Source organism: Antennarius striatus, chromosome 3 (assembly GCF_040054535.1).
Source record: "Antennarius striatus isolate MH-2024 chromosome 3, ASM4005453v1, whole genome shotgun sequence".
In the NCBI taxonomy this organism is placed as follows: Eukaryota; Metazoa; Chordata; class Actinopteri; order Lophiiformes; family Antennariidae; genus Antennarius; species Antennarius striatus.
In genome coordinates, this window is record NC_090778.1 from 27,597,986 (window position 1) to 27,735,499 (window position 137,514).

General features: G+C 45.5%; 14 protein-coding genes and 1 long non-coding RNA gene across 21 annotated transcripts in view; 12 read left to right on the top strand and 3 right to left on the bottom strand.

Moving 5' to 3' along the window:
* The window catches only part of LOC137592363 (phosphatidylinositol 3-kinase regulatory subunit alpha-like), a 14,525-nt gene extending 3,915 nt beyond the window's left edge, over window positions 1–10,610 (top strand). The window contains exons 4-17 of the mRNA XM_068310489.1: window positions 372–464; window positions 561–632; window positions 795–911; window positions 986–1,184; window positions 1,345–1,427; window positions 4,776–4,881; window positions 5,131–5,229; window positions 5,377–5,557; window positions 5,643–5,768; window positions 5,883–6,025; window positions 6,210–6,386; window positions 6,467–6,541; window positions 7,315–7,485; window positions 7,562–10,610. Coding sequence (XP_068166590.1) covers window positions 372–464; window positions 561–632; window positions 795–911; window positions 986–1,184; window positions 1,345–1,427; window positions 4,776–4,881; window positions 5,131–5,229; window positions 5,377–5,557; window positions 5,643–5,768; window positions 5,883–6,025; window positions 6,210–6,386; window positions 6,467–6,541; window positions 7,315–7,485; window positions 7,562–7,751 — 1,832 coding nt within the window. The 3' untranslated portion in view covers window positions 7,752–10,610. The remainder of the gene's footprint in view (window positions 1–371; window positions 465–560; window positions 633–794; window positions 912–985; window positions 1,185–1,344; window positions 1,428–4,775; window positions 4,882–5,130; window positions 5,230–5,376; window positions 5,558–5,642; window positions 5,769–5,882; window positions 6,026–6,209; window positions 6,387–6,466; window positions 6,542–7,314; window positions 7,486–7,561) is intronic.
* A 406-nt stretch (window positions 10,611–11,016) lies between these two features.
* LOC137593149 (L-rhamnose-binding lectin ELEL-1-like) lies at window positions 11,017–13,442 on the bottom strand. The gene is made up of 7 exons (XM_068311781.1): window positions 13,205–13,442; window positions 12,781–13,106; window positions 12,592–12,627; window positions 12,056–12,106; window positions 11,748–11,889; window positions 11,275–11,438; window positions 11,017–11,163 (listed from the first exon to the last, which is right to left on the bottom strand). Exons 2-7 carry the CDS (start codon window positions 12,809–12,811, stop codon window positions 11,135–11,137), a joined length of 453 nt encoding a protein of 150 aa, XP_068167882.1. The 5' UTR covers window positions 12,812–13,106; window positions 13,205–13,442; the 3' UTR covers window positions 11,017–11,134.
* Window positions 13,443–15,388: 1,946 nt separating this feature from the next.
* Window positions 15,389–21,441, top strand: LOC137592918 (uncharacterized). The gene is made up of 5 exons (XR_011035048.1): window positions 15,389–15,497; window positions 17,010–17,072; window positions 17,230–17,280; window positions 17,384–17,960; window positions 18,347–21,441. It is a non-coding gene; the product is annotated as an uncharacterized lncRNA (long non-coding RNA).
* Window positions 21,442–22,227: 786 nt separating this feature from the next.
* On the top strand, window positions 22,228–25,621 carry LOC137593203 (actin, cytoplasmic 1-like). Its single transcript, XM_068311863.1, has 9 exons — window positions 22,228–22,355; window positions 23,175–23,299; window positions 23,378–23,506; window positions 23,663–23,773; window positions 23,899–23,983; window positions 24,129–24,290; window positions 24,365–24,556; window positions 24,659–24,840; window positions 25,119–25,621. Exons 2-9 carry the CDS (start codon window positions 23,177–23,179, stop codon window positions 25,260–25,262), a joined length of 1,128 nt encoding a protein of 375 aa, XP_068167964.1. The 5' UTR covers window positions 22,228–22,355; window positions 23,175–23,176; the 3' UTR covers window positions 25,263–25,621.
* Window positions 25,622–28,976: 3,355 nt separating this feature from the next.
* Window positions 28,977–32,935, top strand: LOC137593202 (actin, non-muscle 6.2-like). Its single transcript, XM_068311862.1, has 9 exons — window positions 28,977–29,134; window positions 30,099–30,223; window positions 30,304–30,432; window positions 30,631–30,741; window positions 30,824–30,908; window positions 31,210–31,371; window positions 31,446–31,637; window positions 31,743–31,924; window positions 32,155–32,935. Exons 1-9 carry the CDS (start codon window positions 28,996–28,998, stop codon window positions 32,296–32,298), a joined length of 1,269 nt encoding a protein of 422 aa, XP_068167963.1. The 5' UTR covers window positions 28,977–28,995; the 3' UTR covers window positions 32,299–32,935.
* A 4,827-nt stretch (window positions 32,936–37,762) lies between these two features.
* Window positions 37,763–40,648, top strand: LOC137593227 (actin, non-muscle 6.2-like). Its single transcript, XM_068311898.1, has 8 exons — window positions 37,763–37,888; window positions 37,967–38,095; window positions 38,247–38,357; window positions 38,440–38,524; window positions 39,652–39,813; window positions 39,888–40,079; window positions 40,180–40,361; window positions 40,486–40,648. Exons 1-8 carry the CDS (start codon window positions 37,766–37,768, stop codon window positions 40,627–40,629), a joined length of 1,128 nt encoding a protein of 375 aa, XP_068167999.1. The 5' UTR covers window positions 37,763–37,765; the 3' UTR covers window positions 40,630–40,648.
* Window positions 40,649–42,342: 1,694 nt separating this feature from the next.
* On the top strand, window positions 42,343–48,411 carry LOC137593005 (actin, non-muscle 6.2). Its single transcript, XM_068311562.1, has 9 exons — window positions 42,343–42,451; window positions 43,461–43,585; window positions 43,666–43,794; window positions 44,790–44,900; window positions 44,983–45,067; window positions 46,373–46,534; window positions 46,609–46,800; window positions 46,901–47,082; window positions 47,203–48,411. The coding sequence occupies exons 2-9, from the start codon at window positions 43,463–43,465 to the stop codon at window positions 47,344–47,346; spliced, it is 1,128 nt and encodes a 375-aa protein (XP_068167663.1). The 5' UTR covers window positions 42,343–42,451; window positions 43,461–43,462; the 3' UTR covers window positions 47,347–48,411.
* Window positions 48,412–49,860: 1,449 nt separating this feature from the next.
* LOC137592213 (actin, non-muscle 6.2-like) lies at window positions 49,861–54,955 on the top strand. The gene is made up of 9 exons (XM_068310203.1): window positions 49,861–49,915; window positions 50,794–50,918; window positions 50,997–51,125; window positions 52,089–52,199; window positions 52,282–52,366; window positions 53,058–53,219; window positions 53,297–53,488; window positions 53,594–53,775; window positions 54,006–54,955. The coding sequence occupies exons 2-9, from the start codon at window positions 50,796–50,798 to the stop codon at window positions 54,147–54,149; spliced, it is 1,128 nt and encodes a 375-aa protein (XP_068166304.1). The 5' UTR covers window positions 49,861–49,915; window positions 50,794–50,795; the 3' UTR covers window positions 54,150–54,955.
* A 1,653-nt stretch (window positions 54,956–56,608) lies between these two features.
* On the top strand, window positions 56,609–61,201 carry LOC137592212 (actin, non-muscle 6.2-like). The gene is made up of 9 exons (XM_068310202.1): window positions 56,609–56,694; window positions 57,752–57,876; window positions 58,279–58,407; window positions 58,540–58,650; window positions 58,830–58,914; window positions 59,120–59,281; window positions 59,359–59,550; window positions 59,637–59,818; window positions 60,084–61,201. The coding sequence occupies exons 2-9, from the start codon at window positions 57,754–57,756 to the stop codon at window positions 60,225–60,227; spliced, it is 1,128 nt and encodes a 375-aa protein (XP_068166303.1). The 5' UTR covers window positions 56,609–56,694; window positions 57,752–57,753; the 3' UTR covers window positions 60,228–61,201.
* A 4,665-nt stretch (window positions 61,202–65,866) lies between these two features.
* LOC137592211 (actin, cytoplasmic 1-like) lies at window positions 65,867–68,480 on the top strand. The gene is made up of 8 exons (XM_068310201.1): window positions 65,867–65,991; window positions 66,072–66,200; window positions 66,324–66,434; window positions 66,517–66,601; window positions 67,219–67,380; window positions 67,455–67,646; window positions 67,749–67,930; window positions 68,201–68,480. The coding sequence occupies exons 1-8, from the start codon at window positions 65,869–65,871 to the stop codon at window positions 68,342–68,344; spliced, it is 1,128 nt and encodes a 375-aa protein (XP_068166302.1). The 5' UTR covers window positions 65,867–65,868; the 3' UTR covers window positions 68,345–68,480.
* Window positions 68,481–75,441: 6,961 nt separating this feature from the next.
* Window positions 75,442–79,144, top strand: LOC137592210 (actin, cytoplasmic 1). The gene is made up of 9 exons (XM_068310199.1): window positions 75,442–75,588; window positions 76,856–76,980; window positions 77,059–77,187; window positions 77,317–77,427; window positions 77,557–77,641; window positions 77,838–77,999; window positions 78,074–78,265; window positions 78,368–78,549; window positions 78,755–79,144. The coding sequence occupies exons 2-9, from the start codon at window positions 76,858–76,860 to the stop codon at window positions 78,896–78,898; spliced, it is 1,128 nt and encodes a 375-aa protein (XP_068166300.1). The 5' UTR covers window positions 75,442–75,588; window positions 76,856–76,857; the 3' UTR covers window positions 78,899–79,144.
* An 883-nt stretch (window positions 79,145–80,027) lies between these two features.
* Window positions 80,028–95,499, top strand: LOC137592266 (poly [ADP-ribose] polymerase tankyrase-1). Of its 2 annotated transcripts, XM_068310300.1 has the most exons (28): window positions 80,028–80,595; window positions 81,726–81,950; window positions 82,042–82,137; window positions 82,450–82,486; window positions 82,856–82,931; window positions 84,428–84,448; window positions 86,044–86,138; window positions 86,215–86,281; window positions 87,213–87,399; window positions 87,491–87,612; window positions 88,425–88,516; window positions 88,599–88,677; window positions 88,748–88,919; window positions 89,057–89,136; window positions 89,904–90,049; window positions 90,162–90,327; window positions 90,559–90,778; window positions 91,431–91,540; window positions 91,617–91,805; window positions 91,922–92,171; window positions 92,277–92,359; window positions 92,705–92,825; window positions 92,915–93,012; window positions 93,097–93,171; window positions 93,261–93,366; window positions 93,446–93,632; window positions 93,719–93,875; window positions 94,525–95,499. In XM_068310300.1, exons 1-28 carry the CDS (start codon window positions 80,145–80,147, stop codon window positions 94,609–94,611), a joined length of 3,795 nt encoding a protein of 1,264 aa, XP_068166401.1. In that variant the 5' UTR covers window positions 80,028–80,144; the 3' UTR covers window positions 94,612–95,499. The 2 variants fall into 2 exon arrangements, with proteins under 2 accessions (XP_068166401.1, XP_068166402.1); XM_068310301.1 differs by lacking the exon at window positions 84,428–84,448.
* Window positions 95,500–95,962: 463 nt separating this feature from the next.
* idua (alpha-L-iduronidase) lies at window positions 95,963–100,021 on the top strand. Of its 5 annotated transcripts, XM_068311428.1 has the most exons (14): window positions 95,963–96,280; window positions 96,419–96,559; window positions 96,634–96,716; window positions 96,862–96,969; window positions 97,340–97,435; window positions 97,510–97,712; window positions 97,792–97,971; window positions 98,050–98,266; window positions 98,346–98,546; window positions 98,950–99,071; window positions 99,202–99,327; window positions 99,402–99,478; window positions 99,575–99,675; window positions 99,744–100,020. In XM_068311428.1, exons 1-14 carry the CDS (start codon window positions 96,144–96,146, stop codon window positions 99,842–99,844), a joined length of 1,893 nt encoding a protein of 630 aa, XP_068167529.1. In that variant the 5' UTR covers window positions 95,963–96,143; the 3' UTR covers window positions 99,845–100,020. The 5 variants fall into 5 exon arrangements, 1 of the variants encoding a protein (XP_068167529.1); XR_011035050.1 differs by lacking the exon at window positions 99,402–99,478 and having other exon boundaries at window positions 99,744–100,021; XR_011035051.1 differs by having other exon boundaries at window positions 98,950–99,061; window positions 99,202–99,675; window positions 99,744–99,791.
* A 57-nt stretch (window positions 100,022–100,078) lies between these two features.
* On the bottom strand, window positions 100,079–101,517 carry LOC137592935 (purpurin-like). Its single transcript, XM_068311429.1, has 5 exons — window positions 101,282–101,517; window positions 100,865–101,001; window positions 100,673–100,785; window positions 100,380–100,592; window positions 100,079–100,277 (listed from the first exon to the last, which is right to left on the bottom strand). Exons 1-5 carry the CDS (start codon window positions 101,393–101,395, stop codon window positions 100,267–100,269), a joined length of 588 nt encoding a protein of 195 aa, XP_068167530.1. The 5' UTR covers window positions 101,396–101,517; the 3' UTR covers window positions 100,079–100,266.
* A 15,594-nt stretch (window positions 101,518–117,111) lies between these two features.
* Window positions 117,112–137,494, bottom strand: LOC137592726 (fibroblast growth factor receptor 1-A-like). Of its 2 annotated transcripts, none has more exons than XM_068311078.1 (18): window positions 136,855–137,494; window positions 132,905–133,086; window positions 127,911–128,153; window positions 127,713–127,802; window positions 127,283–127,455; window positions 125,262–125,385; window positions 124,924–125,114; window positions 124,029–124,179; window positions 120,965–121,155; window positions 120,562–120,707; window positions 120,346–120,467; window positions 120,103–120,213; window positions 119,669–119,859; window positions 119,466–119,588; window positions 119,311–119,381; window positions 119,061–119,198; window positions 118,255–118,360; window positions 117,112–118,174 (listed from the first exon to the last, which is right to left on the bottom strand). In XM_068311078.1, exons 2-18 carry the CDS (start codon window positions 133,056–133,058, stop codon window positions 117,998–118,000), a joined length of 2,502 nt encoding a protein of 833 aa, XP_068167179.1. In that variant the 5' UTR covers window positions 133,059–133,086; window positions 136,855–137,494; the 3' UTR covers window positions 117,112–117,997. The 2 variants fall into 2 exon arrangements, with proteins under 2 accessions (XP_068167179.1, XP_068167180.1); XM_068311079.1 differs by lacking the exon at window positions 124,029–124,179 and adding an exon at window positions 123,095–123,239 and having other exon boundaries at window positions 136,855–137,492.
* Between the last annotated feature and the right edge of the window lie 20 nt (window positions 137,495–137,514).

The following is a 137,514-nucleotide window of genomic DNA, read 5'->3' on the forward strand; positions in this document are numbered from 1 at the left end:
TGAAAGTATTTTCTTGCTCTTCCGGTGGTTTTTACCTGTAAATCGATCGTTAATCTGATCCTCAGTGATCTAAGGACAGATTAACACTCTGGTGTCACAGCAGTAGTTGTTCACGTTGTGTGGTGAGTGTAGTTTAAATGTGTGTCAGTTGTGAGTCGGTTACGTAGACCACCGTACGATTGGTGCGTTTCTGTCGTGTTGAAGGACCGGACTGGCTGCTCTCCAACGATTAATGATCGTATCGCTAGAAGTTCGGAATCCCTCGAGTTCCTTCGTGCCAGAGGATCCGTGGGATCGCTGTCAGTGTCAGGCTTTAGTCGCTTCTGATTGGTTCTACTGGACGATCCTCAGGCTGGGGTGTTTGTCTGCAGGGTTGGGGTTACCAGACCTCCCGGAGCAGTTTGGACCCCCATACACAGCCCCTCCCCTCCTGAGCCGACTGATGGAGGCCATAGAGACCAAAGGTACACACACACCCACACACACACACACACACACACACACAGTGGAAACACAAAGTAGTTCCTGTCCATCACCCTTTTATTGATGTGCTTCTGCAGGTTTGGACAGTGCCAGCGTGTATCGCAGTCTGGGTGGGGGAGGTGTGGACACCAGGCAGATGTCTGACAGCGGTGAGCGACCGTCTTCGTCAGTCTCACACGTCCGGCTTGAGTCACATGATCTGTTTACTTCGGAAGGTTCTTGGGTGGAAACTCCTCCTTCATCCACGCCGGCCATGGGTCCAGTTCTTCTCCTGACATGTTGGTCCTGAACTGAGGTGTGTTTGCTTTCAGACCTGGACCAGCTGGACGTGTCTTCCCTGTGCGATGGGGTGGTGCGCTTCCTGCAGGATCTACCCGGTCCCGTCGTCCCGTCTTCACTGCATCCCGACATGATTCGTGTCGTTCAAGGTCAGATTGAGGTCCCTGGATGTTGAAGCTGGTCGGTGGAGTTTGTGTTCGCTAACAGTTCTGTTCGCCTGCAGAGGTCCGGGACCTGGAGGACTGCGCCCAGGTACTACGGGGCGTGGCCAGCTCCCCGTCCTGCCCCGCCCAGTACGGCCTGACGCTGCTGAGCATCGTCCGGCACCTGGCCCGGATCTGTCTGCACGGCTCCAGGAACCAGCTGAGCCCCAGAGGCCTGGCAGAGAGCTTCAGCGCGCTGCTGTTCAGACACAACGGCGGGTCAGTCATCCACAATTCGTGTTTCCTGTGTTTCCTAGTCAGGATAGCGACTGTCCTTAAGACATGATGTTATCGTAACATGTTCAGTATCTGTTTGGTATCGTTGTGTTTTCAGGTCGTCTGTGTTTGTGAATAAAGAATCTGTTTCTGTTCCGTTCAGGTCTGAGTCCAGTCAGGATCCTCTGGTTCAGGTCCTGGAGGTTCTGATAACCAGTGAGCTCAACATGAACCAGTCGGCACCAGGTAACCAAACCCTCCTTCTCAACTCGTCTGAAGCGTTTTCTGCTGCTTTGGGTACAAGTTCTCCATCATGGCTTTCAGTTCCGCTTACGGCCGTGAAACTGTGTCACACTGGATCTTTGTCACTGTCACAAGTCGTGGTTGTTGCTCAATCTGAACTTGTGTGTCAGGTGCTGGTCTCATTTTTAATCCGGAGGGGATGTCGGAGGACGGAATGTCCAAAACGTTTGTCGTAGGAGCTGCTGTCTCACAGGACATGTGAGCAGCGTGTGGTCAGAGTCAGGGCGGAGCAACAAATGAAACTAAAATAAATAAATAAACTGAGAATAGATTGGAACACCGTTCAGGACCTTCTTCATCTTGCTCATGTCCCTTAGACTCATTTCTACTCCATCTAATTGCAAAAATGAATCCATCCGCCATAGACGACCACACGCTTACACCAGCTGTTAGTGATGCGTCCACAAGGGGGCAGGGAAGAGTCGAAGGTTTGACGGTGGACAGCAGAGGAAGAGTTGGTGTCAAATCTGCCTCATAGATGAGACGCTTCTGAGGCTGCAGTGCCTAATGGTGTGTGTGTGTGTGTGTGTGTGTGTGTGTGTGTGTGTGTGTGTGTGTGTGTGTGTGTGTGTGTGTGTGTTAGGGTTTGTTTCTTCATTCATGCGAATGATGGTCCAGGAGTCACATGACCAGGATAGGCCTGAGGGAGGGGCTGAGCCGCTTGGGTGGAGGTGTGACCTCAGACTGACGTCTAGCTGTCATTCAGTCAGCTGTTTACAGTCAATACGCCTGTTTCAGGAATATAAACGGCTAATAGATAAGTGTGTGTGTGTGTGTGTGTGTGTATGTGTGTGTGTGTGTGTGTGTGTGTGTGTGTGTGTGTGTGTGTGTATGTGTGTGTGTATGATTGAGTCAGCGAGAGTAAGTGGCTGTGTGTACTTGAGAGGGTCAGAGAGTATTGTGTGTGTCTGAGAGAGAGAATGTGTGTGTGTGTGTGTGTGTGTGTGTGTGTGTGTGTGTGTGTGTGTGTGAGTGATGCTGGAGACAAAGACATTCAGAATCCTTCTGACCGTTTCCATTCTGATAAATCTGACCATTAATTCAGTGAAATCAGTGATCGATTTTGTTCCTGACTGATCGGGTTGATGAGATCCCTTCATCCGTTCATTAATGCTTCATCCGTCCGTTCATTCATCCATTCATTCACGTGTTCACCTGTCCGTTCATCCATTCATTCATCCATTCATTCTCTCTCCATCCGTTCATTAATCCTTTCATTCATTCATTCATTCATTCATTCATCAGCGGTGCCGATCGGTCTGCTCAGACCGAGCGGCAGCTGAAACGATGACATCATCCATACACAAGATGCAGCAGAGCAGAGGAGGAGGGGGGTGTGAGGGGGGTGTTGCCTCGGTGATATCGCTTCCATCGCAGGATTGGCTGGGGGCAGCGGTGATGTCACACATCTCCAAGCTGCTCTCCTGAGCTTTGAACCGAGGCTGGCTGTGAGAGAGCTAGACGGACGGAGGAAAAAGTTGCGTCGTTTTAAATCTGGGAGCCTGAAGTCGACGTCGGATGACCACAGGAAGCCGACGCGGCTCCGGTCGGTGGGGACGAGTCACAGCGGAGGCAGGAGCGAAAAGAGAGGATCCAACCCACGGAACCAGGCAGCGCAGCTCGGAGCAGATCGCTGTTCTACCACATGACGTCAGTTTGTTGGAGCAGGATCAGAGGCTCGGTTCTGAGACCATGAGATGGTTCTGAGACCCGGAGACGGTTCTGAGACCCTGAGACGGTTCTGAGACCCTGAGACGGTTCTGAGACGGTTCTGAGGACATGAGACGGTTCTGAGACCCTGAGACGGTTCTGAGACGGTTCTGAGACCCTGAGACGGTTCTGAGACGGTTCTGAGGACATGAGACGGTTCTGAGGACATGAGACAGTTCTGAGACCCTGAGACGGTTCTGAAGACATGAGACGGTTCTGAGACCCTGAGACGGTTCTGAGACGGTTCTGAGACCCTGAGACGGTTCTGAGACCCTGAGACGGTTCTGAGACCCTGAGACGGTTCTGAGACCCTGAGACGGTTCTGAGACGGTTCTGAGACCCTGAGATGGTTCTGAGACCGAGACGGTTCTGAGGACATGAGACGGTTCTGAGGACATGAGACGGTTCTGAGACCCTGAGACGGTTCTGAGACCGAGAAGGTTCTGAGGACATGAGACGGTTCTGAGGACATGAGACGGTTCTGAGACCCTGAGACGGTTCTGAGGACATGAGACGGTTCTGAGGACATGAGACGGTTCTGAGACCCTGAGACAGTTCTGAGGACATGAGACGGTTCTGAGGACATGAGACGGTTCTGAGACCCTGAGACAGTTCTGAGGACATGAGACGGTTCTGAGGACATGAGACGGTTCTGAACACTCAACATGGAGCGAGAGGACGGATGCCGGGCCAAGGCCGAGGCCCTCGGAGGACGGGATAAGATCCTGTCCTACATCCACATGCAGAGTCCAGGTAGGAGCAGAACCCGGACCGACACCTCCTGGCAGCCGGGTCCCGTTAGCGTCGCGTTAGCGTCAATTTAGAGTCTTGGCTCTAAATCAGAGTGTTTCAGAACACTGAAGACGTCGTCGCCCACAAAGAGCCTTCCGTGTTCCTTCACACCCAACAAACCAACAAACTGCTCTGGTGTGATTTCACATCGAGCAGAGAAAAATCCTTCCTACTGGACAGAAACCGTTCTTCACCTCCTTGTTCCACTTCGGTTTATTTATCCTCTTCCCGTAGGATGAGGAGAGGAGCAGCTTCCAGAAACGATGTCTCCGTCTTTGAAGACCATTTAGGTTGATTTTCAGCTCCTTTGTTAGCTGCTAACTGTTGCTAACTCCTTTTTTTTATCACCACTGGTCACACCTCCATCCTGTCCGACCGCCTCGCTGCTGTCGATCTCATGCTGCAGACAGAGAACCAGCACAAACTTCATTTTCTTCTCACGATGTCGGTGGGAACATTGTGACTGCTGACAGTTGTCAATAAAGATTCATTTGAAAGCCACTGAAGTGAAGCTGGAAGTTTGATAGCTAGGGGCAGAAGGGTACTGTCACGATCAGAGGCGATGGTGTGAGGAAGAGGAGGGCAGCTAGCTGTAGCTCCTTATTACTGAAACGTTCTCCTTGTTTGTGACTTTGTACGGTTTCTTGTCGTCATGGTGACATCACCTGTTGTACCCGTGTTGGTAGAGATTTGTCTTCCGTTCCCGGTTTACTTTTGTTTTGCGTTGGATCCATAAAACTCGATGAATTCGTTCTAAATTCCTGCTTCTCCGTGTGTGTTTTTTTTCAGCTCTGCCTCCTAAACCGGTCAAACCGCCGCCGCCAGCCGCCGCCAGCAGCTTCAACAACAGCATTTCACTGCAGGACGCCGAGTGGTACTGGGGAGACATCTCCAGGTAAACCGCTCAGTGTGACTGAAATGAATCTGTTAGAGTGATGATGATGAAGATGAAGATGAGAGCCTCTCTGGCTCCTCCTCCCTACAACCTGACATGATCAGCACCGAACGATTACAGTACTAATAATGATGAGTCAGGAACATGTTCTCTGGGTTCAGAGCTGGATGATTTTCGGCGGCAGAGCTGTGATGTCATCACTATGATGACATCTTTCTGATGACATCACTCGGGTGTATCTGTGTGCAGGGAGGAGGTGAACGAGAAGCTGAGAGACACGGCCGACGGTACGTTCCTGGTTCGAGACGCCTCCACGAAGATGCACGGAGATTACACACTGACTCTGAGGTACACACACACACACACACACACACACACACACACACACACACACACACAGACACACACACACAGAAGTTTAAACACACTCCCAGTCTCCAGAAGGTCCCAGACAAGTTTGAACGGTGTTATCGAATGTTGTCCGTCCACTTTTAGGAAGGGAGGCAACAACAAACTGATAAAGATCTTCCACCGCGAGGGGAAGTACGGCTTCTCCGACCCGCTGACCTTCAGCTCGGTGGTGGAGCTCATCAACCATTACCGCCACGAGTCCCTGGCCCAGTACAACCCCAAGCTGGACGTCAAGCTGCTCTACCCGGTCTCCAAACACCAGCAGGTCCGCAGGCCGGCGAACCCCAGCTGCTTTCTCATTGGCCACCCTTGTTTTTGCGGAGTGGTCTGATTGGTCGTGTTGTGTTCAGGATCAGGTGGTGAAGGAGGACAGCATCGAAGCTGTGGGGAAGAAGCTCCACGAGTATCACCTGCAGTACCAGGAGAAGAACCGCGAGTACGACAGGCTGTACGAGGAGTACACCAGGACCTCACAGGTACACCGCAGTACTGACTACTGACACAGGGAGGCGCCACCTTTCACTCTGAGCAGCTGCTGCAGAGAGGATTCCTCCCCTCATGGTTTCTCTCCTCTCCTCCCCCCCCACCAGGAGATCCAGATGAAGCGGACCGCCATCGAGGCGTTCAACGAGACCATCAAGATCTTCGAGGAGCAGTGTCAGACTCAGGAGCGCTTCAGCAAGGAGTACATCGAGAAGTTCCGCCAAGAGGGCAACGACAAGGAGATCCAGAGGTGGGCTGTCGCCATGGCAACTGTGTGCTAGCACACACACAGTGTGGCGGAGTGACACTGATCCTGTTTTTTTATTTTTTGACATCCGTCAGGATAACAGAAATGTGACGCCTCCTCCTCCTCTTCCTCCTCCTCTTCCTCCTCCTCTTCCTCCTCTTCCTCCTCCTCCCCCTCCTCCTCACAGGATCATGGAGAACTACGACAAGCTGAAGTCTCGGATCACAGAGATCGTGGACAGCAAGCGCCACCTGGAGGTGGACCTGAAGAAGCAGGCGGCCGACTACAGAGAGATCGACAAGAAGATGAACAGCATCAAACCGGACCTGATCCAGCTCCGGAAGACGAGGGACCAGTACCTCATGTAAGGCCGGCACCCACAAACGGGTCCCGTCAGAGCTCTCAGGTCACGTGACGCTGACCGCTGATGTCTTTGTGTGTCAGGTGGTTGACCCAGAAAGGAGTCCGTCAGAGGAAGCTGAACGAGTGGCTCGGCCTGAAGAACGAAACCACAGAAGAGTAAGTCTGACTCTCTGCTGCCCCCGGTGGTCACAGACAGTCCTACGCCTAGATCATCTAAAGCGGTGGTCCCCAACCCCCGGGTCGTGGACCGGTACCGGTCCGTGAGTCGGTCGGTACCGGGTCACACAAAGAATCTAGAACTTCTTTCTGATCTGATTGTGAACATAGTTTTGTTTTAAATGAATGGATTCTCTCCTCCACATCCGTCTATGAGTCACTCTTGACACTCGTGGAGACGCTTGCCTCGGTCACATGACTACCCTCTTAAAGGGGCCGCTCCGGCCGCTAACACAGAATACATTACCGCTAAACTGAAACTCCCGAGCTAGCAGAACCAACAAGAAACAAACGTTTAGTGTGACGTTACGAGGACGCTGCTAATAAAGTTGATACAAACTGGATTCAACTTTATTATTAGATTTAGAGTAAAAACAGTTTAATGCTGGTTGTATCTTTTTATTTTGTTGTGTTTATCCACCACACATTAAAGGACGGTAGGTTGAGGACCACTGCTGTAGAGTGCATGAAGGATTTAGTTGTATATTGTTTTCACATTAGTACTTAAATGCCATTTAAAATTAGATAATGTTTTTCCTTTATTCATTAAAAAGTGAGAAATGAATTTACTCCAGGTGAAGCAGGAAGTTGCTGTTGTTGCTCGTCCTGATGAACCAAACCAAACCTAAAAACGGAGTCTTGTTGGTTGTTGTTTTGTGTGAGTTATCTCCTCACGTGTCACATGACCCCTCCCTCCCCCGCCCCCCTCTCAGCGAGTACAGCATGGTGGAGGATGAGGAGGACCTTCCTCACCACAACGAGCGTCTGTGGCGTCTGGGAAACATCAACCGCACCCAGGCGGAGTCTCTGCTCCGGGGGAAGAGAGACGGGACCTTCCTGGTGCGGGACAGCAGCAAACCCGGCTGCTACGCCTGCTCTGTAGTGTAAGCCCCGCCTTTCCTTCACCTGTCTGCTCTCTCATTGGTGGAGCAGCTGTCTGATCTGTGTCTCTCTTCTCAGCGTGGACCGCGAGGTGAAGCACTGCGTCATCAATAAGACCAGCACCGGCTTCGGGTTCGCCGAGCCCTACAACCTGTACGGCTCGCTGAAGGAGCTGGTGCTCCACTACCAGCACACGTCGCTGGTGCAGCACAACGACTCGCTCAACGTCACGCTGGCCTTCCCCGTCTTCAGCCAGCAGCGGCGGTGACACGCCGGCGAGACCAGCAGCAGACCCCATTCTCACCTGGAACACGAAGACGAGCCGGTCTGAAGCATTAACACCCCTGATCACATGACACATCTACCCCAAATACCCCCTGCTCCCCTCCCCTTACGTAGAAGAGAACAGGCTTTAGCCTCATCTGATGGGACGCACGCTGATGCTGTTAGCTTGGAGGCTGCGACGGTTTGTGGAATAAGAAACTTCTTAAATCGGAGAGAGCGATGAGAGCGCCTCACCTCTGGTGGTGAAGGAGACAACACACTGAACAGTCCAACAAAAACACGTGAACGGTGAAAACATCGGATCGGTTCTCGAACACCTGGACGTCCACGTGTTTTATGACGTCATTCAAGATGGCGATGAAACTCTGGGAACGTTTTTACCTCCAACGAGGAGGTCAGGCTTTCAAAAGACGGAGTAACCGTTCAGCTTTGAGGCGCCTCCAGGATTTCTTTTTCTCGATGTTTTGGCATTTCTCAGGAAGAACGTCAGTCGTACCGGAGGGGCGGGTAGCCATCACAGTGTGGATCCAGATACAACCTGATTTAGATCTTTTTTCCAAAGGCAACTCTCTTTCTCTACCGAGGCTGCAGAACATTTCCTGGATCGTCCCCGGAGTCCGGTCATCACTTCCTCATAACAAAAACCACCTCTCAACAACAACGGCTTTCAAATCTGAAGAACTTTCTGAGCAGACGTGTTCAGGGACGGACAGAAACCCTACGGCGGGATCACCACCTCAGACTCGACCAGCAGCTTGGTTTCTATTGGACGTTTTTGGAGAAGTGGGATGTCTGAGCCGGTCTGGAGCTTCACCTTGACGGACTCCTTCTTTAAGCAGCAGAACAGAACCGGACTGTTGACACGATGGCTCGACGGCAGACAATCTGGAGAGACTTTTCTTGTGAGCACTGTGAACGAGTTTTGAACGAGGTTTAAAAATGATTATTTTCCTAATGGAGCGAAGTGTTTTCAGTGGCGTCTGTTCTTCAGGTTTGCCTCCAGGAGCCTCATTGATTCTTCTTTTACTTAAACGTGTCAGCACAAAGATTTACTGGATAAAAACAGTCGGTAAATTCATGAATAGTGAGAACTGGTTCGAGCGACTCTACTTGTCTTTACGGATTGGTCCCGGTCCTCATCGCTCCATTCTCAGATGAGTTTGGAATTCATATGGCGTCTTGCAAAAAATGTCCTGATTCAATTCAAGCTCTTGTTACTTATTTCGATGGAGTTCTTGGTTTTCATCCCGACGTTAAAACGACGCAAACAAAAGATTTATGACACAAGACGAGAACGGCCGACGATCAAAATCACGAGACACGTTTGGTTTCAATAATGAAGTCAAAGATTCGTCGTCGGTGTCGTTCTCCGTTTGGCTCTCGTGGACGTTTTGATGTTTGGGACTCGTGCACTGATTATGTTTGATTGGGCGTTCACAGGTGGAGGCGGGGCCAGTAGAACCACGGTACAGTCAGCCTCACTTCCTGTTGTTTCACAGCTGTTGCTTCTAAACACAGATACAGTCTTTTCAGCACAAGGAAGCAAATTCAGTTTAACTTCGATTAGCTCACGTCGTTCTGCTCCACAGAGGCAAAAATCAGATCGATCATTTAACCCTTTGCTGGAAAAAATCATAATAACATAATGCGGCCACAAGCTAGCAAGCTAATGAGGCGTGTCTTAACGTCACTGTCTTTTCTGCAATCTTGCACGTTGCAATGAAACAATGATGACGTTTAGTCCCTGTTGCATGGTGGTTGATTTCATTTTCTGCTTGGGGGGGTCAGGAAATCACAAGCCTCCCCATATTGGAAGACATTTTCTTCTTTGAGTTAGCTGTTTGGTGCTACCGGCTGCTTTTGGATCATGCAACATGTCCTCATTTGTGTTGATTTGTATTATTAAAGCTTCATTTTTCATTTCAGTAGTTACACATTGAACCTTTTTGAAAAATGTTTTTAAAAATCTCAAACAGAACAAAAATTACACACAAAAATGTACCTAAAATTGATCCCTGAGGAACTCCACAGGTTTTCTGTTGTTCTTTATATTTTGGTGTCAAATCAGTGCAAAAGTCTCAAATATCAAAACTGATCTACTAGGAAGGAGCAAACTGTTCTTGTGTCTTTGCAGGTTTTAGAATCATTGCATGGTTTAGAAAAGTAGACTGGGGAACATTTTATTTTCAGGCAAAATGCTTAATTCTCCACAATACTAATGTCGTATTCCTTTGAAGCAGTATTTTCATTTTATGTATAAAAGTTGAAACTTGGTGGTTTTGTCAGTGCAGCGTCTGTGGCTAGTAAATATTTATTTCATGTCTCATTATTTCAATACGTTTCTGTTCTCTAGCAGAACTTTTCAGGCATGGCTGGTGATTTTAAGCTGAAGGAAAAAGCTGGAGCTTGTTTGTTTTTCCAGCTGCCATCTTTCAGTTTAGGTTTGACTGTTCATTTCTGATTTTAGATGATCTACGTGTTCTTTTTTTTCCCCCCTAATAATTCTGGCTCACTTGGCTCAAAAACCACAAACTCCTCAGTGTGAAGCTCTTTACCGATTTTCCTCTGCACACCAGTGATTAAACACGTTCGATGTTCTGGGTTAATTCTGATTATTATTCTATAAAAATGCATCAACAGTATTTTCTGTATCAGAAATTGATCTTTGGTTTTTATTCCGTCTCCCTTTTATTGCTTCTCACTCATGCTGTTGATGTCAGATCTAAGGACAATAAAGCTCAAGGATCTTAAAACTGTTTTCTTCCCCATATTCTTGTCTTTTAAATTAGTTTCACAAATTTGTCCCATTTTTCTTTAAATTTACTAAAAATCTAAAGAATTATACAACTCTGAAACAGTTTTATTTTAAAACTTTTTTGTTGTTGTTGTATTTTTATACCATCTTTATAGGTTTGACCCATTGAGCTGCTTGATGAGCTAAACATTCATGCCGTAAAGGAAGACGCCCAACATGATATAATTAACAGAGAATGATCCAAAAAATAGAAAATATCCATATGAAGGTTTGGTCTCACTGTTCAGTGAATAAATGAAGCTCAACAGAATTAAAATGACAAGAAATAACAAAAAAAAAAAAAGTATATCATTACAGATGCAATCATGCCATCACATATAATTACTGCATATCTGGATTAAAGCTCAGAATGTGTTTAAAGGCCATAGAAGCTTCAAGTTTAACTAAAGACTGAAGATACGAAGAAAATCATTGGAAACCATCTTTGTCACAATGATGAGGCTTTTTATTGATGTAAATTCTTCCTTATGAATGCTCTCGATGACTGAAATAGAAAGTCTGACGTCATTGGCTGCTCTGTCCACCCACAGCGAGGAAAACCTCTCAAAGCTTCAGGCTTCAGCGGCGGGTTTGTCTTCACCTGCAGAGAAACAGAAGCAGTGGTGAGAACTGATCGATCACAGATACATTGATTCATGGAAAACTGATTTCAGTGATTGTAGTGTTTTCATGTGTGTGTGTGTGTGCATACAGTCAGGCTTGATTGGAGCTGGTGGAGGTGGGGGTGGTGGGGGTGGTGGGGTTGGCTTGGCGCAGGTGTAGGACACCTCCAGGTATCTGGTCTGCTCCTTGCAGGGATATTCACCAAACACCCACTCAGTGACCGGAACCTCACAGGACCTCTTGTTCCCGCAGCTGGAGTCAGACGGACACGGTCAGAATGCATCTGGAGCATCAACACACCCTAATCCAACCGAATCCAACACTAATCCAACCGAATCCAACACTAACACAACCTGATCCAACACTAAACCCACCCTAACCCACCCCGAACCATCATATTCAGGACACAGACTACAGCGGAATTTGAGGAATCTCCATCAGTATTTAAACTTCAGAGACCGGTCAGAGGAGGAGCTTCTGTTTCAAACTATCCAGTAATAATCGTGTTATTGATCCGTGGTGATATCTCCACGGGATCGGTTCCACAGTGGGTTTCCTTACAGATCTTCCACCACCATCTCGGCCCAGGGGAAGGTGCAGTAGACGTCAGGGCCGTCGTCCGGCTGACTTTTTCCCTCCCCACACCTCGTCCCCACGCCGACTTTATACAGGATGTGTTCCAGCTGTATTTTACTGCCCACATCTGCAGGAGGAGAACGGCTCACAGAATCAGGTTCAAACAGATTTTTGTTAACTTAAAGATGTTTTTTCTTTTACACGTCCGACTCTTAGTCCCTGAGGTGGTTGTTTTGATTTATTGATCCAGGTTTTAGTTGTCGTAACAATTAAATAAGTTTTAGCTTTCTTACCACATGACATCACAGCTGTGTTGTTGTGACAGGCGTAGACGACCTCGCCCACTGTTAAAACACACGCCAGTCAACACATCATCATCATCATCATCATCATCATCATCATCATCATCATCATCATCATCATGTGTTCTGGTGAGTTTAGAAGACTTTAATTGTATTTTATTTATTTATTTGACATATTTTTTCCTTAAAAACTCCAGTTTTCTCCTGAAAACTTTTTAAAGATGAGTTTATGAAAAATAAACACGTTTACGGATTTTATAATCATTTTTTGTTGTAATATGTTGTGATATAGTCGTATATAATATGAATACACATCTGCAACACAATTATACATTTTCACAACTGTTTTTACGCTGTCAACGCAGACGAGGAAATAAACGAATAATTAATGATGATTAAATGCAATGCAAAAAAATCTATTTACTAAAAAAAATCAAAGAATCGGATATATTGCTATGAAAAATTTCGTCACCAAGCATGTTGCATTCTGTGTCACGGACAGAAGGGATTTAATTGAAAAAACTCACCAGCAGCACTAGTGAAGCACCAAACGGCAGCGAGCACTGAAAACACAACACCCACAATTTATTGGGTTATTGCAGCAAGATTTTTTTGCATCCTTGAAATTTTTATTCTAAAACAAAAAGTAAATAATATAAAGACTGAAGGGTAAAATAATCCACTGTCATGTCGCCGTAAGCAGAGAGGAAACTCACCGCCCAACGCGACCAGCCTGGCAGGAACCATGTCGGCGTCTCCCAGCCTCCTCTTCCACCTGCAGAGGTTCTGAGAGCAGCATCTGGGCGTCCGGGTATTTATGCGTCCGTCCTGACAGCAGACTTGCAGACGCCTGTCCCATCGCCGCAGGCATGCAGGGCCTCCTGACCCAGATGTGATCGACGTGTAAAACTGTGAGGAGCTGCAGCAGAGGGCTCCATAAATCCACAGGTTTCAGGACCTTTAACACTTTACATCCCAGCTGCAGCTCATTCTCCTCTGTCGTCCTCATTAAGCAGCTTAGAACTTAAAAGAACATCTGGATCTGTTGTCAGGGAGTGGAAACAGGCCCACATTCATAACATGTGTATATTTTCCAGGCCTTATAGCTTCATTTATACTCCAGGACAAACAGGGACTTACCACTTAATTCCTAAAACCTCAGTTGGCTCCTAAAGATCTGAAGCTCCCACAGTGGATCAGATCTTCTCCAACTCATAAGACCTTCTATCCCAAACAGCCACCGCAGGAAGAGAAACAACAAATTTAGGTTTACTTCGTATCTTAAAACTTTGTATTTTTAACGTTCACTGTTACAGTTAAAGGAACAATGACCATGTCGATATAGTTCCATCTTCTGCTGAAGAGGACAAGAAGAAACAAACATGGTGTCGAGGTAATTGTTGTTCAGGACCACCACAACACCAAACACTCCAGAAATGTCCCAACATGCATCAGCAGCTTCCTGAAGACGTCCAGGTGGTCGCGCAGACTCATAAATACCAGCGTGGTCTGCAGCAGCTCCAACACGGTTACATAACCCCCCCCCCCCCACACACACACACACACACAGCCTTACACTCATTAGTTCCCACATTTGTTTGTTGGTATGTTTGGTGGTTGGGGCTGTTGGTACATAGTGAGGAGGTCCTGGTTTCAAATCCAGTTGGGACTTTTCTGCGTGGAATTTGAATATTTAGGAAGCCTTGACCCCGTGACCTGGAACGGCTTCAGCAGGTCAGAACATTCAACAAGAAATTCATGTTAGTTTTGATAAACTTCACCAAACGGGTTAGAGCACAAAGTTCAAACATACGAATAAACAAGTCAATCATGAGATAAAGATGTGAGCGGTGAGGAACCGCCTCTTTGAAACATGGTAGGATACACGTGTTGTCGTAGGAACCGAGGACAGATGGGTAGGGTTATTAGATTATTATACTACAGTGGGTCATACTACAGTAGTGTGTAATATTGTAGGTTATACTACAGTAGTGTGTAATACAGTAGGTTATACTACAGTAGGGTGTAATACAGTGGTTTATATTACAGTAGGTTGTACTGCAGGAGGGTGTAATGCAGTAGGTTATACTACAGTAGGGTGTAATACAGTAGATTATACTACAGCAGGGTGTAATACAGTAGATTATACTACAGTAGGGTGTAATACAGTGGTTTATATTACAGTAGGTTATACTACAGTAGGGTGTAATGAAGTAGGTTATACTACAGTAGGGTGTAATACAGTAGATTATACTACAGTAGGGTGTAATACAGTGGTTTATATTACAGTAGGTTATACTACAGTAGGGTGTAATACAGTAGATTATACTACAGTAGGGTGTAATACAGTAGATTATACTACAGTAGGGTGTTATACAGTGGTTTATATTACAGTAGGTTATACTACAGTAGGGTGTAATGAAGTAGGTTATACTACAGTAGGGTGTAATACAGTAGGTTATACTACAGTAGGTTATACTGTACGGTTGCTGTGAAGAGCGGGCTCAGAGGAGGAGCTGATGGTAGGAGGATCAGGAAGTAGGAGGAGTTTTGAGGCAGCAGAAATGATGAATTGGACTGAGAACAGGTGTGTGCTCTCTTCCCACCTGGTGGAATCAGGTGCCTGTAATCCTCTTTGTCTGCGTGACGAACTGCTGCGTACAAACCAGCACTGATTGACGTCAGCCTCAAATCCTTTCATGCATCTGCCAAACGAAAGAAAGAAGCAATAAATCAGTTCATTGGAGTCTTTGAGTGTTTCTCACTGTGCCTGACCACACAGCCATAGTGTTTGTTGAAGTCCTGGAAATCAGCCTACCTTCACTACAGCCCTGCATTAGGAGTATTTTATAACGGTATATAATGATCCATCCATTGTCAATATCGATTCTTCCGCTGTCACAGGCTGTCACGGTATATACTGTAATCATGTGTTAGTTATAACTGTACACATCTGTATACCTTTAGGAGGATGTTTGTTATTTTTTTTAACTTGTATTTGATCACATGCGTCTCGTCTTTAGAAGATGATGTCATCTTCAGGGATCATTCCTGCCATCAGCTGTCGCTCTGCACGACAGCTCACACCTGTCTGACAGACGCACACCTGTCAGCTGTTAGTTGTACTTTTGACCAAACTATCTGCATATTTCACATTTCATATTGCCATTGATATATTTTTGTATTTTATTGTTCCCACTTTAATGCTGTAAAGTGGAAATTGTAGTTTTAAATGGACAAAGTAATCTGTGTGCTTGTGGGTGGAGTTTAGCAAACCTCACATTTATTAGACTTTGTTTGACAGACACTTCCGTCATTTGAATCTCACCCGAGACAACAGAGGACATATCTATTGATAGCTTTTATCGCCATTGATCACTTGATTTATCAGCAACCCGAGGATCAGAACCCACCATCTCGCCCACAAACTCAGGTAAACGCCAGATAAATTTATCTAAAAAAATAGAAAAACTTTACGTTCATCCAGATTTATATAAATATGCAGTCAAAGATATGCGACATTTCCATGGAAATCCACATTTCAGATTATTAAGGAAGAAGAATTGCATTCGCATTCGCTTAAATATGTTTACAGCAACTCATACTAAATTGATTCTGCTTATTTAATTGCAGACCTTCAGTCAGTTTAAGAGAAATAAAAATATTAGTGAAATAAATGAGAAATATGTACTGATTCAAAGTTAATACTGTAATCTAGTTTCTGGAAAATCCGCCATCGAAAGTTGTTTTAGTCAATCCACTGGATGTTAAGAAAGTTCTTGAAAACCGGTCCTACAAGTCACCCACAAATAGAATGCAGCAGTGGAGGAGAGGAAATGTTCTGTAGTTTTAGTGATACGTCTAAAGGTTCATCAGAACCGGAAAATTTTAAGTACAGTGGAGTTATGTCCTGAAAATAACCCACAATCGACAAAATCTGCAACGTGGTAAGCTTATTAATTGCATGCCAACAGGCCCCTAGTGTGTTGTGTTTGTGCAGGGGCCGGTAAGCAGTGTTTGTGTGCTCTAACTAACACACACACACACACACACACACACACACACACACACACACACACACACACACACACACACACACACACACACACACACACACACACATATATATATACATATATACATATATATATACACATGTATATATGTATATACATGCATATATATACATGCATATATATATACATGCATATACATGCATGTGTGTATGTATATATATATATATATATATATATATATATATATATATATATATATATATATACATGTATATATGCATGTACAAGTGTGGATAATAAAAGTGATTTAATCTTTAATGTTTTACAATTATACATGCTTTATGGCTGTAGAACCCCTCACTACACAATTAATATACGTTTTTCTCAGACAACCATGAACATTTTCACAATTTAATGTCGTCTTTAAACTCTCAAAGTTCGAACCTGAGTAGAAAAATCAGTCCAGGAGTATAATTATGTGTGGATAATGTTGGTATCCATGGCAGCACCATGTTCTTTTTCCTGCAGTCACTGATCAACAAAGCTAAAGCTGAAGCTAAAGCCAAAGCAGACTCCATCATTAAAATGGTCTTTTGTTGTGGACAGTTCCAACCCTTTTATTCATCCTTGTTGAAACTTATTACTACTGTCGTTTTGGTGTTATTTTCTGCTTTCTTCGTGTAGCAAACTGAAGACTCATTTATTCCGTAACGGCCCCCACAGCCATAGAACTTCTACCTTCCTTTTTTCATGTTCACAAGTCCAAGTTTTTGTGCGTTGGTCTTTCGCTGTCTCTTGGGGGCTAATGCTATTATCAGAATGATTTCTACTTTATATAAATCTTTTGGGGGGGGGGTTTTGAGTCAGTGTGGCCTCGACTAATAAAAGTCATCTTTAATTATTTTACATTGTAATTATTCCGTCTTCAGGAAGAAATGATTCCTGCCTCTGACGTCTCCTGCAGTGTGACAGGATGTCTGCGAAGGCATCAGGTGAGTCCTGTCAGGATGTTTCTGTTCATTCACCATTTAGATTTAGGATCAAACTTTGCACTGGAAATTTAAATGCCATCAGTGTGATTAACATGCAATGATCTATCGATTACGTGTCACCACATAACCTAACAGCTGCGCTTCCTTGTGTACACAGGTGATCTTCCGGTTTTGAGGCAAAACAGTTTAGAATTCCTGCCACCTGAACGTGGGTCAAACTAAGTTGTCCTGCTGTGTTGCATTTTTCTATAGGGACAAGACTTTAAACTATATGTGGATAAATGCTTTAATCTTTTCTAAAATCTTCACAGTTTCCGAGCAGGGGCTCGTTCTGCTGGGGGGCAGCACGTCTGAGAGGAGTTCACCAGGAGAGCTCATGCTGGGAGAGACTCGGTTTGACATAAATTCAGACGAGGAGGTCAGAGGAGGCTTCAAGGAGAAAGACGTTGTTCTCATTATAACACTGGATCTGCTGCGTCTCAACATCTCTCCACAAACTTGGGGAACTTGTGACAAACTGTGAGACTCTCTGGTCCTGGACCTCTCGTCTTCCTTCTGCTTCTACAGTTTGAAGACTCCACTGAAGAACACAAACACAATTTAATGGCTCTTGAAACTCTTTGGTGACCAATCAGTAGATGGGTGCTGATATGACCCCCCCGCAGCGGGGAGAATCTGAATTTGGAGAAGGAAAACATATGGAACAGCCACCCGGTGAAGAAATGATCCAAACATGTGAAAACCCACACCTGGAACTAAACACCTGTTCTGGTCCAGAACCGTTGGCCTGCTTGTGTCACATCAGAAAAGACATCGGATGCTGTGATGCCTCAGCTGCACTGGAAGACCAAAACCCGGAGCAGAGGGGAACACAGCCTTCAGTCAAAGGTACGAACAAAACAATCTGCTGAGTTTGTTAGCAATGGATTTATTAGTTATGAACAAATGAAGGGGATATGTTCGATGCCCATTGTGCGGTCCTTTACATTTAAACACCAGTGACGTTGGCAGCGCTAGAGGAGGGTGAGTGACAATCAACTTGCAGAATCTCCCTCCCAATGCATGAGCCGTTCATGCTGCGACAACGCCCCCTGCTGGTGATGTACCGGTGCTGTTGCCTGACTCTTAAGTCTTAACTCCATGGCCTCCAGCTTGCAGGGGAATCACAACTTTGTCCCTGCTCTCTTACCCAGCCCTCCTCCGTTTCTCTGCTTTAACTTCATGTCTTATCTGTCTCATTGTGACTGTAGGTAACTCTCTCTGTTGTCCTACAGCATCTGGATTCAGGATTGTCCTGCTGGGGAAAAACCAGGATGAACAGAAAAGACTTGCAAGCTTCATTCTTGATAAACAAATTCATGAGCAAAAGACATCCAGACAATGCGTGGCAACCATGGAAACTTTGCAGAGGAATCCTGTAAACGACAGCGAAATCCCCAAACTTCCTCAGTTTGTCAGTGGAGGCCGTGAGATCAGAGATGAAGACCTGTTTGAAGAGCACGCCACATCTGCCTAGTTTCCCTTTCTGCCGCAATGCAACCCGAGCAGCACCGCTCCATACGTGTACCTCCAACACTCATCCCTCTCATCTCACGCAATTCATTCTTGCAATTATAAATTTAACTGATTGGCTGCCAGCACTTTGGAGCGATTCATCTCCTTCAATGGACTTTCTTCAATGGACTTTCTTTCTCCAGAAAATGTGGCGAGACACACACACACACACACACACACACACTCACGCACATGCAACTACATATACAAAATCTGAAGTGGAGCTAACTCCTTGGCCAAATACCAGATGATTTCGCCGTACTCATATGCAACTGTAAATAAGTTAAAACATGGCGACACTTATGTGTGTGTTCACTATGAAGCTGAATACACACTGAGCGGGAACTCACACACATACATAAGGACGCTATGCATATATGTACATGGACCAAAGATAACTAGTTATCCAAATACTAGATGACTTCACCGTACTCATATGCAACTGTAAATAAGTTAAAATGTGGCAACACTTACTTATGTGTGTGTTCACTATGACGCTGAAGACACACCGAGTGGGAACTCACGCACATTCATAAGAATGCTATTCACATCTGTACATGGACCAAAGTGAAGCTAACTAGTTAGCCAAATTCTAGATGACTTCACCATACTCATATGCAACTGTCTTCTTCTTTGATTCGTATGTTTGATTTGGTAAAAGTTTTACGTCGGATGCCTTTCCTGACACAACCCTCTGTATTTATCTGGGCTTAGGACCGGCACAATAAGACACTGGCTTGTGTCATCTTGCGGCTACATTACTCATATGCAACTGTAAATAAGTTAAAACGTGTCGACACTTACTTATGTGTGTGTTCACTTTGACGCTGAAGACACACCGAGCGGGAACTCACGCAAATTCATAAGGACGCTATGCATACCTGTACATGGACCAATGTGAAGATAACTAGTTAGCCAAATACTAGATGACTTCACCATACTCATAGGCAACTGTAAATTAGATAAAACGTGGTGACATGAAACTGCGTGTGTTTGCTATGACGGTGAGGACACACCCAGCTGGAACACACGCATCCAGGCTACATACACAGACTGACGTGGAGCTAACTAGTTGTCCAAATACAAGATGACTTCACCATAATAAGATAAAAACGTGATGACACTTACTTATGTGTGTGTTCACTATGACGCTGAAAACACATTGAGCGGGAACTCAAGCACATACATAAGGAAGCTACGTACATCTGTGCATGGGCCAAAGTTAAGATAACTAGTTAGCCAAATTCTAGATGACTTCACCGTACTCATATGCAACTGTAAATAAGTTAAAATGTGGCAACACTTACTTATGTGTGTGTTCACTATGACGCTGAAGACACACCGAGCGGGAACTCACGCAAATTCATAAGGACGCTATGCATACCTGTACATGGACCAAAGTGAAGATAACTAGTTAGCCAAATACTAGATGACTTCACCATACTCATAGGCAACTGTAAATTAGATAAAACGTGGTGACATGAAAATGCGTGTGTTTGCTATGACGGTGAGGACACACCCAGCTGGAACACACACACAGACACACACATTCAGGCTACACACACACAGACTGACGTGGAGCTAACTAGTTATCCAAATACTAGATGACTTCACCACACTCATAGGCAACTGTAAATAAGATAAAAACTTGGCGACACTTACTTGTGTGGATTCACTATGACGCTGAAGACACAATGAATGTGAACCCACGCACACACAAAAGCAAGCTACACATTTACCGATAGAAGCAAAGCTAAATAGTTAGCAAAATACAAGATGTCTTCACCATGTATAGCGACTGTAGATAAGATGTGGAGATGCTTACATCTGCATGGGTTCACTATGACGCCAAAGACACTGAACGCAAACACATGCACACATATAAGCAGGCTGCACATACACTGATCAAAACCGAAACTAAGTACAGTAGTTAGCTACATACAAGATGACTTCATCATATATAAAAGCAACTGTAAGTTAGATAAAATGTAGCAACACTTTGCATGTGTTCACTATGATGCTGAGGATACACTGAATGTGAACACATGCATGAGCCCACACACATGCAGGCTACACAATGATTGTCTGAAGTGGAGCTAACTACCTAGCCACATATAAAGTGACTTCACCATACTCATAAGCAACTGTAAAAAGATTGTAAAAAAGTGGCGATACTACCCTGTTTGCAGTTGCTTGGTGGGGAGTGATCCTTTTATTAGATTCTGTCAAGGCAAAGCCTCGTTTGTACTGACCCTCATTGTTGAAGCAAGCTGAAGTGAAGTGGTTTGTACAGACAAACATACTTGCAAGAAATCTAATCAACTGGTTATTAAAAATGAAATGTAACCACATTGTCTTCTGTTCTTCTTTGGCTGGGACAGAGTTTAAGCACTTCTGATGATCTGAACAATCAACAACTGAACAACTTTCACGTCTATCTCGGAGAAACGACATTGCGAAACACTTCTACCTTAGCCCTGGATACAAAGAAAATCACCTCGGGGATGAACACGCCCTTTACCCAGGGAGAGGGGGTGTTTTACATAATAGGACCCCTTTAAGACACTCCTTGACCATCAGCACAGGCAAGGTGGATGAAGCTACTTGGAGTATGAAGAACCTCATTGAAGCCTGTGGATGAAGACACCACCGCATGTTTGCCGATGACCACACAACATTAAGAAGATCGAGAACGATGTGTGTGAAAACAAAAGAGCCGTCCTCAACATCGCTGAAGAGATGATCAGAATGAACCCTGAACTTGTCAAACCAGCTTTAAACCTGGTTATGTGTGCTCAGAGAGGAACATGTGGCAAGACATTAGAATGTGCTACAAGTCTAAGAGAGAAAATAATTAGTAATAATAATAATAATAATAGTTGAAAAAGAATACTCTCTACTTGTCTAAATCCTGGCTGTGGCGAAAAGTCTGACTGAGTCTGGTTATAGTTTTTCATCCAATGAAAGAAATTTTATTACTTTAAATGTTGAAACTTGTATGAATTTTCTATTTGATTTAAAATAAGTTTGCTTTCAAAGTTCTTTGATTTGGTCAGTTTGACTGAAAAGAAAACTTTTATTCTTTATCACTAACAGCTGCTTCAGTTAGAACACAGCCCCCAACTTTCACTTCTTCCATGTTTATTTGTTTGAACTTCTCCTGGAGCAAAGTTCATTTTAATTCCCACAGTTTTATTACCCATGAACGCCACATAACAGAAATGAGTAGGAGGGTCTGCATTTTACACTAAATGAAACTATTTCCACAAGTTCCTGTTCATGAGTTTCAGGTTGAAAAGTTATTTATTACTGCTCGTTTTTCTTTTATCCCTTGTAAGAATAAAATGTTCTGCACATAATTTTCAAACCAGAACATGAGAAAGAACTTATGTCACCTACACATCTGTACCATCTGCTGTGATGGACCAATCACGGTTCTCCTTGGAGCCTTGGAACACTGGAACACCTCGAACCGGTTCCATAGCGCTTCCCCTTGACAGATACCAGCTCCGGCCAATCAGATTGAACCCTAAGTGTCTTGCTCACCTGGACCAATCAGAGCGCAAGTTCAAGGAACGTTACCTTTTATGGATAACGCCGACAAAGCGCCACAACTGAGCGTCAATAAAACCGCTGCGGTTGAGGTTCCGTTGCTGCATTTGGCGACCGGAGCGGAGACACACGTGAGACTTCACCCACGACACGCGCGCCTGACGCTCACCTGCCCAGGTAGGACACCGTTTCTGGATGCTTCAACTTTCGTTTTGAACAGCTAAGACATTTACAGCTCATGTTAACGAGGATGATGTCACCCAGGTGACGTTTTGAAGCTTTTGAACAACCGACTTGAGAAAATATGATTTCCTGAAGCTGAAAAACTTTTAAAACCCTTTGCATCAAGACTTTTACATTTCACCAATATTTACGCCTGTTTTAACTGATCTATAAGTTGTGATTGAAATCTTGTAAAAATATTGACTAACCAAAAATATAAGTCTTGACCAGCAGTTAAACAGAAGTTTAAAAACTTGAAAAAAACACTTAAATATGTAGAAAGAAGAGATTCATAAAATTGTCACCAAAACCTTATGAATGACCCACTAAACTGCATTACCACGACCACACCTTTACTTCCCTGAAAGATGTGATGGTATTTTATGCAGGGGCTGCTCCTCCTCCTCAGTCCAGCTTCCCCTTCCTCATTTGGAACCAAGCGTTAGTCGCCTCCTCTGATCTCTTTTACAACATGATTTCACAATTTCCGTTTGCGGCACATGTGTGATCTGATCTGCAAGCGATCATTCCACAACGCTGGAGGCCAAATAAATTAACACAAACCTGTTGGAGGGATTAAGTCCTCATTTAAAACCTTGTTGACTGACTTTTATAAAAAATCCTTAAATGTTAGTCAATGAGGACCACCTGCAGTTCTTGGAACAGCTCTGACCTGGATAAATGAGAACCCACAGATGTTGACAATAATGGGTATCAGGGGTGTCTCGTTGGGTTCTGCTGAGAATAATCACATGACTTGTTGTTTCCTGTCAGACATGGATGACGATGTTGCTGCTCTCGTTGTTGACAACGGCTCCGGCATGTGCAAAGCCGGATTTGCCGGAGACGATGCCCCCCGTGCCGTGTTCCCATCCATCGTGGGTCGCCCCAGACACCAGGTATGGAGACGTCGTGTGTCCTCACTGGAAAAGATGTATGAAGGTGAAGAGTGATCGTAACGCTGCGTTTGTGTGCAGGGCGTGATGGTTGGAATGGGACAGAAGGACAGCTACGTGGGAGACGAGGCCCAGAGCAAGAGGGGCATCCTGACCCTGAAGTACCCCATCGAACACGGCATCGTCACCAACTGGGATGACATGGAGAAGGTGACTATTACATGTTGGTAGAGATAGTTTCTCAATTGCTAACTTTCATCTCCAGCTGCTCGTATCCTCACTGGGGTTCTGGTTCCTTCCTTCACCTTTCCACTGAAGTCTGGTCAGGAGCTTACTGATTATATGATCTTCTCTCCTGTCCTGCAGATCTGGCATCACACCTTCTACAACGAGCTCCGTGTCGCTCCTGAGGAGCATCCTGTCCTGCTGACTGAGGCTCCCCTCAACCCCAAAGCCAACAGGGAGAAGATGACACAGGTGTGTTGACAACCGTTTTGTTTAATGTTCTAAATGTGCTAATTTCATAGTCAAAGTCAGGAACTGTAAGTGCAGGCCTGAAGTTGATATGTTCTCCAGTGACACCTGTCATCTGTCTGATCCAGATCATGTTTGAGACCTTCAACAGTCCTGCCATGTATGTGGCCATCCAGGCCGTCCTGTCGCTGTACGCCTCTGGTCGTACCACAGGTGAGACATCCGACCTGTCCAACCTTATCTTTCCTAAGTTTCCCACAGACCTTAAGGTCATGCATTTTATTTGGCATTAAGCTGTGTTAGAGTATCACCTAGTGGCAATAAGTAGAACTGCGGCTCAGTGTTTCTCTTCTCACAGGTATTGTGATGGACTCTGGAGATGGTGTCACCCACACCGTACCCATCTATGAGGGCTACGCTCTTCCTCACGCCATCCTCCGTCTGGATCTGGCTGGCAGAGATCTGACCGACTACCTGATGAAGATCCTGACAGAGAGAGGCTACAGCTTCACCACCACAGGTGGAGTTTGATGGTCCAAAGGGAATTCAGTTATTTTCTATTTTGCGGTTCTAACTTGTATGTCTTAACTCTAGCTGAGCGTGAGATCGTGCGTGACATCAAGGAGAAGCTCTGCTACGTGGCTCTGGACTTCGAGCAGGAAATGCAGACAGCAGCTAGTTCTTCCTCCCTGGAGAAGAGCTATGAGCTTCCTGATGGACAGGTCATCACCATCGGCAACGAGAGGTTCCGCTGCCCCGAGGCGCTCTTCCAGCCCTCATTCCTGGGTGGGTAAATTGGGCAGTCTCATTTTTATTGTGGTTTTATTCCACTGATTGTTACCAAACGTGCAGCAAATATGAAATGTCTTGTTCCATCTACGTCTTCAGGAATGGAGTCTGCTGGCATCCATGAGACGACCTACAACAGCATCATGAAGTGTGACGTGGACATCCGTAAAGACCTGTATGCCAACACCGTGCTGTCTGGTGGCACCACCATGTACCCCGGCATCGCCGACCGTATGCAGAAGGAGATCAGTGCCCTGGCTCCACCCACCATGAAAATCAAGGTGGGCTTTAATTTTCTGTTGCAGACCCATGAAGCTTTTCAGAGGCCTGTTCTGTCTAAACTACATTTTCAATGTAGAACATTTGTTAAACTGAAGTTTAATGACAGGAAATGCTCCAAAGTTGCGTTTTTGTCAGAACTGATTCACAGTTCAGTTCTTTCCTCCATCATAACCAAATCTTTCAAATATTTTGGCATGAAGCCAATCAGATCTGGTTGGTCAAAGTTTATATTTGGACTCGAGGCATCAGTGCTCACTTTCCTTTTCCTATCCTCCAGATCATCGCTCCCCCAGAGAGGAAATACTCCGTCTGGATCGGTGGCTCCATCCTGGCCTCCCTGTCCACCTTCCAGCAGATGTGGATCAGCAAGCAGGAGTACGATGAGTCCGGTCCCTCCATCGTCCACAGGAAGTGCTTCTAGAAAGTTCCTCATCTGACACGACTATCCAACAATGATGCCAACTGGATCCTGTGAAATGCATCATCTGTGTGCTGGAACTGATATTCTAACTGGTGCAGAAAGAGTATTTGGATGCTGATACCACAACTTCAATAAAATTTAACTAGTCAGGATATGGACAAGAGCGACAAAGTGGTGAAAAATAGTGGCATCTGCTACACTTGTTTTATTACTAGCAGTTGTCATGGTGGTAACAAGCTGTAGATCGTTTTCCTTGTCTAATGGTCCACTAGATGTCAGTCTGAAGCTCACATCATGAAATCATTTGTATTGTCTCCCTGTAGCACACCATTCTTTTTGTAAACAAATCTGTTCTTCCAGTAATTTCATGTCAGGTATCTGTGTGCTGTCATGACTCGGGTAATGTTTTGTATTATGGACTCAGGGTTCAAGTAAAATAACTTGGTTTCATGGATTTGTCTCGTGCTTCCAATTGATGCTCTCCACAAGGGTACACACGTCTACTCGGCCAATATTTTACTTTCATCTTTTCTTCAAAGGATTCTAAAAGTAATCAAAGATACTGCAGTATTACACCTTTGTATTACTAAATATACACAACAGAAGGCAATACTGAAACGATTAAAAAATGAGTAGTCCATTTGTTAAATCTTAGTTCCACTGTATGTTAGCACTAGCATGTACCTAGATTAAATCGTCTCCTTGTCCTTGGTGCACCTTTTTCAATCAACCAAAGGCCAATGTTGTAAAAATCCAAACATTAGTTTAATATGAGAGATGTTAGCCTAATCTGTGGCAGTGGTCCCCAACCTTCGTTATTCCACAGACCAGTTTACCAATCGCATGACGGCTAAAGCAGAGAGATGTGTGTACAAGTTATGTCTAAAGTCCAATAATCATGAGCTGTATGTGTGTTCTGTTGGAAGTCCTTGGTCCAGATCACGTTCAAATCTCAATTTCTTGTAATCAGCTGCTGGCTGATAACATTGGGGGGTGCCAGAATAGGGGAAAAGATGGCCTTGGATTCGACAAACATAGCCAATTCAGTCCTCTCTATTGTCCTACCTGGCTCCCCACATTCCTACTTCCTGGCACAGAGCACATTACAGCCTCACCACGGAGGAATGTGTCCACTCTCATTGAAAGCCGAAAGAAATTGCTAAAAGACCATATTGTTAGCCTGAAGCATTACTAACGTTAGCTTGCCAACTGGCAAATATAGCATTCAGTGTGAATGATATACCACCGCACGTCATCTTTGTTTTGTGAAAGATTTCACCAAGCCTCCTGTTCAGGAAACTTTGTCAGGACTGTAGGAGCCATTAATTATGTTTTTAGTATTTTCAGACACCTGAAGTGTCACTGGGTGACAATGTAGGTTGCCATGGAGGGTAAATCTATATCAGCACAGGTGTAAATGATCATGGATGATGGGGAGGTCTCAGTTTTTACTGCTGGTACGCTAACTCACTGCATGTTTGTTGGTAGGCTCAGGTCAGGGCTGCTATCATATCTCTCCGCAAGATAGTTTGCAATATAAAAGTAACATTGCTCTGAAGATGAAGAGTGAATCAAATGGACACATCCCCCAGCATCGAATATCGGCCTGGACTTGTTCGTTACAGTGCGCCAAGGTCAGCTTCCGCACCCAGCTGAGTGGCTGCTCCGATTGTTAGGATTGTCTCTGCACTGACCATCTATATTGTCATCAAGTGCTCTTTCTGAGCCAGTCTGTTTTCTCCTACCATTCGTGCAGATTAACATTTTTTTGGTAAATTGTTAAATCTAAGGACCATCGTGAGTCAATTCCAGTATCAGCTTGGATTTATGTCAAGAGGGCTTCTGCTTGTAAGACTTAGTTTCACTCTGGTGTATCGAAAAAATTGGCAGACTGCCTTGTTAGGTGTGATGGGCCGGGTAGTGGATACAGACTGTGGTTATTAATAAATTTAACTGCAAGATGGATAACATCTCAGAGGAGCTCACTGCGCTGCGTGTGGAAGTAGACTAGCAAGAATTGACACACAAGAATATACAGGAGCCTCATTCGTTGGGACATTTGTCCGGCTTCCACAGCTTCTTGTCCTCTTGGTGCAACATGTTAATCAGTCAGTGGTTAATCTAGCAAACAGTCTCCCTAAACAAGCCCAAACCAGCCGGGGAATGCAGACAATGTTGACTCTGCCCAACTGCAAAGCTGCAAGTGATCCGGACTGAAACTCAGTGCAGAACTTTCCCGTTACTCCCCTCTGCAGGAGCTCTTGTGTGGAAAGAAGTCCATAGAAGGACTCTAGAAGGAGACACTTCAGTCTGACACTCAAGGGGTGCGGTCACACCTGGAGAGGACTGCCTCCTCAAATCGGAAAAGGAGAATCAGGTAATAAAGAATTGTTTTTTTGCACTGGATGTAAAAAGGCAAGGGACGTTAATGTTGTTTCCTAAAAAGGAGTCTTTAAAAAAAAGTTTGCTGATGGAGGAGCTCAGGGCAGCTGTCATTAAGGAACATGTCTGTACAGGTTCAAGGCGTGGAAAAAAATGACTGGAACACCTCAATTTAGAGCCCAGTAGAACTATTTACAGTCAGCTTTTGTTGAAGGTATCGACTGTCTGATATTATAAACCATCTGAGCACAGAGGGAACAACTAAAACTGTCTTAGGATGTAAAAATATACTAAAGAAAAGCGAAATGAACGGTAGAAAATGATTGAATCTGCAATTTAATGTCCACTCGTCGTCCTGATGTCCTTCCGGTGCCTCTCTTCATCCCTTCAGTGACGCCGGACACACGTAGCTGGAAACATGGAGACCTCCTGTTGACAGAAATATCATCGTTGAAATCATTCCATCAGAGACGTGTGAACATGTCAAAAGTCTCTGATCTGTCAGGAGCAGGACTGTCAACAAACGCTGTCAGTGATGTAATGCTGAAACCGACTTCAGGGTGTTAGCAGGGTGTTAGCACAAGTCAACAGGTTAGCATTCTGCTGCAAGAGCAGCAAATGAAATATAACACTGATTGCACCATGACCTCAAAACAGTCCGTTTTAAGAAGTGGAGTGGAAGAAAAGAAAGATATAAGAAGAAAAACCAACAATCAGAAAAAGAATCAAGGTAAAAGTGAAAATGTGAAAGAGAAAAAAAGGTAGGAGGGAGAGCAGTCGGCAGGTCAGGGCCGGATCAACCTGTTCTGAGAGCTGGGATGGATTTACATATGAATGTCGTTGGCATGAATTAACAACCACGTCGTACATTATGTTTGGTCATACTCTATTTATTCATTCTGGGTAGGATCACGCACACTCAAAACAGTTATTGAAGAAAAATATTTTGAATATCATAAGGTAGCATCGTCCTCGCGTTTCCTCAGTGGTGGGAAGTCACCAACCGAGTGACAAACAAAAACAGTCACCAAACGAAAAGAAGCGATTTTCTCTCTAAACATCTGGAAATATCCAACCGGTGCACAACATCAACACAACTGGTGATCATCCAACTGACTTACAAGGAAAACTTTTTTCTTACTTTGCAGTTTTAGACTATGGGGAGCACATCTTGTACAGTCTCTGATCCAGCTTCCGGTATGACGGACCAATCGCGGCTCTCCACCAACAGAATTTTTGCCAACACTGGGACACCTCAAGAACCGGTTCTGTATCTCATGCTGACAGATACCAATGAATCACCCGCTCACCTGGACCAATCAGAGTTCAAGTTCAGAGAACGTTGCCTTTTATGGACAATGGCAACGAAGAGCCAAAAAGGAGCGTCAATACAACTGCTGCGGTTCAAGTCCCTTTGCTGCACTTGACGACCGGAGCAGAGACACACCAGCAAGACTTCAGCCACACACTCTTGACACTCACCTGCTCAGGTAGGATGCAGTTTCCTGTTGCTTTCACTTTTAAATTACACACTTAGCTCATGTTCACCAGAATGATGTCACCCAGGTGACGCTTTTAGATCTTTTAAACGACCTCTCTGACTTGAGCAAATCAAGCCTTGTTGCACCAATATTTACATCTGTGTAACTGATTTATAAAAGTTAGGATTTACAGGTCTAATCTTGCAAAAATATTGATTAACCTAACAGAAAAAAAGTCTTAACCAGCAGTTAAGCCTTCAGTTTAAAAACTGAATCAGCAATGAGATCCTCTCCGATAAATATGGTGAACAAAAACTCAAATATGTACAAAGAAATGAGATTCATGAGATCCCGTCACCAAATAGCTCACAAAGAGAGGATTACCCACTAAACTGCATTATATAAAAACCACACCTTTACTTCAAAGATCTGCTAGCAAATGAAAGAAATTCCTTGGATCTGTTTTTTTTTTTTGTCAAGGAGCGGTGGCTCCTCCTCCTCCTCAGTCCTGCTTCCTCTTCCTGGAACCAAACGTTAGTCGCTTCTTCAGATCTCTGTGACAACATTATTTCGCAATTTCCACCTGCAGAACAGGAGTGATCTGATCTGCCTCAGTCATTCCACAAGGTTGGAGGCGTGAATTAAACTAAACTGGAGGAAGAGGTTCAAACTCGGAGGAACAAACAAAACGTCAAGACCAATCAGACAAAGAACTGGAGTTCTTGGAACAGTTCTTATACGTTCTTCATTCAATTCTCTACCAGCTCAAGAGGAACCTGGAGTGATGCTCAAGCAGAACATGAACCCGCTGCCAGCCAACTTGCATCACTCCTCGTTCCTTTTGGTGGTGAGAAATGGAACGGTCAGTTCCTGCTAGAAAACACAGGATTGTTTGGTGTGACAGTGATGAGATGTTTCAAGGGTGTCACGTTGTCTTCTGCTGAGAATAATCACATGACTTATTTCCCTTCAGACATGGATGACGATGTTGCTGCTCTCGTTGTTGACAACGGCTCTGGCATGTGCAAAGCCGGATTTGCCGGAGACGATGCCCCCCGTGCCGTGTTCCCATCAATCGTGGGTCGCCCCAGACACCAGGTATGGAGACATCAAGTGTGTCCTCACTGGAAAAAATGTATGAAGGTGAAGAGTGATCATAACGATGGGTTTGTGTGCAGGGTGTGATGGTTGGAATGGGACAGAAGGACAGCTACGTGGGAGACGAGGCCCAGAGCAAGAGAGGCATCCTGTCCCTGAAGTACCCCATCGAACACGGCATCGTCACCAACTGGGACGACATGGAGAAGGTGACATTTACATGTTGGTGGAGATATTTCTCAATCACTAACTTTTGATCGTGGTGGAACTAGGGCTGCAAGCCAGATTTCTGGCTTGCAGCTCGAGTGGCTCGTATCCTCACTGGGGTTCTGCATCGTTCCTCCACCTTTCTATTGAAGTCTGGTCAGGAGCTTACTGATTATATGATCCCCTCTCCTGTCCTGCAGATCTGGCATCACACCTTCTACAACGAGCTCCGTGTTGCTCCCGAGGAACATCCTGTCCTGCTGACCGAGGCTCCCCTCAACCCCAAAGCCAACAGGGAGAAGATGACACAGGTGTGTTCACCACTGGTTTATTGTGACTGGAGGTCTGAAGTTGATATGTTCTCTGGTGACACCTGTCATCTGTCTGATCCAGATCATGTTTGAGACCTTCAACAGTCCTGCCATGTATGTGGCCATCCAGGCCGTCCTGTCGCTGTACGCCTCTGGTCGTACCACAGGTGAGACCTCCAACCTGTCCAACACCTGAACATATGTAGGACAGTTTTGATGAACTTAATATTTGAAGACATGGATCTTCATGTTACTTTACACTTGATGGTCGAGTAAAAACTTTGATTTACTTACATCTCCCAGCCTTTATTTTATCATCCTGGATCATTGATAGGCAGAGAATCTCCACTCAGTGAAAATTTCATTTGAAAGAAAAGCAGTGTTAAGCTGTTTTGGAGCACAACCTAGGGGCTATATGTAGAACTGTAGCTTAGAGCTTGATAGTGATCAGTGTTTCTCTTCCTACAGGTATTGTGATGGACTCTGGAGATGGTGTCTCCCACACCGTACCCATCTATGAGGGCTACGCTCTTCCTCACGCCATCCTCCGTCTGGATCTGGCTGGCAGAGATCTGACCGACTACATGATGAAGATCCTGACAGAGAGAGGCTACAGCTTCACCACCACAGGTGGAGTTTGATGGTCCAAAGGGAATTCAGTTATTTTCTATTTTGCGGTTCTAACTTGTATGTCTTAACTCTAGCTGAGCGTGAGATTGTGCGTGACATTAAGGAGAAGCTCAGCTACGTGGCTCTGGACTTCGAGCAGGAAATGCAGACAGCAGCTAGTTCTTCCTCCCTGGAGAAGAGCTACGAGCTTCCTGATGGACAGGTCATCACCATCGGCAACGAGAGGTTCCGCTGCCCTGAGGCGCTCTTCCAGCCTGCATTCCTGGGTGGGTAACTTGGGCAGTCTCCTTTTCATTGTAGTGTTATTTCACTTATTGGTTCCAACCCTAAAGCTGGCATGAAATGATGTCTTGCTCCACCTGCATCTTCAGGAATGGAGTCTCCTGGCATTCATGAGACGACCTACAACAGCATCATGAAGTGTGACGTGGACATCCGTAAAGACCTGTATGCCAACACCGTGCTGTCCGGTGGCACCACCATGTTCCCCGGTATCGCCGACCGTATGCAGAAGGAGATCAGTGCCCTGGCTCCACCCACCATGAAAATAAAGGTGCGTATTAATTCCCTAATGCAGCATCATGCTTAAACTTGTTTAAACCATTACAAAAATGTCGTTATTAAACTTCCATTTCAGTATAACATGCAATACAAAGACTGCTGTTTTCACCATCTTTGTTCATTGAAATGAAACTGAGGCATGATGCCACAAGTTGGAAATGTTGCCTACCACACAAGTTTGTATTTCGACTTCAGTGCTAAGTTTCCCTTTCTTTCCTCCAGATCATCGCTCCCCCAGAGAGAAAATACTCCGTCTGGATCGGTGGCTCCATCCTGGCTTCCCTGTCCACCTTCCAGCAGATGTGGATCAGCAAGCAGGAGTACGATGAGTCCGGTCCCTCCATCGTCCACAGGAAGTGCTTCTAGAAAGTTCCCCTTTGGACACCCAACTGGATCCTGTCTCCCGGAACCGCTGTTTTTACTGGTGCTGCAAGAGCAATAAAATATTAAAGGAGAATACAGGCAGCTGCTACACCCGAGTTTCATTGCTAAGTGTTTCAAGGTGGTAACAAGCTGTCGCGGATCTTTTTCCTTGTCTCATGTTCAACTAGATGTCAAGAAATTTCCACAAACATCCCAATCTGTCATATGAAGCTCACCTCGTGAAACCTTTGGCTACATTTTAGTCTCCCTGTGGGACACCTTGTCACATTTTACATCACTAAAAGCCAAATCTCAGTACTTTTCAACTGGTCTCACTTCTCCTCATCTGGTTGTCAAGCACGCCTTTATCAAACCAACTCTCATCTGTTGCCACAGCTACCTCTTGTCATCAATAAACCCTCTTTTTACACTGATCTCAACCATGCAGTCTCTGCCAGGTTGTTCATTGTCTCTGATGTGTGACTTTCCAGCGGTGCATTTCCACCTTCCGGATTTTGACCCTGCCTAGTACAAAGTGCCCATTTTGTCCCTTCTTTGGATTATACTTAGGCTTTCTGTCTCTGACTACGAGCTTGTTTTTGCCCTACCTAGACTCCGTTTGTCTTGTTCTGTGTTTACTGATTGTTGAGTAATGCTATAAAAGATTAATGCGGACTTAACTGCCAGAGAGTGTTTGATTTGGATCCTAGACCTAAATCCACCCCAGAACAGTTGTTACACACCCTCCTTTTCCAAAAAAAAAAAAAGTCTGTTTTTAGAATACTTTGGTGTCACGTGTGAATGCATGACCTTCTGAATCTCATGTTCAATTTTACAGATGAAAAAGCACTTTGAAGGTATCTCTGCCAATACCATCATCACTAAACCATATACAAAAAAATAAAATAAAAACTAGGCTCCATAAAAATTAGGGTCTAGGCACACTTTGTCGATTACCAACACCATGTTCAAACATAAGAATATCCATACGTGCACTTGTCATCAGGATTGTGACAGACTTTGTCGTCATATCAGATGATAGGCTATATGTTTTGTATTCCATGAAGCAAACGAGACAGGTCCTTTCTTCAGAAAAGTTTAAACAATCTACTGTGATGAAGAGGAAGTTGAGCTGGAAACCAAAATTCTCAATTTACAACTCATTCTACATTATTACACTTATGGTCATAAGCTCTGGGTAGTGAAAGAATAAGATCGCAGCTGCTGGTGGGCAAAATATTTGTCCAATGAGTGGAAGGGCTCAGTTTTGGAGATGAGTTTTGACCAGATGGGATAACCTTCTCAGGGTTTGAGGCAAGCAGAGGTACCACTCTTTCTTTGGGGTCTTGCTCCCACCCAACATTGCCAGGTGAGACATCAGACACTTTGCCACTGATGTAAGGGCATTACTCCATATTCTGTGGTGAATTCTTTACACCTTGCACGACACATTTTTGGACTTTTGGCAACTCTTCCAACAAATAATGCTTCATACAGCTTATCCATGAGCCTTTGGAGGACACGATTTTGAACAAAGCACCATTTATAGGAGTCAAAGCATCACCACAATGCTCTTAATGATGCTGAAGTTGTACGGTGACTGAGTGGCTACCCATCTTTGCTCACATGCAACATATTCAGGTTTCGTGAAAATGTATGTTAGTAGATTGTCTGTTGAAATAATGAAGGTGTGTTCTTTCAGCCAGTTGCCAAATTTGTTGTATATAGCCCACTTCAGTTCCAAAAACTCTAGACGGTAAGGAAGGTGGCAGCTCTGGGTACCTGTGAAGGCCTGACTAAATTAAAAATGTGGAGTGCTTTACTTTCACCTTCCTGAACCACAGCATCCAAACCATCCTGGGTGTCATCCATTGAAAAGTTTGATTAACGACAGAATGTGCAAATAGAACAGACTGTGTAAATAGCACACTTTTGACACACGCACAATCAGCTGAACCTCCATCCTTAAATTTCTAAGAAAAAAAAAGCACAACAAATGTAATGTCAAAAAGGACCTGTAAGGAGCAACGCAGGGCACATCTAACACCCATACAGTGGCAGCTTTGCTGGAACAGGACAATGACTGAAAAGGTCGTAAAATAAATTTTTAACTTTAAAAATCCAAACAAACTAACACTGGAGAACATGAGCAGGATATTTTACATTTTTGAGCAGCTTAAATCAAATTAAACAACTTTTAAATAACCTAGCTTAAACATACGAGCCTCAAAGTGATTAACCACTGAAATTTCTCTTTGTTTTCCCTGAAACCTGCGAGTCTATTGCACGGGTGTTCCCCTCCCCTTCTGACAACCCGGAAGAATGGAACAAATAAATCATAACAACAATAAAAAGTTGAAGAACATTCTAAAAAATGATTTTATATTTCCATTATTGTGTTCAATTTAAATTACGAGTTTTCGTTTTTCATTCTTATGTAATTCCCCACTTTGTCCACTACATGGGAGTCATTCCATTCAATGGCTGTTTCATTTACGCTGAAAAAAATGTAGACCAATCCAGTTACTGTGGGCCTCGCCTGCTGCCATAGATTACCATCCCAACACAGAAATTAAACAGGGAAGGAGAGTTTAGTGCGTCTGACAACCTGAGGCAAAAAGACAACAATTATAGGTCGGGATGCGGAGATTGGAGTTTATTCTATTACCTTCGCTGTCAGGAATTTCGGGTTTGAGAGTTTGGTGCATATTATTATTATTATTATTATTATTATTATTATTATTATTTTTGTTGTTGTTTGCTGTTATTGCAGGAGCCCATGTGTCATTAGGAGGACCTTCGGCTGTAATGAAGTCCATAGAAGGACATATGAAGAAGAAACCTCCGTCTGACACTTAGAGGGTGTGGTCACACCTGGATGGAACCGCCTCCTGAAGTCAGACAATGAGAATTGGGTAATTCAAAAAAATGTAGTCAGTGGAGTTACACCTAAAAATGGGAAGAGGATCCTGGAGGATTCTGTGGGGTTTCTGTACGTATGTTTCAGAGATAGGATTAGACCAGCTCTGTATGCAAAGTCTATGAGATGACTGTTATGATTTGGCACTATATACAGTACATAAAATTTGATTTGGTTTGGTTAAAAAGGAGCTGTTTTACATCTTTAAAACTGATGTAAAACAGCTATGATTAGGAAACATGTTTGTACAGGTTCAGGGTGTGGAGACAATGATAGGAACACCTCGATTTCAAGCCCAGTAGTATTCAGAAGCAGGTTTTGTTGAGGCTGTCGACTGTCTGACATTATAAACCATCAGAGCACAGAGGGAACAACTATAAAACTGTCTTATAATGTAAAAATATACTAAAAGATGTAGAGAGGCACCTAATGTCCTTCTCTACATCCCCTCAGTGATGCCACACACACGTAGCTGGAAACACGGAGACCTCCTCCTGACAGAAATGTCATCGTTTTAAATCAACTTCCATCAGAAACGTGTGAACACGCAAAAGTCTCTGATCTGTCAGAAGTGTTCTGAGAGCTGGGATGGATTTACATATGAATGCCGTTGACATGAATTAACAACCATTTCGTGCTTCGTGTTTGGTCATACTCTACTCATTCTGGGTAAGATCATTCAAACTCACAATAGCTATGAAAACATTTATTAAATCACGACCATTTTTAAAGTAAACATCTGTAAGTGACCACCGCTGCACAACACTGATGATGGGTTCGAATGGACCTGGGGCTTTTCTACATGGGGTTTTTATGTTCTCATGTGGCAGTAGGTTCTGTCTGGGTTCTCCAGCTTCCTACCATCACCATCACCAAAAACATGCAGCTTAGGTGAACTAGTCGTCAGAACTCGTCAATAGGTGGGAGGGTCAGGCTGTCTGCCTTCGATGTGGCCCTGCAATGAGCTGGTGTTTCACCTGGGGTGTACCCAACCTCTTACCCATAGCGAGCTGGGATAGACTCCAGCAAGTCTCGTGATCCAAAAGGCAGCTGAAGATAAGAAGATTACAGCTGTCTCATCTACAAGAAGATTGATGGATGGATGGTTGGATGGATGGATGGATCGATGGTGATTATGATGATAATAATAATTAAAAAAGGTGAATAGAACCGCCTTTTACATATCTAAATCCTGGCTGTGGTGAAAAGTGTGACCGGGTCTGGTTTAAGTTTTATTTGACAGTAAATTCATCCAAATAAATGAAAATTTATGGTGTTAAATGCTGAAATTTGTATAATTAATTTTTTAAAATTTTAAATCAGTCTTTGACTCAATCAGTTTGACTGAAAAGAAAACTTTTCTTATTCTTTATCACTAACAGCTGATCCAGTTTGAACACAGCCTCCAACTTTCACGTCTACCTTTTTGATTTGTTCGAACTTCTCCAAAATTAATTTAAATTCCCACAGTTTTATTAAATTTATAACAGAAATGTGTAGGCCTGTCTGCATTTTACACTAAATGAAACATATTCCTGTTCATGAGTTTCAGGTTGAAAAGTTATTTATTACAACTCTTTTCTTTTTAGTCATTGAACGCCACACAGACATTAAAAGTTTTGCACATAATTTGCATACCAGAACATGAAGAAGAACTTCTCACCTCCACAGATACACATCTGTACCATCTGCTGTGATGGGCCAATCACGGCTCTCCTAGAATCTTGGGACACTGGAATACATTACCTCGAACCGGTTCTCTAGCTCTTCCCCCTGGCAGATGACAGTGCCAACCAATCAGAGTGTGATGTGATTGATCTGCCCTCATCTTACACACCTGGACCAATTAGAGCACTAATTCAGATCATGTTACCTTTTATGGATAACATCACCAAAGCGCCACAGCAGAGCGTTAATAGAACTGCTGTGTTCAGGTGCAGCTGCTGCGTTTGACAACCGGAGCAGAGACACACGCGAGACTCCACCCACACTCTCTTGACACTCACCTGCTCAGGTAGGATGCAATTTCCTGATGTCTTATCTTTTATTTTGAACAGTTAAGATATTTATAGCTCAAGTTCACTAAGATGATGTCACCCAGGTGACGTTTGAAAGCTTTTAAATAACCTCTCTGACTCTATAAAATCAGATTTCCTAATACTGGACAAGTTTTAAAACTCTGAAATAATAAAAATGTTGATGCCCCAATATTTACGTCTGTTTAGGGGATTTGAAAATATTGACCATAACCTCAAAATAAACTGAATCAACAATGAGATCGGAGTGTCTGTTTTTGAGAAAATCATCTTATATTAGTCAAAGAAGAACAAGTGTCGTTCTTGGAACGGATCCGACTCGTTCTTGGGTCAAAAGGAACCTGGAGTGATGTTCAAGCAGAACATGAACCAACTGCCAGCCAGCTTGCGTCACCCCCCGTTCCCTTGGGTGGTGAGACATTAGAAACAAAGCTGACAATGATAAGGTGTTTCAGGGGTGTCACATCAGGTTCCGCTGAAGAATAATCAAATGACTTGCTGTTTCCTGTCAGACATGGATGATGAAGTTGCTGATCTCGTTATTGACAACGGCTCTGGCATGTGCAAAGCCGGATTCGGTGGAGACGATGCCCCCCGTGCCGTGTTCCCATCCATCGTGGGTCGCCCCAGGCACCAGGTGCGGAGACGTCGTGTGTCCTCACCGGAAAGGATGTATGAAGGTGAAGAGTGACCGTAACGCTGCGTTTGTGTGCAGGGTGTGATGGTTGGAATGGGACAGAAGGACAGCTACGTAGGAGACGAGGCCCAGAGCAAGAGGGGCATCCTGTCCCTGAAGTACCCCATCGAACACGGCATCGTCACCAACTGGGACGACATGGAGAAGGTGACATTTACATGTTGGTGGAGATAGTTTATCATTCGCTAACTTTCATCTCCAGCTGCTCGTATCCTCACTGGATTTCTGGTTCGTTCCTCCACCTTTCCATTGAAGTCTGGTCAGGAGCTTACTGATTATATGATCTCTTCTCCTGCAGATCTGGCATCACACCTTCTACAACGAGCTCCGTGTCGCTCCTGAGGAGCATCCTGTCCTGCTGACCGAGGCTCCCCTCAACCCCAAAGCCAACAGGGAGAAGATGACCCAGGTGTGTTCACCACTGGTTTATAGTGACTGGAGGTCTGAAGTTGATATGTTCTCCAGTGACACCTGTCATCTGTCTGATCCAGATCATGTTTGAGACCTTCAACAGTCCTGCCATGTATGTGGCCATCCAGGCCGTCCTGTCGCTGTACGCCTCTGGTCGTACCACAGGTGAGACCTCCAACCTGTCCAACACCTGAACATACAGGACCATTCATGTAAAGGTTTAAACAAAGTCCAAGTCTAGAAGTACAAATATAATGTAGTAATGTACAATATTTGTTTGTATTCTCTACTTTTGACTACATGCGGCTGATTTTCTATACAGTGATCCCTTGTTACTCGTGGTTAATGTGTTCCAGGACCATCCATGAAAAAACGGAATTACGCATGTCTCAGAACGCAGCGCACTTGCGGACGCTGTCAGCCAATAGCATGCGCGTACGGTATCATGTGACTACCGACTAGTAGTGAAGCTGTACGTCTTGAAGCACGAACAAGTGAGGGAGTACTGTATAGAATAGAAAGATGGTCAAACACGTTTATTTTTAATACCACACAGATGAGACTGGGGGGTTCAAATGCGTGATGGCGGGTTGTCAAGTGGGCGCACTCATTCATGGATGTTTGGCTGATCAGCCCACAACACGTCCAGGGTTTTAGCAGTGAGTCCCAGCATCCCAGGTTCACTTTCTAGATGCCATTAGCGCACTTCAAGAACCAGATCGGAACCATCTCAGGAGCCCTGGTTAGGTCCCTGACCCTCTGCCTGTGGGCCTTCCCTCGCACTCGCATCTCCCTGAGTAGTTCTACCTTCTGGACTTGGTAGGAATTGATAGATGGTTTGCCATTGGCCACCACAAAACGTTCCGCTCCATAGGCTTAGATTGGGTTGGACATTCTCTCCAACTTCATGGTGATGCCTTTGATCCCTTCTGGGATGTTGCAGAGATCAGTGTTGACTTCCACAGTGTCTTGTCACAGGACTTTGGTGTGTTGACTAATGGCTTTGGCCTCAGGATCTTCTTCTCTACTGGCGGACATGACGTGTTGGATTCAGGATTCGATGTTTATTTGAAATGAAAAATAATTCTAAATGATTCCATTGAATGCCTTCAACATACAGAACATGAAATCATCACATTCTGTGCAAGTTGCTTTTTACTTTTGGGAGCATCAATTTGTTTGACATTCACCTGTGCCTTGATCATTCAGAGTTGCAGCATCAACAAGTGACTGTTAACAGAAGTTCAGCGTAGAGCTTGATGAAATGAGGATCAGTGTTTCTCTTCCTACAGGTATTGTGATGGACTCTGGAGATGGTGTCACCCACACCGTACCCATCTATGAGGGCTACGCTCTTCCTCACGCCATCCTCCGTCTGGATCTGGCTGGCAGAGATCTGACCGACTACCTGATGAAGATCCTGACAGAGAGAGGCTACAGCTTCACCACCACAGGTGGAGTTTGATGGTCCAAAGGCAATCCAGTTCTTTTCTATTTTGTGGTTCTAACTTGTATGTCTTAAGTCTAGCTGAGCGTGAGATCGTGCGTGACATCAAGGAGAAGCTCAGCTACGCGGCTCTGGACTTCGAGCAGGAAATGCAGACAGCAGCTAGTTCTTCCTCCCTGGAGAAGAGCTACGAACTTCCTGACGGACAGGTCATCACCATCGGCAACGAGAGGTTCCGCTGCCCTGAGGCGCTCTTCCAGCCCTCGTTCCTGGGTGGGTAACTCGGGCAGATACTTAAGTCTCATGGAAGATTTTCATTGTTTTTATTCAACTGATTGGTCATCATGAGGTCTTGTTCCATCTGCGTCTTCAGGAATGGAGTCTGATGGCATCCACGAGACGACCTACAACAGCATCATGAAGTGTGATGTGGACATCCGTAAAGACCTGCATGCCAACACCGTGCTGTCTGGCGGCACCACCATGTTTCCCAGTATCGCCGACCGTATGCAGAAGGAGATCAGTGCCCTGGCTCCACCCACCATGAAAATCAAGGTGGGTTTAAATTTTATTTTTTATCAAATATTTTGGTATGACAAAAATCAGATCTAGTAGCTCATAGTTTATATTTGGACTTGAAGCATCGGTGCTCACTTGCCCCCACTTTCCTGTCCCCCAGATCATTGCTCCCCCAGAGAGGAAGTACTCCGTCTGGATCGGCGGCTCCATCCTGGCTTCCCTGTCCACCTTCCAGCAGATGTGGATCAACAAGCAGGAGTACGATGAGTCCGGTCCCTCCATCGTCCACAGGAAGTGCTTCTAGAAAGTTTCCCTTTGGAGATGACTCTGTCCATTGATGATGCCCAACTGGATCTTGTATCCAGGAACTGGTGTTGCAGAAAACGTACGATGACGAAACAAATTGTATAACAACTAACTGATCAGTTTAGGGACAAGAGCTGCAAAATAGGAAAGGAGAAGAGCGGCAACAGCTCCACCTCAGTGTCATTGCTAGCAGTGTTTGATTTGAAGAGGCTGGACCAGAAACGTCATGAAATTTGGCACACCTTCCTTTTCTTAACTTCCTTTACAGTGATTTGGTGTTGGATGTCTGAGTGTTCTCATGACTATAATACAGACTCATGGTTAAAGTGACATTCTCTTCTCCTCTTGCAGTTGGTTGGTTCGTCAGTAGTTTTATCCATTGAGGTCTATCTTCTAAATGTTGCTATGGATCCAGACAAGTTTCATTGGGGGGTGGAGCATTGGGTCAAAACAATGGATGTTGGGGTTTTGGCAGTGATATGTGGATCTAGTATGCATCACTTCTGTGCAGTAGTGGAATAGGAAAATAAAAGTAAGACCCACTACATTCAGACTTTTATTTCACTATTGTGAATACTCGGAATCTATCTCTGCCAAAGCCATCGTCATTCAAACTTGAGCAATCTGAATTTCTGGACTAAATCAAAACCAATCCCTGGAACAATTGTTAAAGCACTAAGTTTCTATATGCAGATGTTTCTGAGAAATTGATTCATTGAAATTTTTGCAAATTGTCAGTATTCAATTCCTGCTGTGACTCAACCAGAGCTGTTTGTAAAGTATGTCATGATGAAAGAATGTAGTCTCATGTTCACTGCACTGTTTTATTGTCTGGAATTATTGGTTTGGAAGTTTGGGTTTTTCTGTCTTAACTCTAATTTTGTTATAAAATTTTAAACTTAATCTATCCAGTTTACATTACAGGAGAGTTTCCTGTAATGTTTTTTGGCATGAAACCATACTGCTGCTCACAAATGCTCACTTCTGCCCTTAGTCTAGCTTCAACTACTCTCTCCCATAACTTCATTGTATGGCTCATCAGCTTTATTCCTTCGTAGTTGCCATAACTCTGCACGCCTCCCTTGTTCTTAAAAATGGGCACCAGCGCACTTCTCCATTCCTCAGGCATCTTCTCACTCTCTAAGATCCTGTTGAACAACCCAGTCAAAAACTTTAGTGCCACAAGACATTCCCCTTAAAATGAGAAAAATTTGTATTTTGCTTTTTCAGAAGGCAAATAAAGGAAGTTTTTTTAGTATAGAACTTTTACATGTTTTGAAAAAGTTTTATATTCATAAATATAAATATAAGAAGCAAAAACCTGCATTCAGACAACCTTATAATAATACATTGGCCTACATAAAATTTGTCAAGGGTTTATTGAATAAAAAGGTTTTAAAAACTTTAAATATCTTTGTCATCTATCAATTATTTCAACGTATCTAATGTTTTTGTATCCTATTCCCTGTTAATAATTATACGTTCATTGTGCACTATGTGTTTATTATTCATTTTCAGATACAGATAAGTTAATACTTTTAAAAAGAAAAACTCAAACCGGTTCTTTTAGCTCTTCCCCTTGACAGATGCTAGTGCCAACAAATCAAAGCGCGATCCGACGGATCCCTCCGCATCTTACACACCTGGACCAATCAGAGCGCTAATTCAGAGAACGTTACCTTTTATGGATAGCGCCACCAGCGCGCCACAGCGGAGCGTCAATAAAAGTGGTGCGTTCAGGTCGCGCTGCTGCGTTTGTCGACAGGAGCACAGACACACCAGAGACTTCACCCACGCGTGCTTGACACTCACCTGCTCAGGTAAGATGCAATTTCCTGATGTTTTATCTTTTATTTTGAACAGTAAGGACATTTATAGCTCATGTTTATAAAGATTATGTCACCCAGAACGTTTTAAGGTTTTCAAACGATCTAACTTCAGAAAATCAGGTTTCCTTTTACTGAAGAACTTGTAGATCTCTTGGAAATGAAAAAATACGTCTTGATGAACCAATATTTATATGTGTATATCTGATTTATTAAAGTTATGACTTCCAGGTCCTAATCTTTCAAAAATATTGACTAACCTAAAAGATAAGTCTTTACCAGCAGCTTAAAATGCAGTTTAAAAACTGAATCAGCAATGAGATTCGCTCCCATAAATGTGGTGAACAACTCAAATCGTAGGAAGAAATTATATTCGTGAGATCCCGTCACCAAAGAGAGCGCAAGGAGAGGATGACCCACTAAGCTGCATTATATAGAACCACACCTTTACCTCAATGAAAGACGTGATGGCATGTCCTGAAGGAGCGGCTGCTCCTCCTCCAATCCTGCTTCCTCTTCCTCCTTTGGAACCAAACTTTAGTCTCCTCCTCTGATCTCTATAGCGATTTCACAATTTCCGTCTGCAGAACAGGAGTGATCTGATCTGCCTCAGTCATTCCACAACACTGGAGACCAAATGAGTTAAACCAAACCGGAGGAAGTTCAAACCCAGAGGAACAAACAAAATGTCATAACTACATTAAGAAAATGAGTTTTCACTGTATAAAATGTTTTTTGAGAAAATCCTCTTATATCAGTCAAAGAAGAACAATTGCAGTTGTTGGAACACGTTCTTCAGTCGATTCTCTTCCAGCTCGAAAGGAACCTGGAGTGATGCTGAAGCAGAACATGAGTCAACTGCCAGCCAGTTTGCCTCACTCCTTGTTCCTTTGGGTGGTGGAAAATGAAATTATGGGAAAATAGGTGACAATTATGGGATGTTGCAGGGGTGTCACGTTGGGTTCTGTTGAGAATAATTACATGACTTGATGTTTCCTGTCAGACATGGATGATGAAATCGCGGCTCTCGTTGTTGACAACGGCTCTGGCATGTGCAAAGCCGGATTTGCCGGAGACGATGCCCCCCGTGCCGTGTTCCCATCCATCGTGGGTCGCCCCAGACACCAGGTACGGACTTGTCAAGTGTGTCCTCACTGGAAAGGATGTATAAAGGTGAAGAGTGACCGTAACGCTGCGTTTGTGTGCAGGGTGTGATGGTTGGAATGGGACAGAAGGACAGCTACGTGGGAGACGAGGCCCAGAGCAAGAGAGGCATCCTGTCCCTGAAGTACCCCATCGAACACGGCATCGTCACCAACTGGGACGACATGGAGAAGGTGACATTTACATGTTGACCGTACATATAACCGTGGTTTGAATTATGTGTCCAGACCAGGGATATGGTGGGAATGCTTTCATAACCACCAGTCAGTCTTCGTAGGTTCCATCATTTCCGGCTTCCGGCTTCCAATGAGGGTGGATGTATTGCTGTTTCTACGGTTTCCCCTCTCTCTCATATTGCTGCTTCTTCTGTCCTGTCTGGAGAACTTCTGTCTGGACTGTCTTTGAAACCATCTGGACCAATATTGGGATTGATCACTGGGGCACTCTACTCAAATGAAAAAAATCTTTTCGACAAGGAATACTGGTCTGGGGGAACTTACCTGTTCTGACGGGAGGTTCTCAAGGGGCTACTTGAGGGATTCTTGGGAGATGCGACGAGTCATGTGCATGGCGGATCATTCCCTGGGGCACTTTGAACATCTTTTATTTGTATAGATTTATGATAACAGGTCATCTGCTCCTCGGCGTGAGTGTTGCCCTGGTGTAACAGAAAATTAGAAAGTACTCAGCAAATCAAGAAGTCCAGAGGTTGACCACCTTGTTAGGTGAGATGGGCTGGGTAGTGGGTACACAGACTGGTGATAACCACAAGAAGGAAAACATCTCATGGAAATGGGGAGCTCGGCAATACTGAGGACTGAATTGGCTATGTCCCTCGAATCTAAAGCAGTCTTTTCCCATAAATATTTGTGCAATAAAGAAATTCTTTTTGCCAATAATATTTACACTTCCTGTTAGGAGAGTTGCTTTTTTCTCTCCTTTTTAAGTGGCGGCACACCAAAGAGGTTAAGTGTGTGCCGCCAATAGTAGGTTGTGCAAATGTAATTTCCTGGTGGGATCAATGAGGAACTATCCTATATCTCATGAATGTTGTGCAAATCCTGAAAATAGAATGGAACATGGACCTCCCTTTTGATCTGGTTTTTCTCGACCTTTCCATTGAAGTCTGGTCAGGAGCTTACTGCTTATATGATCTCCTGTCCTGCAGATCTGGCATCACACCTTCTACAACGAGCTCCGTGTTGCTCCTGAGGAGCATCCTGTCCTGCTGACTGAGGCTCCCCTCAACCCCAAAGCCAACAGGGAGAAGATGACCCAGGTGTGTTCACCACTGGTTTATTGTGACTGGAGGTCTGAAGTTGATATGTTCTCCAGTGACACCTGTCATCTGTCTGATCCAGATCATGTTTGAGACCTTCAACAGTCCTGCCATGTATGTGGCCATCCAGGCCGTCCTGTCGCTGTACGCCTCTGGTCGTACCACAGGTGAGACCTCCAACCTGTCCAACACCTGAACATACAGGACCATTCATGTAAAGGTTTAAACAGAAAGTCCAAGTCTAGAAGTACAAATACAATGTAGTAATGTACAATATTCGTTTGTATTCTCTACTTTTCACTACATGCAGCTGATTTTATATACATAGATCCCTTGTTACTCGTGGTTAATGCGTTCCAGGACCACCCGTGGAAAAACGGAATTCCGCGTCTTTCAGACTGCAGCGCACTTGCAGATGCTGTCAGCCAATAGCGTGCGTGTATGGTATCATGTGACTACCTACTAGTAGTGAAGCTGTGCGTCTTGAAGCACGAACAAGTGAGGGAGTACTGTATAGAATAGAAAGATGGTCAAACACATTTATTTTTAATACCACACAGATGAGACAGATAGATAGATAGATAGATAGATAGATAGATATTGGGGGGGTTCAAATGCGTGATGGCGGGTTGTCAAGTGGGCGCACTCATTCATGGATGTTTGGCTGATCAGTCCACAACACTTCCAGGGTTTTAGCAGCATCCCTGGTTCACTTCCTAGATGCCATTAGCGCACTTGAAGAACCAGATCGGATTCTTTGTTTTCGACATCCACTGGCTCCCTATCTCAGGAGCCCTGGTTAGGTCCCTGACCCTCTGCCTGTGGGCCTTCCCTCACACTCGCATCTCCCTGAGTAGTTCTACCTTCTGGACTTGGTGGGGATTGATAGGTGGTTTGCCACTGGCCACCACAAAACGTTCCGCTCCATAGGCTTAGATTGGGTTGGACATTCTCTCCAACTTCATGGTGATGCCTTTGATCCCTTCTGGGATGTTGCAGAGATCAGTGTTGACTTCCACAGTGTCTTGTCACAGGACTTTGGTGTGTTGACTAATGGCTTTGGCCTCAGGATCTTCTTCTCTACTGGCGGACATGACGTGTTGGATTCAGGATTCAATGTTTATATGAAATGAGAAATAATTCTAAATGATTCCATTGAATGCCTTCAACATACATATCAAATATCAAATATCAATATCTGGTGTTTATCCAGTATTATTTGTTAAGTAATGCCTGAGCAGTGGATATATGCAATTTCCTCCGGGATTAATAAAGTATCTATCTATCTATCTATCTATCTACAGAACATGAAATCATCACATCCTGTACAAGTAGCTTTTAACTTTTGGGAGCATCAATATGTTTGATCATTCACCTGTCCCTTGATCATTCAGAGTTGCAGCATCAACAAGTGACTTTTAACAGAAGTGCAGCGTAGAGCTTGATGGTGATCAGTGTTTCTCTCCTTACAGGTATTGTGATGGACTCTGGAGATGGTGTCTCCCACACCGTACCCATCTATGAGGGCTACGCTCTTCCTCACGCCATCCTCCGTCTGGATCTGGCTGGCAGAGATCTGACCGACTACCTGATGAAGATCCTGACAGAGAGAGGCTACAGCTTCACCACCACAGGTGGAGTTTGATGGTCCAAAGGCAATCCAGTTCTTTTCTATTTTGCAGTTCTAACTTGTATGTCTTAACTCTAGCTGAGCGTGAGATCGTGCGTGACATCAAGGAGAAGCTCAGCTACGTGGGTCTGGACTTCGAGCAGGAAATGGGGACAGCAGCTAGTTCTTCCTCCCTGGAGAAGAGCTACGAACTTCCTGACGGACAGGTCATCACCATCGGCAACGAGAGGTTCCGCTGCCCTGAGGCGCTCTTCCAGCCTGCATTCCTGGGTGGGTAACTCGGGCAGATACTTAAGTCTCATGGTAGATTTTCATTGTTTTTTTTCAACTGATTGGTCATGATGAGGTCTTGTTCCATCTGCGTCTTCAGGAATGGAGTCTGCTGGCATCCATGAGACGACCTACAACAGCATCATGAAGTGTGATGTGGACATCCGTAAAGACCTGTATGCCAACACTGTGCTGTCTGGTGGCACCACCATGTTCCCTGGTATTGCCGACCGTATGCAGAAGGAGATCAGTGCCCTGGCTCCACCCACCATGAAAATCAAGGTGCGTTTTAATTTTATTTTTATCAAATATTTTGGCATGAAACAAATTAGTTTTGGTTGATCAAAGTTTATATTTGGACTTGAAGCATCGGTGCTCACTTGCCTTTTCCTTTTCCTCCAGATCATCGCTCCTCCAGAGAGAAAATACTCCGTCTGGATCGGCGGCTCCATCCTGGCTTCCCTGTCCACCTTCCAGCAGATGTGGATCAGCAAGCAGGAGTACGATGAGTCCGGTCCCTCCATCGTCCACAGGAAGTGCTTCTAGAAAGTTCCCCTTCGGACACGATCTAACTGGATCTTGTGTTGAGGAAGTGATATTTTTACCAGTGCAGCAGAAAACATACTGCATGATGATACCACGAATTTGACAACAATTAACTGATCAGGATATGGACAAGAGCAACAACACAGAAAATGAGAATAGCGGCAGCTGCTAGACCTGAGTTTCATTGCTAGCAGTGTTTCATGGTAAGAATCTGGACCAGATCTTTTACCTTGTCTCATGTTAAGCTAGATATCGACAAATCTCCACAAATATCTCCGACTCTCAAGTGAAACTTCATGAAATTTGGCACACCTTCCTTTTCTTAACTTCCTTGACAGTGTTTTAGTGTCTGATGTCGGAGTGTTCTCATGAGTCTATAATACGGACTAGGAGTTAAAGTAACTTTCTCTTCTCCTCTGGCAGTTGGTTGGTTCATCAGTAGTTTTATCCATTGAGGTCTATCTTGTAAATGTTTATGGATCCAGACAAGTGTTATTGAGGAGTGGGGCATTGGGTCAAAGCAACGGATGTTGGGGCTTTGGCAGTGATATGTGGATCTAGTATGCAACGCTTCTGTGCAGTGGTGGAATAGGATAATAAAAGTAGGAAACACTGCACTTAGACTTTTATTTCACAACTGTGAATACTCGGGATGTATCTCTGCCAAGGTCATCTTCATTCACACTTGAAAACTGAATTTTTGGACTAAATCAAAACCAATCCCTGGAACAATTATTAGAGTTGTAAAGCTTTATTATATTGATACTTATCGTGATTAAGCACTAAATTTCTATATGCAGATGTTTCTGAGAAATTGATTCATTGAAATTTTTGCAAATTGTCAGTATTCAATTCTTGCTGTGACTGAACCAGAACAGTTTGTAAAGTATGTCATGATGGAAGAATGTAGTCTGATGTTCACTGCACTGTTTTGTCTGGAAATATTGGTTCTCTGGTGACACCTGTCATCTGTCTGATCCAGATATTGGTTTTTCTGTCTTAACTCTAATTTTGTTATAAAATTTTAAACTAAAGTCCTGTAACAATAAATATTTAGAAAGTAAAACCTGACCCTGTGTATTGATTGATACCAAATAAAAACCCTGAAGAAACAGTCACGCTCCGTCAAAGTAATGATTACCATTAAACACAAAACTTGGGACAAAGTTTTATTTCTAATAGTTACCTGAGCAACGGCGCAATGTGGTCAGTAGCTTCAAGAGTTGCACAATATCTCCATCCTTTAATCCACTCTCATGCATCTACTGTACAGTGCAGGAGTTTGATGGCTTTTTGCCGGGTTGGCAGGGGTTACCCATGTCAACTGAGGCAGCTAACCCCTTACAGTGACTCTGATCCAGGACTCCCAACAGAACTTTATCCGTGGAGATAACATAGACCTGTTTCTAGTGACCACGTCACCTCAGGATGACCCCTGAGATGGTGATATAATAACGGCATGTGTTGCTCTTCTTAATACTGCCACCACAAACTGAAGACCCCGATGATGACCCCATCAACTTACCTGCTATCCAGGATAGCTGAGCAGAGAGAGCCACAATCCCCATCACCACCGCAGCGGGCAATGTAAATCTATAATACAATTTTCATTTGGTCACCTTTATGTCCTACAAATACAGTCAGTTTTCATATTGTTCGTTTCTATCGTTTGTATTGTTCCAATAGTAAACGTCCCAATATTTCACATGATTAACCTGTGACCATCGTCAACCTCTAACTTCTATTTCCCGATCTGCCCTCCTAATCTGGCAGTCCAAGAAAACCAATTCTTTATCTGTTTTCTGTATTATTGTTCGGAAGTTAATTCTATAGACTTCTTTAACAGATAGCTGTGAATAGATGAAAAGGACACTGAAACATACAGTTGTGTATGAATTCCACAGAATGAACATCCGGTGGCATTTATCCCACTGTGCTGTTCTGGGCAGCGGAGAAGTGAGGGATCCTCCTGCTGCTGCCCAGCCATGCACTGTTAAAAAGGATGAGAATATGTTAATACTATGTTAATACTGGAAAAGTTTTATATTCATAAATATAAATATAAGTTAAAACCTGCGTTAACACAATGTATTATTTATAATAATACATTGGCCTATGTAAAATTAAACAAGGGTTTTATTGAATAAAAAGGCTTCAAAAACTTTAAATATCTGTGTCATCTATCAATTATTTAAACGTGTGTAATGTTTCAGCATCCAATTCCCTGGTAATAATTATACATTCATTGTGCACTATTTGTTTATTATTCATTTTCAAATGAGGTTATTTAAAAAAAAAACCTCAAACCGGTTCTTTTAGCTCTTCCTCTTGACAGATGCTAGTGCCAATAATTCAAAGCACGATCCGACTGATCCCTCCGCATCTTACACACCTGGACCAATCATAGCGCTAATTCAGATAATGTTACCTTTTATGGATAACGCCACCAGCGCGCCACAGCGGAGCGTCAATAAAATTGGTGCGTTCAGGTCGTGCTGCTGCGTTTGGGGACCGGAGCACAGACACACCAGAGACTTCACCCACGTGTGCTTGACACTCACCTGCTCAGGTAGGATGCATTTCCTGATGTTTAATCTTTTATTTTGAACAGTTAGGACATTTATAGCTCATGTTAATAAAGATTATGTCATCAAGAACCTTTTATTAAAGTTTTTAAACAATCTCTATAACTTCAGAAAATCAGGTTTCCTTTTACTGAAAAACTTTTAAAACTTTTTGAAATGAAAAAATACGTCATGATCCATCAATATCTACATGTGTATATCTGAGTTATGAAAGTTATGATTTCCAGGTCCTAATCTTTCAGATATTGACAAACCTAAAAGATAAGTCTTTACCAGCAGCACCTGTTTTAGTGCAGTTTAAAAACTGAATCAGCAATGATTCACTCCCGTAAATGTGTTGAACTCCTAACGTAGGACAAAATTATATTAATGAGATCCTCCGTTGGAACCAAGCTTTCGTCTCCTCCTCTGATCTCTATGGCGATTTCACAATTTACATCTGCAGAACAGGAGTGATCTGATCTGCCTCAGTCATTCCGAAACATTTGAAGCCAAATGAATTAAACCAAACCAGAGGGGGTTCAAACCCAGAGGAACAAACAAAATGTTATAACTACATTAAGAAAATTAGTTTTCACTGTATAAAATGTTTTTTGAGAAAATCCTCTTATATCAGTCAAAGAAGAACAATTGCAGTTGTTGGAACACGTTCTTCAGTCGATTCTCTTCCAGCTCGAAAGGAACCTGGAGTGATGCTGAAGCAGAACGTGAGTCAACTGCCAGCCAGTTTGCCTCACTCCTTGTTCCTTTGGGTGGTGAGACATGAAATTGTGGGGAAAAAAGGTGACAATTATGGGATGTTGCAGGGGTGTAACGTTGGGTTCTGTTGAGAATAATTACATGACTTGATGTTTCCTGTCAGACATGGATGATGAAATCGCTGCTCTCGTTGTTGACAACGGCTCTGGCATGTGCAAAGCCGGATTCGGTGGAGACGATGCCCCCCGTGCCGTGTTCCCATCCATCGTGGGTCGCCCCAGACACCAGGTGCGGAGACGTCGTATGTCCTCACTGGAAAGGATGTACCAAGGTGAAGAATGACCGTAATGCTGCGTTTGTGTGCAGGGTGTGATGGTTGGAATGGGACAGAAGGACAGCTACGTAGGAGATGAGGCCCAGAGCAAGAGGGGCATCCTGTCCCTGAAGTACCCCATCGAACACGGCATCGTCACCAACTGGGACGACATGGAGAAGGTGAAGATTGCATGTTGACCGTACATATCACCATGGTTTGAATTATGTGTCCCAACCAGGGATATGGTGGGAATGCTTTCATAACCACCGATCGGTCTTTGTAGGTTCCATCATTTCATTTTCCGGGTTCCCTTCCGGCTTCCAATGTGGGTGGACATATTCCTGTTTCTACTGTTTTTCCCTCTCTCTCATATTGCTGCTTCTTCTGTCCTGTCTGGAGTGTCTTTGAAACCATCTTGACCATTAATGGGGCACTGACGGGAGGTTCTCAATGGGCTACTTGAGGGACTCTTGGGAGATGCGACGAGTCATGTGCATGGCGGATCTTTCCCTGGGGCACTTTGAACATCTTTCTATCTGTATAACTTTATGATAACAGGTCTTCTGCTCCTCGGCGTGAGCGTTGCCCTGGTGTAACAGAAAATTAGAAAGTACTCAGCAAATCAAAAAGTCCAGATATCCAAAAGAACACATACATAAATATTTGACTTTAGACATAACTTGCATACACATCTGCTCTCTACTTCACCCGTCATGTGATCAGTGTAATATCTGGGCAAATATTTGTGCAATTAAGAAGCTTTTTTTGCCAATTTTATTTACACTTCCTGTTCGGAGAGTTGCTTTTTTCTCTCCTTTTAAGTGGCGGCACACCAACGAGTGGTCCAACACTCCTCTATAGTAGGCTGTGCAAATGTAACTTCCTGGCGGGATCAATGAAGAACTATGTTAAATCTCATGAATGTCGTACTAATCCTGAAAATAGAATGGAACGTGGCCCTCCCTTTTTCAATAAGTAGCTTTTGATTATGTTTGAACTCACTTCTGATGTGTGTCTCAGATTGATGGCTTGTAGCCCCAGCTGCACGCATCCTCACTGGGGTTCTGGTTTGTTTCTCAACCTTTCCATTATAGTCTGGTCAGGAGCTTACTGATTATATGTTCTCCTCTCCTGTCCTGCAGATCTGGCATCACACCTTCTACAACGAGCTCCGTGTCGCTCCTGAGGAGCATCCTGTCCTGCTGACCGAGGCTCCCCTCAACCCCAAAGGCAACAGGGAGAAGATGGCCCAGGTGTGTTCACCACTGGTTTATAGTGACTGGAGGTCTGAAGTTGATATGTTCTCCAGTGACACCTGTCATCTGTCTGATCCAGATCATGTTTGAGACCTTCAACAGTCCTGCCATGTATGTGGCCATCCAGGCCGTCCTGTCGCTGTACGCCTCTGGTCGTACCACAGGTGAGACCTCCAACCTGTCCAACACCTGAACATACAGGACCATTCATGTAAAGGTTTAAACAAAGTCCAAGTCTAGAAGTACAAATATAATGCAGTAATGTACAATATTTGTTTGTATCCTGTACTATTCACTACATGCAGCTGACTTTCTATACAGTGATCCCTTGTTACTTGCGGTTAATGCGTTCCAGGACCACCTGCAGTAAAACAAAATTCCATGAGTCTCAGAACGCAGCGCACTTGCGGATGGTCAGCCAAAAGCATGTGTGTACGGTATCATGTGGCAGGTGGACATTCTCTCCAACTTCATGATGGTACCTTTGATCCCTTCTGGGATGTTGCAGAGATCAGTGTTGACTTCCACAGTGTCTTGTCACAGGACTTTGGTGTGTTGACTAATGGCTTTGGCCTCAGGATCTTCTTCTCTACTGGTAGACATGACGTGTTGGATTCAGGATTTGATGTTTCTTTGAAATGAAAAATAACTCTAAATTATTACATTGAGTGCCTTCAACATACAGAACATTAAATGATCGCATCCTGTTTAAGGTTGCTTTTTACTTTTGTGAGGATCAATGTGTTTCTGACATTCACCTGTCCCTTGATCCTTCAGAGTTGCAGCATCAGCAAGTGACCATTAACAGATTTGCAGACTAGAACTTGATGGTGATCAGTGTTTCTCTTCTCACAGGTATTGTGATGGACTCTGGAGATGGTGTCTCCCACACCGTACCCATCTTTGAGGGCTACGCTCTTCCTCATGCTGTCATGCGTCTGGATCTGGCTGGCAGAGATCTGACCGACTACCTGATGAAGATCCTGACAGAGAGAGGCTACAGCTTCACCACCACAGGTGGAGTTTGATGGTCCAAAGGCAATCCAGTTTGTTTCTATTTAGTGGTTCTAACTTGTTTGTGATTGTAACTCTAGCTGAGCGTGAGATCGTGCGTGACATCAAGGAGAAGCTCAGCTACGTGGCTCTGGGCTTCGAGCAGGAAATGCAGACAGCAGCTAGTTCTTACTCCCTGGAGAAGAGCTACGAGCTTCCTGATGGACAGGTCATCACCATCGGCAACGAGAGGTTCCGCTGTCCTGAGGCTCTCTTCCAGCCTACATTTCTGGGTGGGTAACTTGGGCAGTCTCATTTTCACTGTAGTGTTATTCCACTTATTGGTTCCAACCCTAAAGCTGGCATGAAATGATGTCTTGCTCCATCTCTGTCTTCAGGAATGGAGTCTGCTGGCATCCATGAGACGACCTACAACAGCATCATGAAGTGTGACGTGGACATCCGTAAAGACCTGTATGCCAACACCGTGCTGTCCGGTGGCACCACCATGTTCCCCGGTATCGCCGACCGTATGCAGAAGGAGATCAGTGCCCTGGCTCCACCCACCATGAAAATCAAGGTGCGTATTAATTCCCTAATGCAGCATCATGCTTAAACTTGTTTAAACCATGACAAAAAAGTCGTTATTAAACTTCCATTTCAGTATAACATGCAATACAAAGACTGCTGTCTTCACCATCTTTGTTCATTGAAATGAAACTGAGACATGATGCCACAAGTTGGAAATGTTGCCTACCACACAAGTTTGTATTTCGACTTCAGTGCTCAGTTTCCCTTTCTTTCCTCCAGATCATCGCTCCCCCAGAGAGAAAATACTCCGTCTGGATCGGCGGCTCCATCCTGGCCTCCCTGTCCACCTTCCAGCAGATGTGGATCAGCAAGCAGGAGTACGATGAGTTCGGTCCCTCCATCGTCCACAGGAAGTGCTTCTAGAAAGTTGCCTTTCGGACACGACACTATCCAACAATGATACCCAATTGGATCTTCTTTCAGAAAACAGGATGATTACCACGGATTTGACAACAATTAACTGATCAGGTTAGGGAGAAGAGTGACAACATGGTGAAGGAGAATAGCGGCAGCTTCTTCACCTGAGTTTCATTGCTAGCAGTGTTTCATGGTAAGAAGCTGGACCAGATCTTTTACCTTGTCTCCTCTTAAGTGAGATTTCGACAAATATCCACAAACATCTCCGTCTCTCAAGTGAAACTTCATGAAATTTGGCACACCTTCCTTTTCTTAACTTCCTTTACAGTGTTTTGGTGTTGGATGTCTGAGTTTTCTCATGAGTCTATAATATGGACTCAGGTTTAAAGTAACTTTCTCTTCTCCTCTGGCAGTTGGTTGGTTCATCAGTAGTTTTATCCATTGTGGTCTAGCTTGTAAATGTTGGTATGGATCCAGACAAGTGTCACTGAAGGATGTTGGGGCTTTGGCAGTGGATTGTTGATCTAGTTTGCATCGCTTCTGCGCGGTAGTGGACTAGGATAATGAAATTAGGACCAGCTACATTCAGACTTTTATTTAACTACTGTGAATACTTGGAATGTATCTCTGCCAAAGTCATTGTCATTCAAGCTTGAAAAATCTGGTTTTCATTTAGTCCAGAAATTTTCAATCTCTGGAACAATTGTTAATTAGAGTTGTAAAGCTTTATTATATGAATAGATTTATTGTGATGATGTTCACTGCACTGTTTTATTGTCTGGAATTATTATTTTGGTAATGTGGGTTTTTCTCTCTGCACTGCACATTTTGTTTTGAAATGTTAAACTACAAAAGTCCAACAATAAATATTTTGAAAGTAAAACCGCACCCTGTGTTCTCATTTATACTAAAGAAATAGTCACGTTCCAGTGCTGACACGTCAAAGTAATGATTACAATTAAACACAAAACTTTGACAAAGTTTTATTTCTAATACAGTTATGGTGAGTCTTCTCTGAGAAACAGAGCAATGTGGTCAGTAGCCTTAAGAGTTGTGCAATATCTCCATCCTTTAATCCACTCTAATGTATCCAGTGTACATAACAGGAAAGTTTGATGGCTTCTTGCTGGGGTTACCCATGCCAACTGAGGGAGCTAACCCCTTACAGTGACCCTGAACCAGACCCCCAATAGAACTTCAACCATGGAGATAACTATAGACCTGCTGAAAGCCTGTTTCAAGTGCCTGTGACACTTCAGGATGACCCCTGAGATGGCCTGTGATATAATAATGGCATGTGTTGTCCTTCATAATATTGCCACCGTTAGAGGAGAGCAACACCCAGCCCCACAAAATGAACACCCCGATGATGACCCCGTCTACCTGCCTGCTATCCAGGATGGCAGAGCAGAGAGAGCCAACATCTGTCAGAATCACAGATTAAGGGCTTGTTCAGACAGGTCGTCAATACCAATTTGTAGTCCATCCAGATTGATATTGGATGTCTCATCTGCAGTCTGAACACTCACATACCACATGAAATCTGATTTGAAACCACATTCGGGAGGTAGTTTCGTGTTGGATATGGACAGATGCGTCTCAGTCTGAACAGCACCAAACACACCAATCGGATACGGTGGTCCGTGATGTCACTGTACGCGACGCAAGAGCGAGGCCCCAGAAGGAAGAGCGTCGTGCATTACGGAGCAGTAAATAATGAAAGAAGAAGATGACAATGTCTGGTGTGTGTGTGTTTTCTCCACCTCTACCAGACAGTGATACCACCAATACACTAAGGTAACAAAACTTCATGTTCGCGTTTGCTGTTGCTGCCGTTGCTTTTCAGTGTATGTAACATACACTGAACCACCCCTCCGCCCAAACGTCAGATCGGCCAATAATGTAGCCCAGGTCTGAACAGAGCAATATCGCATTCGGACACTTGCTAATCACAGTGTCGAGGGTCAGCCCTAAAAATTAGATATGGAGGGAAATCTGATTGGCATCCGATATGCCTGCAGTCTGAACGCAGCCAAAGTATATTCATAAATCTGAATATAGGACGCAAAAACCTATATTCAGACATCTTTATAATAATATGTTGGCCTCTATAAAATTAATCAAGAGTTCATTGAACAAAAAGGCTTTAAACACTTTAAATATCCGTATCATCTATAAATTATTTAAACATATCTAATGTTTTTGCATCATATACCTTGCTAAATATTATATGTTCATTGAACACGATTTGTGTATTATTCATTTTTAGATAAAGTTAATGAAATAAAAAAACCTCGAACTGGTTCTGTAGCTCTTCCCCTTGACAGATGCCAGTGCCAACCAATCAAAGCGCGATCCGACTGATCTTGCACACCTGGACCAATCAGAGCTCTAATTTAGATAATGTTACCTTTTATGGATAACATCACCAAAGCGCCACCACGGAGCGTCAATAAAACTGGTGCGTTCAGGTGTCGCTGCTGCATTTGGCAACCGGAGCAGAGACACACGCAAGACTTCACCCACGCTCGCTTGACACTCACCTGCTCAGGTAAGATGCAATTTCCTGATGTTTTATCTTTTATTTTGAACAGTAAGGACATTTATAGATCATGTTTATAAAGATTATGTCACCCAGGTGACGTTTTAAAGGTTTTAAATAACCTCTCTGATTTCAGAAAATCAGGTTCCTTTTACTGAAACACCATAAAAACTTGTTGAAATGAAAAAATACATCTTGTTGCACCAATATTAACATGTGTATATCAGATTTATGAAAGTTATGATTTCCAGGTCCTAATCTGTCAAATACTGACAAACCTAAACGATAAGTCTTTACCAGCAGCACCTGTTTTTAAAGCAGTTTAAAAACTGAATCAGCAATGAGATTCGCTAGCATAAATTTGGGCAACAACAACTTCAATATGTGGAGGAAATGAGATTCGTGAGATCCCGTCACCCATGAGCTCACCAGGAGAGGATGACCCACTAAACTGCATTACATACAACCACACCTTTACCTCAATGAAAGATGTGATGGCATGTCCTGAAGGAGCGGCTGCTCCTCCTCCTCCTCAGTGCTGCTTCCTCTTCCTCCTTTGGAACCAAACTTTTGGTCTCCTCCTCTGATCTCTGACAATGTGATTTCACAATTTGTGTTTGTGGAACAAAAGTGATCTGATCTGCCTCACTCATTTGACAATGTTGGCGGTCCAATGAATTAAACTAAACAGGAGGTGGAGGTTCAAGCCTAGAGGAACAAACAAAATTTCATAACTACATTAAAAAAAGGAGTTTTCACTCTTTAGAATGTTGTTTTTGAGAAAATCCTTTAATTTCAGTCAACGAAGACCAACTGCAGTTCTTGGAACAGTTCCGCCTCGTTCTTGAGTCAATGCTCTTCCAGCTCAAGAGGAACTTGAAGTGATGCTTAGTAGAACATGGACCAACTGCCAGACAGTTTGCATCACTCCTTGTTCCTTTTGGTGGTGAGAAATGGAACGGTCAGTTCCTGCTAGAAAACACAGGATTGTTTGGTGTGACAGTGATGGGATTATTCAGGGGTGTCACCTTGAAAAATAATCACATGACTTGTTGTTTCCTGTCAGACATGGATGAGGAAATCACTGCTCTCGTTGTTGACAACGGCTCTGGCATGTGCAAAGCCGGATTTGCCGGAGACGATGCCCCCCGTGCCGTGTTCCCATCCATCGTGGGTCGCCCCAGACACCAGGTACGGACTTGTCAAGTGTGACTTCACTGGAAAGCAGTGGTGCCATCACTTTCTTTGCTTGAGAGCCACATTCAAAATGATGGTCAAAAAGATCTGCTATTAGACAAACTTTCATAAACAGTTTTAACAAGCTGCAAACAAGATAATATTTTTTAGTCTGACCAGTAGAGTGTGTGATTTAGCTACTCGATGATGGTGACAACATGTGTTCGAAAGGAGTGATCTCTGGCTGCACTGTACATCAATCAAGTGGACATGGCCGGGATGGATGATAGGCCAACAGCTCTTTTACTAACGCAATGCAATCCATCCACGCGACCTATGACATCAACGTATTGGGCAACACTGCTGTAAAGGATGTACGAAGGTGAAGAGTGACCGTAACGCTGCGTTTGTGTGCAGGGCGTGATGGTTGGAATGGGACAGAAGGACAGCTACGTAGGAGACGAGGCCCAGAGCAAGAGGGGCATCCTGACTCTGAAGTACCCCATCGAACACGGCATCGTCACCAACTGGGACGACATGGAGAAGGTGAAGATTGCATGTTTAAGAGAGTTTCTCAAAACTTTCAGCCCCAGCCGCTCGTATCCTCACTGGTTCACTTAATCTTTTCGCTGAAGTCTGGTCAGGAGCTTACTGCTTATATGATCTCCTGTCCTGCAGATCTGGCATCACACCTTCTACAACGAGCTCCGTGTTGCTCCTGAGGAGCATCCTGTCCTGCTGACCGAGGCTCCCCTCAACCCCAAAGCCAACAGGGAGAAGATGACCCAGGTGTGTTCACCACTGACTCCTGGTTTAATATGATTGAATTTAACTGGGCATCAGGTGGTGGTTTAATTCTTCATCTTCTGTTCATGTGTTAATTTCATAGTCGGATAAATTCAGTAACTGTAAGTGCAGGTCTGAAGTTGATATGTTCTCCAGTGACACCTGTCATCTGTCCTATCCAGATCATGTTTGAGACCTTCAACAGTCCTGCCATGTATGTGGCCATCCAGGCGGTCCTGTCACTGTACGCCTCTGGTCGTACCACAGGTGAGACCTCCGACCTGTCCAACACCTCATCTTTCCGAACAGACCTGAACGTCATGTATTTTATTCAGCCTTATGCTGTGTTGGAGCATCACCTAGCGGCCATTTGTAAAACCGTAGCTGAAGACAAGAACTTTTTGGATATCATCTTTTTAAGTAGAACAGCAGCTTAGAACTTAATGGCTGATCAGTGTTTCTCTCCCTACAGGTATTGTGATGGACTCTGGAGATGGTGTCTCCCACACCGTACCCATCTATGAGGGCTACGCTTTGCCTCACGCTATCATCCGTCTGGATCTGGCTGGCAGAGATCTGACCGACTACATGATGAAGATCCTGACAGAGAGAGGCTACAGCTTCACCACCACAGGTGGAGTTTGATGGTCCAAAGGAAATCCAGTTCTTATCCATTTTGTATTTCTAACTTTTTTGTCATTGTAACTCTAGCTGAGCGTGAGATCGTGCGTGACATTAAGGAGAAGCTCAGCTATGTGGCTCTGGACTTTGAGGCTGAAATGGGGACAGCAGCTAGTTCTTCCTCCCTGGAGAAGAGCTATGAGCTTCCTGATGGACAGGTCATCACCATCGGCAACGAGAGGTTCCGCTGCCCAGAGACGCTCTTTCAGCCTTCATTTATAGGTTGGTAAATCTCATGGAAGATTTTCATCGTGGTTTGATATAACTGATTTTGTCATAAAATTGTCTTGTTCCATCTGCATCTTCAGGAATGGAGTCTTCTGGCATCCATGAGACGACCTACAACAGCATCATGAAGTGTGACGTGGACATCCGTAAAGACCTGTATGCCAACACTGTGCTGTCTGGCGGCACCACCATGTTCCCCGGCATCGCTGACCGTATGCAGAAGGAGATCAGTGCCTTGGCACCGTCAACCATGAAAATCAAGGTGGGGTTTAATTACCTGTCGCAACCCTTGGAAGCTTTTCAGAGGCCTGTTGTGTCTAAACTACATTTAAGATGTTGAACATTTGTTAAACTGAACATTAATGCTCCAAATTTTAGTTTTCATTGTCAGAACTGCTGATGAGTTGTCAGTTCTTTCCTCCGTCAACCAAATGTTTCTAATATTTTGGCATGAAACAAATCAGATCTGTTAGCTCAAAGTTTGTATTTGGACTTGAAGCATCTGTGCTCACTTTCCTGTCCTCCAGATCATTGCCCCCCCAGAGAGAAAATACTCCGTCTGGATCGGCGGCTCCATCCTGGCTTCCCTGTCCACCTTCCAGCAGATGTGGATCAGCAAGCAGGAGTACGATGAGTCCGGTCCCTCCATCGTCCACAGGAAGTGCTTCTAGAAAGTTCCCCTTCGGACACGATCTAACAGGATCTTGTGTCGAGGAAGTGATATTTTTACCAGTGCAGCAGAAAACATACTGCACGATGATACCACGAATTTGACAAAAATTAACTGAGCAGGATATGGACAAGAGCAACAACACAGGAAATGAGAATAGCTGCTTCACCTGAGTTTCATTGCTAGCAGTGTTCCATGGTAAGAAGCTGGACCAGATCTTTTACCTTGTCTCATGTTAAACTAGATGTCAACAAATCTCCACAAACATCTCCGTCTCTCAAGTGAAACTCCATGAAATTTGGCACACCTTCTTTTTCTTTTTCTTTTTCATGACTCTCTAACACTGATTCGGGGTTAAAGTAACTTTCTCTTCTTCTCTGGCTGTTGGTTGGTTCGTCAGTGGTTTTATCCATTGTGGTCTATCTTGTAATTGTTGCATCCAAACAAACATCATTGCGGGGTGGGGCATTCGGTAAAACAAAGGATGTTGGGGCTTTGGCAGCGGTATGTGGATCTAGTTTGCATCGCTTCTGTGCAGCAGTGGACCAGGATAATGAAAGACATTACATTCAAATACATTTGAGACGAGAAATTCAGAAATGCAAGAACTGAAAATACTTGGCACATCTCCATGGCAACGCCATTGTCATGACTTGAACAATCTGAAAATTATTTCTGGACTACATCGAAGCCAAACACTGGAACAATTGTTTGAGTTGTAAAAGCTTTGTGATATAAAAATAGATGCACTTAATTTGTATGTACAGAAATTTCTGAGAAATTAATTGAATTGTTTTAAAATGGTCAGTATTCAGTTACTGCTGTGACTCAACCAGAACTGTTTGTGAAGTATGAAGAATGTAGTCTGATGTTCACTGCACTGTTTTATTGTCTGTAATTATTTGTTTTGTTGGTCACTGCAGATTGTGTTTTTCAACTCCAAAAATCCTGCAACAATAAATATATATAAATATACTAAGCCTGTGTCCTTCCATCAGTCTGTGGAGGCAACAGTCTGAGCAGGGATGCCCATATTTCCGTCTCCCCCAAACACCTCACCTAGGTCTTCCATGGGGATCTGAAGGCATTCCCAGGCCAGCTGAAAGACAGTCACTCCAGCATGTGCTAAGTCTTCCCCCAAGGCTTCCTCATGATAGGACAGGAGGACGTGCCCAGAACACTTCCGCAGAGAGGTGTCCACGAGGTCTCCAAAAATGATGTTTGAACCATCTCAGCTGGCTCCTCTCCCCTCTACTCTGCGTTCCTCACCCTATCTCTACATTTCTAAGAAACTAATTTAGACTGGTTGTATCCATGATCTTGTCCTTTTGGTCATGACCATAGGTGAGAGGAACGTAGATTGATTGGTAAATCGAGAGCTTTGCCTCTGGACTCAGTTCCTCCTTCACCAAGACAGATATATTATAGAAAATGGGCTTGATACAACATGGGACAGCTCTTTCAACACTCTTGGAGATAACCTAGTCTGGTTCCGGAGAACTGGTAAGGTTGAGATTTCAAAGTTTCTTTCGATCCACCTCCCTGTCCAAATAGCAATTCTTCAGAGAAGAAAGTAGGTTCCTTGGCGGGAGTCTGGGTCTATCACTTAGAGGGTTTTCCAGCCACACCTGATTTCTTCCAAAATTTACGAAGTGTTTCACTATCTCTTTATCTTGTCGTACTTTGTCCTGCTTTTTTTTTTAATTTTACCTTTATGGTGACTTTTACCTTAAGCCAGTCCCATTTAAAATTGTTTTGAACACTTTTACCATTTTATAGCAATGAAGACTCCCAATATTCATTAAACCTTCATAATTTTGCAGAAAACATTGCTGAAAATGACACCAAAAACCTCAAAATTTCGAAGACGGCAACAAAGAAAAGCAAGTTTCATCAAGATCTGCTGGACTCATGTCAGCTGCTGGTTTACAATTGAAGCTAATCAGATTTCATTAAATATTATTGACTTCACACCTATGTTCAGAGACTTAAGACTTTCACTTAAGAGCGAATAAAACACAAGGCCAGCACAGAATAAATGTGTAAAAGTCAAAACAACATAAGATCAAATAGTCCAGCAGTGATTCTTTCATCGACAAAGACCCCAGACCAGTTCAAAATTTCGGAAGCTGTGAGAAAGATCCTGAACCGGTTAGATGAGATGACTGAATGTTGTAATGAGGTACGTTTGGTTCTTTGACGTAACATTGTTGGTCCTGATTGACAGGATTTTCTCAATTCAAAACCAAAAAAAAGACAAACTTTCACAGAGGTGCTGCTGTTTCTTGTGAAACTGCCCTTAAGATCTTTAAAGACTTCCTCTTAAACACAGACAATTGTAGAATGTTTGTCTCTGTATTATTGAATCTCAGTTTTTATCATTCGACAAAACTGGTGTCAACATACTTCAGGACGGGGTGAAAAACTAGGTGGGACTTTCTGTCAGGGCATTAAGAGAATTAAATTTTATTTCAAGGTCGTGTCTATAGGCAACTGCATCAATGCAAACAAAAATAACATTTGGTGTTCCCCAAGACTCAATTCCAAGCCCACACCTGTTAACTATCTACATGGTCCTGATGGCTCAGGACACAGTAAACATAAAAATATGTTCCGTCAGTTGGGCAGAATGGTGGTCCAGCGGATTGCGATAAAGTACTGGATGTGAATCCTTCTGATGACCTGGGACATTTCTGTGTTGGGTTCGTATGTTCTCCCTGTAGTCAGCTGGGATGGGCTCCAGTCCCTCTGCGACGCTACACGGGATATGTGTTCACAGAATGAAGCTTGCATGGGGTTGTAGACGCTGACCTCAGATGTGAACAGCTGATCATCCAACTCAGTTTTTGCATGGAAAGGTCTTGCTCGTCCAGTTTTTCAACTGCTTGAATTCCTGTTGTCGCATTTGAGGCGTTATAGTGAGGTTAATGCTAAGTTTGACAGCAGAACGTAAACCTGTTTTGTCGTCTGCTACCATCTTACTAACATGCTACGGTTAGTTTGTACATTATTTTTGTAGCCAAGTCACAACATGTGACGTAAATTTAACAAGACTTTAATCACTAAACTTTTTTATTTATATATGTAGTTTATAGATCAACTCAGTTGTAGAATAATATAGAATAACTCCACACTAGACAGAGGCCCTTACCGGGGAAACCTTGACAGGGACGTAAACCAAAACCTCTCCAGCGACCAGTTCATAGTCCGTATGGTGGTCCATACGGACTGTGTTCCCAAGCCAAGTACCTAGACTGAGAAGCTGCCAGGTTGAAAATATAACTCAAATCTTTTTTGTGGTGGCGCACGAATGTCTCACAAAGAGCAGGATCATCCTGAGCATCTTGGCTACCTTGTTCCAACATATCCTAATGTATCTGACATGCATGTTCTAATGTTGGTAGGATACTGGAGAACCCAGAGACACACACCCCAGGAGAACAAGGCAGGTGCCACCATCGATGGGATCAACATAACGATTTTCTTCTTGTGGAATTCATACGAACCCTGAAGGGGAATCCTCAGGAACTGGTTCAGTGTCCCTTCCACACATACCAGCTGTAGCCAATCAGAACTTGAATCGATGGAATCTTAAGCATCCACCTTATCTGGACCAATCAGAGAGCAAGCTCAGAGAACGCTACCTTTTATGGGCAACAAAAGAAGTATGGCGAGCGCTGATAAAACTGGCGCGGTTTGGCGTGTGGTGCTGCAATCAACAGCTGGGCAAGAGAGACAGCTGCAACACCTCACCTCAGACACACCCAACAATCACCTGCACAGGTAGGATGCTGTTCCACTCATTTTAATGTTAATGTTGAAGAATTGATTTTCATCATGTTTCTGACACGGGCGTTACGATTTCAAGTTGAGCTGCATTAATCCATTGTTTCAGTAATCGATTATTATTAAGCAAATAAGACATATGGCTTGTTGCTTATCACTGCTCCTAACAATACAAAAAAATGATTTATGCATGCAAAATGAATACTATTAACAACATAACTATTAGCAAAACTTATTTAGTGTATTTAATTCTTCATTATAGTGGTCTTTGTTTTAATGAATACTTCCGAAAACAAAATAAGATGTAAAAATTGTTTAAAAAGGGACCAGGCATACAGCCCAAACTGAACAAGAACACAAACGAAGCTCCTGTCTTCACAAATCCCCTATAGAATTTGACTTTCTCACACACTGATTAACCAGCCGTTAACCTCCAACTGTAACTTGTAGTTCTTGTCTGGTTATTGTGGTGCAAATAACACTGTATAGACAAGGGGTGTCAAATCCATTTTCACCGAGGGCCACATCAGTATAATGGCTGTCCTCAAAGGGCTAGATGTAATTTACAAATGTAACTAAATGTAACTCATTGTAATGTAAAATAATTTTAACTAGTCGTTAATGCTAAATAATTGAATTTATTACTTATTTAAGTTACTTATTACTTATTATTGCATTTATTACTGCAATGTTTGTTACTTATTCAAGTTACAAGCATTGCAATTGCACAGAAAACAAACATCAAACATAAATTAGGACAACTTCGTTCAAAACGTTTTGATCAGTGTTAAAATGGGCTTAATTACTGCATTTTTGGAAATGTAGTTTTGCTCAAAGCACACTTTTGACCTATTCATCTTTAGACACTCTGACCTTTTATACTTTTGCGGGCCACATAAAATGATGTGACGGGCCACATTTGAGTTTGACACGTGTGTTCGAGACGTTACGAACTGGCATAAGGGAAGATAATTCGTTTTTTGAAGTACTCTTCTGACAAAGAGTAAAGGGATGAGTGTGGTTTAATTAACTGTGTGTTCTTTTACTCGAACGTAATGTACAGGTATAGATTGTCCTCTCACGAATATTTATCAAGAAAACACACTGTTTTAAGCGAAACGTTACCGCTAATATATCGCTAACGTTACCGTGTGTCCAGTGCGCTCTGGGGATGTCCGTTGCCTACAGTTTAGGTGTGGCTCCATTGACAACGTGCTTTCGCGTTATACGCCAATTCAGTTTACGTTATCTTTTCTTCTCAATGTGTAATGATACCAACTTTGGTCTGTCTGTGGTTTGTGCGCCTTGCTATTTTCTTCTTTCTCTTGAGTTTGACAGTCTGAATCTCAAATTCATGAAGTAAGCATTTTGTGCCACAGAAATAACCGTCCAAACACAAAAAACATCATGCTTAGAGTCCTCCTTCTTACATTTGAATATGAGTAAAACATGAGTCATCTTCTCTGAACGCCGAAATGACATAATTTGACTATTGGTTGTCAGTTTACAGTCTTATCGGCCTGAACTTGTTTGTGTCAGGATTTAAGTCGAGCAGGTTGGTTGACATGACGCTGCCACGCCCAGAGGAAGACTGGCATTCCAGTGTGGACTGAAGAATTAAAATGAAAATTGGAGGGTTTCTTTTCTATTCAAAGAACCCTGAGAAATGAACCAAAACAACTTATTACATGAGCAGTTCTTGGAACCGTTATGACTTGATCTTCAGTAAATAGTGGGAGCCTGGAGTGATGCTCATGTGGACAATAATGGTGGTGTGACAATAATGGGATGCTTCAGGGGTGTCAGGTTGGGTTCTGCTGAAGAATAATCGCTTGACTTGCTGTTTCCTGTCAGACATGGATGACGATGTTGCTGCTCTCGTTGTTGACAACGGCTCTGGCATGTGCAAAGCCGGATTCGGTGGAGACGATGCCCCCCGTGCCGTGTTCCCATCCATCGTGGGTCGTCCCAGACACCAGGTACAGAGACGTAAAGTGTGTCCTCACTGGAAATGATGTACCAAGGTGAAGAGTGATCGTAACGCTGCGTTTGTGTGCAGGGTGTGATGGTTGGAATGGGACAGAAGGACAGCTACGTAGGAGACGAGGCCCAGAGCAAGAGGGGCATCCTGTCCCTGAAGTACCCCATCGAACACGGCATCGTCACCAACTGGGACGACATGGAGAAGGTGACATTTACATGTTGGAAGAGAGTTTCTCAAGAATTTGGGGTTGTGGTTCGTTTCTCCATCTTTCCATTGAAGTCTGGTCAGGAGCTTACTGATTATATGATCTCCTCTCCTGTCCTGCAGATCTGGCATCACACCTTCTACAACGAGCTCCGTGTCGCTCCTGAGGAGCATCCTGTCCTGCTGACCGAGGCTCCCCTCAACCCCAAAGCCAACAGGGAGAAGATGACCCAGGTGTGTTCACCACTGGTTTATTGTGACTGGAGGTCTGAAGTTGATATGTTCTCCAGTGACACCTGTCATCTGTCTGATCCAGATCATGTTTGAGACCTTCAACAGTCCTGCCATGTATGTGGCCATCCAGGCCGTCCTGTCGCTGTACGCCTCTGGTCGTACCACAGGTGAGACCTCCAACCTGTCTAACACCTGAACATATAGAACTAGTCATCAAGTTTCGATGAACTTGATACTTGGAGACAAGGGTCTTCTCGTTACTTTCACACTTGGTCAAGTAAAAGCTTCGAATGTGATTTACTGTAATTTCCAGACTATTGAACACCCCTGTATGTAAGGCGCAGGTGTGGAAACATGAGATATTTACACAGGAAGATTTTTTAAAAATTTTGATTGCCACTTTTTAAATTAGACTAAATGTAACGTCTGCATTGATGCCAAGCTTACATGCAGTAGCTGTTTCCTACTAGAACATCCGGATTGATTTCCTTTCATTTAAAGCTGCATCATATGGCTTTCCTCATGTTTTCCATCGTAAGGAGTGTGCATGATGTCCAAAAACACATGATCCTGCATTATCTCTTCCACCTACGTATCTTTCTCATTGTTGTGCTTCTAGTTAGAGCGCCCCCTGGAGGCCATTAGCCATTAAAATCTAGAGATTAGCTGTATCGTTGTGTAACCAAATCTTCAGAGCCCGTGAAAAAAGTAGTGGCTTCTATATCGGAATTTATGGTACTTACAGCTCCCTGCCTTGATTACATCAGTGTTTCTCTTCTTCCAGGTATTGTGATGGACTCTGGAGATGGTGTCACCCACACCGTACCCATCTATGAGGGCTACGCTCTTCCTCACGCCATCCTCCGTCTGGATCTGGCTGGCAGAGATCTGACCGACTACCTGATGAAGATCCTGACAGAGAGAGGCTACAGCTTCACCACCACAGGTGGAGTTTGATGGTCCAAAGGGAATTCAGTTATTTTCTATTTTGCGGTTCTAACTTGTATGTCTTAACTCTAGCTGAGCGTGAGATCGTGCGTGACATTAAGGAGAAGCTCTGCTACGTGGGTCTGGACTTCGAGCAGGAAATGGGGACAGCAGCTAGTTCTTCCTCCCTGGAGAAGAGCTATGAGCTTCCTGACGGACAGGTCATCACCATCGGCAACGAGAGGTTCCGCTGCCCCGAGGCGCTCTTCCAGCCCTCATTCCTGGGTGGGTAACTTGGGCAGTCTCCTTTTTATTGTGGTTTTATTCCACTGATTGTTACCAAACGTGCAGCAAATATGAAATGTCTTGTTCCATTTATGTCTTCAGGAATGGAGTCTCCTGGCATCCATGAGACGACCTACAACAGCATCATGAAGTGTGACGTGGACATCCGTAAAGACCTGTATGCCAACACCGTGCTGTCTGGTGGCACCACCATGTTCCCCGGCATCGCTGACCGTATGCAGAAGGAGATCAGTGCCCTGGCTCCACCCACCATGAAAATCAAGGTGGGGTTCACTTTCCTGATGCAGCCCCATGAAGCCAGTTGTGTTGAAACTACATTTACGATGTAGAACATTTGTTAAAGTGAACTTTGATGACAGTAACTGCTCAAAAGTTTAGTTTGTAATCTCAGAGCTACTGATGAGTTGTCAGTTCTTTCCTCCGTCAGAACAAAATCTGTCAAATATTTTGGCAAAAGGAAATCAGATCCATCAACTCGAAGTTTGTATTTCGACTCGAACCATCGATGCTCAGCTTAGTTTCCTTTCCTCCAGATCATCGCTCCCCCAGAGAGGAAGTACTCCGTCTGGATCGGCGGCTCCATCCTGGCCTCCCTGTCCACCTTCCAGCAGATGTGGATCAGCAAGCAGGAGTACGATGAGTCCGGTCCCTCCATCGTCCACAGGAAGTGCTTCTAGGAAGTTCCTCGTCGTCTGACACAACTGTCCAACGATGACACAAGACTGGATCATGTGTCCTGGAACTGATGTTTTTACTGGTGCTGCAGAAAACGTACTGGACGATGATTTCTTAACAACTTTCTTTACAACATCTTAGTGTCAGTTGTCTGTGTGCTCTCATATATCGGTAACACAAACTCAGGGTTAAAACAAAAATAACTTTCATTCTTCCTCAGGCTGTTGGTTCACCATAAATGTCATCAGGTGTGGTCCATCTTGTAACTGTTGGTATAGATCCAAACTGAGTCATGCAGGAGTCCCAAGTCACGGGTTATCACCAGACCAATTTATTGATCTTTCCCAATAAAATCTCCTGTGTTAGTGTTGATGTGTCTCTCTCTTTGTTGGTTATTCTTACCTAATAGCAGGAAAGGTTTTTGCTTCTAATCCACAATGTCAAAGTGGGACATCACAAGCTCAGAATGTACACTCCAGATCCCCCCATCCATCCATCTTCATCTTCCAGAGCAGGGTTGTGGAGACAACTGTCTCAGCAAGCATGCCAACCTCTACTAGCTTTTCCGGGGGATTCTGGTGTATTCCCAGGCCAGCCGAGACGTAGTCTTTTCATCATATACTAGGTCTTCACCAAAACCTTCTCCCTTTAGGACATGCTCAGAACACCTCCCCAGGAGGCATCCGAAATAGATATCCTCTCAACGTGGAGGAGCAGTGGCTCTACTCTGAGCTCCTCCCTGGTGACTGAGGTCTTCTATCTCTAACTGCTTGTATCCAAGATCTTGTCCTTTTGATCGTGACCCAGAGCTCACGACCTTGTCAATCAATCACGGCAGCCTCGAAAGCAAGGATCCGTTCTCCTTCATCATTAATTTTCTCTTCTTCTTCATGTGTGTATACTGTGTGTGTGTATGTCTGTATCACACAGCACATGCACATTTTGACACCGTCTCTCTACTGCCTGTAGAGGGTGCAAAAGAGTCACTGTTGAAACACATTTTTACATCCCACTTCAAAGCCGTGATGTATTGTAATTGTCAGCGTTTGTGTGTTCGTCCGTCCGTCCGTTAGTCCAACAAACATCTTCGCAACCGTTGCAGATAGAAGGATGAAACGAAAAGCACATTACTCGGGCGGCAAAGGGGATGAAAATGAGATGATGACCTTGACCTCGAAAAAACTCGGTCGACTTCAAATTTCAACTTTTGTACACTCAGGGTCTGGATAACAATGAAAGATGGGGGAGAAGGCCAGTGTGAGTAAGACCATAGATCAAAGTTAGTGCTTTGATCTATGAAAGTAGGCCAGAGCACAAGCTTTGATCTTTGACCTACGCAAGTAGGTCTGGGTAAAATTTTGAATTCAGGGGTGTCGCGGGAACCGTATCGTAACTGTTTTGGGGAACAGTGCCTGTGTCATAAAAGGTTCTCGGGTCAGGTTTCAGGACTCACGTGTAACCTTCGACCTTCGAATCACATTTGATCATGAAAACCAGAATGGGGAGAATGTTTACTTCAGCCGGATGGATTTTCATGGCGATACATGCATCAGTCTTTAGCAGACAAAATGCTTCTCCATGTCCCTGAACAGGCCTGAACCAGTAAGAGAATGTGGACAATTTGGACTCCACCCAGCGGCGGGGTGTTGATGATGGGTCAGGGCTGCAAACAATAGGGTGACGTCAGGCTTCAACACAGTAAAGCTGCCGCACTCAGTGTCACTTTGGGTCAGCTATAAAATAATTTGATGAAAAATTTTCTAATTCCTCAGACTTGAACTGGCCTCTTTGGATCCGGGGCCTCTGTCTGGAGTTTTTTGACGTTGAACTGGCGATTCATCCTGCATGTATGTAACGTTGTTTTGGCACCTGCAGCGTCGCTAAAAGCAGCACTAAGCTTGTTTACAGGCTTTTAAAAACACACGACACAGCAAGCTTTGGAAGTCACTTAAGTCAAATTACAAATTCAAGATTTAAAGATATTTATTGTCATATATACAGTACTGAAATACGTTTCCCTATACAACAAAAGTCTTACTTAGCTCTCCACAGAGTACCTGAGAATAAAAAGTAATAATAATTCGAAATTTTATCACAGAACAAATCACACAACATAAAAGCATTGAACAAGTTTTTTTGTTTTGTAGTCCAACATTCACTATAAGAATGAATGACCTGGGAAGCGGGCTTCAACAGCCCACCCAATCACAATTCAGGAATGCTTCTGGTATAGTCTATATTATTTTGGTTTGAATTTTGGTTGAACAAATAAAATTTGCTTAACTTCTGTTTGAGTGGGCAAGACTCAAATTTACCCCTACAGATGGCCTAAGGTCATATTTCTTGTGTTTACGGCGTAATTTTATAATAATGATTACTAGTGGGAACCCATGGAAATTCCATAATAAAACAATAATATCAAAATTTCTTTCCTTTTTTTTCTTCGCCGTCACACGAAAACAAACCGCTGTGTCTGACAAAAGCCGTAACGACTCAGTGTGCGTGGGACAGACGAACACTAAGACAAATGCTGCTTCGGCGTTATGGTCTGGCCATCTGGGTAGACGCCGGAAGCGTGACAGCGTGAGGTTTTCAAGTGAGCTTATTCAAATATATAGGTGGAGATATAGTAAATAAAGTTGCAAAACAGGTAACTCATATGTAAAACTGAAGCAGTAGCAGGAGGCGTGTCATCAGCTCCAGGTTACGCCCATTTAAGGAGAGGAGCCGCGCGCCGTCAGAATTTTAATTTAAAGTAAAACTCAGGTTTTCAAGACATCTGACTGAAGCTCAGCGCTGAATCTTCCCGTCACTCCCTCTGCGGGAGCTTGTGTGTCTAAAGGAGGAACTTCAGCTGTAATGAAGTCCATAGAAGGACTCATGAAGAAGACACTTCAGTGTGACGCGCAGGGGGCGTGGTCACACCTGGAGAGGACCGCCTCCTCAAATCAGAAAAGGAGAATTGGGTAAGAAAAAAAAGTTTGGTTGGGTGAGATGTGAAAAAGGGAAGAGACGTTAATGTTGTTTCCTAAAAAGGAGTTGTTTGACATCTTTAAAGAAAGAGGTTCGCTGATGGAGGAGCTTGGGGCGGCTGTCATTAAGAAACATGTCAGTACAGGTTCAGGGTGTGGAAACAATGACAGGAACAGAGTAGAACTATTCACAAGCAGCTTTCGTTGATGTTATAAATCATCAGAGCACGGAGGGAACAAAGGAAGGTATCTTATAATGTAAAAATATACAAAAAGAAACCCAAACTGAAGAATAGGAAATGATTCAATCTTCCGGTGCTTCTCTACATCCCTTCACAGATGCCGTACATGTGTAACTGGAAACATGGGTTACCTCGTCTTGACAGAAATATTATCGTTTAAATCGACATCCATCATGGACGTGTGAACACGTCAAAAGTCTCTGACCTGTCAGAAGCAGGACTGTCAACAAGTAGGCAAACGCAGTCAGTGATGTGATGCTGAAATCGGCTTTAGGGTGTTAGCAGGGCAACAGGTTAGCATCGTGCTACCAAGCTGTGGGTAGGATTTTAATGCAGCAGATATAATAAAACTACAAATCGAAGCAAATGCTGTGTTTTACCTCTGAACTGGGGGACAGAGTTATATACGACACCTTTTTAGTTAATTGTAAACGGCTAACTCATTTTGGATTTACATGTGAATAAGTTGATATAAAATAAATTAAATGAGACGAGAGATTATAAAGAGGACAAGGGAAGAGAATGAATGTTGTAACAGAGAGCAGTCAGTTCCTTAAAGTCACGTTGTTGGTAACGATCTGCAGGATTTACTAAAACGCAAACCACAGACGTCGAGCGAGGACTTCCTGTTGCTCACTTCAGGACTGACGACGAGTAACGTCTGCTACAGAATGAAAGGCCTGACTGACACCTCCATAATTCACATTTTAACCAAAAAATGAAGTTTATTACAATGTGGAGCATTGAGCAAAATTTAAAATGAGCTTTTAGGCCTCAATGAAATAAATTTTTAAAAAAAGTGTTTTATGTCTGATAGTAAACAGTTAACCTCTCGAACTCCACCCCGGCTGTGGAGCTGAAAGAATCTGCCCATTTTAAAATGTCCGCAACCTCGGAAACTCTATTTTAGTATGCAAGAATGAGGAAACCGAAATTCCCGTTAAAGGTCGAAAGACGCAGCAGATCCAGAATTTATACGTGTCCATAAAATCTGAAATGATGATATATTTGTGGGGTATATATTCAAATTGTTGACATGTTTACACATTCATAATGTTGGTAAATGAAGGGACACTTAGACTTAAAACATCTCCATATGACTGATACTAACTTTGAACAAAAACAGCCGTTCTGCAGCTTTCAGAAGTGTTAAATTTTTGTTTTGATTCCTGATTTCCTAAACTAAAAGTAAAAACGTGTGTTTTTGGATTAGTGGGCTAGATGAGGGTCTATAGGTCGTACGTTCACAGGTGACCTATGCTGAATCTTTGGCTTTATAAATTCAATCTGAGGTGTTGAACTCCTCTTATAACCCCACACCTCACGGGGGTCAGGGGGCCTTACCAGGGGCCCCACAGGTCAGTTTAGCCCCAGAAGCAACCAGGAGTTTTATCAGTTCATGCATGACATGCAGAACTAGACTGAGTCATCACTTCAGTAAAACTCCAATATTTCCCAATAATTTTGAATCACTGAAATCAGTGACTGAGATCACATCTTTTGCTTGAGGCCCCTCAAAGATGAACAATTCCACATGTTTACTTTATTGTGCTGTTCTTTTAGTCGTGTGGTTACATGTGTCTACATGTCAAAAATGTTGAAACGCTTATATCTTATTCTAGTTTATAAAATTAATTCATTTTCCAAACCGTTTGCGGGTCACGGGGTTTGCTGAAGCCGATACCAAAGGATTGACGGGCAGGAAGCGAGGAGATAATCCAGATGCGTTGTCAGTGCATTGCAACAGTTGATGAATTGATCCTAAAAACGTGAAGTTTTCGGGGGACATGTCTGCCTGAAGACAACAACTCCCATAATCCCTCACTTCATGACATCATCAAAGTCTATTTTTCTAAAAATGTTTCCCATATTATGTTGAAACCAAAAATTATTCACCACAAATGATTAAAAACTAAACTCACACAGTTAAAAAGATTCATTTATATGAAACAGACACGTATGTCTAAAAAGAAGAGATCATTCTGAAAGAAGTCTCCTGAATTTTTCTTACGACATCAATTCCAGTCGACCAAGATGAAGACATCGTCATTATTCCTTTTATTCACAATCACAAAATGCATGCAGGAAGCCTTCGGAAATTTCCATCAGTGTTGAAGAAGAGATTAATATTTATTCATCTCATCTATGGGGCAAAGCACACCTTAATGATGTCAGGAAGAGGGATGAATGGGTGAAACCCCTTTCTACACTTGATGTCCTTGGTGAGGTTTTGGGAATTTTAAGCATTTCATTTATTTACTTTTCATTTTGAAAATTCAACTCTTTATCAGCTATGCACGTGAGATGAACAAATTATTGAGTCTTCATCACCTAGTTTTAAAATGTTTATCATTCTACCATTTTTACATCCCACTTCCAAGCGGTGATAAATTGTAATTGTAAATTTTTATGTGTCGTCCGTCCGTCCATTCATCCGTGCGTACGTTCGTTAGTCCACCAAATATCTTCACAACCCTTGCAGATAGAAAGATGAAACAGAAAGCACATTAGGTAATGACCTTGACCTTGGAAAAACTAGGTCAAGGTCAAGTTTCAACTTTCGTACACTCAGGAACCAGATAAGATAGAAAGACGAGGGAGAAGGCCAGTGTGTGTAAGACCATAGATAAAAGATACTGCTTTGATCTACCTATGCACTGGCTTTGATCCATGGTCAAAGCTACTGCATAGGTAGATCAAGCTAGGGTTTTGATCTACCTATGCACTAGCTTTGATCTATGATCAAAGCAGAAGCTTTGATATACCTATGCACTAGCTTTGATCCATGGTCAAAGCTAGTGCATAGCTTTGACCTACCCTGAAGCTTTGACCCCGACCTACCTTGAAAGTAGGTCAGGGTAGGTCGCGGGATGTTGCAGTCTTTGACTGCCTTGTTCATGTTGTATTCTATGATAACTATAATTGTAGAGTGGAATTCATTTTTCCAACATACTTGAATGAGGTCAGAATTAGCAAATACGACAAAATACCTGAATCATGAATTAATTGCAGCTGTGGGGGCAAAGCGGTTTTAGAACCCATGTCCAGGATTCTCTGGAAGATGTTGGATCGTCGTGACAAAACAAAGTTAAGAAGAAAATTAATGTCAGTATTCAAGTCGTCTTTGGGTCAAGATCCACTCTGGTGCAATTTTACGCCAAAATCTGTTGACAACTTTTCAAGACATTTTGTGGGCAAACAGAAAAAAAACAGCTGTGGTTGACCAGAATTATAAAATGATGCAAGCTTATACACACACACACACACACACACACACACACACACACACACACACACACACACACACACACACACACATTCAACCAATCCACATGGAAAACAAACACCAACTTTCACTTCTTCCTTGTTTATTAGTATGAACTTCACTTGTAACAAACTTCTATTTAAATTCCCACAGTTTTATTACCCTTGAACGCCACATAATGATAACAGCACCGTGTAGGAGGGTCTGCATCTTACAGTCAAAGTGAAACCACTCCACATGTTCCTGTGTGAGTTTCAGGTAGAACAATTATGTAGTGCAACTCGTTTTTCTTTTAGTCCTTGAACACCACATGGAGATTTAAAAAATCACGTACATGATGAACGAACAAAAACTTCAAACTTTATTTGCTTTCTTTCTTACAGCGCCAGAAAACACGAAGAAAAACAACTGCTGTCACCTCCACGGACACAAATCAGGTCTCAAACTTCCGGTATGACGGACCAATCACGGTGGAGTTCTGGCGAACTTAACGACGCCTCAGGAACCGATTCCGTGGACATTCCCCTGACGGATGGCCGCCGTAGCCAATCAGAGCGCCGAAGATTGTCACATTATGTATCCTGCTCACCTGGACCAATCAGAGCGCAATTTGAGAGAACGTTACCTTTTATGGACAACGCCAACGGTCCGGCTCGCTGGGATAAAAGCGGTGCGGTTTGACTCATGATGCTGCATTCAACAACAGCTGGGCACGGAGAGACACGCAAGACCTCATCCTGAGACACACCCGACACTCACCTGCACAGGTACGACCGAGTTTCTGCCAATTTTTAACGTTTAATTAGAAGAGTTTATTTCAAAGAAGACATCTCCAGGTCAGACTTGTGACATATGCGATGTTTCAAAGCTTTTTAAATACCATGTGTAGTCTTTTGAAGCTCGTTAAGTTTTTCAGTTTCTTGGTAAACATTTCAAACCAGTTTCCAGGCCTTAAGTGAAATCTTAAAGGTTCCTTTTTTGAGTTCTTGGTCACAGTCGTGCATAAGAACTGCTGTACTTCCTTTACTTTATAAAAATATTTAAATCTGAATTTCACAGCAGTCTAACGGGACGTTTCAAGCTGTTAAAATGAAGAATATTCCGTTTAAACCAAATCTGTAATGTCAGGATACCCGCCCTGACAAACGAGAGCAGGACCAACTCAAAAGCAGAAGGAAATGAGATTTCCTTCTGAGTGCACAAGAAAAGAGGAAGTGGCAAATTCATGACATTTAAATGCTTGAATTCAGAGAAATTACTTGGATTAAAAGTAACTGATGAAACAAAATACGAATTGATGAAACCAACTCTAATTCATTGAGTTTCCTTCATGAGGGAGGGGCTCCTCTTCGTCCTTACTCCTGCTTCCTCTTCCTGAATTTGAATAAAACCTCGTCTCCCCTTCTGACCGCTGTCATGGCATAATTTCAGTGGGCGGCGGGTTTGCAGAACAGAGGAGGAGTTGGATCCGCCTCGGGTTGTCTGAAATGCCCTGAAGTGTTGGTTTTTAAAGACGTAGAACAGGTTGGACGACTTGGGGAGTTGCCACGCCCTGAGGAAGTCTCCCAGTGCGTTGCTGCCGGAAGCCACGATTGTAGAACCTGGAGGGTTCAGATTAGCCAGCTGGAAACTTTAGCAGTAGATCTGATGTTGGATTTGACAATAATTTAGTAATGTTAAAGAAAATATCTACGTCTACTCCAAGCAGGTCCTGCTTGTTGACACTCGTAAACAAGAGTCTCTTTATTGTCAAGAATCTTTGACAATCTTTTTTTGGAAAACCACATCTGAACTAAAGGAATCAAGAAAGACTGCAGTTCTAACTCGTTCTTCAGTCGATTCTCTTCCAGCTCAAAAGGAACCTGGAGTGATACTCAAGCAGAACATGAACCCACTGCCAGCCAGCTTGAATCACTCCTTGTTCCTTTGGGTGGTGAGAAACGAAACTAAGGGGGGAAAAAATCATGAAACGCTTTAATGGTGTCACGTTGGGTTCTGCAGAGAATAATCACATGACTTGTTGTTTCCTGTCAGACATGGATGAAGATGTTGCTGCTCTCGTTGTTGACAACGGCTCCGGCATGTGCAAAGCCGGGTTTGCCGGAGACGATGCCCCCCGTGCCGTGTTCCCATCCATTGTGGGTCGCCCCAGACACCAGGTATGGAGACGTCGTGTGTCCTCACTGGAAATGATGTACCAAGGTGAAGAATGACCGTAACGCTGCGTTTGTGTGCAGGGAGTGATGGTTGGAATGGGACAGAAGGACAGCTACGTGGGAGACGAGGCCCAGAGCAAGAGAGGCATCCTGACCCTGAAGTACCCCATCGAACACGGCATCGTCACCAACTGGGACGACATGGAGAAGGTGACTATTACATGTTGGGAGAGTTCCTCAAGAAATTGTATCCTCACTGGGGTTGTCGTTTGCTTAATCTTTCCATTGAAGTCTGGTCAGGAGCTTACTGATTATATGATCCCCTCTCCTGTCCTGCAGATCTGGCATCACACCTTCTACAACGAGCTCCGTGTCGCTCCTGAGGAACATCCTGTCCTGCTGACTGAGGCTCCCCTCAACCCCAAAGCCAACAGGGAGAAGATGACCCAGGTGTGTATAGAACCGATTCCTGGTTTATTGTGACTGAATTAAACTGGGTATCAGTAAAATTCAAGAACTGCAAGTGCAGGTCTGAAGTTGATATGTTCTCCAGTGACACCTGTCATCTGTCTGATCCAGATCATGTTTGAGACCTTCAACAGTCCTGCCATGTACGTGGCCATCCAGGCCGTCCTGTCGCTGTACGCCTCTGGTCGTACCACAGGTGAGACCTCCAACCTTTTAACATGCAGGAAATTAGATGATCATTCTGTACAAGTTTCCTTTTACTTTTGGGAGCATCAGTTTCTGCCATTCATATGTACCTCAGTCTTGACCGTTTAGTTCTGGCATCACCTAGTGGCCATAAGTGGAACTGCAGCTTAGAATTTGATAACTGATCAGTGTTTCTCTCCCTACAGGTATTGTGATGGACTCTGGAGATGGTGTCACCCACACCGTACCCATCTATGAGGGCTACGCTCTTCCTCACGCCATCCTCCGTCTGGATCTGGCTGGCAGAGATCTGACCGACTACCTGATGAAGATCCTGACAGAGAGAGGCTACAGCTTCACCACCACAGGTGGAGTTTGATGGTCCAAAGGGAATCCAGTTCTTTTCTATTTTGCGGTTCTAACTTGTATGTCTTAACTCTAGCTGAGCGTGAGATCGTGCGTGACATCAAGGAGAAGCTCTGCTACGTGGCTCTGGACTTTGAAAGTGAAATGGGGACAGCAGCTAGTTCTTCCTCCCTGGAGAAGAGCTACGAGCTTCCTGACGGACAGGTCATCACCATCGGCAACGAGAGGTTCCGCTGCCCCGAGGCGCTCTTCCAGCCCTCATTCCTGGGTGGGTAACTTGGGCAGTCTCCTTTTCACTGTGGTTTGATTTCACTGATTGTTACCAAACGTGCAACAAATATGAAATGTCTTGTTCCATCTGCGTCTTCAGGAATGGAGTCTGCTGGCATCCATGAGACGACCTACAACAGCATCATGAAGTGTGACGTGGACATCCGTAAAGACCTGTATGCCAACACCGTGCTGTCTGGTGGCACCACCATGTACCCCGGCATCGCTGACCGTATGCAGAAGGAGATCACGGCCCTGGCTCCACCCACCATGAAAATCAAGGTGGGGTCACTTTTCTTTTACAGCCCCATGAAGCTTTTAGGAAGTGGGTCATGTTTAAACTGGAGTGAATGAGAATTGCAAGCAGTTTGTTGACACGGTAATCTGTACTCTGTAACTTGATAGTTTATGCAAATCAGATCCATTAGCTCAAAGTTTGTACTTCAACTTGAAGCCTAGGTGCTCAGTTTCTTTTCCTTTTCTCCAGATCATCGCTCCCCCAGAGAGGAAGTACTCCGTCTGGATCGGCGGCTCCATCCTGGCTTCCCTGTCCACCTTCCAGCAGATGTGGATCAGCAAGCAGGAGTACGATGAGTCCGGTCCCTCCATCGTCCACAGGAAGTGCTTCTAGAAAGTTCATCGCCCCTGATTGTTAAATCCAATTAGTCCCTGTTTGAAATGTCGACAGACTGAAAGATGCTCCTTTATTTCACGTGAACAGCTCACGAAGCTCGGAACCACACAAGTTGACTCCTTCAGCTGATGGTCAAAGAAGAATTGGTATCATTGAAGGCTTTTGTACTCCTGGCTGTTGACTTGAGCTGTATCAATACACTCAGGAAGTGTTGAATTAATAAAATAAAACTTGTAACATTTACAGTTCATGTTTTCATTTTAATACATTAAATGTTTAATTTGGTGTTTGTCCTCAGGTGGATGGAGCTGACTAAAACTAGAGGTCTTTAAAGATGAATTGAGCTAAAAGGGATGCTGCATAGATGGAAGTGTACAGTATTCAAACTAAAGCAATTCCTATGATTCACATCTCGGGCATTGCTAACACCTAGCTGGATAGATTTTTACAAAAGTTTTGTAATCTGCAGGGTTTTCTCCACAGATGGGATCATTCCCCTGACCTGTGTCACAGGGTAGATTATTTTCTTTCTCTGAATATCTCTTGGTTCTGCATTTAATTTTTTTCTAGGGTTTTGCTCCTACCAGGTGCTTACCTCCCCATGCATTAAATAAATGCATTAAATAAATGATAAATTACTTTTTGTCTCCAAACTGTTGCCCTGGCGATGATTGCACTCTGGCAAGTTGTAATGGAACACTGGGTGGACTTCTTGTCCAGTGAGCCATGAGCTGATTTTGGGCATTTTTTTTGTCTCTACTACATAAAAATCTTTATACCCATGCTTGGATTCATTTTCTTCAGTAAAAATTCATCTAGAGATAGTTATTTCACTTTTTCACTATCATCCATTTCATCGACCTATTGGGACTAAACACAAATTCGAATTGAAAATGTGTTGCAATACAAACCACAAACACGCTCACTCAACTGTTGTGTTACGGAAAAATAAAGCCGCCTACAGGGGGCGCCAGTAGCTCAGCCCACCAAGCCTTGGGCTGGGGACCGGAAGCCGCAGGTTCGAGTCCCTAGTGGGCAAAAAAATCAGCCCAACCCCCGAGCACCGCCGCGGCGCCACTGAGCAAGGCACCACGTGTCCTGATCGCAGACTGAAGATCAGACGAGTTGATATTGATATTGCAGGATATTGATCCTGTAATTTAATCCCTCAACAGCTGACCGGAAATGCGATCACTTTCACCGGAAAGGAGGAGTTGCTGTTTCTGTCGTTATAGCTGCTGTAATGGCGGTGCCTCGTCGCTCCTCGCAGCAGCAGCAACAACAAAACACCCTACAGTCTCCGCCGAGAAACAGCTCGCTTTCGGTCGCGCCACCGGCCTCTCCGCCGATGGCTCTGGGGGCTTCGGCTGCTGGGCCCCCGGAAAGCGAACGGGAATGTAGCGTCGGGATCGAGATGGCTCTGGCCTCCCCGGACCTCCCCGCCCCGGTCCTCGCCAGCAGCGCGAGCTTCACCACAACAACCTCTGGCGGCGGCAGCAGCAGCGTGTCGAGCCCCGGCTCCGGAGCCACCAGTCCCACCGACGGTAGCAGCGGCATCGGCGGGGCGTTCAGGGAGTTGTTCGAGGCCTGTCGCAACGGGGATGTGTCCCGAGTGAAGAGGCTTGTCGACTCCATGAACGTAAACGCGAAGGACATGGCCGGACGAAAATCCACTCCGTTACATTTCGCAGCAGGTAATGATGAGCTAAGCTAACGACTTTAGCTGGCATTAGCTAATCGGATGCAGTAAACAGGGACAGCTAGTGAGATAATGTTACGATAATACAGATTTTCACACTGCGACAACTATATTTTTGACTTAAAACAAAATCCTGACGCGTTTGTGTAGCATACGTCACATTATGTTTGTTTATATCGTAACTTCCGGACAACTCAAGTTTAGTTGACGCTGCTCGTCAACACGGCTACAACTAGCTAGCTGATGCTACGATAACAAGAACAAATATCCAGTATGGACAGTTTGTTATAAAGTTAAACGAACCATTCATACAACTTAATCGCGATTGTTTTTGTCATATTATGATTGTGTAATAACAGGCTCACGAACGTGTTATTAATGTCAACCAACACGTCGTCATAGCTAGCAAGTGCCGTAACATTGCTATAGAGATGCTTATTATAATTAATATGCTAATTACAAACTTAACCGCTAATGGACACATTGTGTGTTTATGCTTGAATTATGTGAAAGTAACCCAAAGTCTTAATTATAATAACATGGCAATAATAATATAATTCGAACCCAGAATTCTATTGATGCATACCTTTTAATATAGTTTACGTAACACCTCTCATCTCCATGTAAACATTTTATATTATGCTCATCGATGCTGATGATGTCAACAATCCGTTTTTACACTGGTTTGTTAAAGTAAACTAAAATGTAAGTGGCTGGTTACTAATGAAGAAGCGTAGCGATGGCTATTTGACACAGTATCACACAACCACATGGACTGTTTTGTATTGAATGTAATGCAGTCTATGCGCACTTGTAAGGGAAACCAGCTTTGCACTCAATTTAAATCGTCATATCAGTATTTCAAAAAAAAGGTCACACCCGTTTAGCTAACAGTGATAAGCATTTAATTTAATTAATCGTTGAAGGAACAAATCCAGCAGGTTCTATATGCTCAGTTGCTTTCATACAGTCTGCAGTACTTGTGTGTATCTACACCCTGCTGTAGCAGCGTAGCAGAAAGGATTGTATCATAATTGAATAATATTAATATTAGCATTTAATATCACGTATTTATGTTGGCTGTAGTGTATGTGCATCTCAAATTATGTTCTGATCCATTTTTAGGATTTGGCAGAAAAGATGTGGTGGAGCACCTCCTGCAGACGGGGGCAAATGTTCATGCCAGGGATGATGGAGGACTCATCCCCCTACATAACGCCTGCTCTTTTGGCCATGCTGAAGTTGTCAGCCTCCTGTTGTGTCAAGGCGCAGACCCCAACGCCAGAGATAACTGGAACTACACCCCACTGCATGAAGCTGCCATCAAGGGAAAAATAGACGTTTGCATTGGTAAGGGTCCCACTTTATTGTTTTTATTGACAAAAGTTTTTGAGAAGGACTAAATTCAGGTCTTCCTGCTCCGCAATTCTTTTTTTCTCAGTGTTACTCCAACACGGAGCTGATCCAAACATACGTAACACTGATGGTAAATCTGCTTTGGATCTCGCTGATCCTTCAGCAAAAGCTGTTCTCACAGGTCAGTGTCGGTGCTGCTCATCTCTCTTATCCTAACCATCACAAGAGAGCATAAGCTGTTTTGGCTCTGCTCAGAGTGCTACGCTTCAGTCGGTCTCTGTTGTATGTCAGTTTACAAAAGTAGAATATAATGACTTTCACAGTGTAAACATGAAGGAAACTCCTCACAGGAGTTCAGGACCCAGTAATGATTGCCACAGACGTCACCATGCATCAAGTACAAAACAAACAAGGGTGGTTACAGTTAATGTTTGAACTCATTGGACAGCGAGTCGTGAACTTTGCTCTCATCTTGGTTTTATTTTTCATCCAGGTGAATACAAGAAGGATGAACTTCTGGAAGCAGCAAGGTGAGTGTCTGTCTGAGCGGTCATGTTGACCAGAGGGTCGAACAAATGAGTGGTTTTAGTTTGACCTACAGTCAGAGAAACTGCCTTGACACCAGTTTATGGTTGCGTTATCAGCTTCAGTGGTGGTTAGTTAGCTTTGAAGGACTGTTCAAAAGCCCAATCATCATACACTTACCCCCACGTTCATGTAGTTGGGTGAAGTTTCTTTGTTCATTGTGTTCTAATAAACAACCGGAGACGACAGAGATCAGAAACTTTAGACTTGTGTTTTTCTGTCCCTGAACTCTTGGGGAAAAATGTTGAGATTAAGGAATAAGGAATTTCACGTGGAATATTTAACTTAATAACTTCATTTGATTATAATTACAGGAGTGGAAATGAAGAAAAACTGATGGCGCTGCTGACTCCGTTAAATGTCAACTGCCATGCCAGCGATGGGCGTAAGGTAAACGATGCACGAGTGAATTCACACTTGACAGCTGCAGAATCTCTGTAATGTGTTTCTAGTTCTGAGAGTTTGAGTCGGGCATCAGGCTGTAAAGAGAGTCGATGTAAACAAACTGCTTTATCTTACGACAGTTTTCTGTCTGTTATAATGCATGAGTGACGTCATCAGAATGCCTCACCTTTCCTTTTAACTGCCTCATTGATCTGTAGCTTTTACTTTAACTCATCCATTTTTGTGTTGTCTTTGTTTTTCTGCCACACATTTGGATCCATGTGGATTTTTGTAGGATTCATCCAGGCAACACTTTTCTTTATTACATCATTTTTCAGCAGAACATGCTCCCCATAATCACCTATCTGTGCTGCAGTAAGGCTTTTTCAATTCTTGACATCCTAATGTTTTTTTTTCTGTGTAGTAAGTCGTCTTTACAGAACTCAGTCGCTGTCGTCGATCATTACTCACAGGTTAAGAAGCATTTAGATTATGCGTCCGTTTTTGTTTTTTCATGTCATTCCAACACCTGAGGGTTATTCTACCCGTCAGATCCGAGGTATCCTGCTTTTCTTCACATGAGACGATTCAAAAAATCTCAAACCCCAGTGAGAGATCATGAGTGTCAGAATTGTTTTATTATACAGCTCCTTAACAGGCTAGCATGTTAGCAGTGTTTTGAGAATTCCAGGATTAGAGATCGTTTTTACGAAAGGACATAAAGTAATTGAAAAGCTAAAAAATGTAAACATGACACTACCTGCCTCTTTCTGAATCAGAAGAAGAGTTTCTGATCAGATCTTTAAGAAACATGGACAGATAGATCAGAGGCATCTTTACACCAAACAGGAAACTCTTTAAGTGTGGAATTGTGGAGCTTCTCAGCTCTGGAAACACTAAATTGATTTTTCATTTGCCATAAATTTTTTATATTCAAAATCTGCACAGTTGAATGTGAAAATAAAACACACTACCTGCTCAATCTGATGTCCTCCACAGGGAGAGTCATATTTTAGATTCACCAGACTTAAGTCGTGCTTTTCCTGTTCTGCCATGAAGTGTATTTATGGTTCGAAAATAAAGATCAGTCTCATTTATGTAAAATCGTATTCACACAGATTCGCTATCGTTAACAGCAGCTGAGCATCAATTCATTTCTGTCACTTCTAACCATTATTTCTTCCACAGCAGTCAAAGTATTTTTCCTTCCCAGCCTCCTTTGCAGTACACTCCTAGTTTGCATGATCCAAACCAGTATTCTAGGGTATATTTGACGTGGGATTTAACCAGAAAGGCACCATTAACCCACTCTCTCCTTTTCACAAAGTCACAAAGAACCAGATCCAGGTTTTTACCCTCGCTGGTCACATGTAGTCATATGTTTGATTCTAACATGTCTAATTTTAGGAGGAAGGAAAGAATTGTTGTAAATAGAAATTGTTTGTAATTTTTTTTTTTTTCGTTTTGTTTTCTGTGTGACTCTGGCAACATTTGTCGATCAGTCAACATCCCAAAAAATGCTGGTAAGTCGAACTTGATAACGGCCACTTGATTGATGCACTGTTGTGATTTTTTTTCGTTTCATTCCTTTAATCCATTGTTTTATTTGACCAATAAGCTGGCTGTCACTTGTTAATTCCACATCATGGACCTGGGTGTGCGGGTCACTCATGTCTCCTGGCCTGATGCTCCTCTGTGTCTGTCTGAGAGTGTGTGTATGTGCGTGTGTGTATGTGTGTGTGTCTGAGGGAGTGTGTTGTGTTGGTATCACGGTGAAGACTCATCTCTTTGGATTCGGAGAGGAGTTTAAAATATCCACTGCCTGCTTCCTCCAGCGTCTGTCCTCTCCTTGCACACTCACCCCTCCTTCCACTCCTTCCAATCACTCACCCGTCCCACCAATCGGATTTATATTTTGTTTTTTCCATGCATTGATTTTAGATGATCACTACTTATGCATGCCTGGAGGCCTGCCTGTCTGCATTTTGTCAAGCAAGTCATGAACGTGTGTCTGTGGCGTTTGTGTTTCCTCCCCGTTGGATCAGTTGCTATGTGCTAATGAATGGACCGCATTCATCCTTCTAGCGCTCTGCTACCCTCCATGGTAACAACTTGATTGCTCGTGTCGTCCCACGCTGAATGATGCCTCTGTGATTTGTCCATCTGACCTTTTTTTTAATTTTTTTTATCACTGTTGCTTGGGATCTAACAGTTTGCTATCAAATCTCTGCATGGGAAGTGAACTGAATGACATCCCTTCCTGATTGGAAGCTTGACCTGAGCTGGAGTTTTTGGATAGTCAACACTGGAGTTAAATTTGCAGCTTTGCTCAGACTAACGTTTGTTTGTGGCTGAGAAGGAAAGCATTTGATTTGATCCTCTAACAGCTCTGGAGAGACGCTCAGCCTGCTCATTGAAGCATCTTTGCATCTTAATATTACGGCTGGGGTTTGATAGGTCTTGTTCCGTCACCTTCATTCATAACAGGAGTTTGAATTTTCTGGTGAAATGTCATGAAGTTTCTTAACTGTAAAGGTACAGAAATATCTTACAGATTAAGACTCTTCACCTGACTTTCCATCATTATGAGTGTTTGTGATTTAAATCCTTATTCCAAGTGGAATTATCGCCCAGCTCTCCTTCAGAGTCTCCGTGTTTAATTTAAAAAAAAGAAAATCTTAACCTCGGAACCAACTATCACCACCCAGTCGTAATCCCTCCCAGCTGATGACTTCTAACAGTCTAACATTTGCACAATCAGTTCTTCGTTCTCATCTAACCTCATCAAACTTCGCCTCAATCCAGGGAGGTTAATTTATTTTGCTGACATTGCCGGATGGAAGTGAATGTAGCTGATTAATGAAGTTGCTTGATGTCACTCGCTCAGGTCAGACACAATATCGACAGCAAATTCAAAGTTTTTCGCTGGACTTGCCCACAGTCTCTGTTGACATTGCATTATCATCATGACCGCCATTCATCTGCAACTCACAGAGTGTAGCCTGCTGAGCGTAGCACGCAGCTTCTGGCCCTAATCAGCCGCTTGCTGTCATGGCCATCGGAGGCGGTGAGACCAGCCGGCCGTCTGTGTCCACTAACAAGCGCTCCTCTCTTCCAGTCCACGCCCCTCCACCTGGCCGCCGGCTACAACCGGGTCCGCATCGTCCAGCTCCTGCTCCAGCACGGAGCCGACGTCCACGCCAAGGATAAAGGGTGAGGCCCGTCCAGTCGGACCCCCGGCGGTCTTCAGTCCTGATTTGTGTCTCTGACCGGGGTTTTATCTCTGCAGGGGTTTGGTTCCACTTCACAACGCCTGCTCCTACGGTCACTTTGAGGTCACAGAGCTTCTGCTCAAAGTAAGACGCACCTGATGTTTCACATGCTAGGATCGTGTTTCACTGTTCAGCTCCAGTATTAACGTCCTTCCTGAGTGATCAGATCCCTCAGACCTCATTCTGGGTCACATATGACCTCAGCGTTTAGCGGTTTGAGCTCTAATGTGTCCTGGACCATAGTGAAGATGCATCAAGGACAAGCCAGCACGGATGTAGTGGATTACAATCCACTTGATTCAGGATCTCCAGCCGCTGTAACACGTTATGAATCATAAACAATACGAGGCGGTTCTGATAAATGGTAAATCCTTGTCACTTTCCAGTAAATTTGTCGTTAACTCACTGGCTGCCATCTAGAGATGTCAATTCTAGTTTTCAGTGGAAGGGCTGGGCGGAGCTTGTCATTGAAAATCGGGCTTCTAATCATGGAATTTATCGTCACGATCACTGATCTAGTTATGGAACAGAGGATGGAGAATCAGAGGAAGATGGAGAAGTTAGGCCAGTTTACAATGTGCATGTCAGACCTCATAGTTGAGCGATGAGGTCACGGTGTTGCTCTGAGCAAAGCATCGTGGGATCGGTCAAGAAAAAAATAAAAAAACACGGATAAAAGTCCAGAGCGTCAGAGAAAGTTTGTCGAAGGAGCTCGATTACAAAACGCTGGCAGCCAATGAATTAAATAAATTCATTCAGATTGTTTATTCTTCACGTTTCCCAAAAAGTTGTTCACTTTGTCGGTATTTCAGTTCGAACCACAAAAGTTTCTCGTCAATCCTATTTGTGACACGTTCTGAACTATTTTGACCTTCTTTTAAAGTCCCTCATTAACGCATTCACATTGTCGTATGTCTCCCTGTGATGTTGACCTGAATGTAGAGCGGGGTGGGGCGACGTGACGCCCTCGCCTCACGTTCAGCTCCGTCACCAGGAGTAACTCTTGTCTGTGCAGCACGGAGCCTGTGTAAACGCCATGGACCTGTGGCAGTTCACTCCTCTCCACGAGGCGGCATCCAAGAACCGCGTGGAGGTGTGTTCCCTGCTGCTGAGCCACGGGGCCGACCCCACCCTCCTGAACTGTCACAGCAAGAGCGCTGTGGACATGGCCCCCACGCCAGAGCTGAAAGAGAGGCTCACCTGTGAGTCCAGAGCGAGAGACGTGACGGGGAGAAAGAACAGAAGGCTGAGCAGCGACACCGCTCACTCTGCTTTTGTTTGTCTTCTGTCCAGACGAGTTCAAAGGTCACTCGCTGCTGCAGGCCGCCCGCGAGGCCGACATGGCCAAAGTGAAGAAGACTCTGGCTCTGGAGATCATCAGCTTCAAGCATCCCCAGACCAACGAGACGGCTCTGGTGAGAAACCAATCCCACTACTAATTTCACTAGCACTACTAGTAATACAGTAGAACCTTCAGTAGGACCTGGAGATATGAGTTGAATCCATTCTGTGACTGAGCTTCCAAGTAAAACAACTTTTACCTATGAGAAATAACTAAAATCATGCAGACTTCACCTGTGTATAATTGATTATATATAAGTTAAGTAAACAATGATAAAGAATGAAAAGAAACACAAAAGTCAGGAGAACACACGAGCTACGTCTTTACTCCACCAATGAGAACGAGATCCGGTCTCAGCTGTTGTTGTATCCATCCGCCAACTAGTGCCGGTGTCCAGAAACACGACTCGTACCGCAATCTCTACTTGTATGTCGAACAAAAATATGGACAGAGCAAAAACTCGTATTTCAATAACTCGTATCTCAAGGTACTACTTTATTACTAACACTGCTAGAGCTCATCATCTCATTGATTATAAATGCTGATTGTTTTGGGGGTTTTTTAATCTTGCTCTAATAAACTGGGTTCAAGTTGACTTTTAAAAACTAGAACCCGTTTGAACTCATTGAGGAATTCTAATTACGGCCGGTCTGCGGTGGGTTTGGGTCCCCTGGTAGTAAAGTCTTGAGCAGAGAACAATTAGAAGGAGGATGACTACAAAGCGATAAAACTGTCCTGGGGGGTGAAAGCTGACGTCGTGTCCACCTCTCTGTGTGATTATTGACGATCACTCTGTGTGATTGGCTTTTTGATCATCATGTTGACATTTAATCAGGTTTGTCCTGCTGGGCTTCCAGCTTGCTAATCCATTGCTGTGTGTTCTAGCACTGTGCCGTGGCTTCCCCCCACCCCAAGAGGAAGCAGGTGACTGAGCTGCTGCTGCGTAAAGGTGCCAACATCAATGAGAAGAACAAAGAGTGAGTCCACAGATCAGATCACTTCTTAAAGAGCGAGACTCCCGCTGAGGTTTGACCTTTAACCCTGATCCTGTGCCTCCAGCTTCATGACGCCGCTGCATGTCGCCGCTGAGAGAGCTCACAACGACATCCTGGAGGTGCTGCAGAAACACGGAGCCAAGGTCCGTCCTGCGCTTTCACTCTGTTGGTCGTGCAATGTGTGAGCCGGATGCTAATGTCTCTATGCTGCAGGTGAACGCCGTGGACACGCTCGGTCAGACAGCGCTTCACCGGGCCGCCCTGGCCGGACACATCCAGACCTGCAAGCTGCTGCTGAGCTACGGGGCCGACCCGTCCGTCGTGTCGCTGCAGGGCTTCACCGCCGCGCAGATGGGGAACGAGGCCGTGCAGCAGATTCTGAACGGTAAGCGCGGATCCAAATTATTAGATTTAATCATCTCACAGATTTGGTGTTTTTTTCTGTTTGTAGGAAAGGAGAATTATTGTCACTGCTGCTTGACCGATGTGTCAAATGTGACTTTGTGTTGTTTTTCCTCTCAGAAAACGTTCCCACGCGTAACTCAGACGTGGACTACAGATTCCTGGAGGCAGCCAAAGCAGGAGATCTGGAAACGGTGCAGGTAGGTCCAGTTTTTCTTCCTACTTTTTAGCTCCTGTAGCAAAGATTCTCACCGTCAGATGGTCAGTGGTATGTAATATTTTGTTAGAGTGGTGCCTCGTTTACTGCGGGACTTACTTTCTAAAAATAACCCACAAACCAGTCAGCTTAATTTTTGTACAATTATAGATGTTTTAAGGCTGTAAACTCCTCACTACACACTTTTTACACGTTTCTCATACATTAACATTTTCAAACCATAGTAGAAAAATCAGTCCAGTAGTATTATTACGTGTGGGTAATGTTGGTGTCCAGCGTTATGTTCTTTTTGCTATAGTCACTGATCCACAGAGCTAAAGCTAAAGCAGACTCCATCCTTATGATGGTCCTGTTGTCGACAGTTCCAAGCTTTTTTTACATCTCTGTCGAAACTTATTACTGCTGTCGTCCTGATGTAATTTTCTTCTTCTTCATTTTACAAACCGAAGATTCATTTATTTCATAATGTCGCCCGACAGTCGTGTAACTTGTACCTTCCTTTAGCATGTCCACAAGTCCAAGTCTTTGTGTGGTGGTTAGCTTCTTCCTGTCTTTTGGGTGCTACTGCTGGTGCCTTTAAGGTGCAGAACGTTTTGTGGGTTTGTTGGGGAGAAAACTTCAGAGTCGAGCTTCTAGCGATGGAAGATTGATGTTCACCGTGCAAGGTGAACCGCGTTCCAGCGAGGGACGACTGTATTTTGTCACACCGTGTTCAGCTGCTGATCCTCTGGTGTTCTGTTTGTACGGTAGCAACTCTGCACCCCCCAGAACGTCAACTGCCGAGACCTGGAGGGCCGCCACTCCACGCCGCTCCACTTCGCAGCAGGTTACAACCGGGTGGCCGTGGTTGAATACCTGCTGCACCACGGGGCCGATGTCCACGCTAAAGACAAGGGGTCAGTTCCTGGACGTGCCCAACCCGTCTTTAGGACGCTTTGCTGTTTGTCAGAAGTTATGTTGAGGTGTTTAGTCGTCGTCTCACCGTCCTGCTTCACGCTGTGTTTCCAGAGGCCTGGTTCCGCTCCACAACGCCTGCTCCTACGGTCATTACGAGGTGGCTGAGCTGCTCGTCCGACACGGCGCTTCCGTCAACGTAGCCGACCTGTGGAAATTCACTCCGCTTCACGAAGCCGCTGCCAAGGGCAAATATGAGATCTGCAAGCTGCTGTTGAAGGTGGGGATCAAGTTTTTAGAGATACAGTTCATCAGAGCCTCAGTTACTGGTTCTCAGCCCGTGAAATGTTTCTGCGTTCTGCTAAAAACGTTCATCTGTGAAGCTCTGAAATGATTTGATGACGACTGAACTCCACGTTTTGCGTTTTGATCCCAGTTTGTGGGAAAGAATCCATTTGACCCACCGAACAAACCAGTCTCACCCACGGTGCTATGAAACTTTTTTGTCCAGCACGGAGCCGACCCGTCCAAGAAGAACCGTGACGGCAACATGCCGCTGGATATGGTCAAAGACGGGGACACGGACATCCAGGACCTCCTGAGGGGTGACGCCGCCCTGCTGGACGCGGCCAAGAAGGGCTGCCTGGCCCGAGTCCAGAAGCTCTGCTCGCCTGAGAACATCAACTGCAGAGACACGCAGGGTCGCAACTCCACACCGCTTCACCTCGCAGGTAACTATCCATGTATCATCTTTGTTCTGAAGGAGCCACATATGAGTTAACCGGAGAACAGCTGAATCCCCTCTATACTCCAGTTGTTCAGATTTGAGGCTTGTGCTGATTGGCTGTCAGATTGTTTTATAATCACCTTTTTTATTCCTGATAATTGAGACGTTGCTCCGTCCTGCTTCAGAGGCGTTAACGTCATGAGAACTCTGTGGTTGTGATGGTTGTCAGATGGCCTGAAATACTGAAGGAAACTAGTTTCATCATTTTCAGAGCAGAATTCCCCACGGCAGCGTTTTGGATCGTTTTGACTGACCTTTCAAGGCCCACAAAATATTGAGTTCTATGACTATAAACACAGTGAAACCATCAAAAGAAAGTTTAGACTCTCTTATCAGGAAAAAAAATTTTTTTTCTAGCCTCTAGCTTTTTGTGTAACGAGGTGTCGGGCAGAAGAGAGACTTTGACACTCATATTTTTAGCTTCAGTGACGCCTCAAACATCTGAACAGTTGTTTATTTTTGTGTTGCAACAAAAATTCAACTCTGAGGTGTCTGAAATTTCTGATTCCTGTTGGGGAGAAATTAAAGGTTTGATATTGCGTTGATGCTGAACGTTAAATCATCCTGCTCTGATTGGCTGTCTTCCTCCTCCTCAGCGGGCTACAACAACCTGGAGGTGGCGGAGTACCTGCTGGAGCACGGAGCCGACGTCAACGCCCAGGACAAAGGAGGCCTCATCCCTCTCCACAACGCTGCGTCCTACGGGGTTAGCGTCATCGACGGGGGGGGTGTTTCTCTTTTTTGTGTGTTCATTGTTGTGACGGCGCCTCTCATCCTCACAGCATGTGGACATTGCTGCGCTTCTCATCAAGTACAACACGTGTGTGAACGCCACCGATAAATGGGCCTTCACACCGCTTCACGAGGCGGCCCAGAAAGGTCGCACGCAGCTGTGTGCGCTGCTGCTGGCCCACGGAGCCGACCCCACCATGAAGAACCAGGAGGGTCAGACGGCCCTGGACCTCGCCACGGTAGCCGCCTCCGTCACACAGACACCAGCTACTCTGTTTCCTTGTCTGTAGTTGTTCTTGCTGCTGCTGCGGCTCTGAACCCGATGAGTCAGGTTTGTTCTTTGCTGTCCCTGCAGGCCGATGACATCCGCGCTCTGCTGATGGACGCCATGCCGCCGGATGCCCTCCCCAGCTGCTTCAAGCCCCAGGCCACCGTGGTCAGCGCCTCAGTCATCTCCCCCGCCTCCACGCCGTCTTGTCTGTCGGCTGCCAGCAGCATCGACAACCTGGCCGGGCCACTGACAGAGCTGGCAGCCGCCGCTGCCGCCGCCGGCTCCTCCGGAGTGGCGGATGGCGCCTCAGGCGCAGACCGCAAGGAGGGAGAAAGTATGCATGAATTATTGATCAGATTATTGATCTCTGTTCAGTGCAGGTGGCTGTGCAGGCGGCCTGGTAGAAATGATGAACGTTTGTCTCACCCGTGTCTCACAGTGACGATGCTGGACATGAACATAAGTCAGTTCATGAAGAGTCTGGGTCTGGAGCACCTGAGGGACATCTTTGAAAGGGAGCAGGTACTGAGAAAGTTCCTCATGTGTGTTTTATAAACAGAGCGTCCAGTCAGGATGGAACCAATCAATCAATCAATCAGCTTTCATTCATAAACCTCTTAATCACATCGGCAGACATTTCTAAGTGCTTTTACAGACAGCAAAAACTCAACAAAACCCTGGGGTGTGCTGGGAGGGTTTTGACCAGTAGAACATAACCTGTGTGCTGTTGACGTTTCTGGTGATTATAAATTGAAATTTGATAAATAACAACTTTCGAATGACCTCCCGGAACCAACTCCGTTTATATGTCAAAACTGAAGGGTACCCAGAGCTGCTTATCCTTATACTACGGTTAAATTTTCCCAGATCACCCTGGATGTGCTCGCTGACATGGGCCACGAGGAGCTGAAGGAGATCGGGATTAACGCCTACGGCCACCGACACAAACTCATCAAGGGTGTGGAGAGGCTGCTGGGCGGACAGCAAGGTAGGAAGATCCACAACCAGCAACGACTTCGAATCATCGATCTGTAGAAAGGTTTTGCTGTGGGGGATAACCCTCGTGTCGTTCCTCAGGCGGGAATCCCTACCTGACTTTCCACTGCGCCAACCAGGGCACCATCCTGATCGACCTCGCCCCCGACGACAAGGAGTATCAGTCAGTGGAGGAGGAGGTGAGTCCCGGTCGATGGCTCGAACTTTATACACTGTCGAACAATCTCAAGGGCCTCTTGACGTGTTCTTTGTTTGTCCCTCAGCTGCAGAGCACCATCAGGGAGCACCGGGACGGAGGCAACGCCGGCGGAGTGTTCAGCAGATACAACATCATCAAGGTCCGAACCGCCCGATTAAAACCCAGGGACTATTTCTTTGTGTTGATGAGAAGTGTTGCCGTAAAGCAGACGTGTTGTGATTCCCACAGATCCAGAAGGTGGTCAACAAGAAGCTGAGGGAACGTTACACCCACCGGCAGAAGGAGATCGCCGACGAGAACCACAACCATCACAACGAGCGCATGCTGTTTCACGGTAGCCACGCCCACAGTCAGTCTGGTGTGATTTCTTTCCACCGGGAACGTTTTTAATCCGTCGGCCCGTCTCTGTTCAGGTTCCCCGTTCATCAACGCCATCATCCACAAAGGCTTCGACGAGCGGCACGCCTACATTGGAGGAATGTTCGGAGCTGGGATCTACTTTGCGGAGAACTCCTCTAAGAGCAATCAGTACGTTTACGGCATCGGAGGAGGCACCGGCTGCCCGACGCACAAAGACCGATCCTGCTACCTGTGCCACAGGTAACCCGACCTTGAACCCGATCCGCCTCCTCTCCACGTCGTCTTCTTCCAAGGTTTGACGTGTTCTGTATCCTCTGGACCCTCAGGCAGATGCTGTTCTGCAGAGTCACCTTGGGGAAGTCTTTTCTCCAGTTCAGTGCCATGAAGATGGCCCACGCCCCCCCGGGACACCACTCCGTGATTGGTCGTCCCAGCGTTAACGGGCTGGCCTACGCAGAGTACGTCATCTACAGAGGAGAGCAGGTAAACAGGAACCACCCGGGGGACAACGGGAGCTGACATACGCTTCCTGCTCCTCCCCGAGCTGGAAGTGTATGTCTGTTAGCCTCCAGATTAGCTTCTCTAGTTCCAGCGCGGATTTTAGGTCTTCATGTCAGCATCAGGACGTGAAGGAGAGGGAGAGAAATTTAAGGAGAAGGCCTTTATAGAATTTTCCAGCCATCCTTCAGTCTAATGATGGCATCACCACTCTGATGATGATGTCACCCATTAACTTCAATACAAAATCTAAACCCAAGTCCAGAGTTGAGTGACGGGTTTAAACTTCAATCCTGTTTCTCTGAAAGAAGGATGAGTTTTTACTTAAATTTTACTTTATTACTTCATATTATTTATTGCGTGACACAACTTTTTCAAAAAATAAATTTTTCATGTGAGCAAAAGAAAACTTGACGCTCTAGCAAAGTATGGAAGAGTACCAGGAGTTTAACATCTCAGGAAAAAAGAAATATGATAAATTTTTACCAGATTGTCGTGGGTGTCAAACATTTTCTGTCCGCAAATGATTTAATCTACGTTTTTAAGGAGTCTGAATTTTCTATTTTATTTTCCTTGAAAGTCCTTGAATTTTCCTGTTTAGTAAGAATCTGTTGTTTGTCCTTCCTTCATCCAGGCCTACCCCGAGTACCTCATCACCTATCAGATCCTTAAACCCGAGAGTTCAGCCCAGTCTGCTGCTGGAGCCGAGCAGAAGTCGTAGTCGCTCTACAACACACACACACACACACACACACACTTGATGCTTGTTATTTCCTCTTTGTATTGCCTTTCGTTTAACCCAACACATTTCCAGCCTCCTGTCCAGTAGAGCCCATGGTGACCAGTGCTTCATGAGCTGATTTGCTGTATAATCTCCTAGGTGTGGTGATGTCACACTTTGTTTTATTTCTGCATCGACTGCATGGTAAACAGACGCATGTGAGGCCCACTAGCGTGCGTGGATTTTCCTCGCCTGTCTGGACGATGCTTGTAGAGATGATGAATTGTCAGCGTCAGCAGTTTGTTGCTTCATGCCTGGAGACTGTCCACACACATGGACGACTACTGCCCCGTCCTTTCGGGGTTCATCCTCTGGTGACTGTGATTCTAACCTATTAAGCTACTTAACAGGAAATGTTTTTTCTGTCATGTCTGAAAATTTCACCTTGACCTTTCACACCAGAGCCGAAATGTTTTTATTCAGGACTGTTTGATTGAGAAAGGGCTCTGTCCAGTCACACAACGTTAATGAAGTGTGTGAGAGGCATCAGAGTTACATGGCGTAAATTCTAGGTGCTACTGTTGCTGGTTAAAAGCATTAAACAATGTTTAAAGTGTGACGGCGTGCCATTGAACTCATCACAGCCCCCGTCGCCATGATCTTACTCACAGACGATAAGGATTTGCACTGTTGCATAGAAAACTATTTAAGTTATTTTAAAATAATGGAAATTAAGTATTTGTACAGGTTGTGTAAATGTTTGTGTATAACTGTCACTGTTAAATAGTACCTTTTGAGTTTTACTGTAAATGACGTGAATTCTCCTTTCATGCCTTCTTGATTCTGTCGACTTTTCTTTTTTTTAATTTAATAAATGTCCCATTAGCAGCTGGTTGTGGTTTTATTATTACATCGGATCAGTAGAAGGAATCAGGATCATTATTTATTCCTCCTTAGTGAAACCTTCCATTCTTCTACCTCTGCAAAGTTGAATAATTAAATCTAGTTTCCTGATTTAACTCCTTTCCTAATTATTCTACCTTATTGTAAAGTTAGAGTCAGTTTTTAGGAAACATTAAGTTTATTTATAAAATACACTTGGTTTTCTTTTTAATATAAATTTTTCGAAACTTGCCAAACATTTCTTCAATGCTTCCTTCCCTTTATTGGCAACCGCGACGAATGCAGGACGGACAGAACTAATTTTATTTTTATATTTTATTTACTTAAATAACTTCTCCAGTGAAACTGGCGCAGGATTCTGATTTAATATAATTGTTATACTAATAAAGTTGCTTCAAAAGGACCACAACACTGTCGCACTCGGACTACGTCACCAAGCTCACGTGACTCCATGCGGAAGCCGAGACTTTCAAAGTTGTGTTTTGCTAGGTTCTACGTCAAAAGTCGTGTTTCGGGTTTTTAACTTCGGCTTTGCGGGATGAAAACTGAAACTCGTGACTAATGTGACGTCACTTTTTTTATCCGTTGCGTGTGCGGCGGCCGTGAGGCGGTCACGCTCGGTTGTGGACATGTTGCGGGGAACTTTTTCCGTCTTTGCGGTGCTGCTCGTCTTTACCGGAACCTCTGGGGCTGCGTCTCTGATCGCGGTGGATGCTGGGAAACCAGTTGGACGCCTGGACCACTTCTGGAGGAGCACTGGTTTCTGGTACCGACCAGTGAAGACTTTTCTGCTGCCAGTCGAAAAGTCGTTCAACTTCATAAAATAATTAGAGAAAAGCTAAATCAATCAATCAATAAATCGATTTCTGCTTTGATTTGTTTGTTGTCTTGTTTGTGTGTTCAGCCCTCCGCTTCCTCACAACCAGTCCCACCAGTTTGACCTGAGCCACGACCAGCAGCTCAACCTGGCCTTTGTGGGTTCGGTGCCCCACAGCGGGATCCAGCAGGTCCGGATCCACTGGATGCTGGAACTGGTCTCGGCCCAGTAAGTAGGCCTCCAGCTGATGGTTCTGTTCAGCCCATGGTGGACCGCTGATGTGTTCTGTTCTAATGGTCCAGAGCCGCTGCAGGATGGGTCCAGTACGACTTCACTCACCTGGACCAGCTGCTGGATCTGTTGTGGGTCAATGGACTCCAACCAGGTGAGGAACCGGGTCCAACTAGAGAGGTTACCGTGGAGATAATTCTCTACCAGGACTTCAGTTTTAAAAAAACGCTTTAGGTTCATAGAACTCGCTTATCAATAGATAATAGTACAGTGATTAATCCCTGCGCTGTGACTGTCAGGTTTTGAGCTGATGGGCAGCGTTTCCAACTACTTCACCGACTTTGAGGACAAATCGCAAGTGATGGAGTGGAGGAATTTGGTTCAGCTCATCGCCCAGAGGTACATCGGTAAGCAGCCGTAAAGACTCATAAAGAAGGAAAAGAAACACAAGAGTCAAAAGAACACACGAGCTACGTCTTTACTCCACCGACAAGAATGAGATCCGGTCTCACTGATGTTGTATCCATCCGCCAGCACGTGGCGGTGTCCTGAATCACGACTCGTATCTTGGATACGACGACTCGTACCATAAATAACTTGTGTCTTGAATAGCTCGTATCCCTAGGTACTACTTTATCTGTCAGACATCGTTGGTCTGTGGTTTGTTTCATTTGGACCAGCACACTTGAATCTTTATGTGGTTTCATCGACGTGAAAAAGTGAAAACTTGATCGGTTCCTGATTTCTGTCCGTTACATGATTGGTTCTGACTTCCAGATCTTTATGGTCTGGGGGTCGTCTCTCAGTGGAACTTTGAAACATGGAACGAGCCGAGCAACCGCGACTTTGACAACGTTAACATGTCGATTCAAGGTACGGTAAACCCCCGGGACGCCCCGCCTGAGCCCCGCGAGAACGCCTCCGTCTCACGTTTCATCCTCATTCAGGGTTTCTAAACTACTATGACGCCTGTTCGGAGGGTTTGCGCGCCGTCAGCAGCCTCCTGAGGTTCGGGGGTCCAGGAGACGGGTGTCATTCCGCCCCCCACTCGCCTTACTGCTGGGCGATGCTGCAGCACTGCTACGACGGCACCAACTACTTCACCGGCGAGACGGGGGTCAGGATGGACTACGTCGCCTTGCACAAAAAGGTGGCCTCGCCGTAACTCGGGTTTAACCCCAGTTTTTATCTCAACGTGTTTCTGAAAGCCTCTTGGTTCTGTTCCTCAGGGAGGGGGTTCCTCCTTGCCCATCCTGCTGGGGGAGATCCAGACGGTGGAGGAAATCCAGAAGTTCTTCCCCCGCTTCCGTCACCTCCCCATTTACAACGACGAGGCCGACCCGCTGGTGGGCTGGTCCAGCCCTCAGGAGTGGAGGGCAGACGTGACCTACGCTGCCATGGTGGTGAAGGTGAGGGGAGGGTTCACCCCCCCACCCCCGGTGGGTCTCGCTGGTTCCACACTGACTCCTTCCTGCTCCCTCCCTCAGGTGATCCACCAGCACCAGGACCTGCTACTGGCCGATCCGAACTGCACCATCAACTACACCCTGCTGAGCAACGACAACGCATTCCTCAGCTACCACCCCCACCCCTTCACCCAGCGCACCCTCACCGCCCGCTTCCAGGTCAACAACACCCACCCGCCCCACGTGCAGCTCATCAGGAAGCCCGTCCTCACCGTCATGGGCCTGCTGGCGCTGCTAGGTGACGCCGCCTCTCCGATCGGGTGAGCCTCCGGTGGGAAGGCGGGGCTTTAAAGGCGGATCCTCGTGTGTGGTTCCAGGAGAGACTCAGATCCAGGCCCGGGTTCTCAACGCCAGCAGCAACACGGTGGGAGTTCTGGCCAGCAGCCACACGCCCGCCGTGATGGGGGGATCGGACAGCTGGCAGGCAGCGGTGCTGCTGTACAACAGTGACGACAACAGCACCGCCAACGCCACCGATGATGTCATCGTGTCGCTGAAAGGACTGGCGGGACAAACGGGTGCGTTCAAGAACGTACGGAAGAACCTCGAGATGCGAGTTGAATCGGTTTCCGAGTTTACAAAATTTAAATAACTAAAATCATTTTTATCCGTTGCAGATTTGTAAAAACGCCCCCACCGCCCTAAACGAACAACATATATCAGCCGATGTCGTATCCATCCGCCAACATGTAGTAAAGAACGAGATCCGGTCTCACTGATGTCGTATCCATCCACCAACTCGTGCTGTTGCATGAGACACGGCTCCTATCTCGGATTTTTGCTCATATTTCAAACACAAATATGGACAGAGCGATACTCGTACCTCAAGTGACTCGTATGTCGAGGTCCTCCTGTACCGTCCATCTTGACAGGTCTTTGTTTGTGGGTGTGGTTGTGACTCGGTTCCTGCTCCGTGTCCAGGTCTTGTGTATGTCATGTACTACATGGACAACAAGGTGACAAACCCGTACCAGGTGTGGCAGGACATGGGCCGCCCCGACTACCCCACAGCGCAGCAGTTCATACACCTCAGGCATGTACAGGTAAACCCCAGTGACATCATCGTTAGAGTAGTGACATCATCGTTACAGTAGATGTCCTTACAGATGCGTCACTCCCTCAGTTTTAACATGGAGTGTTTGACTCATGACTCTCCTCCTCTGACTGGATCAGGACCCCCTGGTCGACGGACCCTGGGAGGTTCCGCCGGGCGACGCCCTGACGCTGAAGGCCCAGCTGCCGGTTCCGTCCGTCCTCCTCGTCCACGTTTGTGCTCGACCTAAATCGGTTCCCGCGCAGGTGAGCACAACTCTTACCGTCTTTGTTGTGATGACGTAACAGACGGGAGGATTCACGTGGGACTCGTTGCTCAGGTAGGGGGATTACGCTTCATCCGGATCACCAAAGGCCAGGTTCTGGTCGTCTGGTCGGATCGCTGCGTTCACTCCAAGTAGGTGATGATGATGTCTTCGCGTCGACCGCCGTGCAGCGGGTCGTGTTTCCACCTCAGCCTGTTTGTTGGTTCCCTGACTGCTTTTATTTCCAGATGCATCAAGACGTTCGAGGTGGAATTCTCTGACGGGCGGAATGGATTCGTCCGAGTTAACGCTCACGACACCATTTTCACGTCTTTTGTCTTCTCGCCGGGTAAGACTCCGTTCGAACAGGAAACCGACGCCGCGTTCTCCAGTCCTGATGCCTCTGTTGTGTTGTAGCGGCGCTGGAGGTCCGGGGTCTGTACCGGGTGCGAGCCGTGGACTACTGGGGCCGGCCTGGACCGTACTCGCTGCCTCAGACGTACTCGGAGGACGCTTAGAGCGTGGCGAGTGTACGAGGAGTCAGCTGGTTTTTTCTGGGGATCTTCTGATCGGTTCCATCCTTTAGGTTTTTGATTGAACCTCATAGAAACATGTTTGGGGTGTGTCTGTCATCTGTGGACTCCTGCGGTTACGTTTACATTTTTTCGGGTCTTGTTGATGTTTTTATTATTTGCTTGTTGAATAAAACACAACGTGAGATTTCTTTATAAAATTTATTGTCACCTTTACAGATTGGTTTCAGGTTTTTAGCGTCTATTAGCGGATTACACAAAAACTACTGAACCAGTTTCCCGTAGTCAGGGGTTAGGGGTCGATCCTACTTCGGATTGGATGTCATGTTGGCCGTGTCGGTTCATTTTTGACAGTGTTTTTGGAGGATGTCTGTCTTTGCTCGGATCGGTGAGGATGAGGCAGTGATTTAACAGGCGCCTGTTGACACAGAGAGAAGAGGAATGAGTTCTTTAGTAAATTTAAATATGGAGGCTAAAATAGTGTTGCTTGGTCTTTCAGCGTGGGCCGGATGCGACGTACCGGACTGAAGCACCGGCTGAAACTCGCCGGCCATGCAGATTTCCTCCTGTTTTTGCCGGACGAGTCTCTGGATGGCGGGGGGGAGGCCGCGGGGGTTACGTGAGAAAACAATGGCGTAGCCGTCGTCGCAGCTCCCGTCCTCCTTCAGGGTGCGGCAGGCGTACGTGATGGCGTAGTTGTCGTAGTCCGTGTCGATGACCCAGTAGTTGTCGCCTGGAACGGGGAGAAGGTCGTGTCGGGTGTGTGTGACAAGCGTAGGGTGTGTGTGTGTGTGTGCACCTGGGGAGACTCACCCCCGCTGGACAGGTAGCTGGCCAGGCCCTGGTAGTTCATGAACATCTTGCCGGGGGTGCCGGGGTCGGGTACGGAGTACTGGGCGGCCATGTCGGCGCACACGACCCAGAACCTGGAGGTCAAGCAGAGAGAACGTCAGTCACCGTTCACGCCGACGACACGTGAAGGTGTGTCGACGAGCCGACACCCACCCGAAGAGAGTGACTCTGCCTCTGGAGGACGCCACCATCGCCCCATCGTCTCCAACCGTGTACTCAGCAGAGATGTTGTCCTGCAGGAACAAACCCTCAGGATCCTTCTTCTGCAGCGCGTACCACTTCCCTGCATACTGTCAGGAGACACGACACACACCAGGATGAAGCTCTGGTTCCACCAGGAGACACCACACACACCAGGATGAAGCTCTGGTTCCACCAGGAGACACCACACACACCAGGATGAAGCTCTGGTTCCACCAGGAGACACTACACACACCAGGATGAAGCTCTGGTTCCACCAGGAGACACCACACACACCAGGATGAAGCTCTGGTTCCACCAGGAGACACCACACACACCAGGATGACGCTAACACACACACACACACACACCTCTACGGGGTGTACTCACTCTCTGGGGCTCAAAGTCCTCCTTGACCGTGAAGCTGTCGACCACGCAGGAGGTCCAGCTCCGCTCCACGTAGGCCAGGACCAGAATCACCACAGCAAAGATCTGAAGGTCCATTGTACACCAGCGGGGGGGTCGAGTCGGGTTCTCGTCGGGTTTCTTCTTGATAGAATAAAACAACCGGTACCTGGAGGAGGAGCTTCAGGCTCTCAGTGTTCGGTCGCTGTTGCCTCAGAGACGTGAGGACGGGCTTTTATATCCGACGGCGACGCGTCGCTGATTATTTTCACTCCTTGAATCTAAATGCAGAGTTTAAATCTAGCGCTAATCCAGTTAACGTAATCCCTCCTGTAATCTGATGAAGCTTCCAAACAGCAGAGTCTGGATTTATGTAATTGTTTCCAGGCTGGAGAACCGGATACCTTCAGACGCCTGCAGGGCGGGGCTGAGGTTGTTGGGTTTACCTATGGTTTTAGTCTGAAAGGTACTGTTGGGTTCAAGTTGGGTTCGAAAGGAAGTGGAACCCAGCCCCATCTGAGGGGAACGGGTGGGTAAACATGTAAACAACCTGCATGATGTAATCGTCTATTGATAGAACCAGAATAATGATGATGATATGTCAGTGGTGGTCAGGTGTTCCATCACCTGCTCAGGTGAAGAACCCGAGGCGGTGGGTTGTTAGTTCCAACATTATTTAACGCTTTAAGGACTTTCAGGTGTTTTCACTCATCTAAAGTCGCTCCTTTGTGAGTTTTTTCTGTAACTTTTCATAAACAGATTACCGTAATCCTGTCGTCAGTCCATCCCTCGTTCTCCAGTCAGGTGATTGTCGGGACGGGTCGGACAGTCCACGTGTATTTTTAGTGGCTCTAATAATAACCTGATGTTAGGTAAGACGTCAGCGGTGTTTACCTGACAGTTCAGACTGGACGTGAGCTCAGGTCGGACCGGTATCAGCCGGGTCACTGATTGGTCAGCAGAAGTTATGTCACCAGATTCCCGTTAGCGTGGGATCAGTGTGTCGTTTTAGAGCCGCGTCTATAAACACATGGTTCCAGTAAGACCATAAATCATTTGGACTTCTTAGGTTATTTGTGATAAATCTGGTTCACTGATAAATTCGGTCCATTCGTGTGGTTGATCAGCGTGAACTCTGACCCCGCTCCACTCATCCATCTAACGAACCGACAGATTTCAGATTTAAAATGATTAAAGACGTTTAAACGTGACGCGGAGATCAATGAGGTGATTGGTTCTGTCAGGAACACACAGACAACAGAATCGTGTTCATCTGTCTTTATGGACTCATTACAAACTTATATTAACTCATGTACAACAAAGCTGCTGTCAGAAGCATCATTTCACACAAGTACATTAAAATAACTGGTCCAGAGGTGTCATATTATTCAGAATAACAGTGAACGCATCGGGAACGTCTGACCCGAAGTTTCTACGGTTACTCCAGAACAAGGAGCAGGAGGGAGATCGGAAGTTGAAATCGTCACAGAGATCATCAGGTTTACTTCAGGATGGATTCACTCGCTGCAAACAGACAGAAAAAAATGGCTGTCAGCAGGAGCTACAGGCAAGTTCATGATGGATAAGGAGGAGCAGCGGGATGAAGAATAGTTCAGAGGAGCATTTACCTGCTTCTATCTCCTTGGCGATGCGGATCTGCTCATCACGAATCTTCTTCTCTTCTTCCTCAATCCTCCTGTCCTCAGCTGCGTAAGGCTGCAGGTAATCTGAGTGGATTGAGAAACATGTTTTACAGTCGACACGTCTTACAACTACACACACACACACCGGCTGATCATGTTTTGTTGAAGGACAGGAACTCACCGTATCTCTTTTTGCCATAGAAGATGCCAACAATCAGAGCCGAATACCTCGCCGTCTGTAGAGGGGAGAACACTTATTAAACCCGTCTGTCCACAATAAAATAAGACAACACACAATCACGTGGTATGTGATGAAAGTTTTCAGGTGGAGGACGTCACTCGGCACGTACACTTTCACACAAACCTCAAATAATCGTTTCCATTCTTGTCATCTGATGATGACATATCTTATGAACCACAGACTGATTAGTTCTTAATGCATTTTCATGTTTGTACAGAATTCTTTAATCTTGTTTCCGCGACATTCGTTGAAATCGTTGGAATCGAGTAGGTTTCAGGTTGACCCGAGTGATCGTGGACCACCTGAGTGGAGCCTGTAGCTCCACGTGTGACCAACAGGCGGCGACAGCGAGGCAAAATAGTGTATGACACGTTATAGTAACACTGTTCTGAAGATACTGAATACTGAGGACGTAAGCTTTAATGTTGATTAAAAAATATTCTTTAATAATTTCTAAAATTGTATCCGAGATTTGCTTCCATTAAATCCGGGACCTTCCTCGTTTAACAGTCAGCGCTTCGTCTTTCCAATGGCAGCAGCTTCTGTGAGCCGCTGTTGACCTTTTCTTTACAACATGTCATCAGCGCACAATAAAGACGCAAAAGAAATACAATCAATACACAACAAAGGCACACTAGAGAGAAAACAAAAGACACAAACACAACAACTCAGCCTCGGTTTGGTTCAACAACCCTGATACCGCCTACACTGTCAGCTAGCACACCTGCTAGCTAACGATTAGCAAGTTAGCGATGAACCGAGAAACGACTAATGACGTCATTTAACGACCATCGGTGAACGTCTCTTAACCCAACACGTCAAAAACAGGACAAACCTTGATTAAAGGCGACACCGCGACCGGGGGAAGCATGGTTTACACAGCAGCTAGCAGCTAGCAACAGAGGTCACTTTAGCTCCACCGAGGACTGTGGGAGAAGATTCTTCCTCTGTGGTTTTCAGGCAGAGCTGATTGCTGTTATGCTGCCACCTGGTGGTCAAAGGGGGATGAACTCCATAAATATTCGACCACAAAATATTAATAAAATTCTGTTAGTCGGTCCTTTCTGGTTCAGCAGTGATTTTTCTATTTATCATATTACAGGTTCTTCTTCCAAAAATTCGATCCTACCTTTTTTTGCTGCTATTACCTACAAACCTGAAGAAGTTGTTACCAAAGCTGTCTGTTTGAGGGTTCATAACCCCATCACCGGCTGACTGTTCTATGTGAACAATCGTCCATATGTTCATTCATGACATCCGTTAAAACCAATGTAAAAAAAAAACCAACTCATAATTTTGTTGCTTTTATTTTGAGAGCTCACTGCACAACAAAATACTGTATATGGGATTACATCCAACTTCTGAGCTTTTCTCAGTCTTCATATCTGAACTCAGACGGACATCATCATCATCTACTTTACCTTTAGAAAACTCTAACGAGAAGGGAGATGAGGGACTACTGCTAGTTAGCATTTCAAGCAGTTTTACGATTGTACAAATTTCTAATAGTAAGACATGTTAAACTCCATTGCTAAGGCTTTTTGATCGATGTAAATGGAGAATTGTCATTTCCAGGTAATCGTGGTGCACTCTTGTGGACGTAGTGGGTAACTACAAAAACATTGAGACAAATCACACGTTGTTAGATCGTCAACAGCTTCCGGTTGACGTTTGATGCTTTTATTTTGAGAGGTAATCGGAAATTAATCTATATCGGCGATTACATCCACCTTTATCCATGTTGTGCCCACACTGCCCTCCTGTGGTCAATGGCCGTATTACACATTTTAACTACACTCCATCTTTGTGTCTGAACCCACACGAACAATCAAGTAAGTAAGACATGTTAAACTCCATTGCTGATATTGATCGTTATCAATGGAGAATTATCATTTCAACGTGCTACACTAATTGCTAGATCGGTTATGGTAACATTGGAGTTCGTCTCCGAACCCAGACGAGCAATCATCTACTTTACCTTTAGGAAACTCTAACGAGAAGGGAGAGGCAGGCTACTGGTAGTTAGTGTTTCGAGTTTTACTCCTGTGACCAAAGTGAGGAACTGCAAACTCTTCATTTTCATTCGATCGCAGATGTAACACGATACCAATGCGTCTGGATGAAATATTATAAATAAAACTTCAGAAAATCATTTTAATGTTACTCTACATATGAAGTGCATGGGACGCTTTTTGATCGATGTAAATGGAGAATTATTTAAACGTGCAACATTGTTGATTGTTGGACAAGTTAAACCAACAATTAAAGGATGTGACTCCTCAGGTGAACTCGAAAACCAAAAACAACACAAAGACAAAAAGACAGAAAAAACTTCTAAAAGAAAGAAAATACAAACACAATAAGACATGCATGCTGGATTCATATTGGAGCCCTGACCTCGGGTAAATGTACACACACAAGAGAGAGGAGGATGCAGAAGACAGGGTTAGATGGGGCCAATTGATTCGCTGTGTTGACCCCTGAAGGGAAAAGCCGAAAGGAAAAGAAGGAGACTGATGCTTGAAGTACAACTTCACCAAAAACATTAAGACAAACACAAGAGAAACGTTGAATTTCTTAGCTTCATATCTGTTAAACTATTCCGTGGAAAACTACACAACAAAGTTATTTCGGAAGCCGCGTTAATAATGTTATTCTACGTTCTTGAAGGATCTGTAGTTGTGGCGCCCTCTTGTGGACAGAGTGGGTAACTACAAAAATATGGATAAAGTTAGACGATGTTAGATTGTCAACAGCTTCCGGTTGTGACTATCAAAATAATTTTAATCGCCGGAACTAAAAAAGCGTGTTTTTGCCCCCCTTAAAAGCGATTAAAATTTTGTAAACAATGCAAACTAATAAATGAGTAAATTACATGACTTTAGCTCCTCTAAGTTAAACAGTAGCAGTAAAGACTGCAGCGATGTCCCCGACAGTTAGTAAAAGTAGTTTTAGCGCTACTAACCTTCACCGCGAACACAGATCCTTCAAGAACGTAGAAAAACTTTATTGACTCGTCTTCCGAAATAATTTTGTTTGTGTAGTTTTCCACGGAACATTTTAACAGATATGAAGCTCTAAGAAGTTAAGTCAAGATAATTTCTAACACGAGTAAATTGTTTTATTTGCAGTTACCTGCTTTGCTTTTTTTGTCTGTTATGTTTCTAGTGATACATTTCAGAGTGGAATGAATAGTTCTCTGATGACATCAGACCACATGTGTCAAAGTCAAGGCCCGCGGGACAGATCTGGCCCGTGATGAATTATTTATGGCCCGCGGGATGATTTTTAACTATTAGAACCGGCCCTCAAGCCGCATCAGCCCGCTGGTGTTTTCCACCACAAACACTACATTACCCACAATGCAACGGTAGCGGAAGTCATGCACCGCAGCAAGAGGGCTTTGGTTTCATTGTTTACCAGCAGGCAGACCGGAGGTTGGATTTAGTTACCCCCCCCCCCTCCTCAAAACTGGCTAAAAGAAAGGTGGACGCTGAGAGCGGGGGGTTTCAAGCCAGGTGGGGGTCAGAGTTCATGTTCGGAGAGGTCAAAGGTAAACCTGCGTGTCTTCTGTTTTTTTATTTTACTCTTTGAAGGCAGTGATTGGTCGGATCATAGAGCAGCAGAATAACGCGTTTTCAGTTTGAACCTCATACGACTTCATGTATGTGTTTATCTTGATGTTAATGTTTCCCCTGAAGTTACTGACAGCCATAATAAAATATTACTTTATTCATTTAATCATGAAGTAATAACTGTTTAAAAGGCTGTGTTCATGTCACTGTGTTTAATAAACACTGAACCAGTCCGGCCCTCGGCTTCAAGCACATTTGATCTTTGGCCCTCTGTGTATTTGACTTTGACCCCCCCGCCTTAGGGTCATTTAAATGTGAGGGGGGGGTTGGTTCCCTCGTGACGAGCGTTGTGACGGTTTGGGGGTGTTTTGTGTTACACTGATGGACCTGGAGGGGGGGTCTGTCTGGAGCACCCCCCATCATTAACAGGACTGTTCCTGAGAGAACGTGCACCGCTCTGGATTCAGACAGGTGTGTTCCAACAGAAACTAACAACACATCTGTGTGTGATTGTTACAGGTTTTCAGGGGGGGGGGTTCTGTTTGGTTCCTCCCCCCCCCAACGCGTCATCACCTTCAGTCCTGGCTCCGCCCACTCCACCTGTTCTATCCCCGGCTCCTGATTGGTGCAGCACGTCCTCCTCGGAGCGCTCCAATCCCAGACCCTCAATCAGAGCGGGAGCCCTCAAATCGTCTTCAGCTGTTCAGACGGGGGGGGGGGCTGTCCTCACAGACAGTCTGCCTCGTTTCCTCCTGGAGGTGTTTGAACCAAATGTGTGACCACATTGTGGAGGAGTGGGCCGCGTTAGTCACCTGTCGACTGCAGGCAGGCGCTGGATTGTGTTAGCATTAGGAGTGGGGGGGCTGCTCAACACTTCTTTTGTACAACTGTAATCAGATTACTTTGTGGGTTTTGTTTTCATTTTACTTGTAATTTACAGACAAATCCAGCGGTCCTCTTGGGGTTCTGTTCCTCTGTTTGAGCAGCTTCCTTTGGCCCTTTTGTTCATTTTGAAAACCTGTACCTCGTCCAGGGATTAAATAATCTCTGGTTGATTGAATATTTTTACGTTAACCCTTTACATCGGTTTCTTCTTGTTACAACTCTTTTTAACAATCTGGGTCGTAACAGAGATCCATCCTGGAACTGGTGGATCATGTAGAGCGGTGGTCAAACCCAGGCCCGTGGGCCGGATGCGGCCCACCTCCACATTTGGTGCGGCCCCCTGAACAGAACCAGAAAAAGCCCCCCCACCGTATCACTTCGTTGGTTTTCTTAACTTGTTTGCTTTGTGGTTTTCAGGGAAGTTGATGAGAGAGCTGCAGACAGTCTAACCCTAACCCTAACCCGAACCTCCTGGACCCGACAGAAGGGTCGGTCAGTCCAACAGGAAGTTCATGTCCAACAGGAAGTTCATGTCCAACAGGAAGTTCATGTCCGACAGGAAGTTCATGTCCGACAGGAAGTTCATGTCCGACAGGAAGTTCATGTCCGACAGGAAGTTCATGTCCGACAGGAAGTTCATGTCCGACAGGAAGTTCATGTCCAACAGGAAGTTCATGTCCAACAGGAAGTTCATGTCCAAGGCCTTTTTCTCTGTGAAGATCCCAGAGAGGTTCTTATCTATTTCATAAATAGTGTCTGAATCCTGTTCATTCAGTCTACTAGTAGACGTTACTTCACGATAGTAAAATATCAGCAACTTCTGATCACATTACAGGTGGTTCTTCTCAAAAACTTAATCTTGCCTTTTTTTTCTGTTATTGGCTACAAACCTGACGACATCGGAACGTTCTTCGCCTGGCGGCCGCCTCCTTTGACGCGTCTCAAACACAAAACTTATGTTCATGAAAGCAGTAAAAGGTCAGCCGTTTCTGGCTCAGGGCTCCATAACCCCCTCTTTCTATAGCTCCAGACCCGCGGAGGGGACACGGCCCCCCCCGGGCCTCGTTACTGCGAGACACAGTTTTGATCCAGAACCTGCAGCGCTGGGTTGGGACATAGAATGTAGGACCGAGGGCTCATCGTTACGGGCTAACCCACCACGCTACCGATTCCTTCACGCTCACACCTTTTCTCCGGGCGTATTTGTCTTCGTCTTTCACAAAACAGCCTGAAAAAATGATGGGGGGTGGGAGGGATTTGAACCTATAATGTCTGCACACCTGCTCAGCACCTTAACAGGCTGAGCTACCTGACTCCACACACAGGAAGTGGTCGGATGTTGTATTTATTATTCACAACACTCTGGAGAAAATCTAAAGGCAGAAGCTGGGATTTGAACCCATAACCTCAGGTCTGAGTTCCTCCTCTCATCTCTCTGAGCTGAACCTTCAGCTGCTGGGGTTTGGGTTGGAACTTGTATTTATGGGGTTCACAGGTGGAGGAAACAACAAAAGACCCAGTTCTAAACCCAGTTTCTGTAACTGGGTTTAGAACCAGGTCCCCACTACAATGACCCCCCCTGGGTGTGTCCTCACACCCTCCTTCACACCTATGATCACTTTAACTCAGCTATGCGCATGTTTTTGGACCCACCAGACACGTGGAGAACATGCAAACTCCTCACAGAGAGGCCCTTGTGGGATTTGAACCCCAGACCTCCTGGCTGTGAGGCGACAGCGTTACCGCTGCGCCACCGTGCCGCCCTGATGAGGATGGGGACGACTTCAAGAACAATTCATGCTTCTGACAAGACCCCATTTTTACTGCCTGCACTGTTTAACTGGACTAACTTCTGTTTTATTTGAAAATGTTTGAACCTTCTTCTGGGTTCTGACCCAAAGATTTAACCCACGACTTTCCAGAAGACAATAAATGTTTACATTTAGTCACCCCTGCGATTTCTGTTCCAAACCCATTGGAGAAAGGAAAAGTCATGTGGCCCTTATGGGAAAAAGTTTGGAGACCCCTGGGTTAAACCAACAAAGTATGTAACTCCTGAGGTGAACACAAAGAAAAAAGAACACAAAGAAAAGACACAAAAACCCCTAAAAGAAAGAAAATACAGGCAAAAGACGACATGCATGCTGAATTCATATTCGAGTTTGTATTCATACCACTTCCTGCTTAGGAAATACATTTCCTACCCTCCTTATAATTATAATTATAGCAGCAAAGATACATACCTTTACGCAATTAAATTAAAACAAGTATTGATATGCAGTAAGTACAACATCAACAAAAGCATTCAGACAAACATAATAGTAACGCTGTATTTCCTAGCATTATATCTGTTAAACTGCTCCGGAGGAAAATACACAATAAAGTTATTTGGGAAGACGTGTCATTCTCCGTTCTTGAAAGATCTGTAGTCACGTCGCCCTCTTGTGGACATAGTGGGTAACTACAAAAACATTGAGACAAAGTTGGACGTTGTTAGATTGTCAACAGCTTCCGCCTTTGACTATCAAAATAATTTTAATCGGTCAAACGATTGCATGTTTGCCCCCCTCCCGGATGAAAGCGACTATAAATTGGTAAACAATGGACACTTTTAAATTAGTTGTTTGCATTACTATTGTTCCTTTAACTTCGAGGTTTGTAGGACAGACTGCACTGATGTCCCCGACAGTTAGCAGTAGCTTTAGCGCTACCGAGCTCATTCACCGGCTGACTCCTTCTTTGTGGAAAAATCCTCTATATGTTAATTCGTGGCATTCTTTCAAAACCGATGTAAAGACACGAAGAACGCGTCACTCAATTTTTATCGTATTTTCCTCATTACATTGAAAAATTACTCTTCGTTAGTTTGATGCTCTTATTTTGAGAGGCCACCGGAAATGAACCTAAATCGGCGATTCCATCCACCTTTATCCATGTTGTGCCTACACTGCCCTCCTGTGGTCAATGGCTGTAGGACATATTTTAGCTTTACTCAGTCTTCGTGTCTGAACCCAGACGAACAATCATCTACTTTACCTTTAGAAAACCCGAACGAGAAGGGAGATGGGGGCTACTGCTAGTTTGCATTTCTAGCAGTTTTAGGATTGTATACATTTCAAATAGTAAGACATGTTACACTCTGTTGCGACGGTTTTTGATCGACGTAAAGGGAAAATCATCATTTCAACGCGTAGCACTTCTAATTGCTGGATAGGTTAAACCAAATATTAAAGGATGTGACTCGTGAGGTGAACTCCAAAACAAAAAAGAAAACAAAAACACAAAGACAAATTCCCCACTACAATGACCCCCCCCCCCCCCGCTGGCCTTCACACCTATGATCACTTTAACTCAGCTCCGGAGGTAAATACACAATAAAGTTATTTGGGAAGACGTGTCAGTAATGTAATTTTTCGTTCTTGAAAGATCTGAAATCACGTCGCCCTCTTGTGGACATAGTGGGTAACTACAAAAACATTGAGACAAAGTTGGACATTGTTAGATTGTAAACAGCTTCCGGCTTTAACTATCAAAATAATTTTATTCGACGGAACGATTGGGTTTTTGCCCCCCTCCCCGCTAAAAGCGACTAAAATTTTGTAAATAATGCAGAATTCTAAAAAATGTATTTGCATTACTATAGCTCGTCTAACATCGAGGTTAGAGGAGGTACAGTAATGTAACAGATGTACTAAGACCACTTCCTGCTCAGTAAATACATTTCCTACCCTCCTGTGGTCATACTGGGTAACTATTTACTGCCAGTGGGTTTGAGAGGACTTTAATTTTATCTGTGCTTTGTGTCGTGCATATATGGTACATTTGACAATAAAGTTGACGATGACTGTTACAGTAATAATACATACCTTTATGTAATTAAATTCAAACAATTATTGACATGCTTTAAGTACAACATCACCAAAAGGCTTAAGAAACAACATAATAGTAACGTTGAATTTCTAAGCTTTATATCTGCTAAACTGGTCCGTGGAAAAATACACAACAAAGTTATTTCCGAGGACGTGTCAATAATGTAATTCTACGTTCTTGAAAGATCTGTTATCGTGGTGCCCTCTTGTGGACATAGTGGGTAACTACAAAAACATTGGGACAAAGTTAGACGTTGTTAGATTGTCAACAGCTTCCGGTTTTGACTATCAAAATAGTTTTTATCGACCGAACATTGCGTGTTCGCCCCCCCCCCCCCGCCACCCCCCCCTGCTAAAACCAACAAAAAAAAGCGCCACCAAGCTTTTTCACCGGCTGACTCCTTGTGAACCTTCTTCGTGGTTTTGACCAGTGGATTTAACCCCCAACGTTAACACTTTCATACAAAAATCTAACAGTGCGACACATCAGGAATCTCCTAAACGTCTTTATTTGGACGGTAACGATCGGTCAAAAGGATTTAAAAACATTAAAAACTCGTCACCAGTTTTTGGTCGTAGTATTCTCGTGAAATTGAATCAAATATACTTCCTGTTCGTTTGGTGCTTTTATTTTGAGTGACCACCGGACATGAACGCATATTGATGACACTGCCCTCCTGTGGTCAATAAGCGTATTGCACATTTTAGCTCTACTCAGTCTTCCTATCCGCACCCAGACGAATAATCATCTGCTTTACTTATAGGAAACTCTAACGAGAAGGAGGGGCTACTGCTAGTTAGCATTTTAAGCAGTTTTACAATTGTATGCATTTCAAATAGAAAAACGCGTTAAACTCTATTACAGTACTAATAAAATATTCAGAGAGCTCTTGATAGTAATACTTTCGATACCCCTTGTGGCCAAAGTGTAGAACTACAAACGCTTCATTTTCATTTGAACGCAGATGTAACACGATGCCAGTGCGTCTGGATGAAATATCCAAAATAAAACGTCAGATAATCATTTTACTATCATTTATATTACAATGTATTTTTTTTACTTGATAGAAGTTAGCTTTTTGTGAAGATTAACGAAACAAATTAAAATATTCACTTCAAAATTGGAGTGGATGGGACGCTTTTGGTTAGATGAAAATGGAGAATTATCATTTCAATGTGTTACTTTCTTGATTGTTTGATAAGTTAAATCGACAATTAAAGCATGTGACTCCTGAGGTGAACTCAGAAATAAAAAAGAATACAAAAACACAAAGACACAAAAACTGTACTTCTAAAAGAAAGACAAATTCAAGCAAAATCAGACATGCGTGTTTCATATCTGTTAAACTATCCCGCGGAAAACTACACAACAAAGTTATTTCGGAAGACGTGTCAATAATGTTACTCTACGTCCTTGAAGGATCTGTGATCGCGATGCCCTCTTGTGGACATAGTGGGTAACTACAGAAGTGTTGAGATAAAGTTAGACCTAGTTAGATTATCAACAGCTTCCGGTTGTGACTATCAAAATAATTCCAACCGACGGAACTAAGTTCGTGTTTGCTTCCCCTATGTCAAAACACATCATCCTGACATTTTGATGATGATTTCATTATTTGATATTTCATTTGATATTTCAGCTCACCTTTAATGTAGAACTGTGTCCTAGAACGTTGGTGATTGTGGTTGGACTTTGCTCGTCATTTGTTAAAGGCTGCCTGCTGTTTTCCATAACCGCCAGAGGGTGGCAGCAGAGCACCACCGTATGGAGTTAGGTTGAGCTGGCCGTGATTTACTCATACATGTGACTGAATGTGAATGTTGAACGTGGTTATTGTGTGCGTATAATGTTATTGTAATTAAGCTTTCGTGCTGCGGTGTTTCTTCTTGTGTGTGGTTTATTGTTCTCGGGAATAAACACACAACTGCTCCATCCACCTGGACTCCTGAGTCATTCTTTATCCAACCAGCGGAGCAGGGTGGTCACACATATATTATAGGAAATTGATTTATGATCCTTGATCCTTACAGGGTTCAATAAAGCAATAAGATATATAGATTACGGGTTCATGCATGTATGTGTAATATAAATACATTCATGTGTTTGTGTGCCTGAGTTACATTGGAGGATTAGAACCACTGGAAAAAAACAAGGTCTATGTGAGATAAAAGTGGGAGTTCCGACTTGAACCCGAGAACTGACTTGTTTGCCATCATTATTTGTATTCGTATGTTGACGTTCTCTTACATTTGTTTTGTAAATGTAAATGTTTTCATGGGTCAACTTGTGCATTTTTATTTAGAAACTATAGTTTTTCCACCGTCAAAGCTTTGAGCCGATTCCTCTTCTCAGATGACTTCCCCAGCTTTGGAGAACCCCCCCTCACAGGGCACAGAGGACGCTACTGTTACCAGATATTGATTTGGAGGTGGAACAAGTTCGGATTGGAGCTTCTGGGATGTACCCAGGAACTCACAGGATCCGAGGATGTTTCAGGTGGAGGTGCGCACAGACAGCGCCCCTGCACCTGATCTCCTGTAGCTTTCCCTAGACTTGTCTTGATCCAGATCTTGACAGTTCATAGTCTCCCCTCTGAAGAGTTGATGGTCTAGTCCCAGGAGGCCTTCTAGTCTCTCCTACAGGACTTGACACTCGACTTGGGTCTAGACTTGGAACTCCCGGTTGCGAACTAAAGCGACATTCTGAGGTCTTCCATGTTGAGTCCATGTGTTCCTTCTCGCACCGGCATCTCTGAAGTTGATGTATGTGCGGTTCTAAGAGCCGTGTTTCACAGCAAACACCTCTCATGCATAAAAGACCTCGTCTTCTGCCGAGTTTGGCAAAAATGAGTCATCCTGTGTCATAAAGCGTTCTTGTCTTCTGGACCATCCTGTCTCACTAGCGGATGTCTGGTACGCCTCCTGAAATCAGAACACGGCACACCTCTTGGTCCAATACTGCCAGGCTTCAACGACCACATCCCATCTGATTGTGGGCCAACAAGCCTGAAAGCACCTCTCTGTCTGTCTGGTTCCATTTCTGCTTGGTTGCAATGGTTTTGCCTCCTGGCTGCACAGGAAACAGGAACAACCAGACATGAAGAAATGTGTTTCGCAAGAAAAACCCTCCAAGCTCCGGGCAGAGGTGCTCTCGGACGTGTCCCGACACGATGTGGGTTTCAGCGAAGGAGGTTTGGCACCGCGGTAAGTCTGAACCCACTCCACACCTCCACTGCAAGTCTTCACAAGACGTGATTAACGGAGGTGAACCAGGGCACGAATAAACAGGCGATTGTGAGCCGTTAAATCAACGTCTTTGTGGTGGATGCCAGAGGACACGATGATGTCAGACGACTCACGAGCCAATAGAATCCACACCAGAGCCAGAGATTCAGTGAGGTGTTCGTCACGGCGGGTCCGTCTTTAAAGGTTCAACCTCAGGCTTGTGAATATTTCAACAAAGCTGACCGTTATTTCATTCTAGATGATTAAAGAGGAACTTTGAATAGTTTTTGTGTTAAAACGGAACCTTGAGATGCGACTTAAACCCGTTCTGTGACAAACACGAATATCAGACCCTCAGGGCAAAAGACCCCTCAGTCGTACCCCGGGCGCCCCAATGGATCCGTCTCTAACAGGTTGTACCATCTTTACCTGGAGGCCTTCTGTCACCTTGGGGGGGGGGGGGGGGGGTGTCAGGAATATCCTCCTATCTTAGTTTCCTATCGGGACAATGCAGAGCAGCAACTCGACCTCCGCCCTCCCCAATCCTTGAGGTGAGCTGCCATTAAAGACAGGTGATACACCCAACCCCCTCCCCCCGGGATGGGGGCGTGTCCAAGGAATGCACGTGTGGCGAGGCCTCCGGTCGACGCAGCGCCTTAGAGGCCCCGACAGGCCCGGATCGAGTGTCGCCGCCCGGAGGAGAAAACGTGTCTCGTTCCTGCGACGAAGAAAGTCGATCCGGTGGGAAAGAGGCGGGGCCACGCCCGGAGGCGTCGGGTTTTGTGTGGATGCCAGCTCACACCTCCCCGCCCCCACCCCAAACAAACAGCCTACCCCCCATCTCATTTACCCGACCACACCCGAGACTCCAGACGCCACAGCGGGTGCTGGGTTCGCAGCCCTCCGGTCAGGTGTTTCTTCGTCCGTGTGGGAGTGAAGCTGGAGGTTTCCTGACATCAGAATGGGGGGGTCATAACGGGAAAACGAGGAATTAAAATTAAAATTCCTGTCTGGTTTTGACAGCACCTCTTTTCGGCGCCACCTGGGGGAGGGGGGGAGTGGACGGGATGGAGGGGGTGGAGAACAAACGTCTCCTTCACCTTCAGGTGGACGCTGTCCAGAATATTCATCCCCTCCCCCACTGACACCCCCACGCCTCCGTCACTCCCATAAATCATCAGTTCATTTGTGGAGCGCAACAGGGTGATGTCACCGCCCCTCGCTTCCTGGAGGTAAACACACACACACACACACACACAGTCTCTGATGGCGGAGAGTTGAAGGACGAGTCAGTCGTCACTGTCGACAGGAACCACTAGGGGGCGATTAATGGAGAGAGAGAGGAGGGGGGGTGGTTGTCAGGTTTTTCTGTCACCCTGGAGACGATAATCCTAAACGGGAATAAATCAAAGCGTCTCCGGTAAACAGGAAGGGATTAAATCTGGACCGTCGGGACTCCGTTTGGGACTGAAGGAGAAATAAAGTCGAAGCTCTAACCGGCTGATTTTCTCGCGTCGGGTCGTGGGGGTGAGATGACCCCCTCCAGTACTGGGTGATGCTCGGATGCTTGAAATTCCAGTATTCCCAGTTGGCTGTTGGTCAGATAGTGGTTCCTGTGCGGAGCAGAAAACGGACATAGCAGCCGTTCTTTCATCCCAGCGATAATTCCAGCGAATAAAGACGGTGGGGCCGGGCTCCTCCTGCGCCATCTGTCAGAGGTGATAACAGCCCCCCTCTAATGGCACCTCTGCCCCCGGCTCGGCACCATTAGCCGGTTATAAAGCCGGGCCTCTGACCTTCTTATCCTGAAATAGAGCTCTTCATCAGGAGCAGGACGGACGGTTTATTGAGCCGTTTCCAGGAGGGGATGATATTTTCTCCCCCCCCCCCCAAAAAAAATAAAAACAAGCATTTGTTCGGATCCCCGTCCGGACGCGATCTGGTTTCCTCGAAGGCGGCTTGAGTTCATGAGTCAGATCTGGATCTGCTCTCGATTAACAAATGAACACCCCCCCCCACGCCCCCCTTCCCACCCAGGTCGCGCTGCGCCGCAGATTCCGACCCGTTGCGCGGAGACGGCGGTCCAGGCGACGCGTCAGCCAATGGCAGGACGCCAACAGCCCGACGTCAAGGTTGGCGCGGCTGGTGGACGGAGGAGGAGCGCCGACGCTCCCCGAGCCATTCCGGACGCCGTAAATCACGTGTTTACCGCCAACGTTACCTCTGATGTCAGCATAACTAATCAGCCCCCCGGCGACCTGGGGGGGGGGGAATGAAGTAGCCACCGGCACGGTCAACCGTAAACACGATTTACACCCCCCCCCAATGTGAAAACATGGATATTTATAGACCCCTTTATGGAGTTCAGCTTCGTCAGTTCGTTTTTCAATAGCATTTTTATTTAATGTGATCCTTTTACGATGACACAGGCGTTTCTGCAGCCCTCCATCACAAGTTATACGGCAGCAAATTCAACTGCTGCTGAAGCAGTCAGAGTGGGAGGGGCTCCTCACGTCGAGTAAAACAAACAAAAACAAAAAAACAACAAAAAAAGGCGCGCAGTGGAGGCGCGCCACGTTTTTAAAAAGCGCGACCGGAGCTATTTACAGGTGTGAGCATCCTCCGAGGAAACCGGCAGAACGGGTTCAACGACCTGCCAGATGCACGGATTTCATGAACACACACATCTGGTTATATGTGTGTGTGTGTGTGTGTGTGTGTGTGATCCATTGATGATTGCGCAGTAAATTCAGGGGAATCAAAACTGAGGCCACGAATCTGTAAAAACGGCCGTTGGAGACTAAAAATGATCAAAACAAACGCGTCGTTGTACAAAAGAAAAATGACATATGGTAATAAAAATAAAGAGTAGCGTGCAAATATATATATTCAGATTTATCGTTTCTAACTGTATGTACAGGACGAAGGCCAATCGCGGAGCTGCTCATCTCTTGGTTCTCTGGATTTGGTCAAAAACAAAAGAAAACGCGAGTCGACCGTCGTCCTTTTTGATTCTTCTGTCCCACAAAAATGCCCGATTTGGAGACGAGACCTGGGGGGGGCTCTTCTCCCCTAACAAACTACAAAGTGCCCCAAAACACCGTCACCAACCAGATCCAGGAAACAGCTGCGTCCATGTGACCTCCCCCCCCCCCCGAGCACCAGTGTCTTTAGCTTCATCTCTGGAAGTGAGGGGGGACCGCCGGATCCCGTGAGGTGGGGAGCGCAGGGAAAAGGGTTAGTCCGGAGGGAGGGGTGAGGTATCAGCGTTTCTTGATGGCGGCTCCGTTGGAGTGGGGGGGTAACTTTGGCAGGCAGGGCTCCTCCACCCCCGCGTCGTGGGAGAAGACTGAGTCCTCACCTGAGGAGCAGGTGGAGCTGCGGGTGTCGGGGTAGCTGGGGGAGTACTGGTCCAGAGGCACCGACAGCTCCAGGTACTCCTGCAGAGACAGACAGTTAACCTTTGACCTCCAGACGTCTCACCTTGTGTGACACTGGGGGGCTGGGGTGAGGGGGTCACCTGGTTGGACGTCATGGCCAGACAGCGATCCAGATCCTCTACCAACTGTTTGAATGTAGGTCTCTGGGAGGGGACGGCGTGCCAACAGTCCCTCATCATCATGTACCTGCAGAGACCAGAGGAGCAACCCGCATCAGGACCACAGGTGTGTGTGTGTGTGTGTGTGTTACTTTCACTAAACAGTAGAGCCTCGAGATAAGAGTTATTTGAGATACGAGCCGTTGCTAGTTGGCGGATGGATACGACGTCAGTGAGACCGGATCTCGTTCTTTACGTGTTGGCGGATGGATACGACATCAGTGAGACCGGATCTTGTTCTCGTTGGTGGAGTAAATACGTAGCTCGTGTGTTCTCAGGACTTTTGCGTTTCTTCTCATTCTTTAATTTAATTAGTTTAATTTTAAATTAAATAATTCTTTACGTAAATTATAGATAAGTAATTAAACACAGGTAAAGCCTGCATGTGTATTGGTTGATAAAAATGTGGGTTGTTTTTGTTTTTTTCATAATTTAGGGGGTCTGGAGCTTTTTTTACAGGCTGGAATGGATTAAAATGATTTTAGTTATTCCAAATCTTTAACTTTAGCGCTCCGACAGATTTAACGCGTACCTCCAGGTCCTTCCTGTAACACCAGTGACTTCATGAACTAAAGCTGAAAGTTTAAAGAGCGTCTGTTAGAATTTAAATGCAATCAGAGTGAGTAATCCAGTGGCTGACGGCGTGTTAACTCTAACGACCCTCGTCATCTTCACTTTACTGAATCAGGAAACGCAGCGGCGCGCGGGGGGGGGGGGGTTGTCCTTACAGCTCATGAGTGCACGTGGAGGGCTTGTCCATCCGGTGACCTTCCTTCAGCAGCTTGAACAGCTCCTCCACCGGGACGCCGGGATACGGAGACCCTCCCAGGGTGAAGATCTCCCACAGCAGCACCCCGAAAGACCAGCTGCACACACACACACACACACACACACAAATACAGAATTCTTGCAGCGTTTCACGTTTTCCTCGCATTCCACGGCGGCTGAAGTGGAAAAGTAGCGGCGCGTGATACTCACACGTCGCTCTGGTGCGTGTATATCCGGTCGAACAGCGCCTCGGGGGCCATCCACTTGACTGGCAGTCGACCCTGTGGGGGAAGGAAGGCGTGTCACCCACACGCTGATCGGTTTGAGACGAGGAAGAGGAGGAAGAGGAGGAAGAGGACACTCACGTTTGTGGTCTTCTTGTAGTAGTCGATGTGGTGGATGTCTCTCGCCAGGCCGAAGTCGGCTATTTTCATCACGTTGTCCTCCGTCACCAGGACGTTGCGCGCGGCGAGGTCTCTGTGGATGCACTGGACAAACAGGAAATGACTGGAACCGGCGTCCTCTGATGGGGGGGGGGGTATTTAGACACGAGCAGAACGGACGTCACCTTTTTGGACGACAGGTACTCCATCCCCCGGGCCACCTGGAAGGCGCAGGACACCAGGTCCTTGATGGACATGTTCTCCACTGGAACCTGGTCTGGGTTGTAGCAGTACTCCATCCCGGGGGGGCGGCGAGCTCTCAGATACTCCCTCAGGTTCCCCTTGGAGGCGTACTCCACCACCACATACAGAGGACCTGAGACCGGGACCACACGTAAACCACCAATGAGAAACCGGCGTTGGAACCAGAGAGGGCGGGGCCTCACGCCTCAGCTGCTGGACCAGCGATGGAATCAAATCTGAGCTCATTAGCACGCTGGTGATTAGCACGCTAATGCTAACAACCCACTGGATTGATTCGGAACATCAACAACTACTGGTCACTGTCCAGGCTAGCCCCACCCCCCTCATTGCTATTGGACGGCGTGTCGGGTCCTACCTTCCTGCGTACAGGCCCCCAGCAGGTTGATGATGTTCTTGTGCTTCCCGATGATCTTCATCATCTCCATCTCTGAAATCAGGTCCGACAGGTCTTTCTCTGTGGCGTCAGCTGGGGGGGGGGGCATACCATCGATAAGTTTGGCCCCAAACGACCCCACAGAACACGTTAACTCTGCTTCTCCGTCTCCCTCGGATTCCTCTGTTCCGTATCAGGATCAGTCGTCGTGACGCGGAGACTTACATTTCAACATTTTGACAGCGACCTTGGTGACGCGGTTGGGCTTCTCCTTGTCCAGCCCCAGCGCCTCCCCCATCACCACCTGACCGAAGCAGCCTTCGCCCAGCGGCTTCCCCAGGACGAGCCTGTGGGGGCGGGGGAGAAGCGTGAAGTCGCCGCGTCTTCGTCGTGTGTCTGGTTTTAACCGTCGTTACACATCTCTGGAGCGGGGACACCCACCTGTCCCGGGGGAGCTCCCAGCGGGGGTCCTGGGGCAGCTCGTACTCGGACACCCCCGACAGCATCGGAGAGCCGCTGGAGGAGAGGCGGGACGGGCGAACCAGCATGACTCCGGAGTGGATGGAGGAGCTGGAGTCCACCGACACCTAAGGGAAGGAGCCTGACATTACTCCCCTCTCAGAGGAACGACCTCCGCTAGCGGCACCCCCCCCAAAAGACGCCGTGAGACTCGGGACGGAGTTAAGAACACTTACCCGACCTCAGAGAGGCTGGAAAATAAGTGTTTCCTGTTAGCAGAAGCTACGTGGAGCTACCTTCACTGCAAAGTCAAGGTTGTGCAGCCAGTTTGAACGAAAAGGATGAAAAGTGTAAATCTTGGAACCCCCCATCTACTTTCTGTTACCTGTCTGCGCAGCGGGATGCTCTTGGCCAGCTTGTGGACGGCCAGCTGGCCGTTGAAGTCGCTCTTCTTCGACGAGGTGCGGATCTTGACGATGATGGCGATGGCGATCATGACGGCGATGAAGAAGAAGCCCACGCAGTAGATGACCACCTCCAGGTAGGTGTGGTTGGCTGGAGGGTAGTGTGGGACAGCTGGGGACAGGAGTGGGGGGGGGGAAAGGGGGGTGTTGGTTTCCAAGGACACGGCACAACAAAGCGAGCGTCTAAAAATCAGAACCTTTGACACGCGTCTAAATATTGGACTGGTTTCAGAACGAAACGCCCCCTTTTTTGTTCTTCTGAAGCTCAAACAAACCCAACGCTGGCTCTCAACTTCCTGTTCTCTACGCCATTAAAGTGTTCCATGTGCGAAAACACGGCGAGCTCTCATCGGAGGAGAACATTTCCTGTTTAAACGTGTCTGACATGTCGACCCTCCATAAAAATGTTCCTCCTCTCACGGTGAAATCCGTGGAAACGGTTCAAGCAGCTGTTCGGCGTTGGCGGGTCAGACTCGCTTTAGACACGCCGGTTCAGCCGCGACCGCATGAACGGGAGCTGTTTTACTCACGGCGCTATGCTAGCAGGTGTGAACCATAACTGTGCACAAAGGCTCTGACTTTTAAACGGCATCGACATGTTTCGTTTCTGCTTCATCCGTCACGTCTGTGCGCGGGAATAAAATCAGCGAAGCCCGAACTCGACACGACGCGTCGCTTCGGCATTCGGTCGTTAAAAATCAAACGCTGTGAATCCAGCTGGAGGTTAGCGGTGTGTTGGTGCTGGTGACACACTAAAGTCGTTTCAGTTCTTGTTTTTTTCCTCCCATTCAGTGAAAACACCAAAAAGGTTCGTTCAGACCAGTTCCAGGGGGGAGGGGGGGGTTAACGGGGTCAAAGCGGTCCGGGTCAGACTCGGTCCTGGGAGGAGTTTCTACCTCGTACTACAGGGATAATCTCAACCTCATGATCTGATTTTGAATTGGTTTAAAACAATAAATTATCAATTTTACTGCAACAAGAAAACAGAGGCGTCAAAAACGTTTACTTGACTTAATTCTTTTGTTTTTGACGTTTAGTTTTAACGTCTATTCTTGTCGTTTCCTGACGGAGTCGTAACCATTTTCCACAGGATGTTCCTGCAACTTTGACAATAAAAGTCATTAAAAAAAAACAACGTTTCTAGTCACGGACACTAATCATTAAAATCATAATGTGGTACATGTACAGGTGGTTACATGTTAGCCTGGGAACATGCTAACTAGCCACATGCTAACTCTGTCCAGCTGGTTCTGACCGTTTCATCTCCTTTAACTCATCTTGATATCTCAGTATCTAATCTGAGACGACCCCCTACCGATGTTTTTTACTCGATTACATTCACAACAACGCATCCCAGGACAAGGCCGCCAAACGGACCGCAGCGCGCCGCCATGCCCTCCCCCCCACCCCCAGCTAACACCAGCAACACAAGTGAGCCGCACTTGTGTGAAGAGGCTGACTTGACAAGCAGCTTGATAATTGGACCGGTGCCCATTCCCAGCTTCAGGAATGGGACGCGTCCGCGCGGTGGCGAGCCAATTATCGGAGGCAGCTGCTGCGCTCACAGCAGGAAATGACATCAGGAGGGCGTGTCATCTGTAGCGCTTGTCAGAGGAAATCAGCTTTACACCGAATCAATGCAAACACCAGTGAAAGAACAGGAACACAGGTCAAAGGGACGTCTGCCAAACAGCCCGTCTAGAACGGAATCCTCCCTGGGGAGACCGGGATGGTACTTCCTGTTTTCATGATAAAACCATCTCATTTTAAATGTTTATTTCTTTGTCATGGTAACCAGGTAGCCAATAGCGACCGGGCTGTTTGGCATTTTCATTGAAGACACAGCAGAGCATGGCCCCAACGCCCCCATCCAGAGTTGTGATGGAGCAGGAACCATGTGGAGAACAGGTGGGGTATGGGGGGGGGGTTCTAGTACATGCCCTGGCTTCCTCTCACATTTCTTCAACAGAAAATGTGAACGTGGACAGCCAGGCTGTGGTGGGAAACAAGAAACAAACGGAAACGCAGGACAGAGACAGAACCACTGATACCTTCAAAAACGGTCAACCATGCAGAGTGATGAGAGAACCCGATAGAATTGCCCGCCAAGCAGGTATACTCCCCAGCGTCATCAAAAGACACATTTCTCAGTTGGAGGACTTCCATTTCCTTGTCCGTGGTGTTAAGGCCAGCGGTCTAGAAAAGAAGACAGGAAGCAGACCCAACAAGAGGCCCAAGAGGGGAAAGGACACCATGAGTTAAGGGGTTCTGAAGGAGAAAGGGGATGGAGGAGCGTTCTCCTCCGCCATCCAACACCCTGCCCAAAAAGTACCACAGGAGCCACCCCCCCGCGGAGGACTCCCAGGAAGAGCCCCCCCAGGATCTGTTAGTGGGGAAGCTGGTTAGACTCTGCACTGCTGAAGCCCACGTCGGGCCGACCCCCCCCCCACCCCACCCCCCATCACCACATCAAAATACCTCCAGTCTCATCTCTACATGCAAGAGATGGGCAACATGGAAAAGTCCACAGCAGAACAGGGGCAACACGCTAACTCACAGTTCAGACACACAGCAGGAGGTCTGGGAAACGAAGGAAGCAGAGGACGGCTGGAAGAAAACAGAGGGGAGAGGAAAAGCTCAGAGCGGCACAAGGAGGACTTTGAAGGGCAAAGAGGCGAGAGTAATAGAAGAAGATGGCAGGAGAGGCCCTTATTAGGAGGGGCACAGCACAGGCATGGGGCAGGAACGAGAGCAGTTCCAACATAAACCTGAGACTAAACACTTTCAACTGTTCTGCTGGGAATTTTCCATAGCGTCATTTACAGTCAGGAGCACCGAGGCAGGAGAGACGGGGGGGGGGAGCAGATGGAGGGAGGAGAGAAACAGCTGAGGACGTCGTGTTCAGACGGGTCTAGTTTTTTCCCCGTCGGTCCTAGAAGGGCCTCCACCGTGTCGTCCCCCGTGACGCCGCCGCGTGATGTTTACCTGTGGGCTCATATCTGGTGACAGTCAGCCAGGCCGACTGATTGGCCTCTCCTATATAATTGGACACTTTACATATATACTCTCCGCTCTCCTCCTCCGTCACGTTGTAGAGGGTCAGCACCTGAGCGTCCGAGCTATTGACCCCAGAATGCTGCAAGTAAAAACACGTCAGGGGCAGCAGAGGAAAGAGGAGCAGAAACAGGGTCAGTCAGGAGGCAGCGCTTCCAGGAGAGCAGGTCAACATCTGGGCAGGTCACGTTCAAAAGGTCAGACATTTTGGAACAGGAATGCACCATGACTGTATTATTTAGAAGAGGATGCTCGACGTTTGACGATTCCATGTAAAGAGGATCGCTCAGCCCATCTGGACCGCTTTTCATTTCTCACAACAACCGTTCAGAAAACGTTTCTTCTTAAGATTAAAATGAAAATATAAAAAAAAAAAACTCAAAATGAAACCAAGTGCAGCTGAAGGGAAAGGACCGAACGAGCTGCAGATGCTACGCTGTAAAACCGTTTGTGTGACGACTCCCTTCGACTTCAAACCGCTGCTTTCATCGCGGCGAGCCTTTGATGAATCCATTCATGCACCGAAAAAATGAGTACGAATGTGTTTTAGAATTTAAAAAAATAGCCTGTTCACATTGCTCCAGACCAACAGGAGCAAATTCATTCAAGAGACTCTGATGTAAATTTAAAACACTTGAGCGTAATTACCTTAAAAATTGACCTTAAGATGAGTTAAAATCCGGATAAAAATGAATCAGAGTCCAGAAAACCAGAAAAATGAAAGAAAATGGGAACGACAAATCGCATCCAGGAGTAAATAACACATTCATGGCGTCCGTCTTTACAGCAAACTGACGTTACATCTCGCCGGTCAGTCAGCTCCTACCTTGAGGACTCGGACATACGGTAAACCGTCGGGGCCGACTCGGCTCCCGTTGACCTCGATGTGCTTCAGCCACTGGATGTGAGGCTGGGGGTCGCTGAACACCTTGCACTCAAACTCCACGTCGCTTCCGACCACCGCCGTGCGATTGGCCGGCAGACCGGCCTGCAGGATGGGTCTGTGGGGGGATCGCTCTGCAGCAGACGAAACACACAGCAGGGGCAGGGGATTTAGAGAAGCGATGGCGTCCGAGCTTCTCTCCTCGTCTCCATCCGTCGCTCCAACCACAAGTCAACTGGACTAATCCATCAAACAGCTGGGAAAAAAATGGTCAGACTGACCGACGACGTCGAGCTGGTAGGTGTGGTTGATGCTGCCGTACTGGTTTTCCACCACGCAGGTGTAGTTTCCTTTGTCAGAGGGAACTACAGACTCCATGATGATGGTCCACATGTGGTCCCGGACCTGGAAGTCCAGATAAAACAACCCCATTACCTCCTAAAGAAACGTTCCGCCTCAAAAAGCAAGTCCAGTGGTCTCATCTGAACGCCAGGCGCGGATCCTCAGTTATTAAATGTTTCTGGAGCTTCACAGCTAAACAGCATTTTGTTCAAAATCAACACGTTTTTCCTACAAACAATGAACGTCGTTTGTGTTGTTTTGTTTTTTGTTACCCCACCCCCACCCCCCCGATAACAGACAGAGACTAAAAGAGATTTCTGGCTGCAGAGGCCCCGAGGCTGATATTTAACACCCAGACAAGCAGCAGCTCAACCGACAGACGTGAGCCGACGTCGGACAATGAAGGTCGGATGTCTAAATGAAGGAGGTTGTGTAGGTATGACGAACGCGAGCACAGCTCTTAAAGCGTATCTTCTCCTGGGGGAGTATTCTGTGCTTGTTAGGATGAATTCTTGCCTCTGAACTACAAGCGTTAGCGCCCCCCGTGTACACCGGCGACGACAGGTTCCGTTGAATCATGGCTGCTTATTAAATTCTGGAGGAACTGGCCGATCACTTCCTGTAGCCTCATTAATCAACGCAGGAACAGCAGGGAGCCGATCAGGCTCACAAATACGACTAACAGTAAAAAAAATTTAAAGAAAAAAAAAATTTTCCTCCATGTGCTTCCTCTCAAAACGAACGACCGTAAATCAAATTCAGTTGCTTTAAAGCTCCGACCACAAAGGTCAATGATGTGTCGTGTGATGATAACAGCGTACCGCGCCGCTCCCCCTTCCTGCGACACCACCCGGTGTTTTAATCAGCGACTCTTTGTCCCACCTGACAGACCACAGAAAAATGGGAACCTGCTTTGTATACATCTGCCCCGACCTGTCTTATTAGCACCAACCGATGTCTGGCACTACTTTCCAGGACATGATTTATTCTTTTCTTCCATGAATCGGGCCCCGCCCGGCGGCGTGTGATTGACTGGTGAACCCCGGAGGCACGGCGACATCAAACACGCGTGTACACAACGCAGACGTACACTGTCCCTCATTTAGCTGCCAAACGTGATGAAGGAGACCAGCTGCCTGCTGCCAGATGTGTCGTGCTTGACTTCATATACATGTGGTTCCCCCCCCCCCCGACCCCCACCGCCCATGACACCCCCCCCATACGTGTCCACACAGACGATACGAACAATGGAAGCTCGGCTGTAAAGTAAGGCGTGTGGGAGCGACGAGGTGCGTCCCCGGCCGCCGCCGCAGACCTTTGCACCTCGAGCAGCCAGAGGGTGAAACACGCTGCATGGATGGGTGGGGGTTTTCCATAATTTATGCTTTTTTACAAGGCTGGAAGGAATAAAACTGATTTTAGTATTTCAAATGTTTCACTTACGAGGGATGGATTAAACTCGTATTTCCGGGTTCTGCTCGTATTTTATTAATTTCACCTGACATTCCACTAAGAGGAGGGGGCGTCAACACGACAAATGAGTCACTATCATTGGGTGGGGGTGAATTTTCTCAGGCGCCCTGACGCCATTTCCAGGAACACTATCAGATTCAGCCCACGCCCTCGCCGCCATGTGAATGTAGCAGTAAAGCATCTCCTCAGCTGTTAACAGCAGTTAGCGTCACGTTCGAATGTCTGGGACAAAAGGAGTGAACGACACCCCCGACAGACACAAAGGGCGTGGGGGGAGGACTGATACCCAGAACGAGGACAGCCAAAGGGATCCTCGGCTAGGATTGCCCACCTGGAGGAATTCAAACGGGCACGGCGTTCCATTTGTGGAATTAAGTTTCATCTTTTCTCAGGTCAAATATGAAACTCTGCCTTCAGCTCGTTGGGAGTGTTTCCTCCTCCACGGGGAGGGAGGGGGGGGGGCAGTAATCTAATGTGAGTGAACAACCTTGAAGCCTCCGATGCGATGGTCTCTCTTGAACTCCTTTCCGTTCTTCAGCCACCTCAGCGTGGGCGTCGGGTTGCCGTTGGCCTGACATCGAAACTTCACCGTCTTACTGGCCGGCACGGCGTGAAGCTTCTTCTCCATCTTCTCTGGATGGGCCCACTGTGGGGCCATCGCTATGGAAACGAGAGGACAGACAGTAAGCCATGCTGTTGGAGGGGTTCACAAACAGACCTCAGGTACACCGCTGGGACATTCCTCCTCATGCACAAGCTGCCCCTAGGCAGTGACAAGTGATTCAGAGTGACATCACCCCCCACACACACACACACACACTCTCACACACACGGTAGGCCCATAATTGAATCATAAAGCTCTCAAATCACCGACCACAACAGCGACTCACAACCACACGACCGATCAGAACACTTACGCAGCAGTTTTTGACTCCCCAACAGTTTGGCTTCCTCTGACGAAGACTCTTCATCTTCATCGTCGTCCTCAGACGAGGCCAAGGTATCGACTGGTGAGACAGGAGCGATTGGAATTCCACTCAGCGAGGGTTCAAACAGAGGAACCGCGGACGATGTCGCCCCCCCCCCCACCACCACCACCACCAGACTGGTTTTACCCGTGACGTTGAAGACGACGCTGTGATTGCTGAAGGTGGTGCAGGCGTACAGGCCGGAGTCGCTCAGCTCCACCGCCTCGATCTCCAGCTGGCCGCTGTGGACGCGGGTGTGCTCTCCATCCACCACCGCCACCTGGTCTTTGGTCCAGTGGACGGCGTCGGCGGAGTCCTTGGCGGTGCAGGGCAGATCCAGACGGTCGCCCACGTACAGCGTGAACAGCTCCGCCGGCGTTTCCAACGGGGCTGTCGAGAAACAAAAAACAAAAAACGGAAGGAAGCGGTTTAATATCAACGGCTCATTGGTTGCCAGATCCTCAGATCAATCAGAATCCTTTATTGATCCCCAAAAGGGGGGCTTTTTGTCCCAGCTGCTCTGTTTCAGAACGGAAAGACGAAGTCAGAATAAGAAGAGAGAAAGGAGATTCTGGATTGAGAATAAAATCTGTCAACATCTAATAATGGACTTATTTTTTTAAGATTTGAACTACGAGACCACAAAACCATTATACACTCCCTTTAAACAGACAAATAAGGTCAAATAAATTGTTTTGACTCATCGAATCAGCAGGAAATGATCAGGAGGAGACAAAAACACCATTTCTGCCCCCCCCCCCCCCCCCCCCACATACACTGAACACAACAAAAGTCCTGCGGTCCTAAAAAGCAGAGCAGAGAAGTCCTCTCTTGATATCCTGCTGGCAGAGTGCCCCCCCCCCCAGCACCTCTCCCCCAAATTAAATCACATCCCCGATGAGCCAGCCCCCCCCCCCCCCCCCCCCCACGTCTGCAGGCCAGGAGCTACTTGGGAAAAGAAAGGTGAAATTCAATTAGAGGATTGAAGAGAGGGGGGGGACGTCACGGAGCGGGACACCTGAGCCCCCCTGCTCTGAACGACGACATGGTGCCCGAGAGGGGGGGGGGGGTAACGCAATTACGCTGACACACGCCGTCCGTCACAATGGTGTTGTTTGTCTAGTTACAAAGGTAGAGATTGTCGCTGGACGACCAGGTTGACATAGTAGGATCACACACACACACACACACACACACACACACACACACACACACACACACACACACACACACACACACACACAGATTTGTACATGAACTATTATTTACACAGTTCATTATCCAACAATTATTCCCCGGCTCCACAGGAAGGCGTCTTTATTTTGTCGACAACACTTGGAAACGGCGAGGCGTTGGGTTTGAAGCGATAAATGGCGAGCAGAGACAGGTAGAGCACCCCCACCCCACCCCCAGAGATTTAAGGCCACCCACACTCAGAATGGTGATTATAGTGTTAAGGATGAGAAGCCACACAGGTAAACCATTAATGACTGACTTTTATTATTCTCATTTGAATTAGCTGCTAAATGCTACTAGCGGTGTGATGTCGGCGCGTCTCAGAGCGGCTCAGAGCAGCAACAACAGTGACCTCCACTCCACCTTTGTGAGGGAACAAGGTGTGACGGCCCCGCCTCCAGGCGCTGTAAACCGGACCGCTGTCGGCCACAGTGCGGGATCCATCATCTACTTTGAGCTGGGATGATTTTTAAAACTCGTTTAGCTGCCCTTTCCTCGACAGCTAAGTGCATTCATGAAATAGTTGTTGAGTGTCGATTGGTTTGTGTGGATCGGAGCCCCGTGGCGGCAGGACGACGTCATCAGAGCTATAATCTAATCCGTCCCTCAAAACGAATTTATTGAAAAAAAAAATAAAAATAAAAATCACACTCCTGTGAACCCACTTCCTCAAAACAGGAAGCCCCTCTCAGGACGCCATCGGTGCACCCGGCTAATCCCTCCCACCGTCACAACAAAGGCCTCCCAACAATAAAGGCCAGCCAGTGAGCATGTGCAGAGACGGGGCCTGCTGCAGCAGGTTCGAGTGCCAGTTGCTATGGCGACCCCACTTGGGTCTAGTAAAGGTATTTCCTGAATCACATATGTCTGACAGGCCCTTAATCCCAGCAGGAAAAAGGGGGCCAGGGGGTAGGATCAACTTTCTCCTCAAAAAAACAAAAAAACCAAAAGGGTTGAAGAAGCATTTAGGGAAGCGACCCAACCTGGACACACACGGTGTGTGTGTGTGTGTGTGTGTGTGTGTGTTTACGTGCCTGCCCTCTACATGCAGATGTCACTGATAAGACTGAGTCAACATCGCAGCTGTTAATCTGGCTGCAGACATCATAAAACAGCCATAAAGGCAGTAAAATGTGCCGGCTGCTTCATCAGAGATCCGTCAGGAGTTTAGAAGAGAGACACGACAACAGGTCGGCTTCAGACGCCATCTCCCTCCCCAACAGCTCAGAAACATTCACCAACACGGACCTGAGGGTCAGGGTGGAAGCATTTCATCTCAATTAATCCTCCTGCTGCTGTGATTGGATTAAAGCAGATTATTCTGGGAGTAGCCCATCTGGAATGTGTTCTCCCACTTGGAAAAATTTTTTATTTTTTTTTAAAATTGATTGACATTGCTTAAAATCAAGCTAATCACACAGATTATGAAAGGAATTTAGTGAAGAAGAAAGGGGTTTTTAAACTAGTGGGGGGAGGGGGGGTAACTAAAGGGAAGAGTTGGCGCCAGTCTATGGAACCTACGAGATAGGAAGCAATATGCCGCGTGAATGACTTGTGGGATTTCCTGCTCTCGCTGGAGTGATGGTTGAATGCAGCGAAGTTGAGTCGGGTTGGAAAAAAAAAGGAAAAGCGTCCGTGGCGTGTTTCCTCTGCGGAGTCGGAGTGAAGGGCGGCTGACGCGCAGAAGGGATTGAGGAAAGACAAAAGAACAGGAAGCCAGAGAAAAGGCACAACGCTTATTAGCAAACCCCCCCAAAACCCCAGCCAGCGAGCGAGCGAGCGCTCCTCCTGAAAGCTCTCCAGCCGAGGAGCTTTTCATTCCTAAATGAGCCGCTGACAATCGGAATGGATTAACACTCGGGGAGCTACGAGCGTTACCGTGCAGCGCAGAGCCCCATTTCCAGCGCCATTTAAATGCATTTGGGGTGACGTTACGGCTGCGGGGGTGGGGGGTGGGCAGCAGCATCACCTCCACGCAGGAAGTTCTGGTTTCACACGCGGCGTGACGGGTCTGTTGGTCGCGTGGAGGAATTCAGAATGCCAGCATTTTAATTCACACATTTACAAGTAATATTCCAATCATATAATACAGCTACACCATCTAAAGCCCCAGTGTTTGTGCCGGGGGGGTGGGGGGCGGAGATTTTAATAGATTTCATCTATATACTAAACTGTTACGGTTTTTGTCATTATTTCTAGGGTTTTGGGGGCTTTTTTCCCCAAGAATGGAACGGATTAGAATTTAATTTGAAATGGTTGAATGTTGTTTGACTCATTAGTTCCGTGACACACACACACACACACACACACACACACACACACACACACACACACACACACACGTTTTCAATCACAACAGTTTGATCTGAATACTGATCACAGACGCTGCAATGGAATGAATGACGACACCTTCAGGTGGATTTTGACAAACTAAATAAGTAAGAAAACCCTCAGTGACAGTCACACAGTGGTTGCCATAACAACACGACGACGACCGATGTCGATGGACCATCCCCGAAATGAAAGCTGGCAGGAGAGTATATGAGACCTGATGTTTTTATTCATGCTGGAGGAGCCGTGGCCCCCGGGTCTCCATCTCTGTCTGAAACGTCTCTGAGGATGGGGCCATAGGAGCCCCCCCCTCCTCCCCACCCCCACCTTGAAGGGTCACCAGCTCCTCTCCCCTGACTGACAGCAGAGCACCGGGGTCAAGAAATATTTTTGGATCAACAACTTTTAGACATCAGAGCGGGGGATCGGGGTTGTGTGTGTGTGTGTGGGGGGGGTGGGGGGGCACACCACAGCAGCATTTCCATATTAGATTCACTATTTTGTTTCCAACCACACAAAAGGAATGCGGCCAAATGCTTCTGCTGTGATTGTTTGACGACAGCTGAAGCCGTCCGTCACCCAGCGGGGAGGGGGGGGGGGTTGGAGGGGAGGTGGGGGCGGAGGAAAGTGAAGCATTCCCAGGCGGTGGGGGAGCTGGAGGCGCATAGATAGTACCTGGCCATTTGGTGATTAAAAGCTGGGTGGAGTGTAAAGGCATCCCCCCCCACCCCGGTGGAAATTTATGGCTGCCCTCAGAAGACAAACATTCTCCTCAGAAACCCAATCCTGCAAGAGGATGATGGGGGGGGGGGACTCGAAGTAGCATCTTCTTTTTTTTTTCCCCCTCCAAAGAGCCGAGCTAATTTATAGTTTCTCTGGCAGTTAACTCCCCCCTCAGTGACAACAAATACCTTTTCATTACAAAGGAGCAGAGCTGGGAGGCACAGGCGCAGCCCGGGGGCTACACATGGGAGTTATTTACTCCTCCCTGTCCCGATGTTGGCTTAAACACAGCCGTGCTAAGTTTATTTTAGGGCTGAAAAGGTCGACAGAGACCCTGTTGGTTGATTACTCTAATTATAACGCTGAGCTTTATCAGACGCTCCTGCCGTTCTCCACTTCCGACTGCAGCGTGTAAACATCCAAAGTCAGATACCCACAAGTCTGGGCAGCCATTACTGCGCTGGACACCATCCAAGAAACACATTTTTTAGGGATTCAATTTCAGTGCCTCGTTCCACTTTGCAGAACTTAACTTGTGTAAGACGGAGCTAAAATTCCTCACGGACAAACCTCAAGTTCCAGCATCTGGTGCGACAACAAAACACCAGTCAACAGAGCGAACGTGCCGTCGGTATTAAAATCAGTTAAAAGCTCACAGACGAGCAGTTCCAACTGGAATAAAAACGCCGACGCCACAAAGAGCAGACGCCACCGCAGCCTGGTGTGTGTTAGGGTTACATTCCTGCTCCAAGAACAAAGCTGTGATTATCAGGACAGGCGTCAAGATAAGACAAACTTAATAAGCTCCAGCGGATCCAGGATATTTATGATCCTGCGGGAAGGCGGCTCACCTTCATCGGTGTTGGCAGGACGGCACTGACTCCTCAGAACCTGGGCGAGTAGAGCCAGAAACACCACGACGTTTGGCCTCATCAGCATCCTGCTGACGGAGCTACAACTGTTGGCTTTTCCGCGACCGGAACTCCATTCAGACCTTTGGGGCATCGGCGGCAGGTCATTCACAGCAAAGCGGCTGAAAACAAATTTTAAAAAAAAAAGTCAGAAAAATGTGTTGAATGATCCAGAAAATGAGAAAATCACACAAAAGTTGGTAAGAAAGAAACATTTAAATTCAAATCTGATGAGAGGAACCAGCAGAAAAAACTTCTATTTTGCTAATGAAGAAATTCCTCAGTGGTCAAACCAAAAAACAAATATTCTGCATGTCTGCCAAGTTCAAGGTGCTTCTTTTACCATTCAGGCCAGCATGTACAAAAAACACAGATAAGAAGCGGCAGAGCGCTGAAGTCATGTTCGCTTCTGAGGAATTAAATGTTTTGTTCCCACTCAGGTCGACGTCACGTCGGTGGGTTCTGCCGCCGGACCCCCGTCAGGCCTGAAGGATGCACGACGGATGACGCTCACACCAACATCTGCTCGCATCATCTGGCCACAGAGATTAACACTTGCCCTGAACCCCCCACCCACACACACACACACACACACACACACAAACACACACCACCCCCTCGAGGAATTTGTGTAAGACCAAAAAAAAATCAAACTCCAACCTGTTACGTGACACCACTGAGAGATCTATCGCCCAACAGTTGGTTTTGGTCCCCAAGTAAAACGAGAATGACCCCCCCCACCACCACTCCTGTAAACATGTGCTCCAATGAGATGTGAGGACGGCAGGCCTCCTTCAAGACAACAACAACAATAAACAACAACAACACATCAGGCTCAGACCTGTGTTCACACCGTTCTGGTGCAGCCGTTTCCCCTCAGAGGCGAGCGCTGGTGGGCGTCCATCACTGACGTGGTCACCGTGTCCTTCCTCACAATCAGTGTGTGTGTGTGTGTGTGTGTGTGTGTGTGGGGTCTCTCGACAAGCAGTGAGTCAGTGTTTGGAAGCGCTCCAGTGAAGCGACCGCAGAGCGCCGCCGACCACGCCCCCCTACCCCCCACCCACCCACCCCCCAGCCGACGGCATGAGGAGGGAAGCAGGAGTGACACAAGGCTCTGTCATCCTCTGCTCCCACAGGACCAAGAGTTAAACACACAGTGTGTGTTACTATACACACACACACACACACAGTAAAACTTCTCTGACACGCTTGTTTTTGCGTGTGATAAATTCTTTTCTTCACGAGTTCTGATTCTGTTTCGATGATCATGTCCAAATGATCAATGACTCCGACACAACAGGCTTCACAGTGAAGACAGGAAGCAGCTCAATTTTTCGTCTTGTTCAGCAGTTCTGACAATTTAAATTAGTATTTTAAGTTTACACGTGATGAAGAAAATCATCCACTGAATTTCTGTTCATTGACATAATTCTCCTTTGGTGACTTTCTGCTTATAAATGAACTAAACGTGAACTAAACTCAAAGTCATCGGTGAATAAATCTGAATGACTCGAGAATCAGGATCTGCAGATATACACGTCCCATTTTTATAAAGAAAAAAAGAAAAAATTAACGAAATCCAAAACCCAAACTGGAAATAACAGAAGATAAATTAAGATTTCAACATTCAACTGTGAAGAAAACTAACAAAGTGAAATATTTAGCGTCATATTCTGATCCAACACACGTCCGTCCTCTCTCTGGGGGTTTGCTGTGGTCGTTAAATGAATAACACAACGGGTTGTGTTGTGTGAATCTGTCTATTCGCTTCACACTGACTCAGACTCTCCAACAGCCACAGACGTCTCAACAACTGGACCAGCTAATCGTGCATTTCTTTGCTCCTTCGCGTTTGTGACTCTTTGTTTTCTCGCTTCTAAAAGCGTTGTATGGTTTTACGTGTTTGACTAACCCAGATTTACAAAAACACACACACACACAAAAAAAAGGGGGATTCACAGCTTACAAACATAAAGAGAAACCAACGCGTCTTACTAAGATCACGTTCAGTAAGGCTTGTGGATTCTGGAAAATAATAAAAGGTTTCAACTGCACAGATTACAACACGCAACACATTCAACTCCTCTCATTTTACAAAGACAAAAGGTTTGAGGCCCAACCCATAACATGGCCTGCTCCATAATTACAGTTCACCGCCATCCATGCATAAAATTCCTCAGCTCCCAGATTCTGGAGTCGAGCTCAGAGTTAACTCTGCAGACCGGCGGACGGGCGAGCATCGGACCGTTTCCCTCAGGCTACTGTTTTCACAAAAACACACACACTGCTGGCTTTTTCTTTTTGCCGTGTCACAATGTGAGCCAGCGGCTCGCCACCGACGTGTCACGGAGGGGGATCCGGTGTCGCGCTCCAACGTAAAGACAATTAATCTAAAGCCATTTGACACCGTGCTATTTAGCTGACACATAAATCCAACGTGCTTTTCAGTTTCAGACGGACGGAGACGTTTTCTCCAGGGAGGTTAAATCCTGACACGAGACTGTAAAAGCTGAGAGCGGGGTGAAAACGCACCGCATCGAGGGCCAGACAATAGTTCTTCACAAAAACACGTTTACACTATTTTTGAGACGAGTTGCTGACATGAGTAACGATACGTGCCAAGTGTAAAACTCAAACCGAGGGCCGTGGGGCCAAACTCCAGCTTCTGGTTCCTGAAGAATCTTATAATTCCTCCACTTCTGGAATATTCCTGCTAAAGCCGCTCCCTTCAGATCCAGAGGTTTTCTGTGGATTCCAGTGATGGGCGCCTTGAGAATGATCCAGGACTTCTTCTGGAACCAGGTCATTGGACTCTGAGATCTGCTTGAAATCTTCTTCCAGTGACATCCGAGCTTCATCTTCCTCACAGATGAGACGGTTTCTTCTAGGATTTCCTGATTCTTGATGGAATCCATCTGACCCTCTATAGGATGCAGGTTTTCAGTGGACCAGGAAGCACAGCTGACCCAGAGCATCACCATACTTCATCAGCATCAACTTCATTCCTCCACCTCCAGACGGAGATGCCCCTGAAGATTCCGGTTTGGTTTCAGGGCTCCACAAAAGAGCACCCCAAACCTTCTGGGCCTGACCCAGATGGTTCTGAGGAGCTGGAGCCACTTTCCTGAATCCTGAAACATCTGGGAGCTGATGGAGATCTCGACCTGAGCAGAGGAACCTTTTGGACCCTCGTGCTCACAAACATCCATGATGTCACGGTGCTTTAAAAACATCTGTTTTTGTGTATGTGTATTATTAGAAATAACCATATACTGGGGTTTGCAATTCAATGTGGATTCTTTTTTTATTTTTTTAAATCTACTTGGATGTATAAAACTGTTCTTGTGTGATTTGTTGATCTGGATAACTTAATTTGCAACTGTAACCATGCAGGGATCCGGTGACCAGGATCATTTCTGCAGACATGGGAAACATTTGATGGACAACACGCATAACGACACAACATGCGGTGAGAAGCCATGAATCACCAGCTTTCTGGGCTTTGACCTTGGTGTGGACAGCATTTATTCACGTTAACGTCAGGATGTGATTTAAGGCGCCAGCTGTGACTTAACCTGGGGGGGTGGGGGGGGTTGGCTGAGCTGCAGGTAACATTAAGGCCTCCCATCTAAAAGCATGGCGGTGTTACTGCTCACAGATGAGAACCAAATTGACAGAAAAACCACACAAGTATGGCAAAAATAATAATAATAATTTTTTTTTAAAAAAGAGAGACCAGAAACACACAGTGGTGTGTCAGGAAAAAGATGTGTATCATTAAAACATGTCGTTCTGAACAATGAAACCCAATCAGGTGAATGAAAGCTAACCCTTTAGCATTTAAAACATGACAACATGAGGCTAAATCTTTAAAAAAGAGAAGAACTCACCTTTAATGGACGGAGCTGAGAGATGACTAATGTTGGTCCGAGAAGAACAGTCCCGATGTGAGGCTGGATGCACAAAAAACGTCCCAAAATAAAAAATAAAACCCAAAAAACACAGTAAATCCACTTTTAGATCCGTCCTGGGTGACTCAGTCCGCGCTAACTACTACACGCATATTTTAGCCAAACTTGTGCGACAGAGGGAAAGAATGTGAGCCCCCACTGAAAAAAAGGGACAGAAAAAAAACAAAGTGAGCAGCGGAGGAGAAAAACTTCATTAAACTATTAAAAAAAACTACAATTTCGTGTCTCTCCTTCGCGTTTTTTTGTTTCGTTTGTTTGTGTGTGTGTGTTTTCTTCACCTAGCTAACCTGAGGAGACACGCAGCGCAGCCGCCGCGGCGGGTCATCCCTTTCTCCCCGAACCTCTTGGCGCGTCCCGGACGAAAAGTTCCTCAACTCCCGTAAAACAAGATATCCCGGAACGGAAAGGCGTCCAGCGTCAGGTTCTAGCGAGCAGAACGGATCTTCAACGAATCCCGGGAAGTATTCCGACCGTTCATGGCGGAGAAATGCTGTTTAAACGACGAGAGAGTCCGGGCTGCTCCGAACCTCCCCCCCCTTAAATCTGTGGATATGCGCATCCTCCGCTACAGGGTCGCGC

Bases quoted from the DNA above. Each gene is read 5' to 3' on its own strand.
- LOC137593149 (XM_068311781.1), bottom strand. From the start codon at position 12,811: ATGGTTCCTGCCAGGCTGGTCGCGTTGGGCG. The intron at 12,628-12,780 runs GTGAGTTTCCTC...TTGTGTTTTCAG, and splicing joins CAGGCTGGTCGCGTTGGGCG to TGCTCGCTGCCGTTTGGTGC. The intron at 11,890-12,055 runs GTAAGAAAGCTA...CTCCTCCTGCAG, and splicing joins CACAGCTGTGATGTCATGTG to ATGTGGGCAGTAAAATACAG.
- LOC137593203 (XM_068311863.1), top strand. From the start codon at position 23,177: ATGGATGACGATGTTGCTGCTCTCGTTGTTGACAACGGCTCCGGCATG. The intron at 23,300-23,377 runs GTATGGAGACGT...GTTTGTGTGCAG, and splicing joins TGGGTCGCCCCAGACACCAG to GGCGTGATGGTTGGAATGGG. The intron at 23,507-23,662 runs GTGACTATTACA...CCTGTCCTGCAG, and splicing joins ACTGGGATGACATGGAGAAG to ATCTGGCATCACACCTTCTA.
- LOC137593202 (XM_068311862.1), top strand. From the start codon at position 28,996: ATGGACAATGGCAACGAAGAGCCAAAAAGGAGCGTCAATACAACTGCT. The intron at 30,909-31,209 runs GTGAGACCTCCA...CTCTTCCTACAG, and splicing joins CGCCTCTGGTCGTACCACAG to GTATTGTGATGGACTCTGGA. The intron at 31,925-32,154 runs GTGCGTATTAAT...TCTTTCCTCCAG, and splicing joins CACCCACCATGAAAATAAAG to ATCATCGCTCCCCCAGAGAG.
- LOC137593227 (XM_068311898.1), top strand. From the start codon at position 37,766: ATGGATGATGAAGTTGCTGATCTCGTTATTGACAACGGCTCTGGCATG. The intron at 38,358-38,439 runs GTGTGTTCACCA...TGTCTGATCCAG, and splicing joins ACAGGGAGAAGATGACCCAG to ATCATGTTTGAGACCTTCAA. The intron at 39,814-39,887 runs GTGGAGTTTGAT...TCTTAAGTCTAG, and splicing joins CTACAGCTTCACCACCACAG to CTGAGCGTGAGATCGTGCGT.
- LOC137593005 (XM_068311562.1), top strand. From the start codon at position 43,463: ATGGATGATGAAATCGCGGCTCTCGTTGTTGACAACGGCTCTGGCATG. The intron at 43,795-44,789 runs GTGACATTTACA...CCTGTCCTGCAG, and splicing joins ACTGGGACGACATGGAGAAG to ATCTGGCATCACACCTTCTA. The intron at 46,535-46,608 runs GTGGAGTTTGAT...TCTTAACTCTAG, and splicing joins CTACAGCTTCACCACCACAG to CTGAGCGTGAGATCGTGCGT.
- LOC137592213 (XM_068310203.1), top strand. From the start codon at position 50,796: ATGGATGATGAAATCGCTGCTCTCGTTGTTGACAACGGCTCTGGCATG. The intron at 51,126-52,088 runs GTGAAGATTGCA...CCTGTCCTGCAG, and splicing joins ACTGGGACGACATGGAGAAG to ATCTGGCATCACACCTTCTA. The intron at 52,367-53,057 runs GTGAGACCTCCA...CTCTTCTCACAG, and splicing joins CGCCTCTGGTCGTACCACAG to GTATTGTGATGGACTCTGGA.
- LOC137592212 (XM_068310202.1), top strand. From the start codon at position 57,754: ATGGATGAGGAAATCACTGCTCTCGTTGTTGACAACGGCTCTGGCATG. The intron at 57,877-58,278 runs GTACGGACTTGT...GTTTGTGTGCAG, and splicing joins TGGGTCGCCCCAGACACCAG to GGCGTGATGGTTGGAATGGG. The intron at 59,282-59,358 runs GTGGAGTTTGAT...TTGTAACTCTAG, and splicing joins CTACAGCTTCACCACCACAG to CTGAGCGTGAGATCGTGCGT.
- LOC137592211 (XM_068310201.1), top strand. From the start codon at position 65,869: ATGGATGACGATGTTGCTGCTCTCGTTGTTGACAACGGCTCTGGCATG. The intron at 67,647-67,748 runs GTGGGTAACTTG...TTATGTCTTCAG, and splicing joins CTTCCAGCCCTCATTCCTGG to GAATGGAGTCTCCTGGCATC. The intron at 67,931-68,200 runs GTGGGGTTCACT...CCTTTCCTCCAG, and splicing joins CACCCACCATGAAAATCAAG to ATCATCGCTCCCCCAGAGAG.
- LOC137592210 (XM_068310199.1), top strand. From the start codon at position 76,858: ATGGATGAAGATGTTGCTGCTCTCGTTGTTGACAACGGCTCCGGCATG. The intron at 76,981-77,058 runs GTATGGAGACGT...GTTTGTGTGCAG, and splicing joins TGGGTCGCCCCAGACACCAG to GGAGTGATGGTTGGAATGGG. The intron at 78,266-78,367 runs GTGGGTAACTTG...CTGCGTCTTCAG, and splicing joins CTTCCAGCCCTCATTCCTGG to GAATGGAGTCTGCTGGCATC.
- LOC137592266 (XM_068310300.1), top strand. From the start codon at position 80,145: ATGGCGGTGCCTCGTCGCTCCTCGCAGCAGCAGCAACAACAAAACACC. The intron at 82,138-82,449 runs GTCAGTGTCGGT...TTTTTCATCCAG, and splicing joins AGCAAAAGCTGTTCTCACAG to GTGAATACAAGAAGGATGAA. The intron at 88,678-88,747 runs GTCCGTCCTGCG...TCTATGCTGCAG, and splicing joins TGCAGAAACACGGAGCCAAG to GTGAACGCCGTGGACACGCT.
- idua (XM_068311428.1), top strand. From the start codon at position 96,144: ATGTTGCGGGGAACTTTTTCCGTCTTTGCGGTGCTGCTCGTCTTTACC. The intron at 97,436-97,509 runs GTACGGTAAACC...ATCCTCATTCAG, and splicing joins CGTTAACATGTCGATTCAAG to GGTTTCTAAACTACTATGAC. The intron at 97,972-98,049 runs GTGAGGGGAGGG...TCCCTCCCTCAG, and splicing joins ACGCTGCCATGGTGGTGAAG to GTGATCCACCAGCACCAGGA.
- LOC137592935 (XM_068311429.1), bottom strand. From the start codon at position 101,395: ATGGACCTTCAGATCTTTGCTGTGGTGATTCTGGTCCTGGCCTACGTG. The intron at 101,002-101,281 runs GTGAGTACACCC...GTCTCCTGACAG, and splicing joins AGGACTTTGAGCCCCAGAGA to TATGCAGGGAAGTGGTACGC. The intron at 100,593-100,672 runs GTGAGTCTCCCC...TCCCCGTTCCAG, and splicing joins CAGCTACCTGTCCAGCGGGG to GCGACAACTACTGGGTCATC.
- LOC137592726 (XM_068311078.1), bottom strand. From the start codon at position 133,058: ATGCCCCAAAGGTCTGAATGGAGTTCCGGTCGCGGAAAAGCCAACAGT. The intron at 125,386-127,282 runs GTTGTTCACTCA...CTGGACTTCCAG, and splicing joins ATCGCATCGGAGGCTTCAAG to GTCCGGGACCACATGTGGAC. The intron at 118,361-119,060 runs GTAAGGACAACC...TGGTCTCTGCAG, and splicing joins TCCACGTGCACTCATGAGCT to GTACATGATGATGAGGGACT.